The following is a 111,907-nucleotide window of genomic DNA, read 5'->3' on the forward strand; positions in this document are numbered from 1 at the left end:
GATTTATTCATTTCTTTTTATTTGGCTGCTTATCTTGGAGTCACTTGAACACTGCGTGAACTTCTCTTCTAAAGAATAAGACAGGAATTTTACAAAGTGGTTTTCCATCATTTAAAAAATAGTTTTCATCAAAGATTTTACTCATGGGATTTAATTCTTCGGATGTAAAATTCAAGACGGCTGTCTGATTAACGGATTGCGACCACATTGCCTTCCTGGTGATCTTTATGAAGTTGGAATTATTGCCGAATCAGATCGCGTGCAGCATAGAGGAGCTAGTGTAGTGACGAACCGAGTAGCACATAAATATTATTGGAGGGGCTAGGATTGTGAATCGCTGACGGAGCGAAGGTAAAATTACATATCTTGCATAAATTAGAAGCATGTCTCCTGAGCGTTAATGTAGAAATTGTATTATTATCCCCATCCTACTATGGTAGGAGATATCATGTCAATAAAATTAGAGAGATTAAGTGTAGAATAGATATATTTAAGATTCTATTTTTACCACAAACTATAACGAATCAAAATAACGCCCGACTGCGCTGGGGGGGGCGGAGTATTTTGCTTCAAAAGTAGTCTGGGTTGTAGTCACCTCCTGCCACGCACCCTAGCGGCGGATTGCAGAGTACCATGTATGCACGCGTATGATTACATATTTTTTGTAGACTCTCAGAGTCGCTGTTATCAGTTCCTGCCACGGATTTGAATTGGGCGACTTAAGATATAGATAAGGAAACGACTGTTAAAATTTAAATGAAAAACGAAATCCTCTCAAATGCCCTATTCTTTTTGGAGACGCAGAGCAGTCTGAGCGATTGTTTTCTTTTATTGGGTTATGCAAATATTTGTGAATGTGTTGTGTGAATGTTTGCAACCCATGTCTTGCATGAATAACTGCCATTCTGGATAGGGTATGAGTATTTTATATATGCAATGCCCATTCTGTTTATTTTAAAAATACCTGTTATACTGCTTCTCTCAATCAATATTCTAAAGAGAGGCACCTCCAATGCATGAAAGTTCCAATGCATTCCAATATTCAAGATTCTTCCTCGTTCAGATAAAAGCTCTTTCTCATTTTGTACATGCACACACATATTTAACTCGCGCTTATTTATTAGGGCTTATTTAGGGTAGCTCATACCCCGAAAGAATGCTGGGAGTTATTTTATGATGATGACATTATTTCTCTACAAAATTTGATTAAACCTTTGCTGAGGAATGCAATAACAGAAGATAAGTCTTGTGGAACTGGCTCGTCACTATCATGGCGACATTCCATTTGATTCTAGTAAAATTTAAAATCGATTCGTATCATCGAAGAAATATTGTTTAGACTTTGGTCATCAAATTATTTTTGCTAATTTTCTAGAACCCTTGGGATGTTTTCTAGATCCGCTAATATTCAAAACGTGAAATGCTTTCTCAAAGACATTTTCAATTCGTGATTTCCATCCATTTTATCTATGCAAATAACCTAATGAAAGTACCTTCCTTTATAGACGTCTATTACTAGATTGTCCAAATCCGAAATATTTTCTAACTCACGCGCCCTGCACTCCAGTTTTTAGGAAAATATCTCAACTCACCCCCACGCTCACCGCATTACATTATGTGATTATCCTGCCAATCAGTGGTCCAATTCTATAGAATCAAGTTAGAGATGATTATAAGGTTTTAAAAAAATCTTAGAATGTTTGCTTCTAAAATAAATATTTTTCACAGCCTCCAAATATTATGGACAAACGTTACTACCGCATCCATTGCAATCTCATCATCCATCATATATTCTCCCCATGTTTACATATGCAATTCACTTGACAATTATTTCCCCATTCACACTCAATACGAGTGTGAATGGGGGAATTTTTGAAACGCGTACACAATCATTTTTCCCATTCTCCTTATCAAAATCAACCACCTACTGTGAGTTTGGCCGCATTCATTCTCAATTAACCGTTCAATACTCATCCACTCTCAGAAACCTATCAGATTTTATCATGAGTACACAAATTCTACGTCGAGAGCGGCAATGCTATGTCTGCCATCCATCGAAGCTCAATAAATATGCTGAAAATAGCGAATGAACTAATTGTTTGCATACTTTCGAGTACCTGTATAAAACCTCAGTAAAATGATTGTACTACACTGCCTATAACCTACCTTTGGTAAGTCGATTACCACCATTTGATGAGAACTCATCTTGAACACCCGCCGAACATTTGGGCGGGAAGGACTAGTTTGGGAATTAAAAAAAGTACGGTGAAAAGCTGTTCCACCACTAAAAATCGCTGTGAACGATCTGTTAGAGCTGTACTATTTTTTGTAAATTCTGTGCACCACAATAGTGAGTCAATGAAAACACGACTATTACATTCGCGGCTCAAGCTACCACATCAATACAAATATACAATAACAGATTACAGCGCCGACTCGGAGGGAACAATCTTTAGCCCCGCCTGAGATAGGTAGCCGAGACCACAGTTGGAATTTGAGGGAAGGGGCCGAGAAGATCAAACCAGGATAGGTATCCTTTTTTTCCCGCATAATTCGTGACCGCAACAACAAGAAACAAGTTTGGCATATCGAACTTTCTCAAAATATGATGACGCAATCATGTGGAGCGCTAATAACCAGCAATTACATTTACGGCTAAGGCTATGATAGTCCAGTGGGAGGAGGGCTGGACTGCTGACAGGTCTAGATTCCTGGTGACGCCTATGCGCACCCAATGCCTTGCCCAAGCTGTGTGATATCTCTGATACCATATTTTCCCGGGAAACCACAGGCGGCACAGGGAAAGAAACTCTGCCTCCTTACTATCCTGATGTGTAAATTATATTCGCCACATAGACCTTGGTGTTAGACGAGCTCTGCAGTCATCTATTAAACCAACCCTCGTATTTATGATAATGACCTAACATACCTTCATGCCTTATGACCTAACATACCTTCCACCGCAAGCCCTCGTGAATTTGGCGAGATAAGCTATAAAGGTCTGCTAAGTCCTGGAATTTCTCATGTTCGGACGTGTGATAAGAAAGCGCCCCACTTTTTCCCGGTGAATGCCTCGGGAACGTTTGGCCCACAGATGACGAAAATTCCAACAGAATTTGGATTTGTCTGGAATGGAGGTGGCCGCTCAGCTGGACTTTCACTCCGGCACAAGGCCGAGGCGTGATTTTTCCGAAGTCTCCCTCGGAGTACGACGAGTCAAGTGAACCATTCCCTGAACTCCGAATTCCTCTGAGAATTTCATCAAGCCTAAGCGGACATAGATTACAGTTTCGGCTCGGGTATCTCATCCCATATCCATTACCTGGCACCCTAACCTCGCCCCGATCATCTGGAAGTAATCTACTTACTGTCATTAGGACGCCTTCTTGGCTACGGTGAAGGAATCACCACTACTGCGAAACCGACGTATTGTGAACCTCTTTGTGTATGTTATAAATCACAGGTGATCGAGGAGGATCCCAGGACCCCTAGGCCCTCCACCCCGTTGGGAAATACCATTCGCTTTAATAAGATGTGAAATGAATATCACTTAGAACATCTATATATGCCCCACATTCCTTTTGAACACCTTCTGCCAGCTGAGCATGAAATTATCAACAACAGGACACGTTGCGTTCTTCAAATTAGGGCGATTTTTTTCGCAAAATTTAAGACAATTTTCAACTTTATTTGTTGAAAATGGCTATAAAATAATTGTTTCAAAGGTATGAAAATGTTCCATACACGAAAATACATGAAATGGGTAAAAAAATTATTTTTTTCATTAGATTAAATGAAAAACATAACAGTTAAGAAAAAGAGGTGATTTAAAAAAAATGAGGAGTTGACGATCGTATCATGCTTTTAAAACGCAACCCCGTATATTTGACCGTGCGGTTGGAATTCCAAAGTCCAATGATGAATACCACAAAAATTACCTGAGATACCACAAGACCAAATAATCAATATGGCCATTCAACTTGGAGGGTTTCATGCAGGTGTACGAGAGCACATAAATGAGGAAGTTTCCGGTCGAGGGAAAGAGAATCAACGCGCGGGTTCTTTAAGGGATACTCTGCGTACCGCAGCCCGCAAAGCACTGCTAGCGAGAAATCTCCCTCGCCGCCTCGACGCCGCGGTACTCCCCTCCCGCCTCTCTGACCCTCTCCCCGCCCTCCGGGCCCGAACCCTCCTCCCTCCCGACCACCCCTTCCTCGACGATCCCTGAACAACCTACCCGCACCCCCCCTCTTCCACTTCCCCCCCAACGGGCTCCCGCTCGCCGCCGCCCTTGGCGGTGGTTTTAGTCGGCGACCAGCTGGACTCACATACACACATCCACACGTCCCTTCGTCCGCCGCCTGAAGTGCGTCTACCACCGCCCCCGCACAGGATCGGGATCTTCGATCCCTCTGGGTTCGAACCCGGCGGCCTGAAACGGGCGGGAGAGAGGAAAGTGGGCACGTTTACGGCGACTTCCGTCCCGCAAGACCACTAATCCTGCCCTCAGAGCCTGAAGGGCGCCAGACATCACGGTCGGAATTGCCGCTTGGTCAACTCATCCCCTTTGCCAGAGAGAGAGAGAGGGAAGAGGGAGTGACGCTAGAGACCAAAGAACTACAATCGGTAAGTCGTGCGTCGGATTTCGCTCTTCTTTTGTTACCTGCGGCGTCGACACGCGATTGGTGGTGGGGGAGCTTATTCATCCCACACACACACCCCCCCACCCGAGGCGGCCTTTTCGAATGCGCGAACATCCTTTTCAGCAGATTCAGTAACTACTATGGACACTAATGCGGTCGCAGATTTTCAGTGGGAGAGGAGGGCGGTTGGTGAGGAGGGAGCGACTCTGGAGTTGCGGAAAGACTGACGTTAAAGATTCACGAGCAGGAAATCGAATTGATTTATTCACGACGGGTTGTCGTAATAAGAGCACCACGCTTCCTAGACGAGGTATTGTTTTCTGCTTCCGACGAAGTCCTCCCCTCCTCGTGGAATACTCGTGCCACCCACGCATCGAATTAAATAAATATTTTTTAATGGAGACCGATGAAAAAGCATGCAACGCTTCACACGAGAATTTAAATTCGTAAAATTAGACCCCTGCCTCTAAAAAAAACATTCGGCATTACCACTCTTTCATTCCGTATGAAATAATTTTGCAATGTTATTTTTTCACATGTATTTGAGGTGGTAAATTAAGCATTATCTCACATGACAGACGGATTATAGTGTTAAATAAGGTGAGAATCAAAAAGGTACGAATAAAAATATCAATGTTTCTAGTAATCACCGTTAAAGTTTAACTTTTTCTCGACATTCTTTATCATCTTAATTACTTATATAATATCATTGGTCAACGCATTCGGAGCAAGCGGGGCAACTGATATTAAGTAAACCAAAGCCATGTCACCAGAAATGTTAACTGCAAGCAGATCATTATTATTCAAATGAACAAAAAATATTTTTGTTACATTGTGGATTTTCAAAACTAATGAGGAAAATTATCCAATTTTCTTAAGTTAAGTAATTAAATGATTTAAAGATTATGCGTCTATAACCACTGGTTAAATATAAATAAATTTAGTGTAAAGAGAAGACGGTTTGAGAAATCGAATACAGTAGAAGTATTAACAAGAAATGAGTAGCAGCAGCCTATAGATAAAAATAAGATTGAGAAAAGGTAGCCGAGTACGTTAGAGAAAAATAATTGAAATATATCAGAAAAGGAATATCAAAAGCCGCAAACGAAACTATAGGAACTGTAAATGGGAAAAGGACAAAGAAACCATGAATTACGAGCCATATGAAAAGAACCGGAAGAATGCAACCGCAGAGATCTCTAGAGAAAAGTAAAGAGAATTGAATAGTAAACTGAGGAGGGAAATAAATATAGCAAAGGAGGCGTGGTGGAGGACGCAGCCTGAGGAAATGGAAAGTTTACAAAGGAAGGGTGAAATGGATGCGCTATACGGTGAAGTTAAAACCCTGACAGGAAGTTAGAAAGGACACCGCTGTAAACGATCACAGATACGTAAGTCAGGAAAAATATTATCAAAAATAGAAAATACCCAAGACAGGTGGTAGGAATACATGGAAGAACTGTATGGTGAGAAGTCAAGAAAAATGTTAGCAGAGCCAGAAAAGACCCAAGAGAGGAGTAAGAAATATATAGAAGAAATGCACGGTAAAGACAATAGGCCAGCAAGCCTAGACATAGAAAGGGAATATAACGTAGATAAGGATAGCTTAGGTTCAAGCTTACTCGATGGCTAGAGGGAAAGGTTATAAGGGGAATTGAAAACAAATAAGGTCTTAGGGGCAGAAAACATTCCCGTGGAACTACCAAAAGCGGAAAACGCTGGAGGAAGTTTCTAAGGACTTATCCGTTGCATTTATGAGGAAGGTATTGGTCTGAAAGATTACGTCGGATCAGCAGTAGCCCTATCCCAAAAATGAGAAATGCAGTCGCGAGTGAGGACTAAATGACAATAAGTTTCATTTCGCACGCAGCTAAAGTGGTTATCAGGATCATTAATAAGAAGATTGAGAGCTGGGCAAATGATTACTCTGAGACTCGTGTTATTCCATGGCAGTAATGAGATCAATAGTAGATAAGTGCATGGGTCCACCTATCTCGGAAGTGAGTTCGGCATAAATGGTCAAAGTATCAGATAGATGGATAGATAATCGTCTTTATTTAGGATCGATATTGAGATTATTATAATCTTCTACCACTTGACCCTGAACACCTAGTAGGGACATAAGAAGAAGAATTGCGTTTGACAAAGACGTTTTCACAAGGAGGAGGGAATTAATGGAAGAAATATTGAGTGAGGATGTTAATGGAAGGCCCGTCAAAAATTTGACGTGAAGCATGGTTTTGTAAGGCGCACAAACGTGGTCATTGAAGCAGGATGATAGGTGTAGATTGGAGGATTTTGAAATATGAGTATGGAGAAAGATGGTGAAGTGGATTTAGGGGAAAGATACAAGGAAGTGCTAGGCGTGGTGGGGAGAAGGGGGGATTGTTATGAGAAATTCAAAAGGGGCAGGCAAGATGGATGTGGAGCATTTTGATTCAGCAATGTGATGTTGAAGTTTCTGATATATGGGAGAGAGTTAGACAAAAGAGGAAGGGGTAGGAATAGGATAGGCATGTTGGACGGGAGGAAGGTAGTATGCGGAATTGAAGAGGGACTTGTGGTTGAGTTGGATAACAGGTTATTTTAGCGACGCTGTAATCTACGTATAAATGGTACCCTGCCAGCCCCTACTTAAGTGTTTGGCAGGGGCTGACTCCACATCAGGAATCCGCTTTACAAGATAATAAATATTTGATAAGTATGTCATTAAATAATGGTAAAAAATCAGGGACTAATCTACATGGGTTCCAAATTAAATTATTGTTTTTGTCTTACCTCTTCTCGATTTTAAATTTTATACTGTCACTAAATTTCATTTACTAATTACTCAACGCACACTAATTCACCAGCTAGTACTTGTTCAAATTCAGTAGGTATTGAAACAATGGCTACAAATTAGGCTACATAATAAAAAGGAAATTATATCTGGAGTAGCTAGAGTGAAAAGTCAATTTTTTAATTATCCCTTCTGAAGTTTGTTAATATTTTGAGTTTTCAAATGTCGTTTACCTTAGTATATCCTGCTTGATACCTCATGTGTTTTTGACATAGTCGCAGAAGAGAACTTGTTCTAACTTATTTGAGAGATTTCGAGTCTACAAGAAAGAGAAAGAATCCCAATTAGTAATTTTAGGACTTCAGTAACAATAATAAATTTATTGCAACATGGTTTTACAAATCTAGTTCCTCGTCGCTTGCAGTAGATCCAATTCGGCTATCACCCCGGCCTCACGATATCCATGTTTGATGCATAATTCAAACACGCGATCTTCGCGTTGGCTGGGGTGCGAATTCTAGCTTTCCCAAGTCAGTTACTTCTTCGTATTAGAAAAAAAACATCGGCCCAAATCCTGAAGAAATAGTCTTCATTACCCGAATCTTTGCGGTGGCGTAGTAAATGGATCAGGGAAGGCAAATGCATCTAGGAAGCCCTAGGAGGGTAAAGTTCTCTTGATAGATTATCGATTACTCTCTTAAAAACACATTCTACTGAGAGTCTCCCACTCGGTTCTAAGTGTATTACAGTCTTGCGAATGAGCTTGGAAGACCACATGAGGCTAGGGCCAATACGCGAAAAATGACATATTCTTTCGCGAGCATGACTCAGTCATAACACGTGCAGAGAATGTCAATTTCTACGCCTTTCTGATGCACAGCCAGCTATACTGTTATCAGATCTCTTCCGGAATTCCTATTTTCGGAAACGCACACATAGGGGGTGAAAAATTTTGCGCAGCGTGCGATGAGACAACGTGCACTGAAAATGGTACTTATTGTTCGCTAAGAAAGCAACCCGACCTTTTCCCATTCAAGGCATGAATTACACTTTAAGACGTTAGGTCTCTCGGCGTATTTCGTTATTAGATTAGGCTAATGTCCTCACCGGGTTTCTCTCCATCCTTCCGTTAAATTCCAACCTCTACCAAATCAACCATGTACCAGTAATTATGCAGATAACCTCAGCTGACGGTTGCCTCCCCTAATGATACACGTAAATACACCCAAGGGGCCAAAATGAATACCGCTGTTGCTCCAAGTACAGCATACACAGTCCAAATGTTTATAGAGGAGCTTATTTACGCTAAGGACTTGCCCATACATTTGTGTATATGTGGGATCTGCGAGTATCCCTGCCTCAAGATCAAACAAATACAAAACAGTGTCGCGACGGAAAAATTACGGCAGTCTTAAATATATTACGCTAGCTTGAGAATCCTCTTGAATCCCAGCAATGGAACGGGAAGAGTGGAAGTTGAATAATCGTTCAAGAAGCCACAAAACGAAACGGCTGACAATTAGCTGCTTTTCAGTGTGGTTTACGCGGCCGAATGAGATTACGAGAGCGAATTTTCTCCCCCGAAGCAATCGAATATTCCCTGGCTCCACACGCGGTGATACCTTATCATTCAATCGACCTTGTCCGCCCCACTTTCACTATGCTGACAAAACAACGTTTCCCCACCCATTTCCTGACGAAAACATTAGGGTACAACAAGCATTCGGAATATTACCACGCATTTTACTTTTCTTTTCATCGAATTAGTGCAGTCGTTTTATATTTACCTTCGGCTGATACTCCGTCCATTCAATTTTCAAGATCTAAATCTCATAACCGTTTCGCTGTCAGCAATTTTTGACCCTGGAACGTACCGATCTATCCACAATCAACCGAAAAAGGGTCATAGTTAAGGATATCGCATTCAAATCTTACGTATATTTCCTCAAATCCCCATTCTACATATATTATCTTTCCGATGTAAAGTGGATTTCCTCCTGACATTCTCCGTTTTTTGAAAGATAGGTTATTATAATTAACATTGGTAGTGAACCAGGTTTTATGACAGGTTTTCAATGATCCCTAGCACTACACACTGCTGTACTTCTAGGACATGACCAATAAGAGACAAAATATCATTAAATCCTATCCTACTGAAAAAAATAAATCATTCTTAACCTCCGCATAACTTCTACCTCCCTAAATTCCATCCAAAACGGTGCTCTCCACAATGCCTAGGATTTCCTCATTCGTTTTCCTTTCCGTCCACTTCACCTTCTCCAGCCTTCTCCACTCCCACATTTCAAAAGTCCCATCAAGAGTTTGAATGATTTCCCCCAAAAATATATCCCCGTAAATAAGGTAAATAATTGCTCAAAAGAATTTCCTTTTCGTGAAAGATTTTTTTCATGACAGTAAATACCCTAGTCTAGACCAAAATAATGACCTGGATATTTTTTACGTCCAAGAGGTTAGGGTATGGAAGATGAAGAACGATACTACGACCGTGAAGTAAATTATTGGAAGATTTTCCTAGGCCGCAATCTTTGGTAGGCGGTGGGGCACCGGAATGTGAATAAAGGCCCACTTTAATCACAATCCTATATTCCCCAAAGGGTTACGGCTTGGGGCAATCATCCCAATCAATGGTTAGAGAAACTGATTGGAGGAGAAAATATGGGAGATAATTTGATACTGATGATTATGATAAAAGGGAGGTTTCCAGGAGTGTAAGTCTTTCCTGGAAAATAATAGGCATGAGCAGGAAGGGAGGTAGAAAGTATTCGGAATTGAGAAATTATTTATTGCTCGGTTAGTGTAGTTGAGTGTTGAGCAGTTCCATGAGGGCCAAGTTCCATAGAAAATCACGATATGTATTAGTAATTTGGCCAAGTCTATTAGAAGCAAAAATCTGATTGATGCCAAACTTAACATGGAGATGTAGATTGATATTATTTAAGATCGTCATTTTATGATGAATTATGTATGAGGTGAAACTTGACTTCAGCTTCACTTGTTTCTTCGAAAAAATTGGAATTACGTAAGAATTAACACTAACTGTGAATGTAAATTTTATCTTAAAATGATCAAATATCATATGATTATAAGTAGGAACATTTTGCCTTATTTAAAATAGTTAACATTTTTACTGTAAAGGTTTTCCTCTGAAATTTGGCGAAATTTTCTGAAGGCGACTAAAATGTCCTTATTTAAAAATATAATGCCAGCAAAATCAACCCAATTATATATATACCTGGGCGATATGAAAAGTAAGGTCCCCAATTTTTTTTCATAAAAAATCAAATGTATTCTCAACTTTGCATACCTCGTTGGAAAGGTTGCGTATTTAGCTATTTTTCTACACAGTTTCCTTGACGATCAATCACTTTTTGCATCCTTGTAAGCAGATTTTTAATACCGGCGTCGTAACTTTCTCCCACCGCGTCGCGAAGCCAATTGACGACTGCTTCTCCGATATAAATTCATCGCCATTTAGTGGAAGTGTAGGAAGTATGTAGTTTAGGAAGTGTATGGACATCAAAAACGCGCAGAAGATATGCAAGGAGTTTTTTGAAAGCCGGTAAAATGTCCACGATGATCAGCGGTCGGATCAGCCTAGTTTGCCGGAATCAACGGTGGTTCCAATTGACGAGGTGGTGCGCAGTAACCGGAGAATTACCCTTCATGAGATAAAGGAAGGCCTTAATGAAGAGAGTGGCTCCTTCTCCGTGCAGAATATTGCTTCGGAGGTCCTCAATTACAACAAGGTGTCTCACCAAAGGAGTGTGTTTGTATCATGAAAATGCACGTCCACACCAACATGTCACATCAAACGTCCACCCTACTCAATGAAATCGGCTGGGATATCATCGACCACCCTCCTTACAGCCCGGATGTTGCCCCAAGCAACTAATACTTGTTACCCGCTCTCAAAAAATACCTTCGAGGACAGAAATTCCAGTCAGACGAGGAAGTTCAAGAAGCAGTCGTCAGTTGGCTTCGTGACTCGGCGGGAGAAAGGTACGACGCTGGTATTAAAAAGCTGGTTACAAGGATGCAAAAAGGGATTGATCGTCAAGTTGACTATGTAGAAAAATAGCTAAATGCTCAGTCTTTCCTACGATGTACACAAAGTTGAGAATAAATTTGATTTTTCATGAAAAAATAGGAGACCTAACTTTTCGAATCGCCCACGTATATTGGATTCGAAAAAATGTTAATACCTGAAGTACATTCATCTATTCAAATGGACACGTGTTGGTTTCTTGTAGAGAGATGCACAAAAAAGTCTAATTTGTAACGGTCAAATTTTAGGAAGAACTATGCAAAAGGAACCTCAGGAAGCCCAATTTTTTTACTATCCCAGTCGATAAAAACGTTCTTAGAGACGGTCTTTCGCTATTTAAATTTCCGTAACACAAATGGAATCAGTTATCCTGAAACTACAGGTTAACCATATTTCGAAGGTGACTTTTTGTAAGTGCTGGACCAACGGAGTCTAAGGAGACTTTACGGACCAACGAGTGTCTAAGTTCTTTTATCGGAGTGGGTCAATTGGAAAACTGCTTGGATATAATTCGGAGAATCAACGCTACGAATATCCTGCGCTCACTCTAAAGAGTTCAAGATCAACCTCAGGGAAATCTTAGGGTAAAACGATGTTCCAATTTAAGATCAAAAACTTTGTCCACCTGGTTGTGACTTTACTCAATGTACCTGTTGGCCTCATTTTCTTCCTTGGGTTGATTTCCTCCGAGAGGGTTTCAGGTGTTTGCCAAATATTCTCGGAGCCAAAATGGCAAGGAGCCTCCTGCCTTCCAAGCCTGGCGGTGTTCCCCATGGGCGTGAGCGTATACCAGCATCACGCATAAAAATGAAATCTTTAACACGTGCCTAGAACACGTGACTCGCTCAATTTCCTTCTCTTCTCTTTGAGACGAGTCGAATACTGGGAGGGGGGCGATGTTCAGACCACATCACTTAAATGAGCTTACATAGTGTGACTCATTGTCCCAATTAGTACGGCAAGGCTTACCAACCGTGTGATTGCATCTTGTAAGTTAGACTACATTAATTGCATGAAATCGGGAAAAAGGAGTTTTCAGGTTCATTTTCACTAATCATAGCAGGCTAGATTTCGTTCTGAGTCTCATTTTGATTAAAAGATACCCTTATTAGATCTGAGAGAACACGTTTGTTAATTCTACCTCAAATAAACAATCACAATACCCATCAAGTCGCCGCAAGCGCGCGTGGCAGGGGGTGTAAGGTCATCATAATTACGTATAAATATTCAGTTATAAGCATCTATAAATATTTATTTCCTCTAATAAATCAATACACGTGCACTTAAACACGTACATGCCCATCTTCATGATACAATAATGGTTATTTTCCGAGTAAAATATTCACTGTAGCTTTTTGAATTTAGATTTAAGGGTTTTATAAGTTTGATGTTTTTATGATTATATAGTATTTCTTGCGAGGGAAACAACGAGTACTTGAGTCTGTCAGCGACGGTGTCAATCCCTCCTGTTTTATCCTAGTGGTCCTGCTGTCATTGCATGAGTGGCATCGGTTTCGCTGGTGAAACCGAATGTTCTTTACCTCAGTAATAGTCTTAGTCTTGATTGTTCCCTTCGAGACTAAAATGGGTCGAATCTAAATTCCATCGTTGTTCCCAAAATTTGAGTTTATCTCAAATTTAATACACCTTTGAATCAACTTCAATGACGGAGTTATCATTCTGTTCACTTTATGTATTTTTTAAAATTACCACCAGATATTTTTAGACATTAAGAGAGAGATATACTACTACTTCATAAATGACAATTTTAGGAATATCTAATATGTTATCAAATACATTAATTAACAAGAATGAATTACACGGGTACATTTTTTAAATAAAATAAACATTGACAACACGATTAATTAAAAAATTGAAGAATTCCGAAATTGATAATTGGACGAAGACAGAATAAACCTTGAAATGAAACTCATTTCAATATGGATACATATTTAGTAGGTTCTTGTATTAAACTATGAATCCAGTAATACTCTATTACTACTTTTAAAAAACGTGAATTTGGAGTGTGAATGCCTCATAGAAGAACCAATTACTTTCTGAGATACTCGTAGCTGTTTCCCCCACCTGAATGCACTAAGTACTATAAAAGCAAATGCTGTTTCCCTTAAGAGTGCCTTATCGGTGAAGGTTTAATAAATTTACAGCGTACGCCTTGTCGTATTCAAGCCTTTCGTCCTCCAAGCAGTATTTGAAGTAGAGTAACAGTTGTCATCAACATAATCCAGCTGGCGTTTATTGGTGTTTTTTCTTGCCTTTCTTGTTAATTTACGCCTACTGAACTAATGGTCGAAGCACCTAGGTGTTTGTTTTTTTTTAAGTTTACCAAATTGAGTAGTCATCAAATTCCTGATGAACGCTTAGATGAGGTCATAGTGTTAACCTTGGCACTCGCTACAATTGACGTGCTCTTCTTTGAAACCCCATCTATGATGAATCGGCACGTTTTCCCTCTTGCGCCGAGATGGTGGCCAATTTCGCCCCGGAACGGAGTCTCTATGATACAAGTGTGCACCCATTTATTGCCATGACGAAAGCAGGAAAGGGCAAACATTCGCTGCCATGGTTACTATCGAGTAAAACGTATTCGTTAAGCGACGGTTACAGACAGGAATCCACTTGGAAGGTCGATATTTACGTCTACCATATCCATTCCTATCTAATAGTTCACTTTCGATCACGGCCGTGGTCGATAATCAGATGAAATAGCAGCCACAATAGTGACCATCCAAGTGAGTTCGATATGTTGGCCTACTATTTCAGATAGGACAAGTTAGCAGCACGCTTTTCATTTTTTGTTTTCTTCAGAGTATCATATCATAGATAATCAAAATATTAAAGGCAGGTTTTGAACGATCTCTTAAAAACTACGCATGATTCTGTACGACTTGGACTTTCTCTTTTTTTCCTTAAATTATTTCCTTATATAGTGCTTTGTACCTTCTGCCTGCCTTCGTGTGATCCACGAAACCTATCTCTTCCTTCAATGATTGAGCTGCCTTATAATAAATAAAATAATGACGAAGCGTTTGGATTAGCTCCGTCATTTTCAGACAAAAAATGAGTTATGTCCAGATTTATTTAAGTAGAGTATTCTGCTGGTGTTTCCCATCTGCACAGGAACACATCAACGTATCTCCGTAAGTATGGTATGAGAGTCCCTTTTATAGGCGTGTCCCATCTTCATTTGAACCAAAAAGAGTATTTATTTTGTAACCAGCAAGTTAAATTTGAATGAACGTTTCATTGCTAGATTACATAGATTTTAATTATTCATTTCATGGATATTTAAATTTTTACACATATCATAGAAAATGCATATTTTTTATTTTATACATTTAGCAGACACTAAAAGTAACTTAAACAGTAAAATTTGTTTTTTTTTACGCTAAAAGCAACGAAAATATTAGCACTATCTCTACGTAGATGGGATCCTAGCGAAATACGGCGTATATCTCGTATGTCTCGTGCCTCGCACTTCGTACATAAATATTTTAATCCCTATGATTGATTATAGATCTAATCGATTAAGAACTATTTTCCAGAGTAAGCTCGAGAAAGTTTAATGACCATGATGGAACTATTCCATAACTTAATAACATTCCATAATTGTCGCGAAGTTAGACCTGATTCTGCATATTAGGTTTTCAACAAAAATATTCATTGCGTAGTATCACCACGAATGAACAGCTCATTATTTTCATTTATGGGGTAAAGCGCTATGCAATTAACAATAATTTTAAAAGTGGATTATCGCGTATAGTGCGCCTCATATTTGTGGATGCAAAAATGTTAAACTAGAATTAGCACCAAATGCACTGAGATTACACTCGCACGAGTCGCATTGTGCAATAATCTTCCTAGCCGCGACCTCCTTCCCGATCCCCAACCCATATCCCCGACCGACCCCTTATCGTCACTGACGTAATCACCGCCACACTCACGAATCAAGGAATCCTCACCACTAGGTATATACTCGTAAAACCATAAACACAGTAATCAACCCGAAGGTCGGTTTGGTAGGTGATGGTAGAGTTCACCCAGTGCTAAGCCCGACAGCGTGTGAAATTCACACATCAGGTTAGGGGGGCCAGTGTCTTTCCCTGTGCCGATTATCAACCAAAATATTTTTGCTTCGCAAAACAGCGGCTCGGTCTCTCCCTAATTAAACATATCCGCTAATATGTACACATTTCGGAACCATTAACACATCTAATATGATGCCTAATTATGAGCTTGATAATATTTCTTTGACCATCTGATGGATACAGAATATATAACATTTCAACGGGATTATGTGAGGAAAATCGATCATCCTCCAGCTAAATTACAACAATTATGCAAGCTGTATCGTGCACACATAACTGACCACTATACGCATTAATCTCATCTATGGCCATAAATATTCACTGCATCCAGATCATGGAAATCGACCTTACTAAGTGTTAGAAAATTCCGGGTTAGTCACTCGTTTAACAGAACAACATGGAACTAATGCATTCAATTTAAGCAGCCGTCCCACCCAGAACTCGGAGGTCATTTTTGGCCTAGACTTTGGAGAAACTGTAGATCGTATATTGCAAAAAAAATGCACAAATTTGGGCTAAGAGGGTAGATGATGAGGCTTGAATTGAGGATTTTGATATGCAGTTGAGGAGAAGTATGGAAAATATAACCTGGAAAAAGAGGAGAATAAACGAAGACTTTGGGGAAATTCCGAGAAGTCAGTAGATTGGGGGTATATTAAGAACTATCTCTATGCTAAACCACGCGTCAGAATCCATTTAGTTAGACAAGCGGCGAAAAGAGTAGTGGAGATTATGTTTTCGAAAGGCAAATGGGAGTTTGCAACTAAATGAGGTGTTGAAGAAGGATATTTATGCTCTTCATAATTACTGGATAATTCATTCAATCAATCGAAAAGCTACCTTTATGCGTTCAACAGTCTATATTCTTGTATTTACTGGATGCATCAAAGAGATATAGGAAAGTCACAAGGTAGTGGAATTCGCAATGTCACATTTTGTGTCGCGGAAACCGGAAGACTGTCGCTCTGTTATTATCTGGGTATCTGACGTACTACATTTTTATCTGGTTTGCTGTTGAGCTGAGCCGGTTATGATGGAAATACCCAAGAAGAAACGTCATTCTTCATACGCCATCGAGATCTTGAAAAACAAACTGAACAAATTCTTTTGAGTAATTAGTTCGCAATAAATTACGTTGTATCCCTCAAAAGCTTCCTAATGCGCAAAGTATTAAGAAATCATCACATGAATTCAAGCAGTAAATCCGCTGAGAATTACGCCCTCATCCTGGTATGAACTCAGTAAGGAACTTAATCCTCAAAAATTGGAACACGCACTGGGTGAAAAGAAACGGAAAACTCAGCAGAAAGCGCAAGTTTGAAGCATAATATTTCAAACTGCCAAAACTCCCTTTAAAAATATCCAAATTGTAAGTGCAATGCCCTTTTTATCTGATTATTAATGAAACCTGACTGTTTTAGGTGTTTATATTGGCGTAAAATGTTTTAATCTTGTTTTAATTAACAGTATGTGACCTATGCATAATTTATTGGTCTTAATTTAAAACCACATTGCAAGTAGTTGAAGCTCATTCCTGTTCGTTGAAATGTCATTATATTATTATTGTCATATTGATAGTAACAGTCAGTTGTGATTTTCCACAGAATTTATTGCATAGATACTACGCATTTCAATACATGTGCATCATCTTCAGGCATTAACTGTCATTATAAAAGTGGTTTCATTTAAAGTGGTGAGGATAAAGGAGCATTTATCCCGAAAGTTGAACTAGTACACGAGTAATTTGTACCTGAAGATGATGTTTATGAATTGAAACGTGTAGTAAGCAATAAATTCAGTGGATAATTACAACCAACTGTTATTATCACCATGTCATAAAATGCAGTACAACATTCAACGACAAAATATATTTTAAAAATATATTTTAAAAATTAATACCATAACCAATTCATATAAAAGATAGGAATCAAAAAGTATAAATGTCCCTAATTGAGTAGAAAATCCCTTATCATGACCTTGAATTGTAATACGGAAATATTACGACAGCTTGAAATCTCGGCATAAGTCCTGCAAGACCCTATTGGGCCCTAGAGTGCACATCTACGTCTAATGGGTCTAAACCATAAGGACAACCTTTTACATCGATGACTTCTCCTTCATGTTACAGCGACCATAACAGTCATTCAAATCCGGACCAAAGGTATAAAATGACTATCGGTATGGTGTCTTTATTGTGAAGTTCCATATTTTTTTCTTTTTAAACAAAGCAGTTTCAGGTTTTACTTGGTGGAATTCCTTCATTATCTCCCTTCAGGCAATGATGATGCGTAGCATCGAAACCATAGTCGTGAAATATTAAATCTTTATTGTGGAAATGTAAAGTTTCTTTTTATCCTCATTGTTTCTTTTTCTTGAAAACCCGCAAGAACTGGAGTAATTCATCCACGATTATATGAGTAAACTTTTTTCATTATGCATTACCATTACGGATTATCAATTCCTGGATTGGTTTGTAGCAGCTCACCAAATTACATCCTGCTCCCTGCCAATCCATTCATTCCCTCGTAGCTTCTTGTACATTACCTGTTCCTTTTAGTTCATCCTTAGCCTTTCTCAGTAATTTTGCCGACACCCCCACCTTTCTATTAATAAGGTTATTCAAGATGCTACTACCTTTACCGTAGGATTCTACAGACGAATGTCAAATGTGAGATGGGTTGACAGAATAAACTAATGAAGAGGTACTCAAGAGAGAGAGAGGGAGAAAAGGAGGAATTATCGTGGAAACATAGTGAAGAGAAGGACATCATGATCGGATATAGACTAAGACAAGAGGCCGTCCGTCGAATGGGACGTTAAACTGCGGACCCCTTGGCGCCTTTCGTTGAGAGTAGTCTAATGCCGACGCCGGGTTTCTCTCCAGGAATTTTTCGCACGTTACTCGGAAAATAGCGATTTCCTAAAATGTTTTGACAGATTTCTATCTGTTAAAAGAAATGTTTAATCTGGCGGCTTCGCTTTGTATGTACAATGACCAATTTGAGATAAAATCTTCTTCCGCTGAATCCTAAATGCTTGCATTCAAGATGAGTTCTGACTAATGAGAAATTACTCCTTGATCCTATCCTGCATATTTTATGGCAAGCAACGGGTGCGCTGGTACTATTTTAGCACTGCCCCCCCCCCTCGGCCTCGCGCGGTCAAGGTCACAGATTGCCGTTTGGTCTATTTAAGGGGAACATTATAGTATAACATACCCATGGTCCAATTGCGATTCCGTTCATGGTCTAATAAAAGCATGAAAATCGAACGATGGTTGAGGTTTTCATCACTTGAACGATTGCCCCGGTAGTAATTAGTAGATTATTACTAATACTAAGCAGCTTCACAAAATCGAATTCCCTTCAATCCACAATATGATCAAATTCGAGTGCGTACGTATTGCATTTTTTCAGGACTTGGATCCGAGTAAATGGAAAATTTGACAGTTTGAACGGTATTATACCTGTATAAACCAGTCACGTCATTCGGAATGCATTTTTCAGAAAATCTGAGGGTAATATATCTTGTGAAACCGAAAACCGTTTGGCGGGGGAGTAATGAATATAATACTACACCTGTGACAACTTGAAACACTTGTCACAAGAAGCCACGCGAGCACTGTCGCATAATTCGAAAATTTTCGACATAATGTGGAAATTTCGACCCGCTCGTGGAGCAGCAAAATATTAAACTCTGCGTCTTAAATATGATTAAAGTTTCTCGTACCCCAAATGCGTACCTTTGGGTGAATTAATATTTTGAGTTTTGAAATATTTAAGGAAATTAGCTCAAAATAAGTTTATGAAATGCTAGTGGGACATAAAAAATAAAAAGGGTCCACAATGCACACCTTATAACACTATATGCATGACTGCATACTACATATGTCCTTCATATCTTGCGCGAATTTCAGGAGAAGGACGATGGGGGCCATGTCCACAACCACTCGGAGAATATATAGTATTTAGTCGTAATAAAATTTCAAATATATATCACCACTTAAATATACCTGCGGTTCCCAAGCATACATTCATCCACGGCAGGGTGCGTTGCGGTCTCTAAATTAATGCGAATACTTGCAAATTCAGCATTATTTTCAACTCTAGTATATCAAAGATTAAAAAAAATGTTTGTGTGTGTGAAAACTGCCACCCCTAATCAAAAGGTTTCCTGTGATGCATCAATTTACTTAAATCTGCGTGGCACCATTTTGTTCAAGGCCATGTTTTCGTAATCATACTATACAACCGTAATCAGTTTTCTCCTATTCCAAAAAAACATTTATTTTGCGCATATGAGTTCGATTTTTTATATATAAATGGAGGCACGGGGAAAAGGTGAAGATTACGAGGGTTTTCATATTGAATATATGAGTTGAGTTAGGTCGGGTGCGCGCTGTTACCGAGTTCTACTTCGCGGCCTTTGCCTGAAATAAAGTAGGCTAAGGTTCCCAGAAATCCACCGACCACTCGAGGTCGACGAGAAACATCCCCGCTCAACACGCGAGGGCCGGGGAACTCAGGAGGTCAACGGGGCATAATTGATTGTTTTATCCTAAGAGTTGCGTGAAAACGAGAAACACTCCGACCTCATTCAAATTTTCTCTCCTCACGAGGCTAGTCGTACAAAAAAGCAAAATCATTTACTGTTACTAAGGAGTTAAAACATGAAGAGGGATTGAGGATTAAAAACAGCAAGGATTCATTTATGACACTGAATAAATTTTAGGTCTCGCAGATTTTGAGAATTTCATTTACCGGAAAACTCATGGGAAAGAGACGCAGCATTATTTTCGTGCATTTCAAAGGGGGGGCTCATACGTACAACCCCGAGAGTGAGAAAACGATTTAAAAATTGCGTCGTACCTACATTTAGGTGATAGCAAACATTCAGCACGCCATTTTAGCATATTCCTGGAAATCAGGAAATTTCAATGAATTTCTCATAAGTTGGAGGGACTTCTAGTAAGAGGATTGTCGGAAGGAATGCAAAGGAGACAAGGAAAATGGATTCAAAAGATTTTAATTGGTGAAGGAATTTTGAAGACGGGCACTAAGGATAGGGAGAAGTGTCTGAAGAAACAAGACTGTCATGAGGTTCCAGCATTACAGAAGAAATGGATAAAAATAACGGTTGTTAAATATTTTTTGCTCCATATGCATTAGTATAATAAAATATCTTACTGGTAAAATACCAAATATCATGAGAAATAAACATAAAAGGTTATGTCAGTAATTCTTGCTTTTCCAGTTTATCTAAGGCCTAGTTATTCAAGGAAGTTATGAAACGGTTAGTGGACGTGTTTACTTGGGAGTATCTCCTTGAGAAGAGGTCGATGGTGTTCGACACCAAGAGTTTTTGCTCGGTCATGGCTTGCTATGTTATGTCGCTCGGCTCGGTTCGCTATGACGTCAATTTGAGTCCCATAATGTACATACAATGAGAACTAAAGTCGAAGTGAAGAATTTGAACACAGAAGTGGCAGTTAGGAAAAGCCTCGGGACGAAGGTCATAACAAACTATTTTTTACCATCCCCGGGGAGAATTTTTCCCTTTGGGAAATCCCTTTGATGGAATTAAAGTGGTTCGGAAAATTGCTAACGGCCTAAATTAATTTTCGTAAATATAGTCCAAATGGAATATCCCCACCGATGCTCCACATAATTTTCGGGGTAATGATAAAAATGTAACTACTTTTCGGCGGGTGGACATTCTCAAAGGGAGAGAGAATAACGGCGTTTTCCCTACGTATACTACTTGTTTAGTCTAAATCGAGAACACCATATAGCCTACAGAAGAAAACGTGTTCGCTATAGTTGCTTTAAAGAATAGGGAAGACGCCGAAAATAAGGAACTCGTAAAATTAGACGCCAACTCATACCCATAATTCCTTTTGGCTTTAAAATCAGATTTTCCATGCTAGCATTTTAAAAATACACTAAGCCGGGTATGTTTCGTAGACGTTTTTAGCCACGGGAAAGGTATCAATTTGAGGAATTTCACAAGTGCTGAATTTCTTGAGCACCGAGAACCAAAACCTGAGTGCCATAGAAATTGCTTCTCATTACCCAATGCTCTCTGCAAGACAAGTCTTGATAAAATTAACTTCGCGTGGCGTCGTAAAATGAACTAGTGGACTAAAAATAGAAATCCTGAGTTTCGGTTTTATTTTTTGAAGACCGCTTCGCCGTTGCCGTTATTTTTCACCCTCGTCCTCTACATATTTTTCAAGAAAAACTTTGGTTGTTAAAATACTACATTCTGATATCTTTCCCCTTTTTTTAGTGAAACGATTCATCCTCGTGAGGGAAGAGAAAAGTTTAGAGAAATAGTAAAATTATAAACTCTACGACCGTATTTCGAATACAAAAAATATCCAGTTTCCTTTACCATGAGCTGACATAACCAATACAGAACGGAAACTGTGTAACCTGCTGATACAGAATCAGAATTTGCTAATTAGACCCTGCCTTATTGATCCTTTCCTAGATAGGATGGTGGCTTGAGTCCGGAGCCGTTAGACATTAATTAAACACTGATTTCATGCATTTATGTGCAGTCTTTGGTGGTGAGATTAATGACAATATCTTTTGCGACACCCTTGAAGGGTCAGTAATACCCAAAGCTTAGCAATCCACTGCTTTTTTGCTAACACAAACTTTATAGAAGCAAAACTATTATATTGTGGACTGCAAATGTTTAGGTGAACCCAACCTTCCAGTGAAAATTAAAAAAAATAACCTGAGACCACACTATACTAACATCACTGTTAGGTTGTACGAATGTAATATTTTCAGGTCATGCTCGTCGCCATGTTATACCACCTTTAAAAATTCATCCTTCACGTCCCAAGACGCGCTCAGTTTTAAATAATTTTAAAAAATGCATTTTTTTAAATTATCCATTAAGCTTTCCGACTTGTTTCCTAATAAAGAGAGTAACACGTTAAAACGAGCTTTGAGTGAAAATATTGTGGCGCCATTTTGAAATAGCATCCCCAAAGTCAATTTTGGAACAAATTCTGCAATTTCCCGTTTAATTTTTTCTATCTGCAGATAAGCAAACATTACCCTTTACTTGTATAATAACTTTTCACACAGGATGTTTTACGAAGGGAGATCGTATCGAAAATTTCTTCCTCATTTAGCCATCAAGGTGCCTTTGATGGCTATTGAAACATTGCAAAATCCCTAAGCTCGACCACAGTCGGCTGATAAAACTTGTCAGGCTTCCCTGATAAAGCAAATGGTCTCGAGGAACTCTATTCAGGCTTCACCATCGAATCACAACGCGTCACGAGATCAAATACGAAAATTGAACATCTATCCTAAAAAGTATATTCATCTCTTGCAAATGCTCATAGTGGATAAAAATTAATTAGTAATAGAAACATTTTTCATAGTCAGTAAAAATTGCGCCCATCAATTACAACCAAGCAATGGGCATGCAAATATTTTTCAACGTGCATAAATGGAATGTTTCCGGAGCATTTACAGAGGGAAGGACACGAAACGGCAAATTCGGACCGAGAAGAGGGAAAAATTCACCCAATTAAGCCATCGAGAATCCTTTCGGCGTCCGCTGAGCCGATTGGGACCCTCAAATCCCCTCGCCTCGTTACCCTAGACCCTTCGTGAAGCTGTGCGACCCCTTGGAAGAGACCGCCATTACCTCGCGCCGTCCACACGTAAACACGAACCGGAGTGAGTGTGTGTGCGCGAGAGAGAGAGAAAGAGAGAAAAAATAATAATAATGAAACTGGTGCCGCCGGCGCCTCCGTCGTTAATCCGGAAAGTGGCCCTGAGTGACTGGGAGCCCCCTTGCCCGTGACGCCTTCATTAACATCCAACCGCCTCCTCTTCCCCCTTCCCCCACGACGTCCCATAATCCATTACTCCTCGCCCCGCTTTTCCACGCCTCCGCTCGATAAATTTCCTCTGATGTCGAAAAGAAAAAGAAAAACCAGGCACCCTGCGTCATTGCACACGGGGAAATGGAATCGATGAGAGCAAAAGGAGGAAACCACCGTTCACGAATTTGTGTTTGTTTCTGTTTCCTCATACACACACATTGGTCCAGAGGAACCTTAAGTCGGCACGGAAAATGTTTTTTTTTCGTTTCAGTCAAAGGATGTATTCAGACACACGGAGCAGAAGTGTATGTACGATGGGTGCAAGGAATCAGCAAAATTTCAATAAAATTAGAAAACTAGTAACTTCTCTTAGTAGTTTGCATGTATTGGAGCACTCGTGAAGGTTATGCAATAGAACGGAGAAATGAGAGTTAATTCTGAAATTTTATTCAAATTTTAAAAATCTGGTCATTTTTTAATAATTCTTCTCTGAAGATAACTCGGAAAGGAAAGGAACTCAAATGGAACGAAACTCGTGGATGGAAACTCAAAGATGAATACGACCTACGAGCTAAACTGAACAAATTCCCTACAGCGAAATACACGCGGCATTTAAGTCTTTGACATGTCTCGATAGAGTCACGTGATTACTCGTGAAGTGGGTTTTTTTCGCATCATGGATCGATTGGTGAACAATGAGACAGTTAATGTACCTTCCTATGCGTCACACGAAGGGAGAAACTACGTCTTTTGAGATCTTAAATACACATGGAATTCCCTGGATTAGAAATAATTTCCGCAGATTAAACGAGGATTTTACAGAAATTAATTAGGTTTATTCAAATTAATAACATGGTAGAGGATATCATGAATACTAGGGTTCATTTTTGTTATCACCGAAGAATTATTCAGGCAGATGGATTAATTTGCTAGGTTTTCTATTCACTTCGCTGCGTATACGTGAAAAATTCTGGAAAAGTCTGTATCACCGCCAGCCAAAAAACGTACTCTTAAGCAGATAACGTAGATAAAGAATGGTTAGTTGAGAAGAAATAAGAGGAAATCGTATACGGTATAATGGGTTAATATTATTGTTAAGGGTAATTACAGTTTGATTATATGAACTTCTACGATTTGTATAACCCTTCATTCGAGTAATTTTAAGCTGTATTTGTTTGATAACATTTTACCAAGCAATTTACGTACTGTTCAAATTATAACATAAACGACTTTTCATTTGCAGTTGGTAAGAGATTTCTCAATATTTCAAAACACTTTCTACACCAGAACTCCACGGTTAATGCTCGAGTGGCCGCACTTCCAAGTGATTGCTCTCGACTACGTTAATGTCTCCAACCGACTTCCACGCTTGGAGCTTTTTTTCACGCCGTTTTCTGCGAACAGAAGGGAGCTTTGGTAACGTTTATGCACAGAAATGACACGCTGTGGATGAACGCTGCGACTATCCTTCCTGTTTAGAAACTTCGCCCGCCGAGACATTCCGACATTCGGCGAAATGAGGCATATACATGTGTGTTGGCGAAGAGTTACTAGATAGGAGTTGCTATAGCGTACAGTCCCGGAACTACCACATTCCAGCTTGTAGACAATGGATCGGCGGACCCATCGATTTGTTTTTGAATAATTTTGAAATATTTTAGAATATAGAAATATCCTAATCCTTTTTTAGAGTTAAGGCACTTGTAAATATAAATTATTTTCAAATCTTCAATTGGGTAATAAAACCAAATGATAGAGAGAGGTGAAAGCACAACTACTAGAACTTATATATAGAGGGACAGGCGTACACTTAAACGTACGAGTTTATTTTGTGTAATAAATCGAAGAAGAATAATTGATTGTTTTCGGTAATTATTTTAGTGATACCTGTATATGCCCGAAGAGGCGATTCTAAGCTATAGGATGAAAAAATCATTTTTTTTAAGTTCCAAACCGCTTTTTTTACAATGAGCCAATCTTTAAACAGGTACATATAATCAAGGTACGAAAAGGTTATTATCAAGGTACAAATATCGCGCCATCTTACCCATACTCCTAGCCATCAACTGCAGTGAAGGTAAGGTGAGGGAAGGTTGGAGGTAATGATAATGATCTGTTGAAACCATGACCGGTTGTTAATAGAGTGAGCTTGAGCGTTATCAAGTGATTTTTTAATTCTTGGAGGTAAATATCCACAATGTTAATCCTCCATATATTCTTTAGACCGTAAGTCATCAGGATCGTATTTGCGTTTGATATGACCAATATTGTGGCGCAAGCTTTACTCGGAATATACGAAACCAGAATTACCACGTGATTAATATAATAAACAACCTGCAAGTGTTTCCGATTAAAAATCATTGTGGAAATTATTTAACTTATTAGCTGTATTTTATTGCTCTCATAGATTTTTAGGGGAGGCGATCGACATCTAAGGCCATTTGCGCCTTTAGGGATGTATGGGAAAGGAAGGGTGGAGAGAAACCCGGAGTCGGCATTAGCCTACTCTTAACGAAAAGCGCCAGGGGGTCTGCAGCTTAACGTTCCATACGTCGGACGGCGTACTAACTCGAAGTGCCCTCAACAAAGCAGGAAGTAAGGATCTGTCGCCGCTGGGATTCGAACCCGAGCCCTCTGGGTGGGAAGCCATTACGTTAGCCACCGCACTATCCCGATCCCCCTCATGGCTCTATGTCCTTAAATATCCCGATAATCTCTCCCTCTTTAAATATACCCCTCACATCTGAATTATTTCGATTTTTCTTAATACACTTATATATGGTTAATCGCGTTTGCTATTTATATTATCGGTACGAAATTTTACACAGCTAACCGTTTTGATTTGGTAAATCCGTACACAGTTAATTAGGCAAATTGTGGTCAATTTTTAATGCAATATAATACGCCATTTAAATATGGAAATTGTATGCTGTGTGGTTAACGTATTTTTTCGAATTTATAATATCCAAAACTAACAGCGTCACATATGCATAAGATGCAATTGACTTTTTCAGGGACTGATTCCTCCTAAAAATAATAATTTTGTAACTTTAAAAACCCACTCCGTGGAATGATAACGTCTACAATGAAATTTGCGCATCAGTTTTGAGACATACAGGGTCGCACCCAAAAGTGGTAGGACTGATTTTCTCTGGCGCGAACGGAGCGGTGGCGGGGGTCTGCCTGGCAGGGTAAGGTGGAGGGGGCTCTTAGAACAGACCAACACCAACCTCAGTCGCCTGCAGGCTGTCGTTGAGTGAGGACACCGTATTTGTGATGCAAGTTTTTTGTCCGCGTCAAAAAACAAAATGAATCTGAATTTAGAGCAACGTTATTCCGTGTCGTTTTGTGCGAAACTCGGGAGGACGGCTACTGAGACCCTCGATATGATCAAGCAGGCTTATGGGGACACTGCCTTAAGCCGTTCCACAGTATTTGAGTGGCACAAGTTGTTTAAAGAGGGTAGGGAGCTCGTTGAAGACAACCATCGCTCCGGACGGCCGTCGACGGCAAGAACCGACACGAATGTGGACAGAGTGAGGACACTGCTGAACACAGACCGACGCTTAACCAGTGAAGAAATTGCAGACCAGTTGGGTGTGTCTGCATCCAACGTCCAACGCATTATTTCACAGGATTTGGCCATGCGCAAGGTGTGCGCCAAGATGGTGCCGAAAATTCTGCCATGGCGCGCTCATCGTCAGACAGCTCCTGGCCAAATACGGCGTTGCCACGTTGCCGCACCCGCCCTATTCTCCCGATCTGGCACCACCGGACTTCTTCTTCTTCCCCCTGATGAAAAAGCAGCTCATGGGACGACGTTTTGACTCGATAAAGGCCGTTCAAGAGGCTTTGACGAGGGTCATCAACGGCATCCCCAAAGAAAATTTCCAGCAGGCGTACGGGGAATGGGAGCAACGTTATACTAAGTGTGTAGCAGCTCAAGGAGCATAATTTGAAGATTATTAAGTCGATGTAAGTATATCGTCAATAAAATTCTTGTAAAAAAATCAGTCCTACCACTTTTGGGTGCGACCCTGTAAGTCTTGAAACTGATGCAGAATTTGCGCCGTATATTTTTATTATAAGCAGTTTTATCAGTCGTAGCCTTTCCTATTTAATAATGATCGATTAGGCAAACCCTTAAATGTAGTTATGTCATTACTATCGACCTATCAAAAAAATAATGGTGAAATATTTAAGCCGATTTAATTTTACGACTGGAGCGCATGCGAAACCGAATCGATTAATTCACGTATTAAACGTCATCCAGTAATACACGTCAACAAATGACGATATGTTCCGACGGTCAAATGTTTCACCATTTTCCGTATGCGTCACCCCTTTGATAGTAGAGCTAGAAATTCTAAAATTCCAATTTAAACCAACACGTTAGTTTACGCATTAACAAAATGAAGCACATTTTGCTGCTCCCATTTTTAGTTTCACTTTAAAGCACCATGCCCAAAATTTTCTATTTAATTATATAAAATCTACAGAATGAATTGACTTTTCCAATAAGGCTTCTTCATGATACATTACCCTTATTTGGTAATCATAAAGAGTATTTGTGATATAATTCATGAAAACATGTTATCGATTGAAAAACACCTCATATTTAAAAAAAGTTACGCCTCTCTCAGTGCCAAAGAAAAAATACACAGTACTTACAGTTTGCATCACTAAAATTATGAAATTCTTATCAGTTGTTTGTGGCAGCCCTCCAAGCAACTCTTGTGACCCTTCCCTCCCTTCACACCGACTTGCATAAATGCCTGCAATAGCTTTTTCCTCGTGATTCGTCCTTGGTTCAAAACCTTAGTTCCTCCTTTCCACGGTTCCTTCCGCCAAGGTCTTCAGCAAATTACCGCGTCTCAGTGTGAGGACCAATTACTTTCCCTCATCTCTCGAAGGTGTAACCCTAGGGCTACTACTCTATTTTCGAAGGGCTTCTTCAGCAATCACTCGGCCCACTCAATTGATTCCCATCGTTCTTGCGTACTTCCCCATTTCCTTCTATTTTCATTTCTCCACTCCGTTGTTCCCCTATCACACCGTAGATAATTAAACGCCCTGATCTATTTTTGCTATTCGTTTAATCACCGAGTGTGATAGTCCAAAGGATAGAGACCTGGGCTACTGACCGGAGGACCTGAGTTCGTTCAGGTGACACCTCTTAGCACCCTATGCTTCACATAAGTTGTGTGTGATATTCCGGGTACCAGATCTTCCAAGGAAACCACAGGCGGCACAGTGAAACGATTAGGCTCCCGTCACTACCCTGATGCTTGTAAATCCAAACGTCTTGCAGGGCTTAGTACGAGAAGATATATATCCTAACCTATCAAACCAACCTTTGGCTAGTGATGCATATGCCCTCGAGAGTTTCTATTATTAATCTATGAAATAAAGTATTCACAACAACGAGTATCTAAGCATTTAAACAAATACACACAATGGGGCCATCCTCAAAGTGAACTTCCCTTTTTTCTTTATGAGTCGTATGATTCTAAATTGAACTAAAATCTTCTGCAAGATTACCAGGTCTGAAGAGCGTACGTACACTGAAAGATTTAAACATAAGCGAGAGTAATTTTATAAATATTAAATCAAGATCAAACGATTCCAGCAGCAGAAAAATTTCAGGAGAAATCCTTATTGGCAGCAAAATATTTGTTTTAATGCGTAGTCCGGGCTCAATCGGATTCGTGCGTGGGAGTCCTGCGGCAGCAAGCTAGATAGCAATCTATGGAGACCACGGCCACCAAACAGGCGAAAAAGTGATTCTTACCTCAAAGTTGAAGGTTTTCCTTGCTTCCTCCATAGAAGGGAGCAGTATGAGAACCTTTGAAGCCTACCCAAAATTTTTCTAGCTATTCCCCATTAAAAACACCGAAATAATTTTTAATTGTTTTATGATCCATTATTTTCCATATTTCCTTTACGGTCATAGAGTGGGCAAAGAAGGAAAATAAATCTTAACATTTTAGGGACGCTTTATAATAGTTTTATGAATCTCTCATTGAGGGAGTTTCATGTTTATATATCTAGTGGAATTTCAGAAAATTTCTGAGGCTCTCAAGTTCTATATCCTTTTTAAACTAAGTAATTCACGGACAACTTCATCAACAGAGGATTAGCTACAACCCTAATATTCTTTAATAAACAACATATATATTTACATTAAAAGTTATAAATTAAAACGACTCACGAGCTATAAATGCTTTCATAGAAGAACCGTGGCTCGATAGAGTCAACATTTCTCCAATTATTAGCCATTACCTTATTGTATGCTCCTCTGTAGAAACACTATTTATTTCGGCCGCGCAAAAAATTATAATTTATTTCGCACGGTCAAAACCACATGCACAGCTCATAACGTGACTAGGATAACAACTGGCATGATAACTACGTCTATGATCTCCTAAATATAAAATATTGAGGCAATGAAGCAACGTAGATATAATATCTACGTAATTGCATAACAATTACCAATTTAATAATACAAATTGTAAATTAATACATTTCATTAGGATTTTTACGTAAATTTAATCGCTTTACAAGATAACACCGCATAAAATTGTAAGCTAACAAAACATTAGAGAAATAACAGTTGGTCATTCTAAGATCATTACATTATACTTTAAAAGTAATTTGATTCCGACAAAAATGTTCAATACAGAAGTCATTGAACTTTTGCTGCTGTTTATCTCCCTTTTAGCATTAAATCTCCATTATTTTCTTAAGAATGTCATTGGTTTAGTTGTATCTAACTCTTTAAACTGAATCGAAACTCGCGTCTTTTAAATTTAAGTATACTACCTTGATCAAAACGTTCCCGGAATAACCACCGTGTGGCGCTCCCATCGTTCCGATTTGAGTTCTGTTTTTTTTGTTAAATTGTTACATCTGTTGTTGATATTCCCTTTAAATCTTAGTGTCATAACTTGACATTTGCAAAAGTTACGTAGTCAAGAGTACATCTATCTCTGTGTGTGTTGGCGATTTTTTACAATTGCAGAAATGGATTTAAATTTGCAACAACGAACTTGTATTAAATTTTGCGTAAAAAACGGATTTAGTGGCGCACGGACGTTGGAAATGTTGGAAAAGTGTTTCGGCAACGATTCTCTAAAAAAAACGGTCGTTTACCAGTGGCACGAGCGGTTCAGAAGTGGTCGTGAGTCAATCGAAGATGATGAACGCAGTGGCAGACCATCGACATCGAAAGTCGGTGAAAAAATTGATAAAGTAAAAGAAATGTTGGTCAATAACCGCAAATTAACCATCAGAGAAATAGCGGAGGACTTGAACATTGCCTATGGATCCGCCCAAGACATTGTGGTTAATGATTTGGGTTTCCGTCGTGTAGCAGCAAAGTTAAAGTGCCAAAAGACCTCAATTTCATGCAAAAAAGAGACCGTGTTGACGTCGCAAAAGACATGATTTGCGAGGCTGAATCCGATCCCACATTCATCAAAAGGATCATTACTGGAGACGAGACGTGGGTTTATGAGTACGACACGCAATCCAGACATCAGGCAAGTGAATGGCGTTCACCAAATGAGCCGAGACCAAAAAAACCACGTCGTTTTCAGTCAAAAAAGAAGGCAATGCTGACGGTTTTCATGGATTACAACGGTGTAGTGCATCATGAATTTTTGCCAGAAGGCCAGACAGTAAACAAAGAGTATTATTTGGGCGTTATGAGACGTTTGCGTGAAGCAATTCGCCGAAAGAGACCAGAAATGTGGGCAGAAAACTCGTGGATTTTGCACCATGATAACGCACCGTCGCACAGTGCTATCATTATTCGTAATTTTTTGACGAAAAATGCAACAAATACCATCCAACAGCCACCGAATTCACCTGATTTGGCTCCCTGTGACTTCTTTCTGTTCAATCGAGTTAAAAACCATTACGGGAAACGCGTTTTAGCAGCCGAGAGGAAGTAATGGAAAAATCGCAGGAAGCACTGATGGACATACCGAAAACCGAATATAAAAAATGTTTCGAGGATTGGATCAAGCGCTGGCATAAGTGTGTTGCAGTCGATGGGGATTACTTTGAAGGGGACAATATAGATTTAGATGAATAAACTTGTATTTTTAATTTTCTGAATAAATTCCGGGAAATTTTTGATCAAGGTAGTATATATATATACATATATATACACATATATATATATATATATATATACATATATATATATACATATATATATACACACACACACACACACACATATATATATATATATATATATATATATATATATATATATATATATATATATATATATACATATACATATATATGCACACACAAACACATGGTAGCGCCGGTAATTACGTAAGTTCAGTAGAGGGGGATCATACATCTGGATCCTTTCAAAGGAAAGGAGGGCTAAAAAAATACGAAAATTGCCTTACGTAATTGAAGAACGACCCCTAACTCATATGTGCCCTTTGATGATCCACCAGTTTCCTAAAAAAAATGGCACTTTCATTAGCCGACGAGCGACATTACGTCTTAAGGTTAGGATCCCCCCCTTAGGATCCCCCTTAAGGTTAGGTTAGATTGGAAGTGTTCTCTACTCCTATTAACGTCTGAGAAATTGAAATAAAATTATTATATTTTTTTGGACAACCTAATCCTTGAAAAAATATCCTTCTCACTTCTATTCGCTCCTTGAAAAAATCTCTCCTTCTCGCTCTGAGTGCCATTCGAGTCGTTAAACTTCATCCTGTATTCCGCTATTTCCGTATGCAAACAAAGTTGCGAGAATTATAATTCAACTTTACCGTTGTCAAAAACCATATGCCCTTCAACTTTAAGATTAGAGAAATATTTTGCATTATGTTCGTCGGCTCCCATCACGAGTCCCTGCCGCAGTTTTGTAGGGAAAGGGGTAGAATAAAAACCCCGACTCTGCAAAGTTCTTTTCGATGCTCGATATCATGATTGTGGAAATTTTTAAACTTTCTAGGTCATCGGAGGAGACGGAGATCTGTGTGACGCGAAAAATCACGCTCATTGGAATATTATGAAGTAATAAGATTTACTTGTAAAGGACCGCAAAGTTTCCCGGATGATTTCACTTGAAATCTAACTTTTGGCACAAATGCGAATCAAAAAAAGGCAGCATTAAACAATACTTTTCAAATAAACAAGAAAAATTCTTAATTCTTAAAATAATTTATGTTTGTTATAGTTTTACAAAGTTTAAAAGATCGTTGAAAACAGTTCTAACTATTCTCTTTAGTATCTAGTAAACGTAAATTCTTCCACATGGTAGAAGTTTCCCATCAGTCTATTCCAATGAAGTTTTGGTTAATACTTTAGCCGGTTTATATCGTGGAACTTATTAATCTATGAAAATTTGATTATTTGTCACTAGCTATGTCTAAAAGAAGAAGTACCAGCACGGTCAAAGTTTTTCTGCATTTTCCCATTTGGAAAAACACATGACTCAGCTGCAGTTTAGCCGGTGGGTACAATGCATTTAAATAAAGAGTAGTCGACAGCGAGACGTGCGTGATTGAGTGAACCGAACGAGATCGACCGAAGGAAAGGGAAGTTTCATTAAAATTTTATTAAGTACATCGAAGTTTCCATGTTTAAAATGCTGTTGACTAGGATAGGGGAATGACAGATAATTAGCGAATACATCTATTAATATTTGGGTAACACGATTAGAAGAATAACGAAAAAATTAAGTTTCACTCGTTTCACAGATAAATAAAATCGAGTATCGGTATTCAATGATTGGTTCGGGGACATCATCATTGCGTGTTTTGGATATTCTATACTGGGTCCATAAAAATCATCGTTTCATTCAGAGTCAGAGTTATTACCGACTCCTGCGAGAACTAAAACAACTTGCTTGTCATTATCACTAATGAATAAACAGCAGGTATACAGTATGCGTCTGTGACGCTCATTAAAATAATTTCAAGCTTGATAATGTACAGTGCTATTTTGAGAAATTTATGAAGTAGTCCTTTTTGCATTCTATGCTCACGCTTTGATTATAAAGTAGATCCTTAAAGCCGAAGAGGACGGATTAAAACAATAAAATCTGTTTCTCAAAGTCATAAATTCATTCGTCGAGATTTCAATTCGAAGGTCCGTTGTCATTCGGCCAGCACACGAAGAAAAATGTTTGCCGTAAATTTTTCGTTATCAATGAATCTCTTTAAAATACGCGGTTCTAGATGACGAATAAGCATATTCGACGGAAAATATCTCGCCGATGAAAATGTTCTCTTTAGGGAGCATCACGAGTAAATCTTTTATACAACTCGCACGAAGAATAACTTTTCAATCGCATCACAATGGCACGACAAATTGATCGAGGAAGGTTTTAAAACAAACTCTGGGTTTCCCTTCATTTTGCCCAATTGTCAAACAGCAGTTAGAAGATCTCCTAGCATTAATTATCATTAAGGAAGGAGCGCTGAAGAGCGATCTGATTGCGAGTTGACGGTAGACTACGATTCCACGCAATTATAAATAGCAGCTGAAACGGAGAGGCGAAAAAAATGTTTTTTAGCCATAAGTAGCAGGAAAAACTGGTTGTCTGCGAGTTGCATCGTATAATAGGGTACCTCAAGAAAGTCGGATGTTGTCACGCAGAGACGTACACAGGATTTGTGTGAAAAGGGGCGTGAGTTTACAATATTCAAAATACTTCATTTATTTCAAATCCATATACTATAGCGATAAATACTACATTATCACATGCACCGTCCACAAGATACGTAGATACGACTTGACTATAAGCTCAAAGTGAAATGCCTAGAGTCTGAAGTCCACCTTGTATCTGTAGCTTGTAGAATATTACCACTTAAAAATCACTTTTCAAAATTCTCATCACTCATGAAATCAGTTTAAATTCTTATAGATTTAAAGAATGACAGAGAGAAGTCATCTCGAAACCACAGTAAATAATCCGAAGGTTGGTTTTACGGGTACATGTGCATGTGGGGCAAGAGCTCACCTAATACTAACCTCAACGGCGGGTGAAATTCACACATCAGAGTAGCACAGGCGGCCAGTTCCTTTCCCTCTGCCTCTGACGGTTTTCCAGGAAGATATGGCCCGGTACCCAAAACAATTTTTACATAAATCTGTGACGCTTAGAAAAATATTTTTCTTCTCTTAGTCGTTTTGCATCGAAACATTTTCGCATCCGTTATTCGAGAGTGAGATCGTGCAACCCTATTTGTACAAATACGCCCCTGATTCGGCTCGGATGGAATTTTCTCGGACGAAACATTGCACGGGAACTCGAGCCTTGTGATGAAGCTTTTCCAAATTTCTGGAAAGAGTCAAATCTCCCGCCACGTAAACTCGGACGCATCCCAATCTTCATCTGGGTATCGATCGGATCTACACTCTCCTACCGTAGGGGTGGCACTGCGCACGCCCCCCCCCACGACGCCCAACACGTCGTCTCACGCACCCCCCGCGGCGCGGGACCACCTCTTTCCTCCCTCCCTTCCCCGCGCGGCATTCAGGAATCCTGTCGCTCCCCCGAACTCTCCTCTCACACAACTTTCCGGCGATGCCATCCTCTCGCCCCCCCTCCCTTTCCACCCTGTGGCACTCACTAACAAACTCCCTCCCACCCCAGACCCTCAGCCGCGTCGTCGCCAGGATTGGGGGCGCCAAACGAAGCGCCTGGCGCTATGGACCGACTCCCGACCCTTCGTCTGAGGTTTTTATTAATTTCTTTTTTTGAATACCGTCTCCCGCTTTGTGCATCGCGGCTAGGCGAATAATCCGGACCCGTTGGGATTGAATGGAGGGGGAGAAGTGGGAATCGGTCCAAATTTTGTATCCGGTAGGGAGGGGGGGATGTTCACGGTGTCAGATGGACGTCGGAAGGGATGACATCCGGAGTCTCGTGGGCGACTGTACGTTTATCAGGAGCGATGCTCTAGTTGTTATGAAATAATTTCAATTTTATCTAAAAAATGTTATTTTTATGATACCCTAGGCGTTTAGAGGGTTGAAAAACGGATGATCGTTACACCCTGAATTAAATTCCTTAGTAGCGCGATTTTTTTAGAGGCCAGACTTTCCTGAGGAACAGATGGAGAGAAACTGGCTCCCCTCCCTTGAATAAGTGAATTTCAAACGCCGTTTAGGATTCGTTATGGTCTTCTATGAACTTTAAGATAAGGCAAGTAAATTTCATAAGTAGCTTTCAGCAGCATCAATGGATATCCCATCCTGATGCTCTCATCACAGAATATTATGTAGGCAATAGCAGATCAATCATTTGAGCTTTTCATGAATATTGAGAAAATTAATGCCATTTATGAAAAAAATATCCCACGTAATGAGAAGAACTTGAAAAAGAGCTGTACTCTTTTTCAAGTTCTTCTCATTACGTGGGATATTTTACTTGAGAACCTACTTCTGAAAATTAAATGCGCCCATCGTAAGACGCGAATGTTTTTATTAATTTTTAAAATATAAATGTCAAATTTTCCACGGGGGATTCTTTGCACATGCATTGGATATATTTTTGCTTCTCTATGAAGGTCACTGTCAATGCTGCGTCACGTATAATCAAGTTAATATTGAATTTGAGGAAGTGAGGTCTACTACATCCCATTCTCACTCTCAATCCGTGGCTTCCGTCTCTGCAACAACACCCCCTCCCAACAGAAATACTTGGACCAGCTACATGACTCTCTCAGAAAATGTGAGTACCCTGGAAAACTACAAAATAGTAAAATCCTCGAACCGTCAACCCAATACACTCCCCTCCCCAAACCAAACCGCCCAAAATGCCCTATTCTTATCACCACTTTCTTCCCCGGAACACACAAAATTAAACATTTAATCCGTGACCTCTTCCCAATTATTAATAACACTCAGTCCACATCACTTTTATTCCCACATTGTCCCTCTGTTTCATTTAAATGCCCGTCGAACCTGCGAGACATCTTCAAGTCCATAAAACCAACTGCGAGCACCCCCGTCTCTCCCCCGCCCCTATCCGCACCATGCAACCGCCCACGCTGCAAATTCTGTCATCTTCTAAGACCCTCCCGCTCACTTAGTACCAACTCCCAACCGCTCGCCACCTGTACCTCAAAAAACATTATAAATCGCCTCTCCTGTAACTTCTGCCCTGCCTTCTACGTGGGCGAATACACGACCGCACTTTCCCTCCGCATGAATAACCACCGATATTCCACCAAATCTCCCACCTTTCTTAATTATCCCATCCCTACTCACACGGCTTCCCACAATCAATCTTTTGACGACTGCTTCTCCGTTTCGGTGATTGAAATCCTTCCCAAATCTGCCAGTATAATAGAGGTGAGAACCCGCGAGATGGCGCATATCTGGGTGGCCCAATCATTTAAACCGCCCGGGCTGAACCAAGCCCACTGAATGCACCATATGGCTGCCTACATATCCCCTCCCACCCCCTTGTTCATTTGCTATTGGTCCCTTACCTCTCCTTCCCCCACCTCTCCCCCGCACATGTCCTCTCCGCTCTTCCCCGAGACAGCCATTCTGAAGACGACAGCCGAGCTGTCGAAACGTCAAATAACATATTGTGAGTGCCCTTTCTTTGTGTCTCTATATTCTAAAAATCTACATGTGTTTTTATATATTTGTGCGTCGCCGAAGAGCGTTCCATTTCGAAGATATTTTTATATACACACACACACATCCATAGGTCTCTGGTGTTTCCATTTACTTAGGGGAAAGGATATTTTGTGTCCATGTGGAATTTTGTAGTCGCTTGTACCTATACTAGTCGTCTAAATTGATTACATCCGATTAAATGGAGTTCGAGAAGAAGGCGGGAGTGGAATTTAACAATTATTTTTGCAAATAAATTGATTTTGCATAAAAATTCAATTTTCTAAAGTGCAAATATCTCCTGAAGTGTATGACTTCATCCGTTGCATTCGTTCATTTGCTGCTCTCACGAAAGCATGGTTTGTCGAGTCATCGCGAGAAATTTCTTTCGATACCTTGTAATTGCATGCAAGCCCCACCACCACTTGCATTGGCCTCCGCGCAAGAAGCGTCGCAATACGCAGGATTTCCTTATAACTGCTGAAATGCAGGAGAAGGAAAAGAGTTGACGGCTCCCTAAGCAACCAATGACATAAGTGTATTCTGTGTACAGTCCCATTCCTCCGAAGACCTTCCTTCACTATCTCTTCCCTTCACTCCGCGAGGATACATATACGATATGTGACGTCAGGGGATCCGAGGAACCCACACCGCTCATTCGCCCAACACTTGTGACGTCATGAGAAGGTTTCCGGGATCGGGGGTGGGAGGAATTCACGCCACCAGACGGCGTCGCCTGCTGTCCTAGTTACACGCGATTCCTATTGGTCAAACTCTTCGCAGAGAATATTTCAGCGATTCATGTTCTTTGGTTGTCATAGAAATGTGAAGGCGTTGAGGAAATTGCCCACACGAGAAGGGGGTGGGACTAAGGGCACGGAAGCTTGTAGAAAAATAAATTTGTGCGCGAAATTTTTATCTTCTTCCTCGCTCGCTACATTCATGACAGTCGACGATCGATCCCAAGGCGACACAAGAATAGAAGAAAGCTCCTTCTGGCATGGTCACGCGCATGGGTTCTGGTTGTCCGTTCAATTTCGGTCGAATTCTGCGGGCGCCACCATGAAACTCCTTGACTCACCGCCGGCACTTCAGGTGCTTCCTTCTTGCCACAATGAATTAATCTCGGCGGGTCATGAGCTTGAAAAAGCGACAAACTTAGTAACTGAAATCGAGCCTTAAGTATCGAGCATTCTGAGTAAGGGCCAGACGATGGACTTCGCCTTTTTTTTGCGCCATACGACTAACTCAAAGATATCGGAAGAGTTCACGTTTTAAATTTTATCTGCTACCATTACGCGAGACCACAGTTATACCTAAATAGAATTTCTATTACTGTTCGGGTAATTTATACCTCAAAAGCTTCTACGAATAAATACGTGAATGATGCAGCAATTTACATTTTCCAATTGGAACGGTCATTGATTTTGGCGTTTCAATACCCCCATTTAGTCAATTTCACGTTCTTTCATGGTGTGTTTTCATTTCATTAAAAAGCTCGTTTAATTATAAAACGCTCGGTGACTTTAAAATAATATATCATTACGAAAATTCACTTCTTTGCATTGTTATTTTCCGACAATGCACCTCGATATCAACTTCAGAATACACGAAAAAGTAAATATACGACAAATCATGAGACGCATGTAAATAAAGCATAAAATAAGGTCAAATAAAAAATTTCTTAAAATTGCATATATTTTGCGACGCAAAAAAATACACACTGAGAAAGGACGGGGAGAATAGAAATCATCGTAAGTTTTAGTATTGTCGTTTGAATTTCTCAGTCTATTCCAGATCGTAATACATGTATATGCCCTGTCACTCCTTCAGTCCCTTTATTTTCAGGAATTTTCGCCCAATGTATTATAACAGACGTTTCCAAAAGTAAAATTCCACTAAACACGACAAAGATACTCTGTTGCAACTTTTGCTCACGAGTATGTTGAAGTTTATGTTCCCAGTTAATTTTGAGATTTCGATTTAAAAATAATTCATAACATTCCAAAACAAATTCCACTTGGAATAAAGCAACAAGGCTGTGAGAATTTTTTTAATTTGGACGTTATTTCGTATTTATCTTTTATGTTTCAGCCATATTTTTACTCAGATTAAAGTTCCTGGAGAAAACCTAAAGGTTAGATTTAGATACCTAAGGTTTAGGTCCTTCCATTCATATGTATGCGGAGAGTGACACATCAATTTTGCCCAAAGAAGGCCCTTCGAAAAAAGGCAATAGGGAAATATGGTGAAAAAATCGATTACCAGAACCTGGATTTCCTAAATTTTCACTATATCTTACAGGATATTGATAAAATAATGGAGATTAGACTCTTATTTTAGTTGTTCGTATAAATATTTTCATGGGTGTAAGTTAAAATCAGTTTCTGCATGAATACAGACTTTTGAATGGATTCTGCGTTGCCTCAATGGCGAATCGGCACCAAGGAAAGTATTTTCTGCGACAAAAAATCGACCGATACTCTAAAAGTACCATTAACTGAGTATTTGTAAAGAGAAAATTGCAGTGGCGACTGCCTCTAATACAACAGCGTATGGGATGAACTTGACCTAATTTCTATTATATTTATTTTCCTCCTTGATTAGAGACCTCGTTATTTAACATTGTTATGAGTGATTGTATGCATTTTAATATGATTTCAATTGCCGATTCAATCGCAAAGCCTACAAATCGTAAAGGTTTCAATGCTCAAGGTATGCATCAGTTATTCCCTCACCCTTGCGTAAGTTGATAGCGCTTGACGTGATGCATTAATCCGGAGGGTGATTAGTGGTTTCAAGTAGCTCGCCAATATTTCATTTGACATGTAATACTAAACTTCAAAAAATTATTCTAATATCCAATTTCTTCTTAGTGCGGATTCAAAAGACATAAATAACATATAAATAAAATTCTTGGGAAGCGATTTGTTGAAGTGTACCGATGACCCACCTGATCAATGCGAAGTCGAAAACAAATATATATAGAGACAGATGGTCTTACACTCAAGAGATACACTATCCATGCAGTGAGTGTGACTCTCCAAAATTCAACCTCCTTTCAGTACATTCGACTGTTTCAGGCTTCACTTCGTGAAAGTATTTAATATCCATACAAAAAAAGACTACTTTTCCAAAGATTTTTATCATAAGTTACAGCGCGTTTCACCGACTTGCGACAGGTACAGATTTACTTAACAAACAGTGCGAGAATATACTGTATACGCTTAGAACAGAGTGTGGGCGGGGTGGGGAAGGAGGCCTTGAGAAGGGTGGGGAAGAATGGGTGCGTTGAGGGGTTGGTTTGACCATTTCCAGGCTAGTTTCTCGGAAAGGAGTGGGGAGGGGGTCGGGAACCATTGCTCGCTACAAAGGGTGAAGTTGGGGTTTGCTAAGTGCCTCCTTATCTCCATTTGCTCGAGAGCGCCCATTTTTAATCCTTTTGGGAGTGTATGTAATATTTCTGGCACAAAGTCACTGCAGTGGTCGAATTCTAGCCGGTGCTTAGCAAAGAGAGAGTTGGTATTCTTATTTTTGTGACACCTTGCGTGTTCCTTGGCTTGCAATTTTACATTCCTCCCTGTCTGACCGGCCTAAACGATGTTGTAAATCTCGCATTTCAGTTTATAAATACCTAATTTAAGACGGATATCCTGTGTGTCTTTACCATTGACTAGAAGTTTGGAGAGAGTCGGGGGTGGGTAAAAGGCTGCTTTGAGTGAGGTGAGTAAGCCGTTGGAAATCCTATATGATATATCTCTCAGAAATGGGATCGAGCACAACCTAAAATCTTTAGATACTTTGGACTGTGCGGAGGAAATACTACTTATGGCCATTGATTTTTATTTTTTCCGAAGTAATTTATCAACCAGCTTAGGGTTGTAACCATTGTTGGTAGCTGTATTAGTGATTGTCATGAGTTCGATCTTGAAGTTTTTGGGGGAAATGGGATGTGTAGGAGGCGGTGGATCATCGAGTGGAGGCCCGCATGCTTGTGAGAAAAATGGTGGGTGGAATCATTAGGAATTATGTGGTCTGCATGAGTGGATTTCCTGTAAGTTGCAAACTCGTGTCTTTTTTCCCTTATGGTAATTGACAAGTCGAGGAAGTTGATCGTGCCGTTGGCGTCTTTTTCCATGGAGGAGGAAATATTCGAATGGAATGTGTTAAGGTAATTGAGGCAGGAGTCTAACTGGCGGTTGGTTCCTGTCCACAGGAATAGAATGTCATCAACGTAACGGAACCAATAACCCGCGTTTTTTACAAGCTGATTGTCAGCATTTAAAAGATTTTATTCTACTGAATTGAGGAAGAGCTGAGCTAGGAAGGGGGAAAGTGGGGAACCCATAGCTAGCCCATCTGTTTAGTTATAAAGAATGTGGTTGGAACTAAAATAGTTTTGGTTAACTGTCATTTTGTGAGGGAGATCAATTCGTCTTAAGTATTTTGGGCAATGGTGAAATCTTGGAGGAGTTCTTTCACCCTAAGCAAGGCTTCAGATATGGGCGCACAAATAAATAAATTCTTAATGTCAAATGAGACTAGTCTCACTTTTTCCGGAACATTAACTTCCTTCAGTCAGAATTCAGAATTTGAGTAGCTCGGAAGCCTAACACATTTTGATTTCAGACTTGAACGAATTCGCACATCGCATATGCCCAGGTGGAAGTTTGCGGCGTACTGGTCAAGAGCTATGTCACTTCATTTGACTTGATACAATTGACGAAGTATGCGAGTTAAAACTGTCAAACAATCATCGACGATTCAAAAGACATGGCGTATAAATCACGCAGCGACTTGACGTCAGTCGGAAGAGTGGAGGATCCAAAAGACAAAGGATAGAAACCCCACTAGTGTCACCGAAAACATTTGCTGGTGAGCCATCGATCTCCTTCGGTACGTACCGTCACAAATGACGCAACAGTGAGGATCTTAGAGATAAAAAATAAATCTGATTGTGAGAAGCATTAGTAACAAAATAGGATGTAGAAATCGAACCTCCTTTCGCCAGAAATGTACGATCTATGTCCACACATGCGTTTTCCTGGGATTTCATTTAATCTACATCTATATTTACGCAATGCTCTTCAATCTGCCCGCCACATGGGGGTGTGGCGGCGGGTGCTAGGACACCATGCGTAAAAATGGAGTGCAACTACATGCAACACCCAAAAAAATAATGCACATCCACACAGAAGTATACATTCATACGGAAAATGATTTTAACTTACATTCATGCAAAAACATTTATAAACAACTAATATACACAATCTAATGCAATACAATATCTAATGTAATCTAATCTAATGTAATACAATATCTAATGCAATCATAGGGCAAATGCCCTATGATTGCATTAGATATCTACACTGAGTTTAATATGGTTCCCGCTTTAACAACACTGGCTTCGATTTTGTTGCAATTATGATTCCTGTTTATCCGAGAAAAGAACGAATATCTACGAACTGGAGTTTATTTATCTCTCTTATCGTTGTGGTCTAACCACCCCATATAATGTGTGACCATAATAATTCCCTTTCTGTCATAGTAAAACTCATGTGTTATCAACCTTGCCACAAGTCGGTTGGTTACCTAACATCCCCCGCCACACGCCCTTGCGGCGGCTCGCGGGGTATTATGTAGATGTAGATGAAGTCTGTCCAGTTTATTCTCTTCGTGTCTCATGCGGTTCATACCCGAATTCCTCCAAAAGACCCGTCACGCTCGAATTCTTATCGAAACAATTGTTGACGTAATTGAATCTGGCGAATTTCCTCTCAACTTTATCCAATTATTTTATCGATCCTTTCTCCCAAGGATTCCAAAGACTTGCGGCGCATTCCAAACGGGGCTTAACTAAAGCGAAATAACACCTCTCTTTTACGGTCACATTACATTCCCCACCACAACCCGTCCATTGAAGCCAAGTTTCTGTAAGGCGGATCCGCATATTTTGCTGGAATTGGTATACATGTAGATGCTTTTCAGCTTATTGCTAGCTCTTTCCTCCGAATGAATAGGTAAGCTAAAGAATTAACCGCAGCTTGGAGCCAAATGAAGCTTCTTTCGACAATAAGGTCCAGAGCTTATAGTTACAGAATAACCTCCAGATACGTAAATGCAATCAATACCTGTTGGTCTTTTCCCATTCTTGTGCCAATAAGCAACCTGAGTCCCAAGACAGCTTCCCATGAGCCCGTAACTTGCTGCATTCAAACCGACCAGAGGGAAATTTCTTTGGATGACTATCTAAGATCTTAAATAAATGTCTCGTTATGATTATGGTCGCAAATTTTTCAGATTTTTACAAAGGTATCAGTTGATCCTAGTTGGGTCATCGTTTTGTACGGATGTAAGACGTGGACTATAGAAATAGTAGAGAGAGAGAATTGAAGGCTATGGAAGTGCAGTACTGCAAAAGAATGATGACAATGAAATCGATGGAAAGAGTAACAAATGAAGAAGTATTTTGAAGAGTTGGGTGAAGAGAGAGAAGCCTATGGGGGTCAGTTATAAAAAGAAGGGGAACATTAATTGAACATAACCTGATCAACGTACCTTACTGAAGATGATAATTGATGGAAAGTTAAGAGGGGAGGAATAAGACAGGGAGGACTAGGATGAACTACGAGAAGTAGGTACTGGAAAATGCCGGTTCAAGAAGCTGTGAGGGAATGAAGAGATTGTCAGGGAAGAGGAAAGCTGCAGCACACAAATCCTCGAAATGATCACCGAGGATGTTAAAAAGACGACCACGGCTTGATTACTTGTGGCTGCGGGATTGCAAGATTCCAGCCGCGATGTACTTATGCATATGCTACGAGTATCTTCCAGCTCGCAAGCGTTACAAAGCTGGAATACTAAGCGTTTTTTACTATTTATTTTCATGTAAAAAATATTTTACTGATATTTCAACGGCAAAAATGCCCTTCGAAGTAAGTTAAATCTTTCACACCGAAAGCCCTTTTCAACCGTCATATTTAAGGGAATGTGCAAAGCAGCTACGTTTCATTACATTATACTGGGCACACCATGCTGATGAGATTAATGCCTATAACTACCGAACAACGCGTTTTTGATTTCCTCCAAGTATACTCAATTATTAGGTAATTTCAAACGAGCAAAAGCTGACAAATGAACTCTCAATGATACTGCTTGAAAGCAATTGAGATGCGAGAAACAATCTCTTTTTAAATTCATATCAACAAAATATTTTTTCAGGGAAAAACGATACCTAAAGGAAGTACAATACTTTCAGGGAAGTACAATATCTAAAAAAGATAAAAAGACATTAAAATAAGCCTGAAATTCAGTATTTTTCATGAAGAAAGTCGGCGGCATTTGACATAATAAGGTCGACCACGTGATCACTTCAAGATTCAGCCTATTGCTGATTATAAAGCGGTGTTTCCAACTCTCGATACTGTCAGCACTCGAGTGAGTGCTGAAAAGAGCAGGCAGGCTGTGTGCGCGGCTGTAGTTTGTGACTCAAGGAAGAAGGCTGGTTACCATACGGCGAGGTAATAAGCATTCATTCTCAGTTCAACCACGTGTGCGGTATTTCCAGGAGTAGAGAGACTTGGGATAAGTTTTCCTCTTCAATCCTAGGAATTCAGAAATGAAAGCGTCAGTTTTCCAGTTGGATATTTATCCAGTTATAACATATTCCTTTGGATTAAATCCAAATTCCGTCCGAATAAGCGGCTTTAAATTATACCCTCTACATGTTTTGAATAGAGTGATTACGTCCGTTACGAACAATCACTTTTGTGTGGCATTTTAGAATTCCATATTTTCCGTGTGACAAATCTGTCATTCGCACGACATAAGCTGAATATATTATCTCATTTTTCTTTCCTACTCGACGGTATTCAATGCAAAATTATTGATTCGAAAAATGGACATTGTTTTGGATGTTCGAAAACTTCTCTTTGTCTTTCTTTCTTGGAATCGTGTTGGTCATTTCTGACTTGTCAAGAGGCTTTAACATTTATTCACGACTTATTACTGGTTCTAATGATAAGTTAATAAATTCATAAGCACACGAATAACCCACTTTCATATCTTAATCACGTTCGATTATACATTTTCACTTATTTATCCCACTGCTTGTCAATTATTGATCCTTTAATCGATTGTTTTATTACAATTCATAACATATCACTGTATTAAATAATAATTAAATAATGTAGCATCTGTTAGTAGAATAAGTAATAAGTCCGTATGGTTGTATCATACAATAAATTAAATTAAATTTTACTTTTTTGCAAGAATTCATTTGTTGCAAACCTTGTGTTATAGTTAAATAGGACTAATATTTCCTTTTATTTTTTTATCTTGTTTGACTTCCATTAACTTGTTCTTCTTCAGGTGAGGACGTTACCCCGCCGGCGGGGTAACGTCCTCGCCTACCAACCCAGAGGTCGCGGGTTCGACTCCCGCCCAGGTGGATTTTCCTCCATCTAGGGCTTGGTTGTATGTAATGTATCAGGGTTAAGTGGAAGAAGGGACTATAAGTCTCAACCTCGCCCAATTAAGTTGATAAATAAATAAAGTCGCGTATAACGTATTATATTATCAATTGATTTTTTTAAGTACGGTTTCATTGTACGGTAGAGCAGTGTGGTTTTGCTCTTTTCCATAGCATTAGTGATGCGATGTTAACTTCACTCATAAAGAGTTCCTCAACCAGAATTTGAATTTTTTAAGAAATGTTGTTATTTTCGTTTGATATAATCTTTTATTCTTCCTTGTTCAGGTTAAAATAATAAAAAGGTTCACGGGTGTATACGGTAAATGTTTCATGAGTGTATAATTAGCAAGTTCATTTACACAAGAAACCGAGTTAAAATCTTAAGAGAGGATTTACTTCGAAGCTTGGAGATTTTTGTGTGATATGTGATCATTTTTTGTCTAAATAAAGATTTGCGTTATATTTACCGCTGCGCACGAGAGCTTCATAGATAAAAAAACGACAATCCATTCTCCGACTTCAATTTATAAATTATTGCTAGAAATAGTATACCAGATTTGAGTACATTTTCGATTGACCGAGGCACAACGCAAACTGCTGTAATCATATGACTTGACTAGCACGACAAACATACAGTACTTACAATACACTGCATATTCTTAAGCCTCATCCTACATATTACAAATTAGCACAGTAAAACTTTCTGCCTCCCTTAATCATACATAAAATGTCTAATCTTTTCCTCCCTCTAATAATAACTTGTCCAACATTCTTCCTTTGCAACCCCATCGTCTCTCAGTATCTTCGGCATCCACTTCTTCGAATTTGACTAGCTCACCATTTTTGTGTCTTCCCCCACGATTCTTGGTAGTTGTTTGTTTTTGTAACATGCTTTCCTTTGTTTTCTTTCCTCTTCGCTATATTCTTACCATTTTCTCTGCATTCACATCTCACAGTACTTCAATCTACGCTTATTGCCTGGTCTCAACAATATTTTAAATTCATACAAAGACCCCATTTAAAAATGTAACCTATACTTTTTTTCTCTATCATTACTTAAGATGGCCGTCATCGGCTCCCGCCTCTTCATGCAAGCTTCTTTACCTAACACAATTCTTCTTCTTTATGCCCTTCCTACTTTTCACAGCTCTTCTAAAAAAACTTTCTAGCTTTCTTCAAAACATTTGTGTGAGAATAAAGGTCAATAGCCTTTTGAATAATCAACCTTCAACAAAAATTTAAAAAAATCTCAGCAACATTCAGCACTAAAAAAAGAATACTTATTTAGAATTCCAATCCGATTCGTCTACATCAAAGTGTTTTTGCAGAGTCCAAACCTGGGGTCAGATGAAATATTAATGGAGTCACCAATCACCATATAGTAGTCGTAACCTAGCATTGGGAACCTCTCATAGATCTTCTAAGCCAAAATTTCCCATATGATATCCTAGTGCTGAGAGTTTGTGGTGTCTCCTAAGTCTAAAATCACGTGGTAAATTTTGACGTATGAGACCCCTGAGAAATTCTCAAAACTGCGAGACGGCTCTTCATGTGGGTCTGCTTTTACACTCCCTACTCCTATTGGGAAAGATTTCCAGCTTCCAGAGTGAGATGTACTCTTCCTATTTAGAATGCCCCTGCTCAGTCTTAATGGCGAATGCCGTCCCACTATGTCTCTAATATTGTGTCGGGGTACCACCAATATATGAAATCCTTGCACACCAAAGGCCTCAAGAAAATTTCTCAGAGGCAATATTAGTCATTCTTCCGTTCACATTGTCATGAGACTAATGTTTTCAGAGTGTTTCGTCGTAAATCGTGACATGAACCATTACAAAATGTACGGGACCACTAAAATGATAGAAACCTGGTGATGCAAAACAAGTTTAGATTTGATTCACGATAGATATGACGTGATCAGTAGCTCTCCTTGTGTTATGGAAGTGACGCACGCTTTTGTTCCATTGCATTTTTTCGTTTGTGCATAATCGACTTCGGGATTATCTTCTCAATATCAATGGATGAGACATTTTATTCTAATAGTTCGTCGGTGAACAGCAGAATGTACAAATATGGAAGATAGCAATTAAAAAGGTGAACAGAAAGGATCAAATAGTGGCACTTAATATGTAACGGAAAAAAATTGAAAAAATTTCGATGATCCTTCTGCTTTCACAAAGATGAGTGGATTATGCACAAGTATCGGTTATGTGACACACGAGAAAGGAAGCTGAAATGTATTTTCATACTTATTCTTCCTCTGGTCACTTTGTTCATTTTCATTTTCTTAGTGACGTTGCAATCTTTCGTGTTCCTACTATTTCCTTTCTATTGACCTTACTTGACTCCAATTGCCCCATCTGACTCCTTTATGACAATGCTTCAGATCAATAGTTGTCATGGTCACTACTCACTAAACAAACTTTGGTGGGAATTCATGACCTTTCCCAAAAAATGGACAGATTTTTTTAAATGTAGCAGATACACACTACTGCGCGTGAACTTACTGAAGCTACCATATCAATTGAAGGTGGCTTTGTGCGTAGCCTGAAAACTACTACCCAACTTATTCTAAAGGAACTCGGCACGCCTAGTGAACCGCACAATGCTTTTTCCTTAACATTCTAAAGCTTCTAATACTTTCTATCACCCTTCGTGCATTCTAATATTTTTCCTCTTTCCGTAACACTTAACATAGGTCTTTCCTTCTTGAACGGCCTTAAGCATCCCTTCGCTGCGTCAAATCTCCTTAATCAACTTACCTACATTCTTAGAATTTCCTCTCTCTCCATACCAATCTTAGCATTTTTACTTCTCCGACTTTGCTCCTCTGAGTACAGTTTATTAACTACATACCCACTGCTCTTAAGTTTTCAGTGTACACTTATCTTCACTTATAACAATAACCGAGCATGTTTAGGATCCGCACAAGGCTACGTTCGATTCTGAACACTTGCCGAGGCATGACGCGTCTTTGTGCGTGTTCGCCATTTGGCGGGTTTTCGTGTTTGAATGTATGTGTATGTCTAAACATACTATATATGAAAAATCCCAAAACTATTATGCCAATAAGCAGGTACTTAACCTCTTCTGCGTGAAACATTTCAGCAGAAAGAGGCAGTCCAATTATCAGGCGTTAAAATTTAAGCTTCATCGTTATTTCGACCTCCCTTCGTGCTACATAAAAATCCTACTCTCTTCATTCCTCTACCCAGCTTAAGTATCCGAAGTTAATACCTATCAGGGGCAGTCTAAAACCCATCTTCATTTGGTAGGCTGCCTATAATGACCACCACAGTTATCAACCGGATTTGATAGGCATCGATTAGAAGCTAGCACTAAGCCCAACGGTGAGTGAAATTCACGCATCAGGTTATGGGGGGCAGTGCAGAGAACCAATAGGGGGGGACAGGGCAGGGGAACAGCTACTTTACCTGTGCCGCCTACGGTTTCCCAGGGAAATTTGGCACTCGGGAAACCGCACAGCATGGGTAAAGTTATGGGTGCCTATGGGAGTGCAGGGATAAGCCCGGGGTGTGTAGCCCAACGCTCTACTCACCGGACTACCACGCCATGAAATTTTCCTAACTAAGGCTGAAACATCTACCACAGTCATGAGATGAATTATGTATATTACAAGATAAGCCAGTCCTTCACATAGTCGAGAAAGTGGTCTCTTCAAAGTAATACCTTGACAGGATAACACGCAATAGCTTCATTCTTTTTTAAAATAATTTATAAACGACTAGAATAGATTGCAGGAATCGGTATGACCTACCGTTCTTTACGTGTTTACCCTCCTAGATTCTCGAAGAACATTTCCATTGAATCTCATCCATAGGTCGCAATAAACCTTCGCCAACAATTACGAGGACGATTTTCCGTACAAAGAATTAGTAAATAGGTGTAGGTTACTACAGTATCTGGGTCATAAGCTCACTAACGCACCTAATTAAGGCCACAGATACAGTTCAGTTCAGGCAACTGAGTCACGAAAAGTGGGGCAATAGAGGGATTATACTAAAAATCGTCGTATATTGAGCAAAACCAAACGATTTGGCTTAATTTATTTCATACGTGCTAGGACACAAGGGTCACTAATTAGTGAACATTACATTATAATCATCAACAGTGTTCAATAATCACTTCTGATCATTATTAAATCATTAAATGTTTTCTAACGAGAGTTTTTGGTTTTCAATCAGAAAAGTTATGCTTTTTCAAAGGTGTTAAAAAATAAAAAGAATTATTCTTCACTGCAATCATTTTAAGCCATAAAGAGCGGGCGGCGAGCATGGTAATTTTTTCCCAATTTTTTTTTATTTTTTGTGAATTTTATCCTTAAAATATCGAGTGTTCTTTGCTATCGCTTGTATAAAAAAATATCACACATGTGATAGGCCGAAATTTGCAAACCTTCTTTCCGCAAAAGTGAAACATCAAGTTACAAGGTCTGTCCCAAAAGCAATATGACTTATTTGTTTCCGGATAGACAGACGGATGGGCGGCGGTTTCTCTGGCTGGATCTTGGCCAAAGGTATAAGGAAATAATGATATTTAAAAGCCAATGATATGTGAAATCCAGTGTATTGGGCTTTACTTCTAGAAATTATTTCGAAACAACCACATTTAACTTCTTGGACATAAATTGTAAGCAGAGCCCTTTAGCGGTGACGTTGATAATTCAATATCAGCAGCCCTATCGTACTACGTTAAAAAGGATCATGACGCATAAAATTAGAGAACACGGTTTAAAGATTGTTCTTGTTCATGTACTTAACATTATCTTCATCATTTGAATGAAGATATATTTATTGGTTATGCACAATTTTGAAAAACTTATTTTTTGATGTGCTATGCCTGGTGTTGAATAACCCCCTGCCACACACTGAAGTGGCGGCTAATTGGGTATCAAGTAGATTTAGAACTTCGTCATTTCACTGCTACTTTTCTTCCATGACCTCTGTTTTGGCATTGCATCGGATAGTGGAAATGAAGTATCGGTGAAACTACGATGTAACAAGAGTTATTTCTTCTTCCCTCCACAGCGATATGTAACTGAGTTCAATAAAACCTATATCGCATCTTACGGCATCTGTGCAATTGGTGTGAGTGTAAGCTGTGCCTCACGCAACCCGTAATAGCCGAGTTCGGCGATCCGAAGCGTGGAAAGATTTTCCTATATGCTCCTCGAGTTCAGCCACTTAACCCTACGAATGGATTCAATTCCTCGAGCAGGATATCATTGCTGCAACAAAAGGCCTCTCCGTAAATTCAAAGAAATGGCAGGAAGTCAGTAAGTTCAGCGGAGTCATTCCCTGGGATGTATGCAAAAATGAGAGAATTAAATTTCGTGAAAATAATTCGTCTTGCCGGGATTCGAACCCAGATCTCTTCGATTAGGGATCGATTTTTTAAAATTTGTCTAAGCTATATGATTAATCGTTGACTTTAACTTCGTGGACCGTGGAGAAACGCGCAAGATTACGAGTACTTAGCGACATTGTATGCGCGGTGATTCATCCGAATATCTTGTTCCTGTAGAGCTCTTAGAAATTAGCTGTGTAACATGAAATTGCGGTAACTTAATTGGGTAATACAAAGATTGAATAAAGTGTAACGGAAAAATATATTTATTTCGGATATTGCTACAATGCCTCAAAATTCTTCAAAGTACACCCCTTGTACGTCGACACAATTTTGCCAGCGGCTTTTTCACGACCGGAAAGCTCCCTGATTGGCGGATTCCAGAAGGTCCATAAGAGTACGCGTGTAAGCTTCTTTGGGGGCACTTAAGATCCTTAGGGCACCATGGTGGTTTCCTTTAAGGGAGGATTTCACTCTTAGAATTAGGAAATAGTCTGCTGGCATCAAGTCGGAACTGTAAGAGGGTTGCAGGTCTCCGACGTGTTGCAGAAGATCTTCTCAAGCAGACACTCGACTCTGCTTTTGGTCGTCCGTTAAAACCTTCGGAACGAGTTTAGTGCAGATCTTTCACATGGCCAAATTTTCAGTGATAAGGGCGTGCAATGTCATTTTTTCAATGCCAATATGATCTGCGATTATGTGCACATTTAACCGACGGTATCAATTCAGCCCTTCCCGCACAAGTCCCACGTTGTCGTCGGTTCTTGACGTCGACGGCCGTCCAGCGTGGGGCTCTTCCTACATTCTCGGCCATCTTTGAAGAGCTTGTGGCGCTTAAACATTGCAGTTCGTGACATACTTTCATCCTTAAACACTTGGAAAATCATACCCAACGTCTCTGTACCCGATTTCCCCAGTCCAACACAACATTTGATGAAGTACCGCTGTTCATTTGTTTGCTGCATTTCCAGCTGACAAAGAGTCACTCGACAGGGGTCCATTAAAAAGACAATCTAACCTGAATAAATGCTCGCAGACGATTGGCACGTGTTGAAGATCAGACCCTCCATCACCGAGCCTGCGCACTGCGGCATAAATTCACGTCAGGAAAAAATTGTTCCCGATGCTTCATAAACAAACCTTGTACGCTCGGACCGAACTCGAGGGGTCCGGGTTTGGTTTCAAGTTACGCTGTTTGGTACTTTGCAGTCGTTCACCGAAGTCTCTATTAATACTTTATATATGATGTTTTAGATGCTGATATAGTTGCGATAATTTTACACCTCTAACCAATATAGAACTTACGCACCATCTTTTCTACATCGACGCTAAACCAGAAACACGGCGATCGCGAAGCCAACAAAAATATAATGGCGATGTCCACTGGGGGAGAGATTTCTTGAGTCTGAAGGCCGATTGTGCGGCCGACGCCACCACGAGGTCGTCGCGACCTTCGACCCCGGGCCCAGAGCGCGACGGATGAATGCCACTGCGTATTAAGGGCAAAGCTCCGTCAACGCTAAAATGATTTGAACCCCTTGAACCGCCTTCGTCCTCATCGTGAGGGGCACCAGCACTGAGGAGAGATGTCGGAATAACAAACAATTGAGCTCTGGTGAGATGACTGAATCCGAGCTGCAGTCCGTTTCATCCTTGGACTTCACGTCGTTCTGTCGATATGGGAGAACTTTCTCGAAGCAGAATCGTTTTTTTTAAACGTGGTATTCTAGTGTGTAGATCGTTCGACTGTTGGCCGGAATGCCTAGGTTCGATTTACAGTGACTTAGGTCACCCCCAACGTCATTAAATCTGTGAGGTTTTTCGAGTACCATAGTCCTGTTTCTCAAAGATACCAGTCGGTTTACTAGTCCTTTGAACTGAGTCTTGAATGCTCTATGAAACTTTCAAGTTTACACTGTGTTTTTTAAAAAAATTAACGAGTACTGCGCCATTTATTACCATCAACAGACTTGTGTATGCACGTATTATAAGGACTTGTGAACTGACTTGCAGCTTTAAAAAAAAGTATCTGATTTTCTTGAGAAACGGATGGTAGAAAAGTTTCACATTCCATAGCTCTCTTGTAAGCTATAAGAATTATCCTCACCAATAATATCAAACTTCGAGTAGATTACAGTGAATTTGTTGGTCCGGCATGGTGACCCAGTGACTTTAAAACTCATCGACAGACCGTAGGGTTACGGAACCGAACCCCTTAAGATCACTTTTGACAATCCCGTTTAAAAAGCAAGCAGTGTGTATTTTGGATTACCAAAACATCGTGGGATACATAATAGAAGCATAGAGAATAAGGTACTGGCTCCTCCTACTCGAATGTGTGAATTTCACACACCTTCTAGACGACCATAACTAACATTCGTACTGATAACTGTGTAGATGATGAAGAAATACAAAATAAATAATGTATATAGTGAAGATCATGACATAGAATCATGTGTGCCATAAGGATTCTTGGCCCTTCACTATTTATAATATATAACACACAAACACGGTGATCAACCCGAAGGTCGGTTTGGTAGGTGATGGTAGAGTTCACCCACTACTAAACCCTATACAGCGTGTGAGATTCAAACGGCAGGGTAGGGGGCTAGTTGCTTTCCCTGTGCCGGTTATGGTTTCCCAGGGAGATCAGGTACCCGAAAAATAACATAGCTTGGGTGGAGCTGCAGGTGCACAGAGTGCCTTGCCCGGGCGCGGGCCCTCCGGTCCAACGCTCTACCCCCTGGTCTACCGCGACCCATATATATGTGTGTGTATATATATATATATATATATATATATATATATATATATATATATATATATATATATATATAAATCTACCGGTTAAGGTAAATTTTGGATGGACACAACACAAAGATCACACCACTATGGTATATGATAAGATTTTCTGTAATTGCATGTTGTATTGGTTGCCTGTAATTCTTTGTATAGCATATATAATTAAAAAAATTGAAAATCAAATGGTTTCATGAATACCAGATATAGCATTAAAAACTTAAATATATGCGACAAGCTGAATATAGCTATATTCCTTTTAAAAAATTGCTCCCTTCGGTAAAAAATTGAGTACGTTAAGTATTATATGGTATAACCTCACAAAACTTCATGTGCATACGCTGTAGGCCAATACTAGTTTTGTTAGGGGTTGGTCACGGAAATAATGAAAAGGAAAGGTTGGGGACAAAAGAATTGTAGAGTAAAGCTGCATTGGGGAATTGGAGCTTGTTCCTATCACGAAATGATCGTGGAGAAGGGCCAAAAACTGTTTGCTTTGGCATGTATTTCTCTATTATTATGTATCATATTTGTTATCACTCATTGGTCAGCGAAAACAATCGTAGAAATATTTTGCTGAAAGGTTGCACTCATTAAGAGAACAGTAATATTATTCCATCAAAAAACTCGATATTTAAAAAATCAAATTTGGCACTGGCCTCTAAAATTGAATCTCCTTTGCTACTTGTTTCCCTTCCATTTAAAACCTCCGATTGTGACGTTTCTCTACTTTCTTTCTCGTCTTGTCACATATATCCCTTGGCATATTTGTAGCAATGTCTTAGGCATGTGCATGGTGAATCAAACAGTTCCATTACCCGCAGAGAAAGTCTGGGTTTTGTATACTTGAAATCTTCAATCAAGCGTTTAAATGAGAATTTTGTTTGTACTAAAATACACCTTAGATACGTCAGATAATTCATATCAATCATGCTGGCGAGTTAGAGAAGAAAAATAATTGTATACAAGTCTTGCTTAGACTTCTACTAAACTACATAGTCAGGGATGCAAATGCTCAGGATTTTATGAGTTTTATATATTTTGAGCTTAAAAATATATGCAATCCATTTTCACACTGTACCCACCACAGAGATTCCATTAACAAATGCATGACGCGAGAAAATAATAGATTTATCTCAACCCGCAACCGCATTTTCCTTCATTTATCAGTAAAATAAATTTTGATGTGAATTTTTGTAAGTTTAGCCACAGTAAATTCTCTAATTCCACTAAAAAATTTGCATTTCACTTACACTGTTTGCAGAGACAGCGTCGAGAGAATGAATAGGCACTTCTATAGCGCATGCACCTGACGATCTCATTTACCCATTCGCCGATAACAACCGCGGTGACTAATGATAATTGAGCCCTTTATGTCGTTGGTTCCAGTCGATATCCTTCGCGGGTGCTATTACGGCTCTGATCCTCCTCGGGACAACGGAGTTCTCGGTAATTAACCTAGTTTCAGCGATTTCAGCAACTGCATCTGACCGTGAAACATGATAGGAAGTCGGTATTTGGCGATGGTGAAACACGCCCCTCATTCATAACTTACGGGACAATATACGTACAGGTGAAACCGACGCATTGAGTATTACACATTCAAACACAGTGGATTAAAATAGACATTGATGTCGACAATGAAGACAATGACATTGACGACGCCGGAGAGAATGATGCGAAAATACTTGTAATTTTGTATTTTACCTTGAAAGCCTACACGAGGGCGCCTGGAAGGGGGTATTAGGTATTCCTAGGGTATATGGCCGTTTTTCCAATCATTATCAATTTAATTTCCATGAAGTAGAAATTGTGGCACGTGCTGTTTGCTATTGCCGTGGTCACAAATATTACGAGAGAAAGAGTATTCCGTATATCAAATAGCTCTGTTCGACGGTCAATTTCCCATAACTGCTCGTAGTGAGATCAGCTACCAATGTAATGGACTGCTGTACCGACTAAATTATTCCATCTGTGTCAGCGAGAGATTCATACTATTTGTATTTATGTGGTCATTTAAGCCCTGAATAAGCCATTTTGAAGGAGGAAGTAAAGAGGCGTCGTGCATGAATGGGGAAAATGCCGTGAGCATTTTGTTTCTATCCTTTCTCATTCGCTATCCCAGGTTGCACCATCATGATTCCTTCTTCGCTGCTATAAAATGGAATATATTTATTGAATTACCAATGCACGGCGAGCCCAAAAGAGAAAAAGAGTTGCTATAGGTACCACGCGAAATTGTTAACGTTAGTTTTTATTATTTTGATCCACCGATGAAAGTATACTGTGGAAAAGCAACGCGTCATACCATACGAGATCCTTATCATATGGTCATATTGAAATAAAGATTAAGTCAGCTTCACTTCTGGGATCCCATTGTTCAAGAGAGAATGAATGCTGAGTTCACACTAAATTAGCCTTTAAATTTTATGAACCCGCAAAATTGTTTCTCTATGGCATGAAACAGACCTGGAAAATGGTTGAAATTTGAATGTATGTCGATGTTATTATTTTTATTTTTGCCTTCCTCAGGCAGTAATTTGATTTTACGCCACAATAATCTCTTCAAAAGTTACTTTTAAAATATTCCCCATTGTAAAACGTCTTCCATTTTGACTTATCTTCCGTCAACTCTATCTCTTAATATTCCCTTTTCCATGAGTTCCTTCATTTGATTACTTTCCCGAACTCTTCCTCTTGTCCTTAATGTCTTGCCGTTAAGTTATCTCCACGTATTATCACGCCTAAATATATGGCCTAAACAATTGGTGTTCATCTCTTTACCGCGTCCATTAGACTTAATTTCCGCTAAATCTGTTTTACCTCCATTACTATACTCTTCTCTCACTTAACTGCATCGCCTCTTGAATGCCCCCAGTGTTTTTGTTTCTCCATTTCATTCACACTCCAGAACATAACGCAATAACAATAAACAGTACAGGCGGTGAAATACAGTAATACATTTTTCGTCCGTTCCACGTTTCCTTCCCAGAGCGTTTCTTTTCCCAAACTCGTCGGCATCGACCCCGCTTGCGTGGTGTCATTCATCATTCCCTGTCACTCTACGAGGGTCACGGCCCTGAAAAAGAGCCCACAGAGGGCCTAAGAGTCTGCTCTGGATCTCCCTCCCACCACTATTTACTACTCCATTACGGGCAAGACTCCCCAAGATTTTTGGTGACACCTAACTAAACAATCTGTCTGTTTTTTCAGGAAATCCCGAAGAAACTTCGGCCTACCCTAACCAGGCGACTGGGAGGACTGGTAGGAGGAGCTTAGGGGATACCATTCTAAGGACCGGGGGCGGGAGAGGACCATCCCTGAGAACTCCCCTGGGACACTGCCGCCAGAGAAGGAAGGCATCACCCGGTGACCGAAGGAGACCCCGCACCCTAAATTTTCCCACCCCAGCCTTGCGGCGAGGGAATCCCGAGCCGGGGTGTGGAGCACCCGCTCCCTTCCGGCAAATCCCTCCCCGACCAGAAGTCTCTCCTATTGCCCGGAGGGATCTCGGACCCCCGGAGACCTCGGCCGTGATCGCTGGTTTCTTCGTTCCCCTCGTTTACTCTGCGGTAATTGTCTTCGGAGCGGCGTTGCGCGGGTATAGAGGGAGACGCATAGACGGAGGCGAGTGGAAGCGTGAGGGAGGGGGGAAGGGTGGCGGGGGATATAAAAGACCGACCTGACCTCCGCGGAGACTGCATTACCGGAGCGACAGCCGGCATGGAAGGACGTGCATTCTTCAACCCAGACGCTACATCATCCTCTTCTTCTTCCAAGGAGGCCGGTTGTGGAGCGTTCGAGGCGAACGGATTCTTTGACCAACAGCCGGAGGGAACTCGCGGATCTCCGTAGCGTACGTGCGCCCTGAACGGTTTCGGGAGATAGGGAAACAAGAGATATAAACCTCTAGATTCTCCCTCCTCGAAGGAATCTGTGTGGGTAAGGGGTAAACTGCGCAACGTTTCCCATCGTTGTTTGATGAAGCGTTTGTCCGGCTCGGCGATTCTTTTCTCACCCGCCGGAATCAAGAAAGCACGCAGAATTCCAAAATAGAGAGAGAGCCTTCCACTCCCCGGAGCTCGCTGAACCCAAAGATCTCATCCAAAAAGAATATAACCCACTCCGTACTTTGTGTTTGTGTGTGTGTGCGCGCGCGTTTGTGTGTATAGGATTTAATCAACCCCTACTGAGAGCCCTTCCCAACCTTCCAGCACGTCCATATTCTTTGCTCTCAGAACCCTCGCGCATCCATCCCGGTGGTGAACCATGGAGGTCAAAGAAAGAAAGGAGGAGATGACGGAGGAGACGGGCACGACACCGCCCTCGTCGGGGTCCAAGGACTTCGACGACATGCTCAAGTACGTCGGAGGGTTCGGTGCTTACCAGAAGAGGCTGATACTCTTCGCTCTGCCCTTCAATCTCGTCCTGACGGCCGTTTACTTTGGACACAGGTGAGTGCACATTTTTATTTAATTGAATATTTCTGTGCGCGAATATTTTTGTATTTTTCGAGCGCGGGAACAGGGTTCGGGCTACTCAGAGAGAGGAATGGTGGGAGATCTCTTCTCACGGAAGGCCATTTTCGGTTCTCTTTACCCCTGCCCCACCCCATTTGTAAGGCTTGGAAAATATGAACCCAACTGCCCAATCATAATATGTTACAAAATTATTTATATAATAATCACATCGGTAATTATTATCAATATATCAAACAGGCAACTTTTTCTAAAAGAGAAAAATCGCATTTAGATCTGATGAAAGTGTTTTTTATTACGATCACCTATGAAAAAAGTATATTACAATGCAAGACGACTTTTTCGTTCCAGTGGTATGGGAATGCTTAAAATTTAAAAGAAAAGACCTGATGATGTTATACCATAACGAAACCTAGGTAGTAAAAAAATTGGTTTATGTGGAAAGGCGAAGTATTTTAAATTTCATTTCAATATGAAGAATTTCCACCAAGTGACGCCAGAAACTGTTTCATTTTAAAAGAAAAGAATTTAAAATTATTGAAAATGTCATTAAATTCTCAAATAACTTGGATGCGAGTTTCATTAGCAAACATTTTTACTGCATGCTCTTTGACGATGAAGGCTAATAAAAAATTTGTATCACAAAAATGGCTAAAAATTGCTCTAATTTAACTCGCGTATGATTCCTTCGGGAACCCCTCCGACCAGAGGGCTCGTAAGGAAGCGTAATGAAACGGCGACTGCGTCTCTCCCCCCCTTTTATGATTTAAAGGTAGCCCCTACGGCGCCTCGGTCCCGCTTAAAGTTGTCCAATATTCTTAAGTCGTTTATGAATTAAAAATCTATTCACAGTGCGTTTGATTCCCTTTTAAAATAATCTATAATCAATAGACATTAAAAATGGCCGTAATATTTGGATTTACATCAACGACATAATATATGACCTCAAACCTCCGCAGGAAATTGATATCTTGCGATTCTCCGACTTTTTTCTTCATATTTCACCCCATTGATGGTATTCACCAGTCGCACATCAACGCTTAAGAATGTCATTTACCAGTTTAGAACTCACTTTCAAAAGTTTGCATTGAATTCTTATTCTCTCTGCGATTTTAGAAGATGACATGCATTGGTTTTTAATCGTGAAATGGAGCCCGATGAGTCCAGGTTTAGTTGGGTGGGTAATGCGTTCGGCATCAGGCCTGAAGTTGACGGGTTTGAGCCCCGTCTAAGAGGGAGTAGTCCGAATCATATTCGCCATTTGTAAATCTGATGACAAACAAAGAGTTCCTTATCTCGATTCCAGCGGCTCATGAGACTGCGGTGTCACCTGGAGAGCAAAAAAAAATTGCAGTGTGCTGGGGAGGAAGAGTCCGACAGAAGATGAATTGCACCGACACTTAATATGAGCATGTTTCCTGAACAACAGGATGACAAAAGTAGCGAATTTTTGCGCATAACCAAGCTAATTTTTATGAGAGCTAGTCGCTTAAATAATATTGAAATTGAACGATTCGCAAAGTAGGTGGTTACTCCATCTACTTGTGCTGTTTTTTCAAATTAACGCGGGGTAATATCCTGCAGACTTTAGGATTGTCGCTTCGAATGCACTTGTGCCTCGCGCATTAAAAAAATCCCAAATTTGTTACTGCAAGTAAATACTTTCTCGTTACTTTTAAAAACATAGATCAAGTGCTTCAGGAACATGATATGATCATCAAAAAGAAGAAAAATAAAATCCTTGAAGAGAGAAGTTGAAGACATATCACCGTCCCAGGGGTGAAATATAAGCGAGTGGAATCTTTCACATACTAGTATCTGGGCAGGCCTCACTTGGGATTGAAGATTCCGTATTTATTTTTAAAGAGACCAAAGGCTGTAAACAAGGAAGAAGTTCGTTAGAACGTTCGTATGCAACATTGCAATCTACGGATCAGGGGCATGAAATATTAGAAAAATGGACAAGTGGACAATAGAAACCTTTGAAACATGGTGCTGGAGGAGAACGCTGAAGATTGAATTGACAGACGAAGTGAGGAACGAGGGAATATATATAAGGGCAGAAAAGGAAAGGACTAAATGGAGAACTCTACGGAAAAGAAGAACTAGATGGGTTGGGCACGTCTTGAGGCTCAATGGATTCGTAAGAAGCATAACAGAAGGGAAGATACTGCGAGGAAGACCAATTGGTAAGTATCGTACATACGAGCCTAATTTAGGAGGACATAAAACGGAGAAGCTCTCAGAGAGTGAGGGAATTCACACTGAAGAGAGAAGAATAGAGGGCTGCAGTAAACAACTCTTAGGATCAAGATACTGATGATGAAGATTTTTAAAATCGCGGAAGCTACCAGAACTTCGATAAAAAGTATCCCAGAAAAATATAGTAAATGATGATAACTTGTGGCGTCGGTTCGTCAACAGTAATTACACTTGTTTAGGACGCGAAAAGTCGATCGTTTTAAGCAAAGCGCTTCGTCTAATTCATAAAATTCCCGTAAAAATATTTAAAGCGGCGGGGGCTACCTATTTGCACTTAAAGCCAACATCGAACGGCCAAGAGTTTGTTTACAGAGCAGCTGCGTTGAGGTCTGTTTCTGTCCGAAACAGAAACGCCTGGTCGTGGTCCATCTTTTTTGAACAACCTTTCGACGTCGATGGATCGCTTCCAAACATAGGGACGTTTGATTTTTTACTCAAACTCTTGTGCAAATATTTTGCGCTTACGTTCAATTGATAATCTGAAAGAGATTGACAATTTTTTTAAAGTAAATTTCCGGTTCAAAATAATACGTGCGTTCCATTTTTTTTAGAAAAACAATAAATAAAAGCAATCCGCAACCGCAACTATGAATCCTTCCGAAATGGTTTCAGTACCAAAAAGTATTTGGCAAAGAAAATGATGAGTATATTCGCTCATGCTTGAAAATAAATGTCTTCATACATTTTAAACTCAAAATAAAATGTCTATAATATTCGAGGGCGATCAGTTCAGATTAATTATTAAGAATGTTGAGCACATTCCTCGAACATTCACATGAAGCTAGCCAAGACAAGGTCCATTGGCTTCTATTCTTTTCCATGTTTTTGTCCGTATCCCTTTTTCAAATATTTGGACAAAGGCCAAGAAATTTTATCCCGTAATAATCTTAATTTATTATATTTTTAGTTTTATATGGAAACATTTTTCCACATTCAGTAATACTGGCACTTATAGTGGAATATAAAGCAAAACCAAAATAAGAAACGTATACATACAATTATTAACAAGAACATTCGTAGCAAAATATTTAAAACTGTTGAAGTAGAAGGTTTTAATTACTTATTGGAGACATTATATAGGGATTGGGCGATTAAAATATTAAAGGATAAAAAATGGATCAAAGCAGTCAAGAATGTTTCATGTGCAAATCAGGATTAAATTCCTCGCAACGAAGCATATCCACTTGCAACGACACTCGTCAATATTTGATCAAATTTGAGCATCAGGTCAACAAAATGCTTTAAGAGTGGAGTGGAATTTTTGCTATCTCCCCAGTAATTTGGGCCTTGAATGCCATGTAAATCCGGGTTTCTCTGAGACTCTCTGGACACCGATACCTGGATACCGATCGGTAAACTTGTCGTAACAACCTTGCTTCTAATAAGAATGAGGCTAATTTCTGTTTACAAAGAAGAAGAAGGCCATCGTGCTGATAGGAGTGATTCTCGCTATCTGGTTTTAAAGTAACGTGACAGGGGGATAACATTGAACTAATATTGAACCAAAATCATCCAGCAGTTCAATAATGGAACTGTTTCACTTTTAACACGTAAAGATCCCGCCTTTTCGATTGTGTAGAGAGGCAGATTATTGGACTATTGAAATAACGTGCGAGTGATCTTTTTATGTGTTCTTATATTGTTTGTTGCTGTCCAAATTTGTTATTCAACACTTCCGTGTTACTTCGACGAAATATATATATATATATATATATATATATATATATATATATATCCGAAGGTCGGTATGGTAGGTAATGGTAGAGTTCACCCAGTACTAAGCCCGACGGCGTCAGAAATTCACACATCAGGGTAGGGGAGCCAGTTCCTTATATATATATATATATATATATATATATATATATATATATATATATATATATATATATATATATATATATATATATATACCCGGGACCCCCCGGTCCGTAGTCCAACGCTCTACCCCCTGGACTACCGCGACCCACATATATATGTATACGAGTACATATACTCGTGTGTGTATGTATATATATAAATATATATATATATATATATATATATATATATATATATCCTGTAAATTTTCTTGATTAACTAAAACTCAAATTGCCTAAAATTTACCTTAATAATAATATTGGCTTTAATATTAAAGTAAATAAAAAAGACAGAATTTCCTGCTAACAGTCCACGTGGTATCTCGCTAAAAACCTAATGACTTTGGCACGCCGAGAAAAGAATTCTTTCCTTAGTATTCTTTCTGTATAATTTTCAAAGAAAACCGCGTCTCTGTTGTTTAAATTTCTCATAATTCGCATACCTCGTTCCCTCCCTATTGAGACAGCAATCCTGTCAACCGGAATTCAATCGCGCAATTGTCAATGCGAATGGGGAAGGTTGGGTTGCTTTCTTAGCAAACAATAAGATCCTTTTTCAGGGCACACTTTATCGTTCCGTACAGCACAAACTCATCTCCCCCATGTGAACGTTTGCGATAGTAGTTCATTCCGGAAGATTTCCGATAACATTGCAGCAGCTGCACATCAGGAAGGCGGGTGAGGAGTCCTTCCAGGCACGTTTTATGACCGAGTCATGCTCTCGACAAAAAATGCTATTTTTCATGCATTGAATTAGGAGCCTCATGTTGTCTCCAAGGCTGAATCGAGAAACAAGACTGCAATAGAAGTGAGTTTAATACTCTCAGGCGAATGTGTTTTTAAGAGAGTAATCGATTATCTCCTAAGGGAACTTCACCCTCCTAAGGTTTCCTAGATGTATTTACCTACCCTGATCCATTTACAACGGCACCGCAAAGATTCGGTTAATGAAGACATGTTCTTCAGGAAATACGCGTATGTTTCTTTTTACTATGAAGAACAAACTCACCCAGGGAAGCTCGATTTCGCACTCCAGCCAATGCGAAGATCGCGTTGTTCATAATGCATGATTCATGGATGTTATGAGGCCGGGGTGATAGCCGAATTGCATCTACTGCAAGCGAAGAGGAGATATACTATATTTGTAAAACCATATTACGATAAATTTATTAGCGTTACTGAAGCTCTTAAATCACAAGGAATTCACTCACTCGTTTGTAGACTCGACACTTCTTATATAAGTTAGAAGCAGTTATCTGTTACGACGATGTTAAAAGCGGTATCAACCCAGACGTACTAGGGCAATAGACATTTCGAGACTGAAATTATAGACATAAACTTAAGAAACGGGCAATTAGAAAATCGAGTTTTCGCCCTCCTCCTTTATTTTGCTCCAGGGATAATTTCATGTCATTAGTTAGCCTAATTTGTAGCCATTATTATAATTCTTATTGCATTTGAACAAGCAATAAAAGCTCAACTAGTGTGTGTAGAGTAGTTGGTAAATGAAATTTAGATATAGTAGAAGATGTAAAACTGAATGTGGGTAAAAATTTAACCATAGTTTGAATTGGAACCCGTGTAGATTAGTCCCTAACCTTTTACTGATATTTGATGCCATGCTTATCAAATATTGATTGTCTTATAAAGCGGATTCCTAATACGAAGTCAGCCCCTGCCAAACACCTTAGTAGTGACTGCCAGGGTACCATTCATAGGTAGATAATATCATCACTAACATGGCTACTCTACAACGAGCCCATCTTCGTTTCCGCAAACTTCCTTCCTCCCTTCATCCCGTCCAACATATCTTATCTAATACCTACTCCTTCCTCGTTTTCCCAACATTCTCCATTCTATCACAGTCTTCAACATCCCACTGCCAATCAATATCCATTCCATCCATTTGTCCTGTCTCTTTACGATTTCTCCCAGCAATGCCCCCTCCTCGCCCACCATACCTAGCACCTCCTCATTTGCTTTCCTTTCTGTCCATTTCTCCTTGTCCATCCTTCTCCACACCCGCATTTCAAAAAACTCTACGCCTATCATCCTGCTTCAATGACCATTTTTTCGCACCATCCAAAACTACGCTCCATATCAACATTTTAACGTGCCTTTTCTTAACATCCTTACTCAACGACTCTGACAACAATTCTCCTCCTTATCCACCTACTCTAGTTTATCAATTTTAATTTAAACTTAGCTCTCCCCTTTCTCGAAAACTGCATATACTCTGTCCTGTTTACAATGATTCTCATCGAAAACCTATCGCAATGGCTGTCTCATGCGCTCAGTAATTCTTCCAATTGATTGGCAGACTGGAAATTCCTAAGTTTGATCATCCTCCAACCTAACTAATTTTGAGAATTGTCCACTACCTCTCAATCCTATCTCCAGTTCTTTCCATATCTCTTTAACCATTTCCTCCACTTATGTTTTAAAACACCGTTGATTATGTACGCCCCTGTCTTAACCCTTTTCCTACACTACCCATTCCCATTCTCCATCCTTTTGTCTACAACTAATTCGTTAATTCTACTCAATTAAACATTAAAATTACAATCAATAGTAATTGAATCATATTTTATCCTTGAGTTTACTCCCTCGGGGTGAAATTTCCTCGACTATCTAAATGCCACTAACCCATCAGCTATGGTTGGCATAAAACGTCCTGAGATCAGATATAGGCTTGGGCTTCTTATTTACGTCAAGGGTCTAATGCCGTCATTTGAGGAGCCGCATATCGCGATCAGACACCAAACCGCAACACCACCAGGAATCCCAACACCTCGATGGTGTGTTACCATGCTGGTTACACAACGTCCGGAACGCGGTTGTAATAAAGTAAGGAAACAGCTATAGATATTCCGAAGAAGATTTCAAGAGTAAATATATAAAGAGCAAAATAAGGAAAAAAATACTCTCCAAGTCAATCACGAAAGCGGAAACACAAAGGCGACGAGGGAAGGGAGAACGTGGGGGATTGTGGGGCTTGCGGCTTCAGAAAGCTTGTGAAACACGCTCCTTGATGAATGTTTACATTGGCAGCCAAGCTATCAACCCAACACATGGCATAGGAGTCCTGGCTGCATCATTTACGTTTCCGCTCTCTTCTCCACAAACATCGCCAAAAACGCGGCCAATGTCATCCAATTCAGTTCTTCTCACCGAAGCAATTTGACTTATTTTGTAAATCGTTAATATTTAAGGGTGACGTAATTTTATCACTGAATATTTCTCGTCCGAAAAAATTACCAGTGGTTCTCAACCTTTTCCGCATCATTTTCCCTTTTTTACCAATATTCCAGAATATCAATCCCCTCTTACCAAAATACGTCCAACGGAAAAGGTTTACACGAAAAGTAATGCGCGTACATAGACATTAATCTGTAACATTCAGTAAGTTTTACTGAAAGTCTCAAAATAAATTGAAAACAAACTAAAATCATAGCATTTGCACACAGTCTACAGGATATCATGCTTTGCTGAAGAGTGGTCCCAACCTCCATCCTCTGTAACAATAAATTTACGCTAAAAGGAAAATTACCCTTTTGTTGAGAACCCTCGCTCAAGAAGATGGGTATATTTTGATGACTATTCAAAAGAATAGTTACCCTGGCAATTAGTATGCATACAGACCAGCAAAATATATATTAACGGAATAAAGATTTTAGCGCATTCACGAAAATTTATAACTTTTTTTACTCCACTAAACAAACTTCTAAATGATGAAAAAATGTGATACCAATTCCGATGAAGTGATGAAGTTAGATAAAAATGAAGCATTCGGGGGCATTGGATTTTTGTGGGAAATAGCAAACTTAACGATCATATAAATTTACTTAAATCTTAAAATTAAAGTATCTGCGAGAAAGCAAATTTATTTTCTCGATTGGAGATGCGAAATGGTTTTGAAGAGACATTTTCTCTGCAAAGAAATTATACAGCGGAGGTACCCACCAGATTTTAGGGTAATAACTCAAACAGTGTCGTTAAAACTTCGGAAGAGAGTGTCGAAGAAAATTAATTGATATCAAATTTTCAAATATAGGAATGATACCGGGAGATAAATTTATCATTTAACACGTTAAACATTAATACAATACAGTAATAATCTCTACTGCTATTAGAGCATTGCTAACAATGCATTAATGTTCCCCACGCAATACTGCCTGATAAAAGTCACATTTTTTTAAATATACTGTTTAAAATTAATTCAAATTAGAGCACCGTATGCGCGTTAAAAACATTATACGTATAATAGTAGTGGGCCCAATTGTTTTGTGAGGACTTAGAGAAGGTTGTGGTTAGATAAAGTTAGATAGATGGATAAGGTTAGATAGGGGGAATGGCAAATCACTGAGTTTGGAGGGTTGACCAACCCTGTAAACAGTAAAATTTAAACATTTTCAACAATTAACAAGCTTATTGGACTATCAACAAGTTTTAAGCCACGAAAAACGATGTTACTTAAAGTGAAGGCAATGAGAAAATGAAGGAGGTTACAACGGGGCATGTTTATATTAATGGTGGAATTAATGGCAAAAATAATCACGAGCCTTCATCAAGTGATTTTTGAACTTCCAGTATTTACAGGATGACTTTCCAGCAACCTGGTATTACAACCCAGTAACTGGAACGCAGAGCTAAATCTAACCTTTAACGTGAAACCTTAGAGAGGTTGAACTCGTTAGTCTAAACAAACAAAACCTTTGATTTCCTTTTCTTTGGAAGCCGGTCCAATGAGTGCCGAATGATGGTCCTCCCACCCCCAACACATCCAGAGGAGCATTCTTACGGTTTTAATTGGTGAGCCCCAAAGAAAAATACCGGTTTACTCTCTCTGAGAAGCAAATTGGATCAGTAGCACAACTCTTACAACCTTGGAATGAAAATATAACAACGAAAGTGTTCGTAAAAACTCAAAAAAGTACGTATATGCGGATCGGGAAAGTAATATTGGTTCGTCTCATCAGTAACTTAATGCACATATTGTGGAACACGTGGGGCCACATAAGCGTCATAGGAAAATTAACCTTACCGCCATCGTAATACTTTTTCTTAAAAAATAAGCCCATATGGTTGTTCATTGCTCTCTGGTTTTGAATAGATAACTATAATCATTAATATTTTACATAATTTTTGAAAATTATTTTATTTTTATAATTAATATTTAAAAAAATTTAATTAATTGATTAAAAAGTTTTTTAATGCTCTCCGAGTTTGGATAAATACTATTTGCTCCGAAAGAGTGCAAATAATCATAAAATGATTATTTGCACTGTTCTCTTAAAAGAAATATGTTTTAGCTACATTTAATGCCAACCAAGAACGGCAGCACGGTACGGTACGCTGTACACAATTCGTTTCGTGTAAAAAATTATCGAGCATAATTTCGTTGCGTACTTTCAAATCGTTTATCGCATTGTACTGGTAGCGCAAAATATCGTAGCTATGTCATGTACCACTACCCAGTTCCTTCATTTTTGGGAGGAATATCTTTTGCGGTGATTAACGAAGTAAAAGGAATTCTCTATTACTTTTTTCGTAAAGCACATTAGTTTAAATGCATTTCCTAGAAATCTAGGCACTGCTTTCCTATATTAGAACTGCACCTCGAAGTGTTTCAGAATTATTTAAGTTATGCACGTCGTGGGAAGGAAAAACCGTTCTAGCGAGAGGGCTTGATTTGCTCACGTCACTTTTCGAAATTGAAAAGCCGACCCATCCAAAGAAAAATTGGAGGATATTAGTATATATTTCTTGTATCTTGATTTTCACACAATTTCAAGAACAAATGAGTGTTCTTACGTAATTAGGTACGGCATCTCACTTTGTGGCGTAATGTAACCTATGAAAGAGTCCACGCATTAATTTGAGCACATAATTAATTATTCGTATCGCACTGTCACTCTTGACGTCAAAGCAAGGCGTCTTCAATTTCCTGTTCCTTTCCTTGCCCTTATTCTTATTACGTATTCACTACGGAAGAAATAAATCTCGGGTGAATGTTTAGGCTGTTTAGTATCTCCAACTGGCAGGATTTCAATATTGAGATGAAGATTCTTTAGGTCATGGCGCGTGTTGCTTCTTTATTTTTCAAGTTTTTCAGGATTATTAAGACGGCTTAATCAGGAAAGAATGGAAGATTCCATTTGTCATTCCCTTTTTCAATGACCATACCAATAATGAGGTATAAAAACGGTTACTTTTTTAGAAAAACGGTTTATGATTCTTTTCCGGAAAAATGTGTCCCGATAGCCATTGCCTCTTTTCCCATTAATAACAAAATGAACCCAAGGCATTATTTCAAAAGGCTAATTTCATTGGGGATTATTTTTTTCAACGATCGTGTACATCGTTAAAGGAGATGACCGAATGAAATATCTCATTCTTCACCAATGTAAATGTCGGAATAGCCAAGGAAATCATGCTAAAAAATAGAGCAATGCACGCAGCGAAAAAAATATTCTTAATTCTAAAATGGAGCTCAATGAAATATTAATATCGAGTATTTAAACATGTTTCTCCCGCGTAAGGGCGCTAAGAACTTTCAAGCTCAGCGTGGAATCAAAATACGCATTTCGCTTACGCGAGGAAATTCAGCGGTGTGACATGTTCCCGATGGTTTTTCGGTGAGGAAATTCACCAAGGGTCTTCACCGAAAGTGTAGTCTTTCTGGTAGTAGATTTAGTTTCCCAAGTAATGATGGTTGAACGCGGTCGCTGGATACTAAAGCTCCTATGACTGATGGCCAGCAGGATGCTCTCAACGCCAAAATGGAATTGTCGGTCCCTCTGATATTTTTTGCCATTTGGGTCACGAAGCTAATGCGAGTTTGTTGCGTTTCGCCATCAGAGATCTAGCCATGAAAAACCATTCCCGTGGTGACTTCACGCGCCTTCGACCCGTGAAACGGGATAGCCGCTATCCCGTTTCACGAGTCTCGGCTATCCTCCCGTTTTCCATGCTTCAAGACCGTAGGTACGATCATTTTATATTTGCATATATATATATATATATATATATATATATAAATATACCCATCAACTAACGATGTGTATATATATATATATATATATATATATATATATATATATATATATATATATATAAACACGGATGTAGATTTTTAAAACATAGAAACACAAAGTAAGGACACTCAGAAAGGACGGTCGTGCCGTCGAAGCGTCAAAACCACATATAGTATGTAAGTGCCCTTTTATTGTGTTTCTGTGTTCTAAAAATCTAAATTTGTGTTTATATATATTTTTGCGTCGCCGAAGAGCGTTCCATTTCGAAGATATTTTTATGTACAAGGGCCATTTGAAAAGTAAGATCTCCTATTTTTTCATGAAAAATCAAATTTATTCTCAACTTTGTCTACATCGTAGGAAAGGCTGAGCATTTAGCTATTTCTCTGCATAGTCGCCTTGACGATCAATCACTTTTTGCATCCCTGTAACCAGCTTTTTAATACCAGCGTCGTACCTTTCTCCCACCGAATCACGATGCCAACTGACGACTGCTTCTTGCACTTCCTCGTCTGACCTGAATTTCTGCCCTCCAAGGTGTTTTTTGAGATCGGGAAACAAGTGGTAGTCGCTGGGGGCAACGTCCGGGCTGTAAAGAGGGTGGTCGATTATATCCCAGCCGAATTCATCGAGTAGGGTGGTCGTTTGATGTGACACATGTGGACGTGCATTTTCATGATGCAAGCACACTCCTTTGGTGAGGCACCTTGTTGTAACCGAGGACCTACGACAAAATATTCTGCACGGAGAAACAGCCACTCTCTTCATTAAGGCCTTCCTTTATCTCATGAATGGCCATTCTCCGCTTATTGCGCACCATCTCGTCAATTGGAGCCACCGTTGATTCCGGCAAACTTGGCCGCCCCGACCGCTGCTCATCATGGGCGTTTTTTCGGCCATCAAAAAACTCCCTGCACCACTGCCGCACGTATTTGATTTCCATACACTTCTCACCGTATACTTCCTCTAAATGGCGATGAATTTATATCGGAGAAGCAGTCGTCAGTCGGCTTCGCGACGCGGCGGGAGAAAGGTACGACGCCGGTATTAAAAAGCTGCTTATAGGGATGCAAAAAGTGATTGATCGTCACGGTGACTATGTAGAAAAATAGCTAAAAGCTCAGCCTTTCCTACCATGTAGACAAAGTTGAGAATACATTTGATTTTTCATGAAAAATAATAAGAGACCTTACTTTTCGAATCGCCCTCGTGTATATATACACACACACACACACATACATCGATGACGTATAAGCACTAGCGAGATGAATATGACATCTGGACGGCACAATAGAACACACACAAATGAATAGAGAGCACGTTGAAGGACACTCACGTTTCAGAAAGTTTAAGCTTTCGGCCTTCTTCAAGTCCTTTAGGTCTGACTGACGGACCGGAAAGGCCTCAGAGAAGGTCGAAAGCTTCAACTTTTGAAATGTGAGAGTGCTTTTACATGTTATGTATTTTATTTTTGTGTTCTATTGTGCCGTCAAAATTAGATATATATATATATATATATATATGTGTGTGTGTATACATACATATATACTATATAAATAGGTATGTACATATTATATATATATATATAATATACATATATGTGTATATACATATATATAATACATATATATGTATATATACATATACTATATATACATATATATGTATATACATGGGGGTCCTGGTAGTCCATGGGTAGAGCGACTGACCGGAGGGTCCCGGGTTCGATTCCCGGGCAAGTCTCTGGGCACCTGCAGCTCCACCCAAGCTTTGTGATTTTTCGGGTACCAGATCTTCCTGGGAAACCATAACCGGGACAGGGAAAGGAACTGGTCCCCATACCCTGATGTGTGAATTTCACACACCGTCGGCCTTAGTAGTGGGTGAACTCTACCATCACCTACCAACCGACCTTCGGGTTGATTACTGTGTATATGGCTATATATATACATGCATACATATATCTACATGTATTTATATATAAACTTCAGCTTACGTCGACCGCGAGTAACATTAAATGAGATTAATGCAGACAAAATTATCTTTTGTCTTATTCGCACCATTGGATTTTCGTGTACTGTTTTCCTTCTTGTACTTAAAAGCATGCAATCTCGTCTAGTTAGAAAATGCTAAAATAGTATATGGTCAAATTTTCTAACGTATTTCCTTCAAGCTGCTTATGGCGTCTTGTAACCTCAGCCTGATACTTTTACGAAAATAGATATATTCCGTCAGTAAGGGAAAAGATTAAGGATATTTGCAGCGGTGGTTAAAAATAATTATTGAGTAACCATACGAAATTGAGTTTTTCGCAAAACACCGATGGTACACATGTATAAGTGTTTTGGGGACAAAAAGACGATCTTTTTCGTGAAGACCTTCAGTTCCCACTCCCTTCAGATTTATATCACCCCATCTTCAATTTTGGACTATGTGAAGTACGAAGCTCACTTAATGGACTTGGGGAGTAAAGAAAGACCCATTCTAATCCTCGGAAATTTAATCCTCTATTAGTACCAGCGAGGTAAGGGTACTAAAGGTAGCAGTGAGAATAATCCCTTTCCACAGAGTAGGAACGCGGTTTTAGATTTGGAATTCAGTTTTCCTGTAATGGAATTCTTGAATAATTTCAGGAGGAAAAAAAATCATTTTCTTCTGGGCAAATGATGAGCGAGTATTAGATGGATCAACTCAAGTATTTCTGACGGCTACCTTAGCTGCACGAGAATTAGATAAATATGTAGAAAACGTTGAGACAAAAATAATTGAATATTGACTCACTTACCTCCATCCAGACAGATAAGCATACAGTGTGGGTCGAGTGTAGATGACGGCCGCGCATTTCATTCTGTCGCCTTTCGAGTAGCGTGAATTCCTGAGGAGAAAATATAATGTTACTCTCACTACTTGATAAAATGGAGCATGTTTTGAGTAAATAGTTTGGGATCATACAGCTACATCTTACTCTGCGAGCTGCCACGACAAGGTCGTTTGGTATGTGCACACCAGATCACGAGCCATAGGGCTTATTGGTGAATATATTCTTATTATTGGTAATAATATTACATATACTATATAATTTCCAAAAATTAGAGCCTACCACCAGTACATATCTACGACGGTCATCCGGAAAGTAGTACCCGTTCGTGAAATAAAGACACAAAAGTAAATATTAACAAACATAAAAAATTTTATTTGAAAGAGGATACTTTAAACTACTTCTCAACATAATCTCCAAGCAAATTAAGGCATTTGTCATAACGTGTGACAAGTTTCTGTATTCCTGCTGCATAGTCCTTCGCCGCCAGCTCATTGAGATACGCGAGGGACCCATCTTGCACAAATTTTTGCATAATGCAGATGGTGTTTAACAATTTCATGAACAATTGTTCGAGAAACATTGGGAAAATGCTCACAGATGTCATCAATTGTGACGCGCCGATCGTTCCTCACGAATTCGTCAACTGAGCTCACCAGTTGGTCTGTAATGACAGACGGTCTCTCCGAACGCTCATCGTCGTGTGTGTTCCCCCTCCCCATGTTGAAGTTGCGACACCACCGCCGAACAGACGACTCGTCCATTACATTGTCTCCATACACCTCCTTTAATTGGCGATGAATATCACATGGGCGAACGTTTCTTGCATTGAGGAATTTAATCACTGCCCTCACTTCACAACTGGCGGCGTTCTCAATTTTTTTAAACATTGTAAACAATCACAGAAACAACACAGGCAATGCTAGCGTCACGCAACTTGGCTCAGAGAAGGCAGACAAGCCACTGAAGCTATCTGACCTCGTCCAGCGGCTACTCGCGTCGTCAGCACTTCATGCGGCACGAACGGGTACTACTTTCCGGATGACCCTCGTATATGTGAATACAAGCGTTGGTATCATTTTATTTTGGTCACATTCAAATTTTCGTACGGGATTTCTCCGACTCTTGTGTTCATGCATATTATTAAGGGGGAAATACCCCCGTTAATCGATTTATTTGGCAATAAGTTTTTTTTCTCATTGTAGTTCCTCCCTCACCAGAGTAATTGGAGTATAAATGTATTTTCTCTCCGTCACCGTTAAGCTCAAATTATTTTTATAAATATTTTGTAAGCCAGTTTTAACGTTGCCCATTCTGAACTATTTTAATATGCTTGAAAAGTGTTTTGTTATCAAGGAATTATTTCCAACTTAATAATGTTGATGTCTGCCAAAGGTTTCATAGTGACGTCGAATGTAATTCTCACATGCGCCATTTTGCTATATAAATATTTTTCATTGGGCATATCTTTATTTATTCAACATTCCACGCTCTAACTATCATTCTAGAATTAAATCAATATAGGTATATTATTATTATCACTAATGTTAAAGTTGGCTTTGTACTAGCTGGTAATGAACACTTTAATGAAATGGGTTCATTTAACTCTGAAACTCGTAAAATCACAACAGAATCGCAAGTAAAACACTTCAGGACCTCATGGTCATATCATATTCACACAACCATTAGTCAGAAATATCCACTTCGCATATTAATCTTACTGTTAAAACACCACTGCTGGTAATGGGCAATAGTTAAAAAATTTTTTAAATTATCATTTAATCGTACTGTAATTTTTTTCTCTGATTTCTTTCTTTAATATACCTTACTTTTGTATGATTAATTAGTAATTTTATTTTAATTATTTTCCCCTCATTTTTCCGCCTTATTTCTTACGTTTTTCCCATTCTTTGTTCACTCTTTATCCTCATGCATATTCATTGTAAATCAATTGTAATTTTGTCGTTACTTTTTACATTATTTAGAACTGAAATGTAAATATATTTTTATCGAATATATTTGAAGATGGGTTATTTGGAAGAAGGGATTGCCACAGTCTCAATCTGACCCGAAAAAAGGTGATTTATTATTATTATTAAGGAATAACTTTGTTTATATTAGTCCTTCTTGACCAGCATTTCACCTTGTTTTGGCGGACATGATATTAGTATTATTACGATTATTAGTATTATATACATGCTAATAATCATATTTGTGCAAAAATAGATTCCCTGAGGTTGAGACATGAGTTTGTTTGTTTGGAAAAATTACTTAGGTCAACTACAGAAAGATGTCAAATGGAAGAGGTATCAGGGAATAAGAAAGGAAAATGGGGATGGCTGCGGTTAATCAATCTTCGGATTTAAATACTGATAAATAGTAATAATAAAGTTCATTTCCAAGAATTATATTGACATTTTTTGTTTAATGTTTTTTTTCTGCCGAAATATACAATAAAAAACTATGAAAATTCTAAATTGAATGCCGAAACAATGGCGATTAGAAAGAGAAAAGTAAATGCCACAGCTATCATAGATATAGACAGCACCATCTTGAAGCAGGTTGACCCTCTTTGATTCCTAGGGAGCATTATTAATAATTAAAATAAGCGCGAGACAGATCTAGAGAGAAGAATAGTCTTAACGAAAAAAGATTTTCAAATCGAAAATAATTACTAACTAATAACCATATAGGGGTGGGGACAGGGGAAAATAGACATGTCATGTATATATAAACGTTCGTTTGGAGTGTATCGACATACCTGTATGAAAGTAAGAATTGGATCATCAGGTAAGCGGGAAGAATCAAGCTTCTGGGAATGGAAATATTGATCTGGAGGAGGCTGACGTAAAAAGCTGGATGATTGAAAAAGTAGTCACCAAATTTCGGAAGTGAAAGAAATGAGAATTCTTTAAAAAAAATAGAAAGAAGAAGGGCAAAACGGATTGTACGTGCAATGAGGCATAATTAATTCCTCACAAGCATATTCGAAGTTGAAGTAAAACAGATCGACACCAAAGAAACTGAGGGGGCGCCCGACAGCCACATTCATCAAAAAGCATGAGATGAGCTGACTTGAAGGATGCAGCAATGAGTTGAGAGGCGTGGTTATTACGACAATGTATTTGTTTTAGAAATTGATGATTGATGATAATGGAGTGTTCTGTACATCCATATTTAACGTTTTTTTTCCGAAAAGCTCACCACACTCCTGGGAATCTCCTAAAAGTAAATCAACGACGGTTGTGATATTGTATTTCTTCTATAAAAGCTTTTACGATCGATAGGAGTGCGAACTGGCATAAATGCAGAGGGCTCCTTGACGGGATATTTCAGACGCGTTCTGGTGCACATGGAAAGACGGCCACATCACCCTCAAGGATCGAGAGTGGCAGATGGTAAGCATCGAGACGAAGCCATTCACTCCACCCGTGGAGTTTCCACAAATAGTAGAACTTCTGAGTCCGCGCGTCTTCTAGGAGAAGCACCCCTGTATGGAGAGTGTGCGCATTCGAGTGAACGTCCGTTCCAGGAATATTTTCACTCACATCAAGTTTTTTTTGTTCGGACACTTTTCCCGTGCAGCTCATCCCTTCCAGAATGAAGGATAAAAAGTTAACTGGACGCTTTCCTAATGCTCTATAAGCTATGTATATCTCGTATATGCGGAATCATCAATTAATAGTAAAAAATTGAAAAGAGAAAAGAAGAAATATTTATAAAACGATTTTAACACCAACTCTAATTAATGGCAGTGAAACACCCCATCACAAGAATAATTGAACAAAATATTTCGTATTATTTCAAACCCAAATTCCCAGAGTCAGCTGTTGACGGAGGCGAACGGTAGATTCAATTATTTATTATTATTATTTAAGAATTACGTTGCAATTAGGCAATTGTCCTGAAGGCAACGGTCAAGTTTGATCAATGATCACTCTTACAACGAACATACATACATGCACGCATTAAAAAACAGATGGGAGAAAAAATACACTTACATTCAATGACACTTTCATATCACATGCAAACAAATTTCCACATCACATACAAAATGCCGTCCGCATCACACGCAAACAATATTTTAATAACTACAATAGTATCAATGAAGTTTATCACCCATTGGCTGCTTTACACTTATTCTTAAAACTCCTAAAATTGGATGTAAAAGGCTCAAACAAACCTCCAGGCAGCTGGTTTCAATCAACAATAGTTCTATTTAAAAAAGAGTATTTTTTCTTATTTGTTTTTTGCGTTCTTATTTTTATTTTGAAACTGTGGTCGTTTTTTCCCTTAAAGTTAGCCTTTTCTATCTCTTTCCATAATAAATCTTACCACGCTTCGTCATTTTTAACATTTCTATGCATCGCGCCTAACCTGCTCCTTTTTCTTCTAGTTTTCCAACTCTTCCATTTCAGTAGATCCAACATTTTCGTGACACTATCTGTTCTTTTGTACCTGCCGAGTACATTTCTTGCTGCCTTTCTTTGAACTTTTGCTATCTTTTTAACATGTCCCACCTCATATGGATCCCATAATATGGACGAGTATTCTACGATAGGGATAACCAGTACCTCACATGCTTTTTCTTTTGTGGCTACGCTACTTCCTTTTAAATTTCTCATGCCCCAATGCAGTCCTTTAAATGACTTCCGTGTCAAATTATCTACTTGGACTCCCCGCCCCAGATCCTTAGTTAAGTAAAGTTAAATACATGCGGAGTAGATATTTTTAAGAAATATCAAAGAGTGTTCCCGTTCAGCTAAAATATACAATAAAGGCATAAGCAAGAACGTAAAACGTATACCAGACGGGATTTACGAAAAGAATATAAAAAAATTATTTAGACCACGTCGAAAGAATGTACAAAAACACCATAAGGAAAAATAGGTCGGTTGACGCGCGAAGTGATTGGAGCAACTCCATAAGGAGTCAGAACTAGAGATGTACCAGAATGCCTTGGCGTATATGCCTTGAAATGAAGAAGAAACTATAGGGCCCTCTATTCCAGGTGATCGTGATTCTTTAAATTTTTACACAAGCACCCCCACCGCAATTAATTCTTAGGCTGGTTTGATAGGTGCGAAAAGAGACTCCCATGTGCAGGTGTATTATAAATATATTATGTGTATGTGTGCAGGTGTATTATAAATATATTATGTGTATTATAAACTTAAGTCTGCATTCGAGGGTGACACTAAGACGTCAGAGTGAGTGGAAAACACGCAATTTAAGTCAATAATGACGAACGACCGTTTTCTTCACTTCATTTCAACATTCACAAATTCCACAACATGTGGTGTGATTCACGGTAATTTTCAAATTTCACGCTCAATTTCTTTCCGATCGAGTTCGTCTTGCGCCGCCATACAGGTACCTCCACGTTCCATAGTCAATCGGGAGTATTACCGTCGGACTATTACGCAATTTGCGAGTCAGTTGGAAAAAACGACCAAAACTTTGAAAAAAAAATCTCTTGATTTTTGCACCACGATTTTTTACCGGAATATACTTCACTTCGAATGCGTGATATTTTTAACGAAAGACAAACACCTTCACGATGCCGCAGGTACCGTACTCACTCAATATGCTGCCCCCTGGGCCGTATTTTTTGTTCTCGAAGATGAAAAAGACATTAAAAGGTCAACATTTTGCAACCATAGAGGCAGTAAAGGCCAAATATCAGAGCCGAGAACACCAAAAAGTGTGTTCCCCAAATATTTCGAAAGTTGGAATAAAATATGGCTTCACTGCGAAATATACAACTGAAAAAAAATCACTTTGATGGGAAAATATAAATATTGATTGCTTCGGCGACTTCCGAAGATATAATTTCAGAAGCTCGTGGGCAGCAGAACAATATTTATGGAACAAGTGAAAGAGTGACCGGGATACACAAAATAAAGGAATTAAAGCATTTTTACGTGACACACCGTATTTAGACAACGATAAAAAAAACCCTAAAATTTTGCAATACGACATATAATATAAAAAATTAATAAGATGCAAAAAGCCACTGCCTTAAAAGTTTCTTGAAACGTATTATTTCAATAATGCCGTACTCAATTATTCCATTAAGATGTCCACCAATGTGTTGATAAATTTAAATTGGAATTTTTTCCGGCACTCCCATTTAATACGCCGCACGCTTTGACCCGGTTTTATAATGCCTCGTCAAATCTAACCGTTAATTACTGTGAATGTTAACTTTACGTAGACATTATCGAAAAATTCTATTGAGAGAACAAATAAGATTGTTCATTAGTGAATGTGAATATTGTAACCATAGTAGCATAGTCAGACAGTCATTGAGTTGTTTATTGTATAGCTTTTAACTAAACTAGAGGTCATAGAACTGAGTTTTGGCCTTTACCGAAGGTTAAAGTATAACCTTCAATTGAGTGAGACACTCCATCCACGTTTCTTGACTAAGTATGTTAATAACGATTCCTAGTAATAAATAAAAAACTATCCTGCCATAAAATAACACCCAACTTGTGTGTACCTACTCTTGTCTTGGTCTTTACGTTTTTCAATTTTCTCTTGACAGTTTCCTGGCGTTGACACCAGAACACTGGTGCAAGGTCCCCGAACTAATGGACTTGGATATGGAGGTCAGGAAGAACATCTCGATCCCTCTGGAGTTGAGAGACGGCAGCTATCAGTACAGCCGGTGCAGGGTGTACGACGTCAACTTCACACAGGTGATTGATTACACAGCAAAGTCGAACCACTTGCTTAATCCAATATATCATTCATCCGTGACTTTAGCGTATTTTAACTCAACTTGGGGGGATGAACAGCGGAAATGACAGCCAAGGCTAGTGCGCGGCAAACCTCATCAGACCGACAAACTGAGGAAAACTAATAGTAGAGAAATAAAATCACTTACGATACGAGAGTTTTTATTTACTCGTATTTATTACCAGAAGTCCATTGGGTTAGGTTAAGTTTCCAATAGACGCAGGTTCCACACACCGCTGTACTTCTCAGCGATGAATAAAATGACATAAAATTCCCTTAAATCTCGCGCTATATAATATGATAACTCGATCTCAAACTCCGCATACGTTTTACCTACATTTCTCCTCCTTTCCTGGAGACTTAGTCGGCGAGTGAATGAGTTTTCGAAATATTACGGATTAATCATCAGCAGTATTGCAATCCTATGTTTGGTTTACATCTACATCTACATCAATACCCTGCAAGCCACAAAAAGGTGTGTGTTACTGCGGCCCTAGGATCCTTCTCTTTTCAGTGTTAATTCCCTCACCCCCTGATGGCTTTCCTGTTTTACGTCCTTTATTTTTCCTATGTACTTGTCTTGGTCTTGCTCGCGGGAACTATTTATATGATTTCCTTTTTGTAATGTGCAAGGCAATGAATTCTGTCTCTCTTCTGTTACATTCATGGCAAAGTAATGTCACGGCTCGCACTGCTGTCTTAGCTATGACGGAGGTCGACCTAACGTTGCAAAGATTGGACGTTTTCTGACCCAAAAAGTCTCTCTTGATTTATGGAATCGCCCTTAAATCCAAATGCGACCCTCGGGACGTTGATGCGACGCTCACACTCGACAGAGAGATGAAGCACTGTAATGGAGGCCTCCAAATCTCGGGCCTTGGCTGAGCACCAGCCAGCGATGACTAGTCCTTCGCAACGGTACAACCAAGTTGGCTCATTATCAGGGACACTGAAGCGACACTCACTAGAATGTCATTCCTATTCCTAAGTTGAATCCACCTGGTCAAGGATGTCTAATAATGTGCCAAAAGGAATGATAGCAAACATCTTATTCATGTAATAGAATTACGGACTTGACCGTCGTTTGGTGGAAATCACGAATATCTCTTTATTATACATCCTCAGTTTCCCTAATGGTAACGAATGATGATATTGTTTTTTCGAAGCGAGCTGAGAAATGAAGAAACAATAGCTTCAATAGGTACAACTTCATTATTGTCCAATATAATGTATTGGATATGTGCAATGGCTATATGTTCAATTATTACTTCTTTCAACAAATATCAAAGTCGTCTCTTCACTATTATCTTCTTCACCTCCTCATAGTTTCCAACCCCTTCAAGTAAGAGAATTAAAAGTAGTGAAAAAGAAACTTACAAGCAAATGGCCCTGCATCAAATGAACAGCAAAAGCTATAAAGAAAAAAATACCAATGGCCAATCAAGTTTTGAAAAAGTATAACATGCATAAATAGGGTCGTCAAATTAAAAATGAACATGTTTCATTTGACTTCATTCATTGATTATAAATTTGACCGACAATGTTTATTTTTTAATATATCCCTCCTGAGGTGACTATAGGCCACATTTTCTAATCGCCCCCGAAAATATTGAAAATTTTCCCCCATCCAATCCTGAGGTAAACGCTCCACGTTGAGAAACACTGGGGTAGAGAGTTATAAACAAGGAAATAGGGAAAAACACACGCCATTTTCTAAATAAAAATAGATTTGTACAGTCCACAGGAACATTTGAATGGTTCACTTTGGGTGGACTATACAATATATATTTTCATTTCGAAAATTATTGACAAGTTCCGCAGAGTTACGCCTGAGGCCTTTGCGAATATGGAAAAATGGAGGTTTGAAATGACCTAAGTTCGATATCAAAATCTAAAGTGTGAATTCCCAAATCGGACTTCTTTCCTCGTATAACCCCGAACATACGAGTATAAAATCCTACCTTCTCCCATTTTATCCCCCAGTCCATGATGGTCCAAATAAACTCAGCTGTTTGGAGCTTACCTTGATGAACTACTTCTTTTCTCAGTTTTCTGTAGGAATACAAAACAATCAATAGACTTCTTGCCCGGTTCTGTCACAAAACCGCCGGTGAACGCCGGAGACAGGAACGTCTCGCTTCTTTTATGCTGTAAAATAAATCAAGGCACTTTTTCAAAACATATCTCATGTGAGGAGTAAAAAGAAAATATTTGCATATTCCACTATTAAATACTTTTTAGTGAAATTGCCTAACCGTCAGTTTTTTAAAAGAGTTTTCTTTTCACACAATATGGAGAAACTCGACAGTCAAGCTAAAAACATTGAATTTCATATCTCAAGTTCATATATTAATTCTATTCATTCGAGAATAAATATTTCAATAGCTTAGTTTAAGGTTACAATCATGTTTCGGGTCAATACATTTTTAGATGTATTGCGGATCGCGGAACAAGTACATCGGGATACATGCGAGTGCTCAAATGATACGAGTGTAGACCTATTTGTTTCATTTAGACAATCAATAGCAGTCTTCGATCACACCGAATGTAAGTACATCCTTGTGATCTTCTAAATTTCGCACGGAGGATAAATTTATTAAGCAACGGAGAATTCAACACTCGATTGTGATATTAAGTCCAGGTACAAATATGACGCTAAGCAAGCTACAAGAGCAAATGGTGTCAACCACACCAGGGGCGTGTTTTGGGTAACCTTTGACGTAGGGGCTCTCGACAGAAACAGGGTAAAAAGAGCCAACTGGCGTGATTCGCTCGAAATTCGATTCCAAAACGAGACGACTATCGATTTACAAAAGCTCTTGACCGTGAACTTTTAATAGCTGCGACTGCTTCAACCTTGAGCCTCGCTCTTGTGAGATCCGTTTGCCGCGGATGCTATTGCCATTGCGCTGTCGTGGACGGTGAGAGGGATCACTGTTCACCTGCGCGGAGGCGTACCCCCCCGGCAAGGTGCGGTGGCCTTGGCACGGAATCCGCGACGCCGGGAAATTGTGTGCACAAGGTGGGTGGAGATACGAAGGATGTGTGGAGCGCCTGCGGAGAACGGCGGCCGGAATGCACCGGAGGGGATGCGATCACCAGCCGTGAGCATGTTACCGAGACTTTTTCCTACAAAAATATTGCCTCATATTTCTCATTCGTCCCTCACGGAGGAGTAGAGTGAAGAGAGCATATGGCATTTCGGGTGGCACTGGTGGCAACGTGACAAGTTTTCTGTTACTTATTATTCCTACTCCCCTAGTAAATTGGGATTAGCGGTGTTTTTTCCGGTTTTTACGAAATCGACGCCTTTCCGATTCGGAAGTGAGACTACCCCCTTTAGTTCACTCCCGTGCTTACCACGGATTTTATCCAAGCAACCACTGCAAAAGGTTGGCTTGATCAAGTTTCGTGAAGGTCGAGCTCATCCAACACTAAGCTCAATAGGGCGTGTGAAACCATGGATAAGGTTAAAAAAAGGAGACAGTAGTTCCCTTTTTCTCTTGTTTCCCAGGAAGATCTACATCTATACAATGCCCCGCAAGCCACCGCAAGGGCGGTTGGCGGAGGTTGTTAGGTCACCACTCGTAAACTAGAATAAAATCATATGCAAAACCAAATCGTGTTACCTCTGCATAAATATTAGTTTGTTCATGCACTCGACAAACCATAATCACACGAAAGAAAATATTTACATGCAATGATATTCAATGACAGGATACGTATATTCACATCATGCTGTACATTTGATTCTCAAAAAAATCACGCAGCTTCGATGACGCCGATGGTGCCCATAGGCACCACCCGGAACCGAACGTTTATCCTTCTTCCAGTAACCCAGCGTTACACCCACTCGACTACCACGCCCCAGATTTACTGCTTACTGTTTACCGACGAAATAATTAATAATTTCCATAATTCACGGACAAGTGCACATAAAATTAAACCCGTCCGTTGTAAGTTTTGTGCTTTTTTTGCGGAAAAAATCATGCTCGTTTAGAAATCCTGCAATAATATCGTAGTACGACGGGCCCAAGACCTAGAGACTTCGGGGCCACCGATGGGAGTGCACACTCCTCGTTTGAAAGCGTGCTCTTAGCCATCGAAAACGATAGGCCATTGCAGAGCCGAGGTTCCCGGTCACTTCAACGTGGACCCTCAGTGCGCGGGCACCCGTAGATTCCCGTTAATTTGCAACAGAGTAGACCAGATAAGTTCAGAAAAGTTCGAATGGCAAGTACTATATTGAGGGAAAGATCCACAAAGTCATTTTGTCTAACGCCCGTAGCCTTTTAATTCTACTTAAGATATTCCGGCTACAACACAGACTTATTCCCCGTTGCCCAGTACTTACGAAAGTTTAACACCCTTTTCCCGTTGTGGATTTCAACCAGCTGAGTCTTCTTTTTTCTCATATTTCCACCTTTGAAAATTACCTCAAATCCAATTTCCGTAATTTTTTTACCTCCTGCTAAGATTTCACAATCTCTTTTACGTTCCCAAATTCGCAGCTATCCCTAACAACAATTTCACTTCAGTCATTAAGTAAAATAAATATTATTCATCTACAACTCTATAGTTACTTCATCGGAACACCTGTAGAAATAATTTTTAACAAAACCATGATCATGATCATTCTTACATATTTCGAATGTATCGTAAAAAATCTGGGATTAATCCTGCGACAAAGTACGTGTAATTGATGGTGTTAGAATGATTATGTGATCAGAAGGTGACGACCGCATGTGGTATTCAAGCACCAGCTCGTTTTGAATATTTATATATTACCAATAGCGTTATTATTGCTTCAAGCTAATTGTTAAACAAATTAATGCAGGCGTTTTCGTTTCGTAGCAAATTAATCCCATGCCTCGAGCGGCAGACGGAGGCTCGGAGGGTTAAGTCGGAGGAAGCGACACCTCTCCTGTGCACTACATTCATTTATTCCTTTCAATGCAATAATTATATTCGCTCTGAACCGAGTACGTTCGAGGATTAACTGATTCAAACTGAAACCCGAAAATTGCCATAATCTACAAGTGGTACCAAGCAGTCATAATTACCCTCACCCAACCTAGGTATCAAGAATTAAGCTTCTAATGCCCCGCATGATTACTGTCGTCAGTTGACTTTTAAAATGACGAAGAAAATCCGCAAAAAGTGGATTGCCGTTTGGCTTAGTACACCTAGTATTATATGAACTCTACCTGCACCTGTCATACAAACCTTCGGGTTGATTAAAGCGGTTGATAAATAAACCTTATGTTTTTGGCTTAGCTGTCGTTTGTGGAGTTATGTCAATAATGAGGTATATATACTATATAACCGTTTTTATTTTTCCGCAGGAAATTGTGGATGGAGATATACCCCAAAAACAACAGGAATGGCCAACCACGTCGTGCCACTACGGCTGGGAATACGACCTCACGAAAGACTACGGAACTATAGTTTCAGAGGTAAGTTGCAATGATTTCACTCTCGATGAACACCTAAAACACGTTTATCTATCTTCATGAGCATGTTTTCAGACTAATGATAAAAAATACTCTCATTGGAGTGTTCATATGCATTCTTTAGTTCTGCACTCCGCAAATCTGTTTCGCCAATTCTCATTTGTTCCGCAAACCCGCATTATTCGGACTCACTTATAAATAAAGAATAATGTTTAAACTCGTAAGTTCTTTCAAATGTTAACTTTGCGAACAAAGCTGTTCTTGACCATATAACAAAGTCAAATCACCGATAACTCTAAATCACAATCATGGAAAGTGAAATACACGTAGACGCCTGGTAATTACACTCCAGTCCAACATCGCTTCCGATTGCTATCGCTATTGACCTCATACAATGTTTAGACGAGAGACAGTGAGCATCGATAAGACCCATGATCTCTAGACGTAGGGATTGACCTTCTGACACCAATATCCTCGCTATATTACCTTTAATGGGTAATAAACGTTGATTTTTATTAGGGACCGAGACCTTTTCTCCGGTTAACAGCGTTTGATTGATGCACTTGGTAGCATGGAAGCCAATTATCCTCCTAATCAAATGCTTATACCCCTCAATAAAGATAGTAAGAGATTCGGAATTCCGCAAATAAGGATAAACGTACGCTGTTAATTTCCTTAAGAGCAGGCGATTTCAGTAATAGCGACCATGATTTACTATTATTTCATTCCATGAGTTTTCGTCACGCTAATCAATCGATGGCCTTCTCAACCAATAATAACTATAATGCAGTGTGATGGAATATAATTAGAGTTCAAGATACGTAACATTATACAAAAGATTATCTCAGACTGAAGGAACAAGGCCTTCGGAACTCAAGCGTAAATAAACTTCATTCCGTTGTAGTCAGAGCTGTACGCTCTTGAAAATGTACATTTGACCCAATGGCAGTTTTATATACACTTTTATATAAATCTTCATTTTTTCAAGTGTCCACAATCGAAATTCTCCCTCTGACTATACTCGAATCATATTTAAGAATTAAATTGTAACACTTCTGCGAGCGTAATCCACTGCTGCTGGTTCACTACGGTTACTTCCAGGTTCATGATAATGTCGCGCTATTCGCAATACCTGCAAAAACTTGTATTTTTGGTAAAACGAATTAATTATAACTAGGTTCACCAGCACAAGGTTTGGGCGAAATTTATTTTCACAGTTATTAAACATAAGAAGTGGGCGAACCTCTATAATTCGCAGAAAGAAACCAATATTTACTTTTGTTCGGTAATCTACCCGCAAGTGAATCATAATTTTTAATATGTATTAAGAGTATGTAATGAGTCAATCCTGTACCCAATAATGAATATTTGAGACAATACGCCCTCTATACAAAAATCCGGAACCTATGAGGTTAAGTGCAGCACATGTCACCCATCATTCATTGGACAGACAACACGCAATGTCAATATTAAAGATTTATCGCTAATTATGTACTCGAAAAATTTTTAAGTCGACGCCACCGAGAGCTTACACATACACTTACACAGAGACAAAATCATGAACAACGAACCAAGAATCATAGACACTCACTTATTTAACGCGGCTCCTGAGTTTTTAAGTACGCAGGCTACACAGTACAGTATAAAATACATCTCCACCACTTCCTTCCCCACTCCCAGTCTCGCCTCCCCAACCCCAAGAAACCGGTCCCCGATACCTCCGCGACCTCCCACTTGACCACGGGAAGTAATTCGCTACTGTTGTCTCCCACGTCGTCAAAATTTCCCACTCCAGTTGATGGCCACCTGGTTGACCGAAATATCGGTGTAGAGTTTTTCTCAAATATTCATCATTGGCTATAGGATTGACACCTTACATATTCACACCCAATAGTTGACATCTTCATTTGCATTATGAGTATTAACTGTTTTGAGGCAAATATTATAGATTACACCTGTAATTATTCTACTGACAGAGATAGGTAAGAATAAACAGTTAACCCGGAGAGGTAAAAATAGAACAATCTCGATAATGTCAATTAATGCTTCTCGATTTAACTAATTATTAGGTGGATGAAGCTGATATCTCGTGCCAAGCAAGTCGTTAAATAAATATATAAAATAATTAAACGTAATTATTTACGTTGCTTTCATAAACGTTTGGTTGCTATAGTAATATTTTAGACACTTGAACAAAAGAGAGAAGTGAATAAAGTTATTCTTTCACCTTTTTGTGAGGTTAATTGTGAATAATTGGCATATATAGTATTTCAAACGTTCGATCATATGAAGTAAAAGCATCACAGAGATAAGATAGCTTAGGGCTTTACCCTATAAACCGGAATATAATAAAATAAATTAACTCGAATATGACGCTACTTCATGCTAACTTTCGGGAAAATCAAAAGTGATCCACCTTGAGCTATTTGGTTATTTCATGTGGAGTGACCTTGTTCATTGGAAAGCGGTATCCGACGACAATATTCACATCACGGTGAATTTCATAACGGTTACGCACAAACTTCAGCCGTACGCTTTCGTGGAATCTATTGCTTTTAATATCCGCTTAAACCTTGACAGAGGAATACATAGAGAGTAGTGCACGTTTGCTAAATTCACAGCATATACAAATACGATAGAATGCATTTAGTATCTCACGTTAATCACAAATCTAACGCAACGCAACAGTTAATGAAATCGAAATGACGAGGGAGTAGGGTCCAATTCTGCAATCTCCGCGTACACCCCAAATGGAAAACGTGACCCTGTCGTTACCATAATCCCTGAGAAAACTGCAGTACATTGTAGTTTTACCAAAGCCAAAGAAAGTGACCAGAATGGGTACCCAAAAGTTTTCTTTGGCACCGACGTTTTCTTTATTGCGATGGAAGCGGTTTTATGGAGCGATGTTTAGCGATTAAAAAGAGGTTATATTTGATAAATAAAACAGTTTCTGCCCTGACTTGGTGGAAAATCTTCATATTGAAATTGAAATATAAACAACTTGGCTTTTACACATAGAAAATTTATATTTACGACCTAGGTTTCGCTATGGTTTAACGTCTTCAGGTAAAAATACAGGTCAAACACATTATACTACCTTGAACAAAAAGTTCCCGGAATAACCACCGTGTGGCGCTCCCATCGTTCCGATTTGAGTTCTGTTTTTTTTTGTTAAATTGGTACATCTGTTGTTGATATTCCCTTAAAATCTTAGTGTCATAACTTGACATTTGCAAAAGTTACGTAGCCAAGAGTACATCTATCTCTGTGTGTGTTGGCGATTTTTTACAATTTCAGAAATGGATTTAAATTTGCAACAACGCAATTTGCAACAAGTATATATATATATATATATATATATATATATATATGTCTATATATATATATATAATTATATATATATATATATATATAATTATATATATATATATATATATATATATATATATATATATATAATGTGTTTGACCTGAATTTTTACCTGAAGATGTTATACTATAACGAAACCAAGATCGAAAATAAAAATGTTCTATGTCGAAAAGCCTAATTGTTTATTTTTCAATTTTCGAGGTAATACTCGTTAAAACCAAGATTGCATGGCACTAGTTACATTGCATTGCAAATGTTTTAGGCAGATGCGTACCCATGGTTCTAATCTTTGCAGGTGGAACAGAATACAACGATATAAATGAAAATATATCAAATAATTTGCGACGACCTCCTTTTTCTGTCGAAGTTGAAGAAATTAGTTGTTCATTGAAAACAATTAGTTTCCATTTACTATTTTACCATGAGTGGCCATTGAACGCGATTCTGGGCGTGTTGCTGAGTGATACATGACTTCACGCACGTTAAGATTCTACATGGTGATGACAATGATATTTTGCCCTTACTAGGAGTGTGAAAGATAGCATTTGTTTGTTTGTCGTGAGTCGAAAATTGACTTCCCAGATATTACCTTTATACGTATTTATCCTATATCCACAACGCCATCATCCACGGGCGTAAGCGAACTTTCAATCACGATTTTTTTTACATTTCTTTTCAAATCCCAAAGGATTGGTGGAGTTCACCGCTCCCCCATCAGCTGTAGGGCTTTGCGCCATATGGTGGATGCACATTAGCGTTGAGCTGGTAAACAGATAAGATAAGGCTCCAGAACTCTCATAGATGACTTCGTGACGACGCTTACCACTCCTATGAGTGCAATCATGAGATTTTAGTTCTTTGGCGATCACTGATCTGTCAACCGGCGCGTCGCTGACCGCCCGGCAATCTCGCGTGGCATTTGAATATTACGTCAGGGATACAGCCAGAAGCGTCTCAAGGTTTGTGAGAGACTACTAGTGGTGGGGGCGAGCGTTTTCGATTTCATTGAATGTTGGTCGATTTCCAAAAGGCTAGTTGCCTCGACTTACGCAAGTCGGCCAATTACAACGTCATCATACACTTCAGCGACACTGCCTCCATTTGGTGGCTAATAAGAACTGGAAACTATTATTTACTCTCATTAAATTTGTTAAAGATTAACCTAGAGTACATTTGAGTCTTTGAGACCCTTAATTAGGTATTATTTGTCCTGATGACACTTCAAGTACTACATACCTGAAAGCACACAAACGCGCAAGTAATGAAGGAAGAAAGAATATGTGCGGAACTTACGAACAGTTTATTGTCATGCGGAGTGTCAAATTGTCTTGTTAGGCGAGTCTAAGAAATGTAGGCGTGTTCAGTCTGTATTCATCAAAAACCTACCTTAAACGGTTAACTACCAAATAATAACAATATTAAATTTTTTATCATACTAAACAGGTATATATATATACCTGTATATGGGGGTCGCGGTAGTCCAGGGATAGAGCGTTGGACTTCTGACCAGAGGGCCCGGTTTCGAGTCCCGGGCAAGCACCTATCTGGGCACTCTCAGCTCCACCCAGCCTTAGTGATTTTCCCCGGGTATCAGGTATTCCTGGAAAACCATTGGCGGCACAGGGAAAGGAATTGCCCCTCCCCCCACCTTGATGTGTGAATTTCAAACGCCTGAGTGCAGTGCTGTTGTATACACAACAACAGAGCAGCAGCACAAAATAATACACCACAGGTTGAAATTGTGATTAGGCTGATATAGTTTATTGATTTATCGAGGCCAATATTTCACGAAGATGATTCCAATAAAAAACTGAATTCGAACCCTAAATGATGCTATTTATTTACTGTAGGTATGTATGCAATACTGTAACTGTAGGCAATACTCGCGACATATTAATCCTGATAACCAAATACCCGGGGATCGGGATGGTGCGTTGGCTTACGTACAGGTTTCCCCCCGAGAGGTCCCGGGTTCCAATCCCGGAGACAATAAATATTTTTCAGCGGTATCCCGATTCCTACTTGAGGTGCTTTGTGGAGAGCACTTTGAGGGAGTACGACGTATGGGACGTTAAATTGCGGACCTCTGTTAAGCTTTAATTAAGGACCCCTTGTTGCCTTTCATTAAGAGTAGGCTAATGCCGACGCCGGATTTCTCTTTACTCTTCCTTTCCCATCCATCCCTACTGGCGTAAATGACCTTAGCTGTCGGTCGCCTCCCATGAAAACTACTACTACTAAACACCCCTTGCCATATGGTAAGTTGGAAGCATACAGGGTATAATGCTGATTCATACACTCAACAGAATTCAGTGGAAGCTGAATTCACGACATCTATTTTCCCAAAAGATAAACCGACCGCACGAGGCGAGAGAAAAATCATTCAATTCTATGGGTTCAGTAAAACCATCAAGAGCAATTTCATTGGAGAAAAATGACATGAAAACACATCATATTTATTCTTCAATCATTAAATCAGACGATAACAAAAGGATCATGATAGGTAACAGTAAAATTATTTCGGGTTCACATTTTTAAGGTAGAAAAAAATTAATTTACATTAAATTAATTATGTTGAATGAGCTACGCGTGTCTTGGTCTCTTGCCAATGTACGTAGAAATTAAGTACATAGATTTGCCCATAGAAAGCAAACTCAAATTACGAATGAGATCTTTTTTGGCTAAAAATATCATGTTAACTTTTCCGCCATGATTCGAATATCACGAATTATAACTACGACCTTGAAGTTATTGAGAACCCAGCGGGCGTCATCGGGTGCTTTTCGACGCAGATTTTATGGCTATTTATTCACATGGCTATCGCAATGATTCCTCAATGGTGACGAAACCTGGAGACTCACCTGGGATGCATCTCTTCATGAAATAGCAGTTTTGCCTCATCTTGGAATCCCAAAAGCAATTCGGACGTACACGCTTCGACTTTCGTATACCCTTCCCCCATTCCCACGAAGCACTCATCGTTCCCGATTTGATTTTCGAGTAAACGTTTCAGTACCCTTGAAGCCGTTAGGGTAAAAACGCTCGCCACGCTCTTTACTCCCAAAACTGTGGTATACAATCCAGCGCCTGGCACGCATTCCCTGGTTGATGTGAATTCAATCGGACCATTATACCGCTTCCAAGGTTTTTCCCGCCCAACCGATTTTTTTCTTACATTTGCATTCCACGACTTGAAGATGCGAGTGCGTGTAAGTGTTGCTAATTTTATTTTTCGGAGGTGAAAAAATATTCAACACCAGAAATAAGTAACACGTCATTGAATCCATTTAGTTCTATTGTCTACCGCGTGTTCGATGAGGTCACTACCGTCGGCTGAAATGAACCCACCCACCCCTAATGTTTATGCAAGACGCGAAACAGTAATGTGCCACCGTCACCATACCATCACGGGAAATCGAAAGAGATTTTTTTCGGACCTCACCCTGGGCGATGTTCGATCGAAGGTCTGTAATTTAGCCGAGCTGAGTACTTAGTGTGTCGCAAAAATCGTCAGTACATCGGCATAATTATTTGGATGGAGGAATTCTTATTCCCCATTCTCATATCGTTTCTCACTCTAATGTATTTTCGAATTTGCACTGACTTTGGATAAATGATATCAAAAAACATGCTGGAATTATGTTTCCGATTGACGAGTTTGGTAGGAATACGGCATTCGAACCTGGGCTCAATGCTGAAGAAATATTCATACTGGTATTTCGCTCACAGGGGTGGGTGACCATCAACTGAAAGGAGGAATGTGCGTTATGTGGAATAGGCACCAGAGCACAGAGAAGACGCCTTCATGGCAGTTTGTGATCAAGTTCATCATAATAATATCTCAGAAAATGATTTAAACCACACACGCGTATAGCCAATAGTGCAACAGCATTAATTTTTGTCATGGATGACCATGACTCGAAGAAAATTGTAAATATAATTTAATCTTTCCATTTTTTTCGCCATTAGTTTATAGAATTACCCTTTTTTCCTGTAAGTAGTTTTAAATTATTAGACAAGGTAATTTTGTTTTTCATTTATATCACATTTGTCATCGAAAAGTCTGTTATTCGATCTTCGGAAACACGTGACTGAGTAAACAAGCTGCTGTCCTGTGGAGGCAATTAACTTCTCGCCTCTGTGTCCACATATACTCGCCCTTGCGAGAGTCCGCCTTTCCGCGGCTATCTGTGACTTGGGCGCACTTCCTTATTTTTCCAACCGTACACCTCAGAGTGTCGCGTCAATATCCCAATCTCATATATCTCCGTTAACGCGAATTGAGGATAAATGGTGCGAGTGCTATGACCATAGTGCAGTAGCCACAGACCACAACATCTAAACACACCGGAAGAGGAAGGGGGACGAGCACGTTTAAATCGAGAGGTAAAGCAAAGATGAGGGTTCTATAAAGTAGCTGTGAATACGTCTGACGTCATGCCATTGCTCCCGAATCATCGGTGGGATAACTAAGCGAACTTATCAGGACACCGGTCTTTCCTCTTGGAGTCCACTGTCAGGATACCTTTCGCCCCAACGTAGATCGCCAATTAAATTCTTGAAAGTAATTTATTTATCATTATCCTATAAGTTCCCCTTATCTTTCCGGTACGACTTGTGCACAAAATAATTGCCTATTATGAAAATCTTATCCGTTACAGATAAAAATATACTGACCCTACCTTGTTATTTGGGGCTCATCTTTCTAATATAAATTTACATAGCTTTCAAATTATTTTTATATAAAAATCTAAAAATCACATCCTTTGATGCATACTCAAGTGCTAAGCGTTGAAAATAAATTTTGCTAGTACTGAGCACTTGAATGTACAAGTATATCAAAGGATGTGATTTTTTGGAAATTTTAATTTAATCTAATTTTAATCTTAACGGAATTTTCATTTAACGTCACTGCATATACATGCACATTTATTTGTTTATATTTATGGCAAAAGTTTGGATTCAGAAAGCTAATCAGTAACTGAAAAAATCTAACAGGAAAACGTGATGAACGTTCGACACTTCACTGAAAAAAAATCTCAAACGACACCAAAGGTCACCAGCAAACCCACATTAGAACAAAAAATTGAAGGTGGAAAACTGTGAAACCACACTATAATTTCAGCTGCAAAACTCTTCCTACATACATATACATAATAATACACATAAACTATATCAGCAATTTTGTTATACATTCTTAAAGTTGTGAAATGTAGATTATCCTAGAATATTGAAGAATCAGGGATCATATAATTTAAAAATGATATTAAAGGAAGAGTTAAATGCTCATGATAAGAAACTAATAGCTCTGTTACTAACAGCTCGTATCTGCTCAAATTAAAGATGGCACACAATAAGTTTGAAGTAAAGTCGTGGGGTTGGTTTACCTAGCATTTCTGTTTGATGTCTTCATATATAAAATGTATGGGGATATGGTATTCCAAGGGTAGAGCTTTGGACCATTGACTGGAGGGCCTGGATTTGACTCCCAGGCATGCCTCTAGGTGCCCTCACATGCATCCAAACTGTGGAAGTCTTTGAATACCAGATCTTCCGGGGAAACTGTAGGTATCACAGGGAAAGGAACTGGCCCATCCACCCTGATGTTCGAATTTCATATGCCGCTGTGCTTAGTATTCAGCGAATCTAACCTCATCTATCAAATTGACCTTTGGGTTGATAGATGTGTTTATGTTTATTATTTATACAAAATGTACTTCATAGACTTGACATTAATGTAACTGTATCAAAAATAATAAGTAATAAAATAACTATAGATTTCTAATAATTCATGTCACAACTACTAAGACACATGTTTCATATAAAAACTGTAATGAATTGGACTTTAGAGGGTGATGGATTGATAATCCATAACCCCAATGCAGATTTAAAAATGCAGATGCAGAAAAATATTTAATAACTCTGTTCAAAAATGTAATTTTTTCTTGCTTCTTTCTACATGAATGATTAATTATGCATGTGGAGAAAACATGTCAAGAAATAAAAAGGTTAATAATAACAATGCATACAGGTCATGATATTAGGTATGCCCAGAAATATTCAACATAAAATAGGACACAAGCCATGCATCATGCCCCAAGCATAACTACCACAATGCAGGTTTGCTACATTCAGGATATGTGGGAAGCATGCCTATAAGAACTCAGGATTTCAAAATCCCAAATTTTCACCATTATTCTTTATCGCAAGTAAATAAAAAGCTCACTATTATCATACTGAACTCACTAGTACCAAACTAGTTAGATAAGAGAATAAGATGGATCATTATCATTGCTAATCTACCAGTTAAGGTAGGTTTTAAATCAACACAGCCTATACAGCAGTGCAACAATAAAGTTACTTAACTCTCCTAACAAAACACAAGTTCAGGTCCGACACTACAATAGCCCCTCTTCAATTCCACACTCTTCCTTCCTTCCTTCCTTCATTCCATCCAACAGATCAATCCTCTTCGTACCTTTTCTTTGCTTGCTAAACATTTTCCCCTCTGTCATAGTCTACAACATCCCATCACCAATTAACATGCTCTGTTTTTGCCTCAAATTGAGCTCTATAGATAGTGTACTGTTCAGGCTACCATATGTACCAATAAATTGGGACTGTATCAGTTATCCAGGATACAAGAAACCCAGGTTACATTTGTATCCAACCGCTATACAGATTACAACTACAGTTATTGATTAAGGTATAACTATGGAATATTTTTTTTTTACTTAAGGGAAGTTCAATGGTGATTATATTTTAAGTTTCAAAAGGTACAAAGACCGCTCCAACCAAAACACAAATGTGAGCCAATCACACTAGTCCCAACTTTTAGGACAAAACTCAACCCAGATTATCAAAATCACATATTTTTATGAGTACCTATCAATACATGAAATTTTCATAAGCACATTTTTTTGAACTTCACTTGAGAGCAGTAACATGTTGCAACGTTTATTTTTATATTAATTTTACACTCATGACGGTTAATTGCAATTTTGAAATCCGCTTCTGTGTTCCACTGCGCCTTCTCTCCTCTCACGAAAAATTATGTGCTCCTAGTATTAATTCTGGGAGTCATTGCTAAGCATCCCCATTTTCAAAATTGAGAATATGGTGATTGTCTCAGTTTTATTCGTACTCATATATTAACCCTAATCCTGTTCACCATGCAATGGATTTGAAAAATCAAATCAGACATTTAAGCATTAAATAGCCATGCCTTTTTTAAGGCCTGTGAAGCATTAAATTGGATGGATCGGAAATACTCTTTATAGAGATGTTGTTTTGATCTGATGCATGTAACACGTATGAGTGTCTTGTGAACAGCTTGATTGATATTCCCTCTCTTTATCCATTGCAGTTAGATTGGGTCTGTGATGATGCCTGGCGACCAAATTTGGCCCAGTCTATTTTCTTCATTGGATCCGTAGTTGGATCCCTAATATTTGGTGCTTTGGGGGACCACTTTGGAAGACGACCTGTGCTGGTGAGACTTTATATTTTACACTCTGTGTGTTAAAAAACAAAATTTCTTTCATAGTATTACTCTTGAACTTGGCTAACCTATAGTAATACTGATGTGAAAAATATGAGAATTGCCCTGATAGAAGGTTAATCTAAACTGGAAATTGGGAAATATTCATTGATTAGGTTATTTAGATACACCAGTCTAAATATGTAGTCTATCAGCAAACACTCATCAGTGATTTAGAATTTATACACACATGCATATGTATTCAGTTCAAGTATATAATTTTAACTGACCAAGATCTCTGATCACTCAAAGCTGCAAATTAGTCAGTAATATTAACAAGCCTTCAATTAAAATTACCATAAGAGGCTCCGAAAAGTGAATGTTTCCTTTTATATCTACGAACCCATCTGCTATCACATAAAGTGCAACATTTATCAAATAATTCTGAAATAAATACACTATGTACATTTTCTGCAGTCTTTTGCATTCTCGTATATTGCTGATGAATGAAATTTGCTAATGTATGAAATTTTGTCATTAAAAAATTATTTGGCTTTGGCCAGGACTGAAACACAGATGCTCCAAGAATCAGATGCGCGTAAAATGTGAGATCCCTCAGAAAATCACCTTGGAGTGTATTCTTTCATAGTAACTGGCAAAAATGTAATTATTGCCTTAACTTTAGATGCACAAAGATGGATTTGTAATTTTTATCATTGTAAAATGATCGTTAACTAAGTTTTCAGCATGAGTGTGAGGTATCAAATGACTGGATCCCAAGGTACACTTCGCTGCATATAATCCTGAGAATGTTTTTGGCAAGAATATTTTCCAGGTTCAATTATCAAACAATGTAGCCAACATCACTATACTTTGTACATTAATCTATACTTGGCATACCAAGCTGCTTCAATAACCTATAGATATTACTATTTTTCCTTCTCTTTTTCATGTACTGATTACCTGATGGAAAAAAACAATTTGCAGTTTGTCAGCAACCTAGTCGCACTTTCAGGAGGAATATTTACAAGTCTTTCTAACTCCTTTGCCACCTTTGTGATAGCCAGATTTATTGTGGGACTGACTTATTACAATTGCTTCATGGCTATGTACATTATAAGTAAGTAAGAGATGCATATATTAATTCTTATATTTAAATCAAATGTATGTTTTCTTTGTCTGATAGTTTTTTTTCTAGCAATTAGCATTTTCACTATTATTTTTTTACAGAATTCTCTGCTGTGTATTGAGTATATTTTTAATAGAATAAATGTTTTTATCATTACTGACAATTTTCTCAGTTGGCAGAGTGAAATATTGAGTATTTTACAATACTTTTACAATTTATATGTATATACCCTATATGTAGCTGGAAATTAAATGTACGTTGCATGATGATAAAAAAAATTATTTTATCCAGCCTCACAACACTATAACTAAATCTTTTTCAAGATATCTCTACCTTAAATGTACAACTGGTCAAGAGTCATACTATGCCAGGGAAATCACCTTAATTCCCAAGAAGTAAACAGTGCTTCACTCTTTGTGAAGCATGATCCTAGTCTTAAATAACAAAAATTTGATTCTCTAAGTAAATTTTTCTTTAATTTTCCACTGAAATTCCCAAATTTATTTTCATATTCATTACTTTCATTTATTTATTTCCCATGAATATAATGTTTAATGTAGCCGTTGATACCCGCACAGTGAGATCAAAATATGAATAAATGATGAAATAGTGATTAAACAAGTGAACATGATATTTTTCAGTCTTATTTTTTCTGTTTGTCCAGCATTGATATTTGTTTGTTGTTTCAAATACTAAATCATGATTTAAACACATTAATTTCAGTGGTGGAATATGTGAAGCCAAACAAACGTTCGCTGGTAGCCAACCTCCCTATTGCTCTATTCCTAACGAGCGGACTTGCTATTTTGCCATGGCTAGGATATGCATTTTGGGATTGGAGGACACTAGGCTATGTTATATGCATACCTAGTGCTTTCATTTGTCTTGTAGGACCATGGTAAGATCTTTTAACTATACCACAATAGTACTAGATTAAAAAACTTTACTTGTAAAAACACCCAACATAACACAAAATATCCATTGGATGTACAACTGACATGTACACAACACATCTAATCCATGAGTGTACAATGTACAATTCTATATCCATTACATGTACACTGTCCATGTAATGGATATACATTGCATATCCTTGGCACTATATCCATCAATACATATATATGAATTCATTCATTCATTCAAGATATTCTACCCATTAACAGTGAGTTTTGTATGGTCTCTGGTGACTATTCCCTTTCATATATCATAAGAACTTTCTTTCGTTTTCCTTACATTATATCCTTTTTCATTTCTTTGTAACAACTTCTATCTTCCTTCATGCTGTCTAAAAAGCCTACCCTCTTCCTTCCTATAACCCTCTTACCCAACATTTTCCCTTCTGTCACGGCTTTCTACATCCCACCACCTTTGAATATTTCCTCCACTCACTCTCCCTGGCTTTTTTGGATCTCCCTCATCAACTTCCTCTTTTCAACCACCCTGTTTCATAGCTCATCATTCGTCTTCGTTTCTTCATATGGTGTACCTACCATCAATTCTCTTTTTCTTGCAAATGCTTCTTTTGCTAACATCATTCTTTGCCTGATGTTCCCAATACTATACCCATTCTCCTCTGAAATTCTGGCTAAGTAAATGAATTGCTCCACCTATTCTAGTTCACCCCCTACTTTTCCTATTCCTTCCTACCTTAACGTTCATCTTAGCTTTCCCGATTCATAATAATATAATTGCTTCTGTTTTCTTGTGGTTATTCTTCATGCAGCACCTCAGACATTATCAAACTAAGTTTGAAATTTAACAAGTTTAAGCATGGTGAATAAATAGATTTTTTTAGATAAAGCATTAATGCAGATGATTTCAGTTCTAGCCATGTAAGTGTACAGGGTGTTTCTAACCAATTTTGATTGTATCTAACATGTTTGTATTTTACTCATGAAGCACTGATGCAAATGTAATTTCTTAGAAAGTAGCAACTTTTTAGTGAATGTGAGCATGCTGATAAAATTTATTTCATTTGGATTCATGACTGGATATTGGAACACCCATAGGATATAAATTCTAGGAAATTTGCACATAAAACGGATATCCTCAGTGGATATATATTTTACATACAATGGATGAATTTGTGCTGTGTGGATTTAGCACTTCTCTGATTGGCAGTCTTCTAGTGAAAGGTTTATTCCAACGGAGAAAACTAAATTTAAATGACTATGGTGGCAGAGATGCAATCAGATACTTAGAAACAAATTTTTTCCCCATAGCTTCATCCCAGAGTCTGGTCGATGGCTACTCTCAAAGGGCAAGGTTGAAAAGGCAGAAAAAATTCTCAGGCAGTGTGCAAAAATGAATAAACGACAAGTAGATGAGAAGGTCTATGAAGAATTCAGGGTGAGTCTTTACTGAAATAGATGACCTGACCATGTATTTTGTGAGTTCATCTCATTTAATTGCATTAACATAAAGCTTCATCAGCTGAGATTTGCCAATTTCAAATAACATCTTTTTATCATAGTTTAACATGCCTTTAGTTCAATTAAGATACTAGAATTTTATAAAAACAAAAAGTTGAATGAATTTATATTTTATTATCATTTATTTCATTAGTACGTTAAGGTCCCATTCATTTTCCCTAATGTACATTTCAAAGTAAAGAGTGAACAAAATTGGCGTGCACTGAAGAACTAATTTCCCAAATATTGATACCCTAGGACTATGCAAGAGAATTTGCCGAGAAAGAAAAGGACAACCAAAATCACAATCTCCTGGAAATATTCAGATATCCTACCCTGAGAAGAAGGGTAATTTTGCTCATCATACAATGGTAAGTAGTACACAAAGAATGTGTATAATCATCCAAGGCCAATTTTATGCTCATAAAACAAAATAATTTACCAGAACGGTTTTTGTGAACATAATGCACCTAATAAATTTAAATAAAAACGTAAAAATGGCATGTACCACGTTGACCAGAGGTAAATATAATCCTGATTAATATGATCTTCAGCATTCAAATGAATACCTATTTGAAAAAGGGAAGAAACATGCCTCTGCATTTCAATTTAAATAGGCTGAACTATTACTAGCATATGTGACCATGTTGAATAAATCTAGGGAAATTGGGTGTTATAGATACAAATATGAACTGATGCAATGAAAGCAGCTGATATCCAAAGGTTGTAACTGGAAAACATGTACTTGAAGTGCTCAATTGCACTGTGATTTATAATTTATTTATGCCAGGTGTCCCATTAGGAAATTTGCATGCATACTAGGGCAAAATGCAAAATTGGATTATATATGTTGCATGTATTTACAGTTACACATCTGTGCTCTTGGAGACAAATGTGTGGAATACACAAAGATTTTATTAAGGCCATAACTTTATCACATTATTTTAGGATCACATATTTTAACATAGATATTGGGCCAGTTATCTTAACAACTACTTAATAAATATAGGTAATATCAGAAAACTCGTACCTTTAAAATGAAATCCATATATTTTAGTTCCGTATGCAAATGTTAAGAATGGGCAAACATTTTGAGAAAATTATGAATTTACGATATTTTTAGAATCAAAAGTATGCATTTGCATTTATGGTGAGTACAAAGTTTTAAAGCCGATTCTCAGGAAAGAATGATATTTAAGAAAAAACCATCACACTATATTTGGGTCAATGTGGTACATGACTATAAATCCTCTATGTACGTCCAAGTGGCCATCCAGCTTACTTAAGACTTTTTTAAGACAAATTATACGTTCATAATTTTTCATCAATGAGAGACTGCAATAACTTTAATGTACATCAGTGGAATGTGTATATTTATTTCTGTTTATTCCTTGGCTTACCTAAGTGTTAATTATTACTACGAAACAATAACTTAAGACCTAGTCAGTTGATCCCAGCTGGTTAGGAGTAAGGATGAGCATTCATATAATATGTAAAAGCAAGGAACATGGAGGGAGAGCTTGATAGGAAAGAGATGAGTCATTAATCATTCATATATGAAAGGAAGTTGAAGAAGTGCTAAAGATATTTTCGGTGGAGGGTGTGTAAGCTTTCCCTAACCACGTTTGCATTAATCAACACGCTCATTCTGCATGGTTCATACTCTATTAAAGGAGAGGTGCTCAGTCAAAGTATTACTCCACAGCATGGGGTCACAAATAGATATGCATATCCTTCCACACAGACCATGAAATTTAGTCAGATAAAACTACAAATGAAAAACATAAACTTCTGAATCACCTGATGAAAGTGGAAGTACATGCATTTAGGATGTCTGGGCATAGGGTTCATGGACAGGTTTACGCACTCTTTCCTGTGATGCTAAATTTTAACAGAGTCACAAATACATTTTAGGTATTTTGGACTTATATTTATTCCATATAGAAGAATGTACCGATTACTTGTCATATCCTTAGGCTTTTCAGAATGTAATATTACTTATATGTAATCATAACTATTTTTTATTTCAATCTTGCCTGGTATATTCAAATTTAATTTTGGCAAATTTGAATTATTTTCTGCTTTTGAAGGATGAGTGAGATCACTATAAAGACATTAAGACTGGAAGTTTCAAAGCAACCAGCTTTTTCCAAATATGACGAAGTACCTTAATCCATAAAATACAAGTAACTAATATTTTATTTTTGAATCAAACAAGTAACTTATTTTATCACTGAGAAAAATTTCTGGTGATCCACATATGTATAACCTCTTTTTTAACAGTAACTCTTAAACATAAAAAGAGTATAGCAATGTCTTCTTAGAAATTGAATCATCAACTATACCTGCTCTTAAAATTTTATCAAACATAACAGTAAGGACCTTTTATGCTGTATTGACCTACTGCATTAATCACTGTTAAGGGAGTGAACTCAAGGTAATGGAATAGTAAAAAAAAATTTATAGGTCTTTAGAGAAAAAACCTCTTGGAAGGGGCTTGAACAACCCAAGAATGCAATGTTAGATGGGATCATCTGCTTGAAATAAAACACTTGTCTTTCTTTAATCACTGAACAACACAATCAACTTTCTCAAATGTGCCATGGGTGAATTGAATATATCAACAAGTCCCTCCTTTTCTTTGCCGAGGTGTGACTAGGATGAGCATGACAGTTTGCTATGATGGCCACGTTCGGAATCTGGAGAATCTTAAAGCATACATGTCACTCTACCTATGCTTCTCCTTGATGGGACTACTGGAATTTCCAGGTGATATGCTCACTATCTATGCCCTGGAGCACCCCCGAGCAGGCAGGAGACTGACCTACCTATTCAGCCTTGGGTTCAGTGGGATCTTTTCCATTTTGGTAGCTACAGTGCCTCTTGGTGAGTATGCGAAACAACCTATGTAGCTGATTTAAAGTCTTTCAGAATAATAGTAAATGATGAACAAAAGGCTATATTCGCTTTCAATAATTTATCACTGCATGTCTCTAATTATATTATACAAAGCTTTAAAAATCACCCATTTATCACTGATGCAAATCGCACAGTAAAAAAGAGAAAATATGACACATTTGCATACCCAAGGGAAATAATTTTAGACAATAATATTGTAATTGGATCATAATAATGTGCATATTTATTTTCAGTCATGTGTGCATAGCGTTTGACTTCTGTTAGGCAATTAATATTAGCTCTCTATTTTGTAATCAGCATGGGTTTCTCCGCCTACAAAAATTGATTCTAACAATGGACGAATAGCATTCATCCATTTAACATTCACATATATTCACTTAAATACATTTACTTGTACTAGTAATATTAGGGCAACAATACAACAACTTGGGTTTCAGCAATTCATTTATCTTGGATGAAAAGATCTTATTTCGTGATATTATAACTGTGATTAAAATGTAAAACTTGTCAAATAAGATCCTTGGATGAAAAGGCCAAGAAAATCAAACAGTGCATTGTTTCACATTCAAACTAATTCTGGTAGTAATGCAAATTAATAGACCCAAAATGGAATGGCTGCAGGTTCAAGTTCAAATTTCATGGGTAAATTAATAAAGAGATATTTATTAAACCTAACCTCATCCATTATGAATGAAGTTGTTAAAATGTATCATGAAATAATGGTAACTCTGGCCACTGCTTCACTGTATGCATTTGTCAAAATAACAACCAGTGTGCATTGTGAGGCTTACAATCACATTCTGAATCAAACCAAAGACTTTTGTTCATGTATTAAAATTGACTTTGATAAAAATCAAATATTGTAATCAAATTCGTATTTTATGTCTCTTTGAGAAATTTGTTGTCTCTTTAGAAATTTCACTCATACGATACAGATCTGTAAACTCTAGCAAACATATTTATAAAAAAGGAAATTATACATTCGGGAAGATATTTTTGCCTTCGTGGTATGACTGTAGGTGAAAAAGAACTATATAATGAATGTCATATGGCAAGTTACCTTCATCAAGCAAGCTACCTGGCAAGTTCATCAATAACATCTAGTTCCTTTAAAAGCCCCAAAATTTCAGAGTTTAAGAGGACGCCTCGGTAGCTTAAGTGGCTAAAGCACTCGACCGGATATTGAGGGATCTGGGTTCGAGTCCCAGTCAAGGCGAATGATTTTTACGCTCTGAAATTGTTGCATTGAAATGCACATTAGCGGATGACTCCGTTAAAAGTTACTGTTGCGGCATCTCCCGCAGTTTCTTTGGAATTTGTCAAAAATATATCACTATCAATTTACACTTGCCCAAACTAAATAAAGTCTACATTTATTAAAAACAGAAGCTTGCTTCTGAGTGGGGAAGTTGCAAGTAAGCTGAATGAAAATGGATTATTTTAAAGTTTCAATTCATCCAAAATGTGAAGTGTGAGCTTTGAAGTATAGACACCAATCGCTTCAAACATCTACTAACATAGTAAAAGTAGACTCTGCATGCTACAGCAAATGAAGAGTGAGGGCAGTGTACAGATGAAATGAGTGGGTACCCAGAGTTCGATAAGGTCAGAGTAGAACCAGTAAAATGTACTTAAAAAACGAGAATCAACAATTTTTTAATGGAATTTTTACAATCATTTTGATTATTAATCGAAATGACTGCTCATCTAACATTTTCAGGGGTGCGGTAGCATGTAGGTACAAACTGCTAGTCAGTACATCCTCATGTTGATGAACACACCAAAATATTTATACTTCACGAGACAAAACTCAGGGATCCGGGTTCAAATCCCAGTCAAGGCAAATGATTTTTCACACTGAAATTGTAGCATAGTCTTTAAATCATATTTTGGGGATAAAATGCAGACATCTAACAACACTCCTATCCATTAATCAGAAGAAAAAAATATTCTAGTTAGCTCTTGAAGCATTCTTCTTAGATATTAATTGCTTTAAAGCTCATTTCCTACTCAATAAGACTTTAATTTCACATTTTGAAAAGCTGTTAAATTTTTATTACTTATTTATGAATAGATAAAAGTTGGGCCAAGTGGGTAGTCCTAGGCTTGGCTGCTGGTGGCAGATTCTGTGTCACTATGGCCATGAATACTGGCCTGCAATACTGTGTGGAGGTGCTTCCGACTCAGCTGCGGGGCCAGGGTGTCAACCTTGTTCATATTGCAGGCCATTTTGCGACCTTGGCTTCACCTCTAATTGTGTACTTGGTAAGTCCCATAATATGATACTTCATTATTATTTCCTTCTTTCTATTCAAGGCAGACTGGCACTTGTACTACTATCAAATTATAATATCTATTATTATTTTAACTTCATTCATCTTTATCTGAATTCATGTAACAATGAACATAGGAGCTATGCAGGTTGGTTAAATCTCTTTCACAATAAAACATATCTATCATGATTCAATTTAATGCCCATTCTGGTATGAATTTTTGAGTAATAGACTTGACGTATTAGTAATAGACGTAATAAGTTCAAAGTTGTTTCAAGGACCTTTTGTAAGGGGGGAATGTGTTCAAAAACTAGTTTTACATTCATGACCTCTCATCGGGTCTCTGTTTAAATAGCTACTCTCTTATTGGCGCCAAAAGATAAAAAGAATTCTTTTTTTTGATTCGATGTGATACTCTCAATCAAATGGACTTTACATGGCTAATATTGTAACAGCAGTGCTAGTGCATTATTTCAATGAGTGAAAGTACAGCCAAGAGTCAAACCTATCGACATATCATCCTGCAAGTTCAAAATCATGATGAAAGTTCAATTATTTTTAAACTCAATTAAATTGACAACTCAAATTCAATTCGAACTATATTTTTCACAATGAGCTGGAGAATCAATTCAATTATTCATTTAATCTACAAGATTCAACTATAAAAGCAATTATATTTTATAAGCACTCTTATAGAAAACTTTTTAAGCACTGGGTGGTCTTCTTTGAAGTGACCACATTTCGAATCAAACAAAAAGCAAATGCATACCAATTTATATTTTCTATATGCATTATGTTAACAAAATCTTAATGAATTTTGAATGACTCTGTTATTTATCACTATTAATGGCATGTGTAGAGGGTCCAGAGATATAGCGTTTGACTACTGACTGGAGGGCCAATGTTCAATTCCCAGGAGAGCCTCTCAGAGCACCCTCAACTCCACCTAAGCTTTGTAACTTTTGGGTACCAGATCTTCCTGGGAAACCATATCCGGCACAGGGAAAGAAACTGGCCCCCCTACCCTGATGTGTGAATTCCACATGCCATTGGGTTTAGTACTAGGTGAACTCTATCACCTACCAAACTGATCTTAGGGTTGATTACTGTGTTTATGGTTCATGACGTGTATGACCTGACTACACTATTGAACTTGAAAGTGACTACTGTGACTTAAAGACCCGCATTGAGATTTGAAATGTGCCAAATTGAGAGATGATTTGAACATGACATTAATGCCCATATTAAACGAGTTTATGATTTTCCACAGACAAGTCCTGGGAAAATTACAAACTCATTTAATATGGACATAAAAAATTTCCATGAAGTGAAGTCTGAAGGTGTAAGGTATATATGATATTGATGATTCAAAGTAAACTCCATTAATTATGGCATTAATTCCTTCCACAGGGAAATTTCAGCATGGTTATACCTTTTGTGATGCTTGGATTGATAGGTATAATAGGAGGATCTCTTAGTCTGTGTCTTCCGGAAACCCTTGGAAGAACATTACCCAACACAGCCCAAGAAGCAGAGGTATTTAGAGGAGGAGCTGAACTTTGTATGGGTGGAACTGGTATCTGTGGCATGGAAGTAAGCAGTGACACTGAAGTGCCAGGGTAAGAATATTATTACATACATACTTGCACCATCCTCCACCCCAAATGTAATGTTCCCATATAAAAATAATGGTAAATGGGTCATTACAATGCTTACTCAAAGAACTTTAAAATATTCTACTGAAGAATTTAGCTATCCCGGAATGTGTAATAGAATATTGAAATCTTTTAGTACTGAATTCAAAAAGTGTGAAGTGTTTTTAGTGTTACCATTATAAAATTTCAATACATTTAAATAATGTTCACTTATTATACTCCTGGAAAAATATTTAAGATTATCACCCCTCATACAAATTTCTATTGGTTTCAGTAGAAACTTCTCATCATAACCAACTGGACACTAGTTTATAAAACTAAATTTTACTGTATCACAACTTTTTTGTGGTACCCTACTCCTAAGCATGCTAAAATTAGACTGATTTTCACTACAGTTAAATAATATTGGATTAAACTTCCTTAATACCTTTAAGGAAATTTAGGTATATGAAACAGTTACTGAGTAGACTATTGAATCTGGCTGCGTAAAGATGGATTCCTAAAGAGATAGTGAAGCTGAGAGGATATTCCAAAAACCCTTATCATTATTTAATTTCTACCAATTAAGGCAGGTTTTGAATGAACACAGACAAAAAAGCAGTACAGCATTATATTTCCCAGCCCCTCCCACAAAACTCAACTTGACATTCAACATTGAAATAAGCTCCCTCTTCATTTCCACATACTTCCTTCCTCTCTCCTGTCCTACAATTCCTATAACTTCCTCATTTGTTTTCCTTTCAAACCATTTCACCTTTACTGTCCTCCACATCACATCTCAAATGCCTCCAACTAAGCCTATCATCTTGCTTCAACAACCATTTTTCTGTGGCGTACAAAGCCACACACCAAATCAAAGTTTTAAAAAGCCTTTTCTTAACGTCATTACTCAATGTCCCTGTCATCAGTTCTCTCCTCCTCATGAAAGGTAAATCTTTGCCTGATGCTATTCCTCTTTCTCTGTCCTCACTATTTTGACCATATTGGTCCAAGACACTTCAGAGATAGATGAGCTGTTCCAACTGCTCTACTTGAACTCCTACTAATATTCACCTTTGCTTTCATCTTTCTTGAAAACCACATAACCTTTGTTTACATTGATTCTCATTCCATATCTATCACACTGACTTGTTTGATAGGTATGGGATGCACTCAGAAATGCTTGCATCCCCTTTGCAGACTGACAAGCTAAAACTTGATCAAAAAGCTTCACCTACCAAGTACGAGTACAGTGCGAAAATATTTATGAAGCATTAAATATGTTACTTGTTGTATGCAGCATTAAATATGATAAAATAAAAAGGTGAGGGTATTCATACCACTAAGAAACAAATAAAAATCTCACTGATCCTGAAACAAAATATTGGGAGAATCGCAAATGGTGATTAGATATTTTTCATTGCTAAGGCTTAGGTGCATTTTCCAGATCGAAAATGATGGTAGGTGTAAAAATTGAAGTGTGTGTTGCAATGCTCCTGGAAAGTTGAGACATTAGTCCCCATGAGTGCTGATATTTTTTACTTATTCATAGTGATTGCATAATGCTCCGTATTATTTTATACATCTTATAATTATTTGCCTTTACATATGATTTTGCATATGGCAAATAATAAGGACAGCTGCACAAACCTAAGCGTTAGGCAGAAGGAAGTCAGATTTGGAACCTGTAACCTTCATGCTTGGAGGAAAGAACTTCACAGCTATCTAGGCTGATGCATTCCAAATAACTTGATACATATTAGATGAAAGTATTTCAAGCCCTGAAAAGTTTTTTCTGGCACAATTGTTGTGAGCTCCATAAGAGATAAGCCATATTTTATCATCCAGAACAAGATACATAACAGATTCAATGATTGAAAATAGTAATGCATACTAATATGAGAATTAATTAAATGACTTTAGCCACACATTTACTGCATAAAATGCCCTCTAGACACAGAACAACAAAGGTGTTCCAATGTTCACCAAGCAATAAGAAATCAATTGAAAACCTTGGAGCAAAGATCAGTTAACAGTCAAATTTTCTTTAATATTGAGTTTTCACTCCCACGTTCCAGATAACATGATCATAATCCTACAAAAGCAGGAGTACTAAATAATGCTTAAAAAACAATTTGTAATCAGCCTTAAGTACATTAATGACAGACTTAAGTGTGATTTTTCTTCCATAAGTAAGGACTATTTTACCCTATAAATAATGTATGATTCTGTGGATATAGGCATTTTTCGCATCAAGGTATATATGTGCAATATGATGAATTATCAGTCTTTGATAGAAATTTCTTTTACAAAAGAGTATTAATTGTAGGAACTATTAATATAATTAGTATGTAAGAGTAATTCATAAGGGATATTAATTGTAATTTTTTTTAAATAGAATTAATTTTTCTTTCCATCACATGCTATCATTAGTGATGTTTAGGAGGAAAGGTAAGATGTTTTATTAAATATTTGTTGAGCAAACATCATAAATGTATGCAATTCAAGAGCATTCTAAAGCAACGGCCAATTTTGAGTAGATAACTTTTCAATTTGTACAGTAAAATTTTACTGTATGCAATGAATTTCCAATAAATTAGAAAATATTTTAAATTCAAAGAGATTTTCCTCTAGCTAGCATTAAATATTCCAAATGAATTGGAATGTTTTCTCCAGTTTGTACAATCTCTAACACCATCCACAGCATATATAAAACTGGAAGTTGCCTAGTCTAAAGGATTATATTAGAATGTGCACCTTTCTTATTTAATATTCTTTGAGATGACAAAAAATGTAGTAAAAGCAGTGTTGAAATATGAGGGAATGGTAAGTTTTCAATCCTTCTCCTTCATAACTGAAAAAAATTCCTTAGATCCCTAAAATAGTGAAAAACGATTTAAAAATTTTCATAGAAATGCAGAAGGTGAACTTTTGGTGGAGTCAACCAAATTTTTTTTACAAACCCAAGTGAGAAGGTCTTTTGTAATGGAAACCTCAAAAAAGAAAAGAAACTCACATTTGGATTGATTAAAAGTTGGATGGAAGAAAAAGAAAGTATTCATGTGTGTGCACATGTTATGTACATAACTAACAAGTAATTAGCATGTTGTTTTTCAGGGAGAACGGAAAGGACACTCGGCAAGGAATCCAAAATTCAGCATTCCAGTCAGATCAGACAAATGGGGTAGTCGCAAACCATGATACCTATTCTGAAGACAGTAGCACAACAAAACTTTAAAACTATTCAAGTTGCTATTTGAAGTTCCTTTATATGTTATTATTAAGTCTATTCTTGTCCTGTAAATGATATTTTTTGATAAAAAATTGTTTGAAATTGAACCCTACTGTTTAATTCTCATTGCAACCAATTACATGAATATCTATTACATGTTGTAGTCTCCCTCAAATCCGGCCACTGAGAGTCTGCATCTTTGGTCACTTAAGCAAGTTGACGATAACCAGTTAATCCCAATATTTATTTTAGGCTAATTAAGGCCTGATTAAGTGTTTGGCAATTTTTTGTTACAAAATAAATCTTTTGTCAACTGGATATTTTAAAATATCAATGCACTGTAGCATACATAGTCCTTTTGGCTGTTGCATTCTTTTGGTGGCAAAAGCACAGCACCCATATCTTAATCACAATTTATTTCAGATTAGAGATTTATATATCGACAAAGTGTGAACATTTCTAATTTATAAATTTAATCTGAAATAGTGCAAGAAGAATCTCTGATTTTATCAATATAAATCACCAAATCCTATAGTATGGTAAAAAAATGAGATTCTGGAATCATATCCAACACATTTATTTACGTATATTCATAATTCATCCTTGGTAGAATGTGATTGGATAAATCATGATGAAAAGTGACTTAAATGAGACTGCAAAGGATGCAGTACGGATGGATGCTATGTAAAGTATTTCCGGGGATAAATGTACTTGATTCATACCTTGAGTGCATTACCTCAATCTCTCAACTCAATGCAAATTGGCAAAATATTTGGATTTGACATAATTTAAACAAAAACACGGCAATAACTTTTATTTGAATCATAATATGCATTTCAGTGAAAAAAGAAGAATATGAAAGCTCGGTAATAGTACTTACGTACGAGCTGAACTACAGGTATGCTCTCACCTGTCAAACCAACATTCAAGTTGATTACTAAGACTTTTTTGAGATAAGTAATCTTTCATCAAAATATCACTCATATCATCTAAAAAAGCAAACATTAATATAATTTCACATTTGCTTATTTAAACAGAAATGTCATCCACTACCAGTAATTCTTATATTTATTTCTTTGCCCAAGATAATAAAGGATAACAAGTATCAATATACCACCAACGTTTGAAGATGGTAGTAGTATTTAGGGGAGGCGACCGACAGCTGAGATCATTTTCACCGTAGGGGATGGACAGGAAAGGATGAAGGGTGGAGAAAACCTCAGTGTCAGCAAAAGCCTACTCTTTACGAAAGGCGCCAAGCGGTCCGCAGATTAACGTCCCATCCGACAGTTGGCGTACTCTCTCAAAGTGCCCTCCATAAAGCACCTCAAGTAGTGATCGAGATACCTCTGAAAAATATTGAACACCGCCGGGATTTGAACCCGGGCCCTCTGGGTGGGAAGCCAGTACGTTAGCCCCCACACCATCTTGATCCCTGTTTGAAAATATGAGCACAAAACTCGCCAGAGAGTGGATGGGAAAATATTTTGTCATTCAACTGCAATGGATACAAAGGGTCCCTTCCATGCAGCCATTAAAAAATTTAACCTCTTCCCATCAGGTAAAAAAATGCCCCATTTATGAGAACTACTTACAAAACCACCCAAATCACCCCAAAGGATGGTTTTGAACGGTAAGTCTAGAGGTCATCTCGTCCTTTATGGCATTTGCAATGAATGCATCAGGAAAAAAGGGGGACCAGTTCCTTAAAATGTGTCACCTGTGATTTTCCAGGAAGATCTGATATCTGAAAAATTGCATTTTGGGTGTATCTGAGGGTGCCCAAAGGCATCACTGAATTCTGGCCATCTAGCCATTGAATTGGCCCAAATTTGAATGATTGACCCACTGAACTACCACAACCCTCTTTTAATAAGCTAAAATATTTGCTGTGTCAGATAAAAGGTATTGCAAAATTGTATATATTATACTATATATAATATGCACTCTTCTGAACAATGATATTTGACTTATATTTTACCACTGTAAAATTTTTATACTAATACATAAACTACAGCAGGAGACAGGAGTCAACTGGAGTGATAGGACACATTTCTGAAACCTGCTCATATCTCACATGGCTGTCCATTATTGTCCATGTTTACAATGTAAATGCAGAGGAAACGGTAAGAGATTCATAGGTAAGGGTGGAGTAAGAAATGAAAGTTGGTGAGAAACATAAAATCAGTTCGGCTTGTGGATGATTAAAATTTAGGTGGCCAGTCAATGATTTGCCATCATTGCATAACAGAGTCAGAAGAATGTGAATAGTAAGAGACTCAATAAAAATGGTAAAGTTCTTGAGAAACAGGAAGTCTAGGATTTAAGATGAATATTCAATTTGGGGCGTAAACAAGAGCAAGTAGAGCATTTGCCTATTTAGAAAGTGTTTCAGAAGAACTTGGACAAAGATGTAAGGGAGAATTAAAAGGAGAATTCCATTATTTAAATTATCATTTAAAAAAGAAAAGAGTGACAGGGTTTCAAAGTATAGATGTAAAGGAAAGACTCTCGAAAACTAATATGAAGCATCATATTTCACAACTTGGAAACTGATTGGTGAAGCAAGAAGATAAGTGTAGGCTGGAGTCTTTGGAGATATAGGAATGAAGAAGGATGGAAAAAGTGGAAGAGATCAAATAAATAACAAAGAAAGATATTCTAGGTTTGGCAATAATGGATAGAATATTGTTGGGGCAAATTCAGAGAATGCCTGAAAAATGGATGTAGGGCCTATTTAGGGGCAATGGAATTTTTAATACAATCAATAAGGTAAATTTTGGATGGGCAAGGCAGAGGCAGGAAATGATTAGGTATTTTGGATTTAATAACAGAATGAACAAGAATGTGAAGTTGAAAAATCGCTTTTTGTAATGCAGGGAATTCGTTAAGCTTTATTAAAAGGGGTTAATAAGTGTCACAGTGATCATCAAATATATTTAAGAGGAAACTATAAAATGCATATAATGTCATTAAAGGGGAAAAGAACATGGGTAGAGTTTTTCAGTTGCACAGTTCATCCTTCTAAGATGTACTAAAATATGATGAGGGTAATGATTGAATTCGCTCTCAAATTTCTGTCAGTAACTGGTTCAACTATTTAGACT

General features: G+C 38.4%; 1 protein-coding gene across 2 annotated transcripts; it reads left to right on the forward strand.

Annotated features, from left to right (window-relative positions):
• Window positions 1-4,323: 4,323 nt before the first annotated feature.
• LOC139696734 (solute carrier family 22 member 21-like) lies at window positions 4,324-108,868 on the forward strand. 2 transcript variants are annotated; one of them, XM_071595569.1, is made up of 14 exons: window positions 4,324-4,626; window positions 56,916-58,156; window positions 78,704-78,857; window positions 84,243-84,353; window positions 95,089-95,214; window positions 96,190-96,322; window positions 97,055-97,229; window positions 98,554-98,680; window positions 99,001-99,113; window positions 101,402-101,628; window positions 103,736-103,926; window positions 105,345-105,553; window positions 108,002-108,019; window positions 108,686-108,792. In XM_071595569.1, exons 2-13 carry the CDS (start codon window positions 57,972-57,974, stop codon window positions 108,009-108,011), a joined length of 1,761 nt encoding a protein of 586 aa, XP_071451670.1. In that variant the 5' UTR covers window positions 4,324-4,626; window positions 56,916-57,971; the 3' UTR covers window positions 108,012-108,019; window positions 108,686-108,792. The 2 variants fall into 2 exon arrangements, with proteins under 2 accessions (XP_071451670.1, XP_071451669.1); XM_071595568.1 differs by lacking the exon at window positions 108,002-108,019 and having other exon boundaries at window positions 108,686-108,868.
• Window positions 108,869-111,907: the final 3,039 nt, after the last annotated feature.

This window comes from Hetaerina americana, unplaced genomic scaffold, assembly GCF_022747635.1.
Source record: "Hetaerina americana unplaced genomic scaffold, ioHetAmer1.1.p SCAF_7, whole genome shotgun sequence".
Lineage (NCBI taxonomy): Eukaryota > Metazoa > Arthropoda > Insecta > Odonata > Calopterygidae > Hetaerina > Hetaerina americana.

What these genes read in the sequence shown, in the direction of transcription:
- LOC139696734 (XM_071595568.1), top strand. Translation starts at nt 57,972, where the DNA reads ATGGAGGTCAAAGAAAGAAAGGAGGAGATGACGGAGGAGACGGGCACG. An exon ending in ACGACGTCAACTTCACACAG is followed by an intron (nt 78,858 to 84,242) that starts GTGATTGATTAC and finishes ATTTTTCCGCAG; the next exon opens with GAAATTGTGGATGGAGATAT. An exon ending in GGTAGCTACAGTGCCTCTTG is followed by an intron (nt 101,629 to 103,735) that starts GTGAGTATGCGA and finishes ATTTATGAATAG; the next exon opens with ATAAAAGTTGGGCCAAGTGG.